Source organism: Prionailurus bengalensis, chromosome B4 (genome assembly GCF_016509475.1).
Source record: "Prionailurus bengalensis isolate Pbe53 chromosome B4, Fcat_Pben_1.1_paternal_pri, whole genome shotgun sequence".
NCBI classification, from domain to species: Eukaryota; Metazoa; Chordata; class Mammalia; order Carnivora; family Felidae; genus Prionailurus; species Prionailurus bengalensis.
Window position 1 is genome coordinate 51,776,859 of NC_057358.1, and position 144,179 is coordinate 51,921,037.

Genomic DNA, 144,179 nt, shown 5'->3' on the forward strand with positions numbered 1-144,179 from the left:
GACAGCTCTTTGTAATATTGGAACCTGCCCTATCCCCAGATAAACACTAGATCCTGCCCCCTCTGCTCTACTTTTTTTTTTTGTGCACTTATCATCTTTGAACATTCTATACAGTTTACTCCTTTGAACATTCTATACAATTCTTTTGTTTATTATTTTATGTTTTGTCTCCTTTCACTAAACAATAAACCCCAAGACTGTAAAGAAGTTTTGTTCACTGACAATGCAACCTTAGACCCCCGCAAAGGAAGTCCTTGCCCTGGGGCCCTCACCATAGAGAATCTTGCTTCCTCCAGTTATGAGCATTAGCCACCCCCAGAACCCTCTTTCTAGACCACATTCCAGGACAGGGATCCCAGAACTCCCTGCCTGCACAGCCTTTGCAGGCCTCTTACAGAGGCACATTCATCTACAGTGAGACTGCATCTTCAGTGTGAGAAATGCGCAGGCCCTAGTGGTGGCCTAAGGGAGGTTGCCCGCAGGGTTATATGGATGCAGAATGTGTCAGCTACAGTGTCCACAGATGTGCAGAAGGCAGCCACAGCAGATCAAGGCAGGAAGAAAAAGTGGGGCATACAGAGAGGGCTCCGGAGGGGAGCCAGCCCTTTTCAGGCTACTGTAATCTGACAACAATCTTCAAGAAGTCCAAGAATTCTAAATTAAAACCTACCTTTCCAGGTGTTTATGAAGATGCATTTGTCGCAATAGGAGAACAAAGCATATTATTTTTAACAGCTTGTTAATTTTATTTATAACTTTTAAGTTTAAGCAGATGGTATGCAGTTTTTATGAACTGGATCATGTCTCCCCAAAATTCACATGTTGAATTTCTAACCCCCACCTCAGAATGTGACTTTATTTGGAATAGGGCCATTGCAGATATATTAGTTAAGATGAGGTCACACTAGAGTAGGGTAGGCCCCTAATCCAATATGACAGGTGTCTTTATAAAAGAGGGAAATTTAGACATAGACTCATACACAGAAACACCACATGAACATGAAGATAGAGACTGGGATGATGCATCCACAAACCAAGGAACACCGAAGATTGCCAGCAAACTCCCCAAAGCTAGGAGAGAGGCATAGAACAGATTGTCAAAAGGAACCCACCCTGCTGACCTCTTAACTTCAGATTTCTAGTCCCCAGAACTGTGAGACAAAAAAAACAAAAAAACAAAAAAACAAAAAAAGCTGTTGTTTAAGTCACTCATTTTCTGGTACTTTGTTACAACAGCCCTAGCTAACTAATACATTGGGTCTTCATTTGTTTTTCTGTTTCAGCTCCACAAATACCTGGTGCATAGTTGATGCCAAGTTAGTATTTGTGAATTAATGCCTAAATAAATGACCGAATGACACCAGTAAACAAGAAAAGCAAGGTCTCTAATATTAATTTTCATTCATATAATGTTTTAAAGTTCCTTTAGTCTTTTTTACAAATGTACTTTATTTGTTCCCTACAAGAAGTCTAATAAGATGGGGAAGGAAGGATGATTATATCTTTAGAGGGTAATGACATTCAAATGTCTCATTATAGCATAATCTTTCCATTCAAATGAAATTTTAAATAGAATGTTTGTGCATGTGTGTGTATGTGAGAGAGTGACAGACACAGAGAGGTAATTTTTTAATGTATATTTATTATGAGGGGGTGCAGAGAGAGTGGGGGACAGAGAATCTGAAGTGGGCTCAGCACTGACAGCAGAGAGCCCAACACAAGGCTTGAACTCACAAACCATGAGATCATGACCTGAGCCAAAGTCCGACGCTTAACCAACTGAGCCACTTAGGTGCCCCACAGACAGGTATTTTTAAGGTAAGTGGACGTGAGGGACCTGAAGCATTGGACAATTGGCCACCCCTCAGCCCCCCTCAAACTGTCCATTCTGATCTTAAAAATTCCTGAGAAACTTCCACAGAAAAGGAAGACATGTCAAAAAAACACAGGCTAAAAGAAACTGAGGATCACAGATATAACATGGCTACCTATAACAATTAAGTGGCCGTGGTAGCAGAGACCCACTTCCAGCAAACTTAGCTCAAGGTCAGGACTTGATTCCCAGAGGGAATAGATTATTGAGAAGGTCCCACTATTTACATATTATCCAGGCCCAAAGGAATGACTTGATAGCATATGGGAGAAATGTTAGTGACTAAAGCAGTTGCTCAGCAATTTCAGGTCTTATATTGCAACACAACTGTCACAAATGAAGATATATTTTATTTCCTAGCACAGGAGCTTGTATGCTCTGAAAACATTTTAGTTGAACTGATTAAATCTAATGAAAGCTTTTTCTTTAGAAAGAATGCTGGGGCCTACATAGCATAAACACAGGAGTTTCAGTGGACCAAGACACCCCGCTTAGACTTTGGGCTTTGGTAAGTGTGGGCCATGCGAATTTACTAATCTTGGTAGTTTGCAACGGCTTATATTGCACCACATGATGGGTTTTTATCATTAAAGGGATGTAGCATTAAACCTTAGGCATTCATGAATACAGGCCACAGAAGATTTAGTCCCTGGAACAAAATAGACTATAAGGAAAGACAACCTTTTTTATTTTCTTGAATAAGCTTTTCTAAGCGTTAGGTGATAAAAGAACATCAGCTGTTTTCTTTAATGGATTTCTTAGCCAGATCTCTAACTACTAGGCCAGAAATTTGAACAGTGGCTGGATTGAAAATGCACTACAAATTTTAGTGGAATTGTAGCTTAAAAATCTTATCTCCAGACACGAATATGCTTGCCTACTATCTCAGCTTCCCCAAATTGTAGTGTGTGTGTGTGTGTGTGTGTGTGTGTGTGTGTGTGTGGTGCCCTTAGGGTGGCCGAGCAATGGAAGAGACAATACCAAACTTAAATTCATGATGGGGCGCCTGGGTGGAGCAGTTGGTTAAGCGTCCGACTTCAGCCAGGTCACGATCTCGCGGTCCGTGAGTTTGAGCCCCGCGTCAGGCTCTGGGCTGATGGCTCAGAGCCTGGAGCCTGTTTCCGATTCTGTGTCTCCCTCTCTCTCTGCCCCTCCCCCGTTCATGCTCTGTCTCTCTCTGTCCCAAAAAAAAAAAATAAATAAATGTTGAAAAAAAAAATTAAAAAAAAATTCATGAGGCACACTCATTAGACCTCCGTGACTTCAAAAGTACAGTCTCCAGTAGGCTCTGCATCTGATAATTGAAGAAAGTCTAATTATTAGAGCTCAGAGGTTCAAACCATGGCTGTAATCATAAAAGGGATGTCGATTTTATTAATATTTAAATCAAAAGGACTAGGACTCTTTTTATAAAGAGAAAATGCTCTCTTCCTAGGCTGAGGTCAAAAAATAACTGAGTGAGATTATTAAATGCCCAAAAATTGAGAAAGCCATTTAAAGGTCTGTGCCTGACAGCCTTTGGCTCTGAGATTCTGATTTACCCCAGGATCCAGGAAGAAACTGAAGTAGATTCAACAGGTGCCTTATTTCTTACCATCAAAACAAGGGTAATAGAAGGAAAATAAAATAGAACGTTTCAAACTGAGAAGTAATGAGAAAGATATTTCCTTAAAAAAATATTGGGGTCTTAAGGCATAGGCTGGGCAGATATGAAGGAGAAATGAGATGCTAAGAGCTGGGAGAGAGAACTACAAAGTTAAAAAAGTGATAATGCTCAAGTCTAACTTCTCTGAAGGAAGGTGATGGAGAAGGGCAATATATTTCAGTTGTTACCAGTTCAGAAAGGAAGACTGGTACCTAAAAAAATCAATCAGATAAAAAAGAGGAAACGCCTTGGCGAGCAGATATAATGACATCCTAGAGAGAACTAAGTTCAGAAATTTTTAAAAAGATCCCTCTTAAAGCAGCAACATTTTGTAAGAACCAGCAAACCATCCCTTAAAAACTAGGACAGAACAATAAAGTGGTTAAGGAAATCTGGTCAGATTTGAGAGGGAAACCCCAGGAAGAGAGAGGTAAATGACTCCAAGAATTATTGTGTGACATTCAGAGGAACAGAATTATTGGCAAAGGGGGTGGCATATTTGGAGAACATATTTGGAAAATTTATGGAAAGAAAAAGAAAAGAAAATCAAGCAAAGGGAAAACTTACTAAAAGGAAGCCAGACAAGATGATTACAGGTTAAGACTTGACCTAGAATAGATGTTGGTCTAATAGAAGTTGAGTAGGTGGGACTGTCCTACTCCAGAGGGTCAAGATAGTCAAGACTTGAAAGTGTTGTGTGACAAACGTGGAAACTCAACGACTTCATCTTTGTCAAGGCAAAGCTCTGAGAGTAGAAAGTTAGAAAAACAAATGTCTGGGCCAGCGAGCAAAGGAAAAGGAAAAAAGGCACTCAGATCCAAGAAACAACATTGTGCCCATGTGAGCTAGAGAAGTAAAGAAGCCAAAATAAGAAGTTGAATACAAATTTGCAAAACCAGCTGTAACTATCTGAGAAGCATAAGAATATGGAAATAATAAAAGGAAAAAAAATATTAAAGATTTTAAATGTAGGAAATTCTATTCAACACTTGTAAAATTTAAACCTGAGAAAACAAAGTGTTTTCAAGATCAGGTGGCAAAAGCATTAATCATCACTATTGACTTCTATTGTTCACAAACATCAACCACAGCTTCAGGGAAAGGATCTACCACCAGGGATCCTTCAGCTGAAACAAAGAAACAAACAGTGGTGATGGGGGTGAAGATATTCCCCCACAAGATTGCCATGGGGCAACTCAGTGATAGGATGTTGAAAAGCACTTACCATTGGATTTAGGCTTGTGTTAGATGGTTTGTGGGGGGTGAAGATATTCCCTAGGACAAGGAGCCAACTTGAAGAGCTCCCAATGACCAAGGCTGGGAGAAGTAGGACAATTAGCATTAGATCGTATCCCAAAGTATAAAATAGTTATGCATGAGTCCATATTGGTAAGAATAACAACATGAATAAATAAATGGGGAAAAAGACACAAATATCCCATAAAGAATTCCAAAGAATTTATGCAGATATTCTGCCTTCTAGAAAATGAAACAGAGCTACCCATTCTTTAGCTGTGGGTTGCACATAGTAACTTCCTCTGAAAGAATATGATACGGAAAGAGGGTGGGGATGGGTAATAGCTTTACAGTGGAGACACCTGACAAACACCAACTCAATCAGGTAATGTAGGTCAATCTCAACAGTGAAAAATCATGTTGATAGTATGTACCTTTGATAAGATTTGATGAAAATTACCTCTGAGGTCTTCCTTCCAAAAACTCACAGTCTCAGTCTAACCACGAGAAAAAAAAAAATCAGTCAAACCCAATTGACAGACATTTCACCAAATACTTGACTAGTAATTCTCAAAACTGTCAAGTTCATCAAAAACAAAAAATGTCTGAGAAACTATCACAGCCAAGAGGAGGCTCAGAAGACATGACTTGTAATGTTATGTGTATCCTAGATGGGATCCTGGACCATGACATTGACATGGGATCCTGGAACATGAAAATGACATTACGTAAAAGCTAGGGAAATTTGAATAAAGTATGGACTTTCGTTAATAATAGTGTATCAATATTGGCTCATTAATTGTAACAAATATAGTACATTAATATAAGATGTTAATAATATTGGTGGAGAGTGACATCAGCAAAAATGATGGAGTAGGAAACTCCAAAGGTCCATCTACACACACACACACACACACACACACACACACACACAAAAGGATGCTTATATATGCTAACTAATTTGGATGTAAGTTTTAAAAAATAAAATTAAAATAAAAAGGATGCTTAAACAAGAGAAGACAAGTGAATTTTGTTAAAGTTTTGTGACAATTTAAATTACCCTGGCCTCATACCCCACTCCCCAGCTTAATAGCACCAATAAAGACAACAGCCCGCATTCCTAATATAGGTTCCTAATACAGAAGGAAGCAAAACAAACCTTATTCTAAAAGAATTGTGGTTGTTTTGATCTGTCTGGTGCTCCCTGAAGGACCAGCTCAAAGGGTTTGTCTTTATTTCACCTACCTCAGAACTCTCCCAAGTGCTGAGGTGGCTGCCCAGGGAACATTTGTTGAAAATATTCAAGAGCAAATGTATTCATTAGCACTGCTGCTGGGGACAAGGGATAACAGTTGGGCAAACAATAGACTGAAATGTATGGGAAGAAAGGCTAGGGAATGTGATGATTTGGGAAACAAGGGCGTTGAAAAGCTTTCACATGTCCCTGAGAATCTATAAGACCACACACATGCCCAGGGCAGGAGCATGTTCAGATTAAGACCTGTCAAGGCACAAATCTCTAATCCCTGGCTGACCTCCAGGCTCTAGACAACAAGAAATGAAGACTACGGCAAAGCTACAAACTTCCTGGCTGAGTGTTGAAGGCATCCCCCAACATACATACAGAGCCTATATACAAAGACTAGAATGATTTTTAAACTAAAAAAAAAAATCTTTTTCCAGTAGTCTGAAGAAATAGAACAGGGACTTCAGTGAGCATACACAATAAAGTATATAAACTACTAAAGAATAGTTCAGAAAATTCAGAACAGTGAATTCAGAAAATTCACTAAACAGCTACTGTCACAAGAAGTAGCAACAAACCCCAAAGAAAGGGAAAATATGATTTCCAGAATTGTCACATTACAATATTTAAGATGTCCAATCCTCAGCAAAAAATTATAATGCATGCAAATAAACAAGAAAGTGTGTGCTATACATAGGAAAAAAAGAAATTAATAGAAATTGTCCCTGAGAAATCCTCGTCACTAGAATTAGTAGAGACTTTAAATATTCTCAAAAAGCTAAAGGAAATCACATACAAAGAACTAAAGGAAACCATAAGAATGATACCTCACCAAATAGAGAAGATCAATAAAGAGATAATACAAAACAGACAGCTGGGAATGGGCAGAGTTTAGCTTGTTTTTAAAAATTCTTAAGACATTTTTGCCTTTGCCTAAGTTTCTTTCTTAGTCAACCTCCTTGTTCACTAATTCCTGTATTGACAAAGGGGGGAAAATTAACATTTGTTGAAGGCCTGTATATGGTACAAGGCACTCGACCCTAAGTACATGATTTAATCTGCACAAAACTTAGTACACTAAGCAATGGTATCTCCATTAAAACAAAACAAAATAAAATCTCAAAAAAAGTTAAGAAATATTTTTGAACCCAGTAGTCAAACCCAGTCCTGGCTTGAATTCAAAGTCCATGCAATTTCTACCACACCAGCACTGCCTGAAGGCAAAGGGCTAGCTCACAGCTTTACCAGATTTTTTCTAGGAAATAGCACAAGGTAGGGAGGTGGCTAGGTGGGTGGGGAGCTGGGAGTACTTTGGATCCTGAGGAGGAATAGGAACGATGTGAAAAATCTTAATTTTTTTATGTTTTATTTTTATTTATTTTTGAGAGAAAGAAACAGAGCGCAAGTAGGGGAGGGGCAGAGAGAAAAGAGAGACACAGAATCTGAAGCAGGCTCCAGGCTCTGAGCTGTCAGCACAGAGCCCAACAAGAGGCTCGAACGCATGAACTGCGAGATCATGACCTGAGCCCAAGTCAGACACTCGACCAACTGAGCCACCCAGGTACCCCAATGGGAAAAGTTTTATCCAGGGTTTACCTTCAGGAAATAGTAGCTAAAAGATAATCAGATTTCTGAGGTCATCAAAATTAATATCCATTTAGCATCTTTTACTGATAATTATGCTAAAAAAAATGAAAACACCTGTCTCTCAGTCTCAAGCTATATTATCAGAAACTTCTTCCCTCCACCTTCTCATTATCCTAACCTCCTGTGTCTCTCAGGGACTAGTGGGTAGTGGCATTTAAGAGAACAACAGCAACCATAACTTCAGTAATGTTCTCTGTAGAATATCACATTAGAGATGTTATTTCTTAAAAAGAAACACACATAAAATTTTTACATAATAGGTTTCTATTCACCAAGAAGATTCCCACTGATAATAATTCCTTAGAAAGTTGGAGAATCTAAGAATACATCTTTGCCATTTTACCAGTTTACCAGTTTACTAAGCTCCTATTGAGGTGATTTAAATAAAGAATATTTTTGAGACGAAAACCTTGTTCATCTATTGTAAACCAGCTGGAACTCAACCTACATACATAGAGCATCAAAATTACTCAGGCAATAGATGGACTGAGAGCATCACTAGCAGTCCAAGCATTTGCTACCACGGAAGCACTGGGGCTACAGCCCTACAGACCCCTACCTTCTTCGAGGACCTCATGAACGCTGGCCCACCATCTTCTGACACACTGAAGACAGGACCTACATCCTGGGGAAGCCCACTGATGTTAGTGTAATTCATCTCCTTTCTGTGAGGCTCTTCTCACTACAGGTTAACTCATCACCAGCCCCACAAGAAGATTTGTCACTCTCTGGACAGAAGTGCTCAAACCCCAAAGCTATGCCTGCTGCCCAGGGATGCTGCCTGGTGACATGTAGGGCCTGATGCCCATCCACTCATCAGAACACACGAGTGCAGAAGATCACCCAGCGAAAAATTATGATTGATCTTATTAGATTTTTGGTTACAAATGAGAACAGAGACAATCATTTGACATATGAGAAAAATAATAATAGAGAAGCTCCAGGGAAGTAATCAGAGTAACTTCTCTCATTGAAGAAAGGTAATGAAAACAAGGATAAGAGTGACAATAGCTACTATGTATATGGTGTTCATGTTTCAGGCACTGTTTCAAATTCTTTACATACATTTGTTAATTTAATCCTTGTAACAATGATTATTGTCTTGAGTCCCCTGATGTGAAAACTAAAAAACAAAAAAAAAGTTGAGTCATTTGTCCAAGGTCCCACAGCTAATACAAATCTGTTTAGTTGGAATTATTATCCTCAATTTCTAAAAATCTAACTCATAATAGGGGGCAGAATGGGCAAAATAGGGGAAGGGAGTTAAAAGGCACAAACTTCTAGCTATAAAATAAATAAGAGAATATTGCTAATTCAGTGTTCTTTTCACATTAGCACTGAACAATTTTAAATAGGCTCTTCCATAATGCCTCAGATCACCTATGTTTATATTGTCAATCACCTGTTCTTTTATTTTATTTTTTTTTTTAATTTTTTTTTTCAACGTTTATTTACTTTTCGGACAGAGAGAGACAGAGCATGAACGGAGGAGGGGCAGAGGGAGAGGGAGACACAGAATCGGAAACAGGCTCCAGGCTCCGAGCCATCAGCCCAGAGCCTGACGCGGGGCTGGAACGCCCGGACCGCGAGATCGTGACCTGGCTGAAGTCGGACGCTTAACCGACTGCGCCACCCAGGCGCCCCGATCACCTGTTTTTTTAAATGAGCTCTTTTGCCTGATCAAATCAGTTAAGAAACTTTCACTTGGGAAAATCACTTAAAACCACAGATTTTTATCTATCTATCTATCATCTATATATCTATATATAATATAGATAAATTATAAATATGTAAAGTATATATAATATGTAATATATATTATATTTTTTTAATAAGGATCAAACTAAATAATGCATGTAAAAACACTTTGTAAATTGCTAAGTGCTATCCGAATAAGATATTATCATATTGGGTTGGATCCACAATGTAGTGAAAAGGACTAGGAAGAAAGAGGCACATATCAGAAAAATGACAGGTGATCATGTCCTTTTTGTGGAATATGGGATGGCGTGTGAGTGAGCATAATGGAGAAAGCCTGGAACTGAGAAGAGCAGAAGTGAGGCCAGCACTCCAGAGCTATACCCACCCACAGGGTAGCCCCATGTGGTTACTTCAATTTAAATTAAGTAAAACAAAACCACAAATTCAGTTCCTTAGTGACACTAACCACATCACCAGTGGCAAATAATCACATGCAGCTGGTGGCTCCCCTATTGGACAGAGGGACACCACAGACAATACTGTGGGATGGCACACAGCTCTAGAGAATAGATGAGAAAAGGATTGATTTTTTCAAAATATAAAAAAGTGTAAAAGATATTATTTGATACCATGGTGTATCATGATTTATAGCTTTATAGTTTTTAGGGAGTTAACGTATATTACTTCAGAAAATTCTCTTGTAATACTGCCTTTTAATAAGAAAATACAGCTGTCACCTTGTTCTAACTTAATTCTCAGCACCTCTGTTAGGTACTGTCTCTCCTGCAACAATCCTGTTCTAACCCCCAGGCTCAATCTTCATTGCTCTTGGAGCCAAAAAGTGTCTCGAATTACATTAGGCTTTTGACTGATTGTTTCTTTGCTTTTACTTATTATGTTATGTGCTAGCTCCCTCATTTCTCACTAGATCATTCAATAATGTTATCTCTGATCACATAAGTTTTAATATAGACGTTGGAATCAAAGGTAAATACCTTGAAAAAGAGAGAATATAAATTTTGAATGAACCAACTATATATAAAAATAAATTTGTGCCATTTAATATACATTTAACATGCTGGAGACTGTTTTCTATTCCTACAACATATCACATGTGAATGAATATAAAAGAAAATCAGAATATTTGTTTTCATTCCTTAATATTTTATTTTCTGACTCTGACTCTTACTGACCAGAACCCAGCAGATAAGCAAGTCACACTGAAACTATGACCACTCCAAGGTAACCTCATCGGGGGGAATCAGAGGAAGACATACACTGAACTCATTCTTTTCCCTCTCTTCAATCCCCTGGTTGGCTTCTCCTCATGGCCTTTGCATTTCCAAATAGTCCTCAGATTATGCTACTGACACTGGTTTGAGGACATACTTAGCCCTGTATTTGAATAAACTGAAGAATTCTAAAATCTCAGTGCTCGGGGCACCTGGATGGCTCGGTCAGTTCAGCAACCAACTCTTGATCTTGGCTCAGGACACAATCTCACGGTTCATGGGTTCGAGCACTGTGTCTGGTTCTCTGCTGACAGCACGGAGCCTGCTTGGAATCCTGTCTCTCCCTCTCTCTGCCCTTCTCCCCCAACACATGCGCGCTCTCTCTCTCTCTCTCTCTCTCTCTCTCAAAATAAAGTTAAAAAAAATAAAAACTAAAATCTCAGTGTTCAAGCAATGTCACATCAATTTTATCAGAATCTCTGAAAATGTTTTTTAATGTTCTAATTGACTTCTGTGTTCTAATTGACTTTCAGATAAGGCTGAAAACCACTGTTCTAAACAAGGAACAAAAATAATTATTTCGGTATTTTAAAGAGATTTAAAAATTCAAAAACAAATCCATCCTTTGTTTTGGTTTAAATATCTATAATTTACTAACTTCAGAATAAAACATGTAATATATATGTATGAGCGTGTGTGTGCATATGTATGTGTGTTTGTGTGGTGCATGTGTATATCTGTGTGTGCATAAATTAGTTATAATCAACCTCCCAAAGTGATCAGTTAACACTTTTAAAACTCTAATCAGCGATCTACACTCCAAAGGTGATACTTTACAGGTTTAATATCTCTGCCTATCTCTACACAATAGAGTATTTCAATTAGCATAAGGGATATTAGAAATAGTTTTCATTGGTTAAATGATTGGTGTTCAGTATATGTGGGTTGGCCATAAATATTGTACAAGCAACTCCATGCAAGTTTCTGTCAAGCCCAGCACCCCACAGAGTCTAGAAGAGTGCTCCATGCTTAGCACTCCACTCAGTCCTTTGTCCCCCAATTTCGGGAAGTTTAAATCACCTGATCTGATTAGAAGATTGGCTAATCTTACACTTAGAATTCATTTTGTCACAGCTGAATCAGGTCAACATTTTGTGTACCATTGATGCAGATTACTGGTTGAGAATGCCCAAAAGAGAATTGAGATGATACTACTTTCTTAGAGTTTGTATTTTTTCAACTTTTTTGATATCTAATTGCAGTTCACTAAACCTCATGTGTTTCAAGTGCACAATGTGAGCAGTTTTGATATATATATGCCTTTATTAAACCATTACCACAATCAAGATAACATTTTCATCTCTACCAAAATTTCTTTGTAACTCCTTTTAATCCAGCCTTACTTCCATCTCAATCCCCCTGCTCTGATTTGCATTCTGGCACTATAGTTTATACATTCTGTAATTGTAAATAAATGTAACCACACAGTATGACTTATTCTGCCTATATTCTTTTATTCATTATAATGACTTTGAGATTCATTGACATTTATGCATATTTCAATAGTTTAGTTTTTTTATGGTGTTAAATAGTATCCTATTGTATGTATATAACACACTTTATCTATCCATTCACCTGTTAATGGGCATTTGGGTAATTCCAAGTTTGTAGCTATTATAAATAAGGCTGCTATCAACAGTCGCATATTGTGTGGACATATGCTTTCATGTCCCTTGGGTAAATATCAAGGAGTCATGTGTATGTTTGTAGACCTTGAGGAATATCTGAGTCATATGTAAGTATATGTTTCACTTTATTTTTATTTCATTTTATTTTATTTTGAGAGAGAGAGAGCACAAGCAGGGGAGAGGGGCAGAGAGAGAATCCACACTCAACGCAGAGCCTGACACAGGGTTCTATTCCACGACCCTGGGGTCATGACCTAAGCTGAAATCAGGAGCCTAACACAACCAGCTGAGCCACTCAGGTGCCCCTATGTTTCACTTTATAAGAAACTGCCAGGGGCACCTGGGTGGCTCAGTGGGTTAAGCCTCCAACTTCAGCTCTGGTCATGATCTTGCAGTTTGTGACTTCAAGCCCTGCATTGGGCTCTGTGCTGACAGCTTAGAGCCTGGAGCCAGCTTCAGATTCTGTGTCTCCCTCTCTCTCTGCCCCTCCTGCACTCATTCTTTCCTCTCTCTCTCTCAAAAATAAACAAACATTTTAAAAAATTAAAAAAAAAAAGAAACTGCCAAACCATTTCCAAAGTGTACTATTTTACATTCCCAACAGCAATGTATAAAAATTCTGGTTTCCACATCCTTTCCAACATTTATATGGCTCCTTTTATTTTAGCCTTTCTATTGGTAACTAATTGTACTTTCTTCATTTCCCTAATGAATAGTGAGGCTGAGCATCCTTTTATATGTTTATTGGGCATTGATATATTTTTCTTTGGGAAGTTCATGTTCAAAAATTTTGCTCATTTTTACTGGGGTGTCTTATTATTGACTTGTGAATATTCCTTATATAGTGCATATACAAGTCTTTTTATAGATATGTTAAAAATATTTTCAGGGGAGGAGCCAAGATGGCAGAACAGCATGGAAGTTTTTTGTGTGTCTCATGTCCATGAAATACAGCCAGACAAACACTAAACCATTCTGCACATCTAGTAAACTGATTGGAGCATTAACAATCTGCACAACCTGAACCACAGAACTGAGAAGATACACAGTGCAGAGCTGAACTTGGAAAGCGAGAAGGCGTGGGAAGGGAGGTGCTTTTGTGTGCAGAGAGGGGATAGAGACGTTGGGGAGAATACCCCTCCCCGAAAACAGCTAGAGAGAAAGCGGAAAATTGGAAACTACGGGGACTAAACTAAAAAGGGAGAAAGGATAAAGGAGAGGGTTTAAATTCCATTAAGACTGTAAACAAGGGGAGTGCAAAGTCTGCAACTCCGCAGCTCTATACCTGGTGGTGCTCTGGTGGGAAGGGCGAGTCTCCAGGAGCAGAGTGGAGTCAGGGAGGTTCTTGGGCCACATAGAGAAAAGTGGTTCCACTGCTGGAAGGATATTTGGTATGGACTGTTGAAGCCACCTGGTCCCTGCAGACCCCAGAGAACAGCCACATTCCCTGGTGCTGGAACAAGGTCGTTGAGGGTGAAGCCTGGTGCCAAATGTGTGTGGTGATTTTCCATAATCCCTGAAAAGCTGCTGCTAACACTGTCTCGCAAACTTTTTCTGCGGCGGCTGGCACCTGGCCGCAGTCTCGGGGCACTGGCAACAGCAGAGTCCAGCAAGCGTTCCTGGGTGCAGCTGACATTCGTCCATTGCTCATTCGGCCATTGCTCAGTGAGACCCTCCCGCAGAGGGGCAGAACGGGTCAAAGCCGCAGTCCTTTGGAAGTAAGGGACCGGGGAAAACAGCCACATCTGAGACAAAACTCGGGAGAGAGGTACTGCCTAGGGCTTGGTCACGGAGTGTGGAAAAGCAAGGAATGGACGAGAGCTGAAAACGGAGGACGGGTGCGCGATTGCTGATTCGGGAGAACAGTCTGGGTGGCTGGGGGACGCCATTTTTCACCGCTCCCGCGCATGCGCATCGACAAGTACCCCAACAATCCACCCCAGTAGGCTAGCGGTGCCATCTAGTGGAGAATGGAGCAATAACAGAGCCCTGCACAACTGGGCCTACCTCGCTCTTCAAGAACACAAGTCTGACCGCCTGCTTAGTTCATTGACAATAAAGTGCTTCATAGTCTGATTTCTAGGGGAAAACGAAGTAATTTCAGTCCTATTTCAATCTGTTAGCAGCTCCATCTATTCAATTCTCTTTCTTTTTTTTCTCTTTTTCACTTCTTTTTCTTGAATACAGAAAGAGAAAAAAATTATTTTTATTTTCAATTTTGATTAAAAATATTTTTAATTTTTTTATGATATTTTTGATTTTTGTGTAAATTTTTTCAAATTCTATTTTACTGCTATAATTTTATGTTAGTCTACTTCAGTGTATTCACTTTTCCAAATTTTCAAACGATTTCCTTTTTTTTCTCTTTTTTGTTTTTCTTTTTCTTGAATGCAGAAAGAAAAAATTTCATTTTTACTTTCAATTTCCATCAGAAATATTTTTCTTTATTTTTTTACTGTATGTTTTGCTTTTATGTAAATTTTTTCAAATTCTATTTTACTTCCATTATTTTATTTTAGTCTACTACAGTGTATTCACTTTTTCAAATTTTCAAACGATTTCCTTTTTTTTTCATTTTTTTGTTTCTTTTCTTTTTCTTAAGTACAGAGAGAGAAAAAATTCATTTTTATGTTTAATTTTTATTAAAAATATTTTTATTTAATTTTTTCTACTATATCCTTTACTTTTGTGTAAATTTTTTCATATTCTATTTTACTCCCATCATCTCATTTGCGTCTACTTCGGTGTATTCATTTCTTCAAATCCTCAAACGATTTCCTTTTTTTCCCCCCGTTTTCTCTAATCTGTCAAACCACTTTCAACACGTAGACCAAAACACACCTAGGATCTAGCATCATTTATTCCATTTGTGTGTGTATGTGTGTTTAATTTTAATATTTTTTTAATTTTAGTTTTTTTATTTTAATTTTTCTACCTCATTAATTCCTTTTCTCCCTTAAAAATGACAAAACAAAGGAATTCACCCCAAAAGAAAGAGCACGAAGAAATGACAGCCAGGGATAGAACGAACACAGATACAAGCAAGATGTCTGAACCAGAATTTAGAATCACGATAATAAGAACACGAGCTGGAGTTGAAAATAGATTAGACTCCCTTTCTGCAGAGATAAAAGAAGTAAAAATACTCAGAATGAAAAAAAAATGCTATAACTGAGCTGCAATCATGGGTGGATGCTGCGGCAGCAAGGATGGATGAGGAAGAAAGAGAATCAGTGATATAGAAGATAAACTTATAGAGAATAATGAAGCAGAAAAAAGAGGAAGATTAAGACAAAAGAGCACGATTTAAGAATTAGAGAAATCTGGGGCGCCTGGGTGGCGCAGTCGGTTAAGCGTCCGACTTCAGCCAGGTCACGATCTCGCGGTCTGTGAGTTCGAGCCCCGCGTCAGGCTCTGGGCTGATGGCTCGGAGCCTGGAGCCTGTTTCCGATTCTGTGTCTCCCTCTCTCTCTGCCCCTCCCCCGTTCATGCTCTGTCTCTCTCTGTCCCAAAAATAAACGTTGAAAAAAAAATTAAGAATTAGAGAAATCACTGACTCATTAAAAAGGAAAAACATCAGAATCATAGGGGTCTCAGAAGAGGAAGAGAGAGAGATAGGGGTAGAAGGGTTATGTGAGCAAATCATAGGGGAAAACTTTCCTAACCTGGGGAAAGACACAGACATCAAAATCCAGGAAGCACAGAGGACGCCCATTAGATTCAACAAAAACCGACCATCAACAAGGCATATCATTGTCAAATTCACAAAATACTCAGGCAAGGAGAGAATCATGAAAGCAGCAAGGGGAAAAAAAGCCTCTAACCTACAAGAGAAGACAGATCAGGTTTGCAGCAGACCTGGCACAGAAACTTGGCAGGCCAGAAAGGAGTGGCAGGATATAGTCAGTGTGCTGAATCAGAAAAATATGCAGCCAAGAATTCTTTATCCAGCAAGGCTATCATTCAAAATAGGAGAGGTTAAAAGCTTCCCAGACAAACAAAAATTAAAGGAGTTTGTGACCACTAAACCAGTCCCGCAAGAAATTTTAAGGGGGACTCTCTGAGGGGAGAAAGGACAAAAAAATAAAAATGAAATAAAAAAGACCAAAAGCAACAAAGACTAGAAAGGACCAGAGAACACCATCAGAAACTCCAATTCTACAAGCATCATAATGGCAATAAATTCATATCTTTCAGTATTCAGTCTAAACATCAATGGACCCAATGCTCCAATCAAAAGACATAGGGTAACAGAATGGATAAGAAAACAAGATCCATCTATATGCTGTTTACAAGAGACCCACTTTAGACCTAAACACACCTTCAGATTGAAAATAAGGAGATAGAGAACCATCTATCATGCTAATGGTCAACAAAAGAAAGCTGGAGTAGCCATACTTGGATCAGACAATCTAGACTTTAATATAAAGACTGTATCAAGAGATGCAGAAGGGCATTATATCATAATCAAGGGGTCTATCCACCAAGAAGACCTAACAATTGTAAACATTTATGCGTCAAATGTTAGAGCACCCAAATATATAAATCAATTAATCACAAACATAAGGAATCTCATTGATAGTAATACCATAATAATAGTAGGAGACTTCAACACCTCACTTACAGCAAAGAAAAGATCATCTAATCAAAAAATCAATAAGGAAACAATGGCTTTGAATGACACACTGGACCAGATGGACTTAACAGATATATTCAGAACATTTCATCCTAAAGCAGCAGAATATACATTCTTCAGTGCACATGGAACATTCTCCAGAATAGACCATATACTGGCCATTATATGCCAACAAAAAGATTGAGATCATACCGTATGTATTTTCAGACCACAATGTTACGAAACTCGAAATCAACCACAAGAAAAAATTTGGAAAGGTAACAAATACTTGGAGACTAAAGAACATCCTACTAAAGAATGAATGGGCTAACTAAGAAGTTAAACAAGAAATTTAAAAGTTCATGGAAGCCAATGAAAATGATAACACCACAACCCAAAACTTCTGGAACACTGCAAAGGTGGTCATAAGAGCAATATATATATATATATACACATACATACATACATATAGCAATCCAGGCCTTCCTAAAGAAGGAAGAAAGATCTCAGATACACAACCTAATCTTACACCTTAAAGGGCTGGAAAAAGAACAGCAAATAAAACCCAAAAACAGCAGCAGACAGGAAACAATAAAGATTAGACCAGAAATTAATGCTATCAAAACCAAAAAAAAAAAAACCCTGTAGAACGGATCAATGAAACCAGAAGCTGGTTCTTTGAAAGAATTAACAAAATTGATAAACCACTAGCCAGTTTGATCAAAAAGAAAAAGGAAAAGGGGAGCCTGGGTGGCTCAGTCGATTAAGCATCCGGCTTCAGCTCAGGTCATGACCTCACGGTCTGTGAGTTTGAGCCCCATATTGGGCTCTGTGCTGACACCTCAGAACCTGGAGCCTGCTTCAGATTCTGTGTCTCCTTCTCTCTCTGCTCCTACCCCTGATCATCCTTTGTCTCAAAAATAAATTAAAAAACAGTTAAAAAATTTTTTTAAAAAAGAAAAAGGACCCAAACAAATAAAATCAAGAATGAAAGAGGAGAGTACACAGCCAACACAGCAGAAATAAAAAAAAAAAAAAAACTAAGAGATTATGAGCAATTATATGCCAATAAAATGGGAAATCTAGAAGAAATGGACAAATTCCTAGAAACATACCCTAACAAAACAGAAACAGGAAGAAATAGAAAATTTGAACAGACCCATAACCAGTAAGGAAATTGAATTAGTAATCAAAAATCTCCCAAAAAACAAGAGTCCAGGGCCAAATGGCTTTCCAGGGGAATTCTACCAAACATTTAAGGAATAGTTAACACCTATTCTCTTCAAGGTGTTCCAAAAAATACAAATGGAAAGAAAACTTCCAAACTCTTTCTATGAAGCCAGCATGAATCCAGCATTACCCTGATTCCAAAACCAGACAGAGACCCCACTAAAAAGGAGAACTATAGACCAATTTCCCTGATGAACATGGATGCAAAAATCCTGAACAAGATATTAGCCAACTAGATCCAACAATACATTAAAAAAATTATTCACCACGACCAAGTGGGATTTATACCTGGGATGCAGGGCTGGTTCAATATCCGCAAAACAATCAATGTGATTCATCACATCAATAAAAGAAAGGACAAGAACCATATGATCCTCTCAATAGATGCAGAGAAAGCATTTGACAAAATACAGCATCCTTTCTTGATAAAAACCCGCAGGAAAGTAGGGATAGAAGGAGCATACCTTGAGATCATAAAAGCCATATATGAATGACCCAATGCTAATATCATCCTCAATAGGGAAAAACTGAGAGCTTTCCCCCTAAGGTCAAGAAAAGGCAGGGATGTCCACTCTCACCACTGTTATTCAACATAGTATTGGAAGTCTTAGCCTCTGCAATCAGAAAACACAAAGAAATAAAAGGTATCCAAACTGGCCAGAAGGAGATGAAACTTTCCCTCTTCACAGATGACATGATACTCTATATGGAAAACCCAAAAGATGCCACCAAAAAACTGCTAGAACTGATTCATGAATTCAGCAAAGTTGCAGGATATAAAATCAACGCACAGAAATCGGTTGCATTCCTATTCACCAACAATGAAGCAACAGAAAGAGAAACAAGGAATCGATCCCATTTACAGTTGCGCCAAAACCCATAAAATACCTAGGAATAAATCTAACCAAAGAAGTGAAAAATCTATACACTGAAAACTATGGAAAGCTTATGAAAGAAATTGAAGAAGATACAAAAAAATGGAAAAAGATTCCATGCTCTGGGATAGGAAGAACAAGTATTTCCAAAATGTAGATACTACCCAAAGCAGTCTACATATTCAATGCAATCCCTATCAAAATAACACCAGCATTCTTCACAGAGCTAGAACAAATAATCCTAAAATTTGTATGGAACCAGAATACCAAAAGACCTGAATAGCCAAAGCAATCTTGAAAAAGAGAACCAAAGTAGGAGGCATCACAATCCCAGACTTCCAAGCTATACTACAAAGCTGTAATCATCAAGACAGCATGGTACTGGCACAAGAACAGACACTCAGATCAATGGAACAAAATAGAGAACACACAAATGGAGCCACAAACGTATGGCCAACTAATCTTTGACAAAGCAGGAAAGAACACCCAATGGAAACAGGCAAAAGACATGAATAGACACTTCTCCAAAGAAGACAGCCAGATGGACAACTGACACATGAAAAAATGCTCAACTTCACTCATCATCAGGGAAATACAAATCAAAATCACAATGAGATATCTCCTCACCCATCAGAATGGCTAACATTAACAACTCAGGCAACAACAGATGTTGGTGAGGATGTGGAGAAAGAGGATCTCTTTTGTATTGTTGGTGGGAATGCAAGCTGGTACAGCCACTCTGGAAAAAAGTATGGAGGTTCCTCAAAATACCAAAAATAGAACTATCCTATGACCCAGCAATTGCACTACTAGGCATTTATCCAAGGGATATAGGTGTGCTGTGTTGAAGGGACGCGTGCACCCCAATGTTTATAGCAGCACCATCAACAGTAGCCAAAGTATGGAAAGAGCCCAAATGTCCATCGATGGATGAATGGATAAAGAAGAGGTGGTACATATATACAATGGAGTATTACTCGGCAATCAAAAAGAATGAAATCTTGCCATTTGGAACTATATGGATGGAACTAGAGGGTATTATGCTAAGTGAAATTAGCCAGAGAAAGACAAGTATCATATGACTTCACTCATATGAGGACTTTAAGAAACAAAACAGATGAACATAAGGGAAGGGAAATAAAAATAATATAAAAACAGGGAGGGGGACAAAACAGAAGAGACTCATAAATATGGAACACAAACTGAGGGTTACTGGAGGTGTTGTGGGAGGGTGGATAGGCTAAATGTGTAAGGGGCACTAAGGAATCTACTCTTGAAATCATTGTTGTACTATATGCTAACTTGGATGTAAATTAAAAAAAATAAAAATAAAATTAAAACTAATATTTTGTCCCATTCTGTAAATTGCCTTTTCATTTTTTTATTTCAAAAAGCAAAAGTTCTTTTCTTTTTAAGTGAAGTCCAACTTACCATCTCTTTTATATGTCATGCTTTAATGTTCCAACAGACCCTTGCCTACCCCAAAGTTATAAGAATATTCTATCTGCTTTCTTCTAAAAGGTTAATAGTTTTTGTTTTAATTTCATAGTTTGACATTTAGATCTCTAATCCATTTTGAGTTAATTTTTGTATATTGTGTGATGTAACCAATGCATTATTTTTTTTTTTTTCACAGACTGCCCTGGACCAGTAACCTAGATTCTGGCATTTACTGTAGACCCTGGACAAGTTTAATGTCTTGGGGTTCTTTTGTTAACAGTAAAATATAGGATTGCTGAAAGGATTTAGGTTAATTTATGTTTAATATCAGCATATATTAGGTACTGCTGATGCTACAGATATGTCTCATGTTAGAAAAGTAACTGTCCTGGGAGAAGAACAGGAAAGAGGACTGGAAGTGTGAAAGTTAAACTGTTTACACATGGACAGTAGAAAGAGGGCATGTGTTGCTGAAAATGTGTAAGTTGTTAAGGCATTTAACATCAACTCTCCCCCAACTACCACCAGGTGTTGGGCTGGTGTGTAACTATATAAAACACATAGATTCTAATCTATCATAAATTCAAACACCACTTTAAGCCATCCCTTTGATGTTTGAAATGGAGATTTCTAATAGCTGGTAAAAATGTGTGCTCTAGTTATACAGAGACCTCAAATTCATGGTCTAAGAATCAAAAATGCATCATAAGAATCTTTTGTTGGTGCAAATATTTCTAGGGGGTTATTACTTTGAAATAAATGCAATTTAACAAACGTTTATATAGCACCAAGACTATGGAATCTTAATTACTTCTGCAAAATGAAATTCATGTATTGTCCCAATAAAATGTTCATTGTTCAAGTCCATAAAGCCTTCGCTGAAAGTGATTCCATTCTCTGTATACCAATCCACAACGTGAGCTTCTTACCACTGGGGCTCCCAAATATTCCTTGAAATTTACATAAAGGTTTTAACTGCAACCTTTGGAGGTACTATCTTGGGTGCATTGTCTGTATCCCTCAGAAGCACAATGTACTACACAAAATTACAATAAAGACCTCTTTTTATGGCTCCAGGGAGCTTCTCTACATTTCTTTAAGAGATAGAGCAACTTCACTCCTCAGCAACCAGCATCATTGGCCTCCAGTGGCCACCATCTCTCAAACAAAAGTCAGAGTAAGTCTAAATGGGGAGATTGTGCTCTTTCTGTTTTCTATCTGAGGCCCTAAACAACCACAAGCATTAAAAAAAGAGAAAATGTCACAATCAACAACATAACAAAACTTTCCTGTCGCACTGATCACTATATGGCAGTACATGTTACAGAAGGAGAAGCCAAGTTTATGTCTGTGCCCTCCAGCCAAAGATCACCAGGAACACATACAGTTGGGTTTATGCTTGTTGTAATGAAAGAGATGTACAAATGGGGAACCATGGAGCAACTCAGTGATAGGATATTGAAGAGCACTTAATACTGGATTTAGGCTTGTGTTAGATGGTTTGTGAGGGGCTTCAAGGAAGTAGGGCTCTCCTCTGCATTGGATGTTGTCAACAATTGGGGGCAATTCTATGATTGGAATAAATCTCATCCATAAGATAAAAAGAATAAATCAAGGCAAAAGGTATAATTGGTAAAGAATCAACAGCCATTCATGTTAGCCAGGATAGGAAGATATTTGGCATTTTTGTTTTTGGACAATATTCACGTGTTTAGTCATGGTTACAAAGTAATCTTGTTTTTTTCTTGACCCATTGTAGTCACAGAGTGTCCTTGTCTGGTGTTGTTCTGTGAAGTCAGTCATGGTCAACAGGACACTATTGCCAAACTGTAAGCGTCAGGTAAGCTCCTACCAATGACAGGGCCTACCTGATAGTGCCACAGCAGTTCCTGGCTATCATTTTGTCAGTTGTATGGAAATGTACTCCAAAAAACATGACCTAGACTAAAAGATTGTAGACAGCTTCTCTGAGGAACTGACATTTCCTCTAAGAGTTTAAGAGGTAATCTGTTGCCACAGCCCAAGGGCTCATTTAGCCCTTTCATTCTGTTTCCTTCCCCTCACCAACACTATTTTTTCCTGCAAGTGAATTATGCCTAGACAGTATGAGTCAAAGCTGGCTTCTCACATCATTCCCAACGTTCTCTAAAGTGAGAACATTCCCTGGCTCTGGAGTTTCTATGGTAGTTTCTATTGTGAGAAAATTAATAATAATAATAATAGTAGTAGTAGTAACAAGAACAATAATAATAATATTCCAGTACAATTCAAAAGGAAAGTAAATGATAAATAATGTACACAAAAAATAGAACCAAAGATGTTTAAGGGTATTATAAGATTATTGGACAGGAAATAAAATAATCTAAATGCTTCCTTTCAAAAATGCCTATCTGATGTAGAGTGGGGATACTGAAAATGAAGGATTTGGTCTTCAAAGTTAGTGAGCTGAATTTAATTAGTACCTGAAGAAAAAGTGAGAAAAAAAATACATATATCTTTTTTTCTCCCTCATTTCAAATCTTGGTGGTATAAACAAGAAATAGAAGTTTATACTCCTGTAGAATTAGTGAACTCTTGCCTAACTCACCTGATCAGTCTTTAAATCTCATGGAATTCCAGATCTTCAAAAGGCTTTAGGAGTTTAGAAAAGGTTAAAGCCTTGGGCCAATGGGCTGAATATCTCACCCGCTAATATTCTGGACAATAGGTGTTTTAAACAAGATCTTTTTCTTATCTAGCAAAATAAAAAGCATCCCTCTGGGAAGTGGCTGTGCCTCCCTATGGGGAAGAGTGTACCCCACTCTTAAATCTAGAAACTGTATAAGAGAGCATCTTGATGATGATGTACTGGGACAGTTCTTACTGCTTATGGCTTCAGTATTTGAATTCCCGGTGGCATTATTATTTTAAATATTTGGTTTTGAGGGTAAGTCATAGTAGTAAAATATGGTAAATGGGTTATTTTTTATTTTTCTAGCCATCAAGAGATAATGCATTAGTAAACACCTCAAACCATCATTTGTGATTTTAGTTATAAGTTCAGATTTAATTTCAACAAATACCTATCAGGGTCCCCTAATCAGTCGAAAATTGTGCTAGGTACTTTCGCCTCACTCCATGCAACAATGCAGTAGGGTAAGTATTAATATGCCTGTTTTTTGAAGAAGAGTTCATAAGAAACTGTATTATTCTCCATATATCATTTAGTAAATCAAAATCCTGCTGATGGTGAGAAGCCCAGCCTATGAAATAGCATAGGAATCCCATCTCTGACCAAGAGACAACCTTCAAAGTACATTTAGCACAGATTCAGAAACATTGTGGGTTAATTCAGAGATGCAAGCCTAGAAGCCCACGTAGTAGATCTCTTTTACAGGTATGGAGATTGAATTCCATTTGACTGCAAATCAATTTCATATACACTCATAAAAATGTCTGTGTAATTACAGGGTACCAAATCCAATGCACAGCATCTAAGAACTAGCTCGAGAAAGCAGGGGCTAATTACTGTCTAGGATATAAAAGGGCACAAAGCACCTGGGAATCTAATTCCTTTTCACTACCACTTGCAGTAGTGGGTGTCAAGAAGTTAAAACACTCTTAGATTTCACATTTCTTTTTACTGATAAATATTTGCCAACATATCTTATATAATCAGACATATTTTAAGAGCTTGTAAATTCTACCAATTTAAAATGATACAAGCAGGTGGCAAGAGCAGCTTCAGCAATAGAGGAACAGGAAAATCTGGCTGACAAGAATGACACACTGTTGCGAACCTCTGAAGGTTTGGTTCTCCTTTTTCCACCATTCTATTTTGCGCGTTACAGGTGAACTTGCTCAATATTTCTGTTTTTGCAAATAATTATTTTGCTTCATGTTAAAAAAAAAGATATAGACATTCATTTTGGCTGTTTTATTACGATGTATAGCTAATGATATGTCAGGTGCTATTAATTGCTATCTGACGTACCAAATGTAAACAAACAGTGAGGCAGGCTCAAGACTCTCACCCATTTTGGAAAACAGAGGAACACGACGGTAACCTGCAAAAGGAATCAGAGCTAATTAGAACAATAAAGATAAATTAGCAGTGTTCCCGATAGAGCTGCTGAGAAAGAACATTATCTTTACTAAGCATAGGTAAAAACTATGACAGCATAGTTATATTCATCTTGCGTGTTAATTCCGCACAAACTATAAAATATTTGAAGCTTCTATTTTGACTTCTTACTGCCTAACGCTGAACACACAGCTCACACTTCTTCTCTCTCAAAGTGCAGTGTGCTAAATTAGCCACCACCCTTCTGCTTCAGACTCTGTTTCCAAGGTACAGCTCAGATGGTGTTAGAGAAGTAAACACAAACACGTTGGGACGAGGTAATTGGGGGCAGAGTATAAATCACCCCAGCAAGCTGACTACAACATAAAGGCAGCCCTGAAAAGAGTCAAGAAGGGATTGTCTTGGGTTTCCAGTCTCTCCTTGGGTAGAAGAATGAGTCACTGCTTGTCCCTTCTCTTTGATTCCCATCCTTTATTTCTTTGTGGTAGTCATGACTACTCTTAATTGAAACAAAAGAGCGATGATCCACGTAAAGAAATGCTCATACATACCAAGTTGGTCTAATTTGTCTTCCCAGCAATCCCAGACCACAACCCCACCTTCCATGTGAAACACATTTCTATAATTCCACTGAGAGAAAATGTGTGTCAATTCATAAAATTTCCTTTACATCTGACTCTCACGAATAGAGCTATTTGGTATATCAATGTGTGTCTTTGGTAAATTTAAATTATAATTGGTATCACAATCCTGTTACTTTTAGGAATATTACCTTTGTTCATGCTTAAAACTGGTAAAGTATATTGGCCAAGAAATTCATTTCCAGTTATTAAACCTTGACTTTCAACAACAAAACGCATCAATGCCAATTCTGGCACTTGAATAATAAATGTGAACGTTTCATTCCATCTTGGACTAAAAGCTGAAAGATAAAGGAAGATATAATCAAAGAATCATAGACGTGTTCTTTAGGGAATAATACATAATAGCTGTTCTCTGAAATTTTTCTTTTCAACACTTAGTAATGTTAATAGCTTATGTTTTAGAGCACTTGAATTTTTCACTCATCCAATGAGAAAGGAATAATAATGACAGTAGCAATAATTATTGGGTCTTTAGTATTGCTGGGCAATATAAGAACTTTAAGTAGATAATGTCATTTAATTCTTACCACAAACCCATCAGGGTTATTACAACCCATATTTACGGATGAGAAAACTGAGCCAGAAATATGTTACACAACTTCCTCAGGGTTTCACATACATAGTCATTAAGTGGCAGGACAGGAATTCAAACAAATGGAGTCTGATTTCAGAGCAGAAATGTTTCATTAGGCAACATGAATGCTACGTTTGGGCATTTCAGTAACAAATACATTAAATAACATAATTTTTCTATAGCAGTTCCTATTATGGGAAGAACCCCATAGACAGTTGTTGGCCTAAGAGCTAAGTGCTCCAAAGCCAGCCTTTGATCCTTCTTTTGACTAAGTGCTCACTTTAAAGTCCCAAGTTGATGAGTAAGTTAGATCTCTAGCAAAATAAATCATTCCAAACAACAATTTCTTGCCAAAAAAGAAATCCATCACAATATGACCCAAATCATCCAATTCTTAAGTGTAATTTAATGGAATCAAATTCACATCCGGGGGCCCTGGGGGGCTCAGTCAGTTAAGCGTCTGACTTCAGCCCAGGTCATGATCCCATGCTTTGTGGGCTCAAGCCCTGCATCAGGCTCTGTGCTGACAGCTTGGAGCTCAGAGCCTGGAGCCTGCTTCAGATTCTGTGTCTCCCTCTGTCTCTGCCCCTCCCCTGTTTGCACTCTGTCTCTCTGTCTCCCAAAAATAAATAAAAATTTAAAAAGAAATTCACATCCAGATAAAATATAAAATCTACTTAATAAAGACTCAAAGGTTCAGGGTGAAATAATATGTATTGTTTTCATGTACAAAGGTAATGTTATGTCTGCTATGTCAATAGGTTTTGCTCTTTAGGTCACCCTTCCAGAAGCATTAAAGAATTTGTGACTAATTTGTCACAAATTGTAAAGAATTTGTTTTCTGTGGTACATCTGTGGTCAACAAGCACACATTTACCTGAGAGTGATCCAGAATACTGTCTATGCCCATGAAAATATTGAACCAATTGACTCACGTGGGTATAATGAATGTATTACCTTGCCTTAAGAAAGGAAATAATTCTGGGACACCTGGGTGGCTCGGTCAGTGAAGTGTTCAACTCTTGATTTCGGCTCAGGTCATGATCTCATGGTTCATGAGTTCGAGTCCCACATCAGGTTCTCCACTATCAGCACAGAGTCTGCTTCAGATCCTCTGTCCCCCATTCTCTCTGCCCCTCCCCTACTCATGCTCTCTAACTCAAAATAAATAAGTTAATTTAAAAAAAAGAAAAGAGAAAACTCCATAGAGTACAGGAGCAGGTCTAAGAGTCAGTTCTTCATAGACACTGCAAAATGTCTGCACAAAATTCTTATACTGACTCATCTTCCTCCTCCAGCCCTAATTCACTATAAACAGTCTCCCTTTCTCTGTCTCACATATATCATATGTATTCTATGAGAAGGTCTTTTTATTTGTGAAAGAGAAAGAAAGAAAGAAAGAAAGAAAGAAAGAAAGAAAGAAAGAAAGAAAGGAAGGAAGGAAGGAAGGAAGGAAGGAAGGAAGAAAGAAAGAAAGAAAGAAAGAAAGAAAGAAAGAAAGAAAGAAAGAAAGAAAGAAAGAAAGAAAGAAAAGAAAGAAAGAAAGAAAAGGAAGGAGGAAAGAAGGGAAGTAAATCAGGATACCAAATTTGATAGTTACAGTTTTCTCTGGCATGACCAAAACTGAAGAATTTCTTCCACACCATACCCAAATAAGATCTTTTTCCTTCCACTCTCATGTCTCTTATTACACCACAATTACTCTAGCAGCTAAGCCACCTTAGTATCCCCCTTTGTCCAGCTTTCTAGACTTTTACTCCCGCTAGTCTTCCTCACATAAGTCCTCCATTGCTTTTCTGATGCATGTGCCTTCTTTGGCCTGAATTCCCCATCCTCTAGCCATGAAATCATATCCTGACTCTATTTTGTATTCCTCATTTCCCCCACATACACGTCTTCCTACCTAATCTGTAGAAATAATCTCCTTAAAGCTCAACTATATTAGTGTTATATCCCTGCTTAAGAGTTTTAATTCTATTCATTTTCTACATACAACACAGAAAAGGAAGTACCTAACACCTCATCATGGCTCTCATGATTTTCCATGACCATTCCCAACCTAACTTTTATATTTTATCTCACACTAATCCCTCTTAAGTACCCTGTACTTCACCCATTTTAAACTTCAGTACTTTCACCTAGTGTGTTTGAAGTTAGTCTTCTCCAGGTTTTAGCGTGCATATTATTCCTTTTGCCTGCAATGCTTTCATCCACAATCTCTGGGAAAAAAATCCTATTCATTCTCCAAAACCATCTCCAAATGTGCCCCTTCCACTACAATTGTCTGTACTTTCCTTAATACACTAATGACTTGGGGCACCTGGGGGCTCAGTCGGTCAAGCGTTTGACTCAGGTCGTAATGTCACAGTTCGTGAGTTCGAACTCTGTGTCTGGCTGACAGTGCAGATCCTGCTTGGAATTCATTCTCTCTCTCTGTCTCTCTGCTCTCTCTCTCTCTCCCTCTTCCCCTCCCCTGCATGCTCTCGTTCTATCTCAAATAAAGAAATAAACTTAAAAAAAAAAAACACTAATGACTATCGTGATAGTTTTATTGTATCTCATGTCCCATACTGAACTGAAAACTATCTAAAATAGAGTTAGTTGGGACATACATAAATAATAATATGTTTAATAAGTGTAGATCTTAAGTTTTTGATATTTAGCATCAGACTTCTAATAAAACAGGCTCAGTAATGTTAGATACACCAAATTTAATTTCACAGGAATATTTCCATAAAACCCAGGATGTAATCTAAATTCTAATGGGAGCTAGAAACACATTATGAGGGGTGTGCTGTATAAATAAATGTTCTGTGTATCTTGCCATGAAGATTCAAGTATGGGGATGAAGAGAACAAGAGGTAGGTTACTATAAGCTTCCTGACATAAGCAGCTACCATTTCTTGACAAATCCATTGTAATGTGCCTTCAGCTCTGAGGAACGACAAATAAGGCGGCAGGTCATCACCAATATCCGTTCCCATCGACGACCTATGATGAAGTAACCAAAACTCCCCACATCTTTTTTCCATGCCCTTTGCATGAGGGGCCACACTGGAAGAGTATTTGGGGTGTCAGTGCAGGGGGCAGATGGTGTATATTACTGGATATTACCCACCCAAGAAAAAAAAAGAGTGTTAAAACTGCACCTGTTTTTCTGTCAGTGCCATTTAATCTGGTATGTACTTTCAGACTCTGAAATGAAGCCCACTATACTTTGGGAATACCCACTCAAAGAAAATTACAGACTCAAGAATCAGTTCCAAGGTCTCCTCCAAGGTGATCCTGACTAAAAGGTCAATCCCAGGAATCTACACTGTAATGTCCTTAATGGTTTCAAACTCAACCAAGAAGTGACAACATCAGTACTGTATTACATAAAATATCACAGGATTGTGGAACTGAAAATCTTACCCAAGTCACTTCCATTTCTACATTTCCCTTCTGGCAAAAATGACTGAATTATGAATCCAAATATTGTATGAGTGGGTTTCTATGGCATCTTTAGCCAGAGCCAGAAGCCACAGACCTTTGATCTAAAATAATTCAAACAGCGAAGTAAAAATGGGTAACATGCTGTATCAGAACAATCGTACATTCTTTATTTTACACAAAGGCTAGAAGCTAAGCAGCTTTGCAGCCATCAAAATGCCTCTTGAATTCAGCAATATGGTACATAAAAAGGAGGTCAAAGTGTAAAAAAGCAGTAATTTCAGGTGCCTGGGTGGCTCAGTTGGTTAAGCATTCGACTCTTGATTTCAGCTGAAGTCATGATCTCATTTTTTTGTGGGTTCAAGCCCCACATCGGGCTCTGCACTGATAGCATGGAGTTTGCCTGGGATTCTCCCTCTCTCTCTTTGTTCCTACCCTGCTCACACTCTCTCTCAAAAAAAATAAATAAACTTAAAAAAAAAAGCAGCAATTTTCAGACCAGATAAATTTTTGTATCTGTAATCTGAAAATATATCTGAACAATACATTGAATCATTATCAGATTGTTTTTGCTGTATATAACACTTTGGTCACCTTAAACCTAATGCAAAGCCCTTGCCTTATGAATAATAAATATGTATCAAAACTCTATCAATAGACAAATTATAAGCTTTCCAGCAAGAAATCTAGTAGAAGTTCAATAAAATATGTTAGGAGCTCACCATTTCTTTTAATGACACGAGTCTGCTGTTTCGTTTGATCATTTGGAACACCAAAAAGTTCTAGAATCACTAATGCATCAGCTTTGTTAGATGATGAATGGTTACTGGGAGGTAACTGGATACCACTGATGAGCTGCACAAAAGTATTTGAACACAGAAATTTAGCAGGATATCAAACTGTACGGTCATGTAATTTGCAAATAAAACATGTATTTCAGAAAAGATTATAGACTCTCAGTTCCCACAAAAAAATTAAGAGTGGAATATAGTGTATATTTTAAACTTTAACCCTTTTATCCTCAAGCGTCAATAGGTAAATACTAGGAATATGTCTACATTATTCTAATTTCACTATATAATTATAGTAGAATTCACACTGAGTTTTATAGTTCACGTATATTTTTATTTTTAAAGTATCTGTTTTGGGGGTGCCGGGTGGCTCAGTCAGTTAAGCGTCTGACTCTTGATTTTGGCTCAGGTCATGATCTCACGGTCATGAGTTTGAGCCCTATATCGGGCTCCCTGCTGTCAGCACAGAGTCTGCTTCAGACCCTCTGTCCCCTCTCTCTCTCCCCCTCTCCTGCTTGAGCTCTTTCTCTCTCTCAAAAAATCAATAGATGTTAAAAAATAAAATAAAATAAATCAAATAAAGTATTTTATGGCTGTTAAAAGCCATTGCTTAAAAGTATTGTTATAATCACAGTCTACTGTAAATCAGGCCGAAGTACTCTGATAACATGAACCATTTTGAAATTCATATTGTCTGTCTACAGCCAAAAATTAGAAACAATATTAATACTACTTCTGAAATGTAAGAAAAAACACTGCATAATTTCCTATGATAGCATTCTTGATAGTATAATTTATATGTTTGGATAATTTATCACAAAATCTTATATTATCTCTTGTTGTCAATATTATCATAACTAACCTGAGTCTGACAAAATCAATGATTTCATATGTATATTAAGAACTGGGTATCAGAACACTTAAACTAATCATAGTTTTATTTAACCTTTTATTAGTCAAACTAACTGTTGAAGCTAAGTTTTGTCTTACTTTAAGGAGCAAAGTCCAAACAAAAGACAATTATCCAAGTGTATTCATTTGTAAAATGTACTAACAAAAAAATTGAGGCAAAATTTTAATTTCTGAAGATTATAATGAACAGGAACAAATAAATAAGTTTCAATAAGAATGAAAGAAGGAAGGAAAGAAGGAAGAGAAAAAAAAGAAACAGAAAAAGTGCCAATGTGTAATTTTTCCTCTCCTACATCCACACATTTAAACATTAGCTGGAAACCAGGGTGACTGTGCAAATGTTTAACAACTAGTATGGAATGGGCATTGATCGACCAGCATAAATTAGACACCAGGTTAACTAGACAGAACATTGGCCATAAACAACTAGCACACTGACACGAGAGCCTACCAGCTGAATATCCCCTCTGCAGGTAATAGACCCTTGCCGATATGGAAAAGTTCGGCTTTTAAGTGCACATCACACCAAAAAAAAAAAAAATCATCTCACTAAAAATAATAATAATAATTGAATATGAGAACTGACAGAGAATTTAGAAACTATTATTCAAATAATTTTTACACTCTGATTCACAGAAGCCCTTTCAGGGGCCACCACAGAAGACAAATGTCAAACAGAAGACCTTTAGTGGTCAACAAGAGCACCTCTGCTTTCATCTATTGGCCTTATGCATCAGACTTTGAACTTGGAAAATGGTTGCACTGTTTTTATAAGTTTGAAAAGGGTTGACCTAATCTGAAACTCTTAATTTGAGAGATGACAAAGATTAAACCAGAAATGTTGAAATGTCTTTATCGGGGACATAAAGCAAATGGCAAAACTATGCCTTTTGAACCCTGAGTCATGCCTTCCCCAATTTGCACAAGTTGTAATCACAAAGCTCCCTACGATGATCAAAGCAAGCAAGAAAGACCCACGTGACTATGGCAGCAGTTTCCTGGGAAAATCATTAATCGTGCCTGTTTAACATCATGCCACTTATGTCAGTACATGAGACGCTTCAGAAGCAAACAGGTGGCATTTGTAAACATCCATGCATACTAGCCATCTTCCATCTTCTCTTTCTCAATCAAAGAGCACATATGCTCTCTTTACTATTCTTAACTTGAAAAAGAAGTCATTCATTCAATTAACTTGCATATATTGAACATATACTTTGTGTCAGGCACTAGGGATAAGACTTGAACGAGACAGTCCTTATCCTTACAGGGCCTTCAGACAAGTGGGGGAGAAAGACAAGTACAAGTAAATAAACAATTACAGGGGTACCTTATTTTATTGAGCTTCATTTTATTCCATTTTACAGATATTGCATTTTTTACAAATTGAAGGCTTGTGGAAATTCTGCATCGAGCAAGTCTATTGGCACCAGTTTTCCAACAGCATTTGCTCACTTCATGCTTCTGTGTCACATTTCGGTAATTCTCACTTTTAAACCTTTTTATTATTATTATATTATTATAGTGATCTGTGTTCGGTGATCTTTGATATTACTATGGTAATTATTTGGGGGTGCCACAAACCATGCCCATGTAAATCAGCAAACTAATAAATGTGTGTGTGTTCCAACTGCAGATGTGGTGGAGACAGCAAGAAAATTACAATCAGCAGTGGAGCCTGAAGATGTGATTGAATTACTCCAATCTCATGATAAAACTTGAACAGATAAGTTTCATCCTGGGGAAGATGCTGTGATGATTGTTGAAATGACAACAAAGGATTTAGAATATTACATCAACTTAGCTGATGGAACAGTACCACACTACCCAAATCTCCAGCAACTGCCACCCTGATCAGTCAACAGCCATCAACATTGAGGCAAGACCCTCCACCAGCAAAAAGATTATGACTTGCTGAAAGCTCAGATGATGGTTAGCATTTGTTAGCAACAAAGTATTTTTAATTAAGGTACGTACATTTTTTTAGACAGAATACTACTGCACACTTAATAGACTATAGTATAGTAGAAACATAACTTTCATATGTTCTGGGAGACCAAAAGATTCATTTGACTTGCTTTATTGTGATATTCACTTTATTGTGGTTGTCTGGAATGAAACCTGCAATATCTCTGACATATGCCTGTATAATACAATGGCTAGTATATGCATGTATAGGGTGTCATGGAAAAACAAAACTACAAAAAGAAGCGTAACTAATTTAGTGGAGGAAAAAAACTTCCAAAAATAAGTGACCCTGTAAATCTTGAAAAATAAGTGTGAAGGCAACAGGCAGGTGAAAGCTGGAAGAATAATCCAGCCAAAGGAAAAAACATAAGCAATGCATGCAGGTAGCATGTGGACAGAAAAGGCTTCCATATGGTTACAGAAAAAGCTACAAGACTGGAAGTGGTGAGAAGTGGGCCTGGAGAATTAGGCTAAGCCCCAACTAAGAAAGCAAGCAGGAAGCATAAAGAAATATTAAGTAGGCATGATGAGATTAGTACGGAGCACAATCTCTCTGGGCCACTTGTGGAAGATGGGTCAGGAGGATTGAGACAGGCTAAGTGAAAACCCCTTAGAAGGTCAAAGGAATAAATGTGATGACAGGTAACAAATTCTTAAAAAAAAAAAAAAGTAGCATATGGCATCAGATCAAGAGATTGGATAAGGAAGATATTTCGAAGTAGGATCAGTGAAATTTAGAGATGGATTGAACACAGTAATTGATAAAGATGTGGAAAGAGAGGAATGGGGGCGCCTGGGTGGCGCAGTCGGTTAGGCGTCCGACTTCAGCCAGGTCACGATCTTGCGGTCCGGGAGTTCGAGCCCCGCGTCGGGCTCTGGGCTGATGGCTCAGAGCCTGGAGCCAGTTTCCAATTCTGTGTCTCCCTCTCTCTCTGCCCCTCCCCCGTTCATGCTCTGTCTCTCTCTGTCCCAAAAATAAATAAACGTTGAAAAAAAATTTAAAAAAAGAAAAAAAAAAAGAGAGGAATGGTTCCCAATTTTGTAGGCTGAGTTAATTGACACAATGAATTCGACTAAGTTCATTGACCTTTAAAGAAAATAAGATTGGACCAGGCAGGGGCGTTCAGCCTTTAATATTTTTAAGTTTGACAGAACAGGGATTAAACAGGTAAGGATGCTAAGTAGGGTATTTAAAATATTCCTTTACATTCCAGAAATGAAGTCAGATTAAAGATTTGGGCATTGTTGGCAGTTGAAACCACGAATGTATATAAAAGGACACAAGGAGAATAGTTTGAGATGAGGATTAAGAAAAAGCCTTAGCAATATAAATATTTCAGAGCTGGGTAGAGGAAGAGGAGCCCACAAATGTGAACAAGAAAGAATCGTTTGAGACAGAGACCGGTAGGAAGAGATAGGAAAGCCCAGCACAGTAAGCAGATTTGTGAGGAATAGATCACAAAGCGGCTGATTCATCCCTTTCTCTCACTGGAACAGCAATGACAATTACTAGACTAGGTGTTTAGAACAATGCAGACTTTCGCATTTTTTCATTCATGCAAAAAGGCAACAGGGAGACCTTGGTTCAGATGTAGAAAGAGATTGAAATACCACCCACCTACTGAGGCTGAAGAGATCAACAGAAATTTAAAAGGCATTAAAGGAAATCCACGGAAGTTAAAATATTAATGTATACTTTCCAGCTAACACCATAACGAAAAAGTAAAAGAAAATTTTACTAATCTTTTAAATTGTTGTATTAAAAAATACAAAAAGAATGCCAAAGTTATATTTGCAAAGGCAGTTTAATGGACAATATTTTGCTGGATCCTAGAAAGAGTGCCAACTAATTGATTTGGGGCTGCATCGGTGCTGAAGGCAGTTTCTACCTAGCTACAGTATGCCCTTACTTTAGAGTCTCAGAATCCCTAACAACCAAGAAAAAAGTCAACTACATACTTTGGCACTACTTTTAAACTACTATATAGTCTATATATAGCTACTGTATATATATATTTGCTGCCACTATCTGCTGCAGTGGCCAGGATCATTTCTGCCTCATTCAATTTTGCTATACTCTCTTTCCACCTCCATCTCTGGAAAACGGCAACATCTCTTAAGTTTCCATTCTCAGCTGGGACAAAAAGGCTAGGGCCTGAAGTGGATGAAAATAGTCCCCCAAGCCCCATGACATCAGGACTGTAGAGGAAGGAGCCAAGGGAGGAAGACTTATGGGGGCATGCCTTCTGGGTGATAGCATTTCCTGCACTCTGACAGCCAGGGAACCAGAGAAGGCAAGCTCTCATCAGCCAGCACAACCAACACACTCCCGAGTGAGAACAGGAGACACAAAAAACCTGATGGGGTGAGGGGTGGCGCTAGGTGGCTCAGTTGATTAAGGGTCCTACTCTTGATTTCAGCTCAGGTCATGATCTCATGATTCATGAGATCGATCCCTGCATTGGGCTCTGTGCTGACAGCACCAAGCTTGGTTGGGATTCTCTCTCTGCTCCTCCCCCACTGAGCACACATGTGTGCACGCTCTCTCTCAAAGTAAATAAAATAAACTTAAAAAAAAAAAGAACCTGAGATGATTCATATGGTTCTAGGAACAACTAGTTAATTAAAGACAGGAACTAAAGAGCCCTACCCACCCAATTTGTTGCAAACCACAGGTGCAGATACAATCTAAAATAGAATTGCTTATAACTAAATGGACAGAAAAAGCTAGGGGCTTTTCAGATGATTCAGTGACATTTAAAAAAGGAAATAAATATAGCACTTTGGTTATAGAAGAATAAGAAAGTTTTCAAAAAAGTCTATACTAATGGAAACAATAAATTTTAGACAACTACTTTTAATCCCAATAAAACGACACAGACTATATAATAAAACAAAAGATGAGGGGCGCCTGGGTGGCGCAGTCGGTTAAGCGTCTGACTTCAGCCAGGTCACGATCTCGCGGTCCGTGAGTTCGAGCCCCGCGTCAGGCTCTGGGCTGATGGCTCAGAGCCTGGAGCCTGTTTCCGATTCTGTGTCTCCCTCTCTCTCTGCCCCTCCCCCGTTCATGCTCTGTCTCTCTCTGTCCCAAAAATAAATAAACGTTGAAAAAAAAATAAATAAATAAAACAAAAGATGAAATAACAAGACAGGAGTCAGGGGGAAAGGGTGCTGGCTAGGATACAGACAGAAATAAAAAGGAAGCAGTGTGAGGTAAATAAAAATTAGAAGGGAAGAAACCGATGATGCCGAAGAAAAATTCACATCCACATTAGAATCAGTAAAGAATAAAATCAGATATGGAGGAAAATCAAAGGCAGAAAAAAAAAGTGAGTTGACAGGAATTAGTACACATGCGGGCAGATACTCATGAACAGCGTATGGATACTTTTGGTTTCTAAGTACTAACCAAACACTATTCAGAGACAAGGGGCAAAACTTCTGAGCTGTGGAAGTCTAAATCTGGAGATTAATGAAAAGCAAGGTGCTCCTAAAATCTTTTAGTAAAATTCTGTGAAGTTAAGGAGGAAGAGAGTAGCATATCCACAGGGTAACTAGTGGGCTGAACTCAGACTTCTCTATCACATTATTAAATGCCTAAAGATGATGGAATAAAAAAACTTTGGCGAGGAGAAGATTTCAGCATCAATATTTCTATTCACAAGCAGGGTAATCATTCATACCAGAAGTCCACAGAAAGATTTTCAGATACAGAATGGTGCTGAAATACCACTCCTTTTTAATATGTAAAAAGATCAACTGAAATTTAAAGGACATTAAAGGAAATTAGTAGAACTCAAAATATTAATGCATACTCTCCAGCTTATACAATAACCATAACAAGTAAAAGCTATTAATCTTACCCTTATTGTAAGTGTAACTGGATCACTCTGGTTTGGTGGTTTATTCGGATTAAACTGTGTTTTAATATCTCTTAGGAACTGTGGTTTCAAAATATATCCAGAACCACCATTATCCAAAAATTTCCCATTTTGAAGATCCATAGGCAGACCAGGTGTCTGGAAATTTAAGGCCACTGTGAGCAAAAAGTATTTTGATATTGTCAGGAATTAGAGGGTACAATTAAATAAACACAGTTAAAAGATATACTGAAACCTAATAATGGATTTTATATCTCTAAACATTTTAAGAGCAAACATCATTAGCCAGAATAATTCCTGATTTTTAAGCATTTCTTCCTGCCATGTGTATATTAATTTACGAAGGTGAGTTTCAAAGTTTAATTTTTAAATTATAACTTTGATTTAAAAATCAAGCTGGCATACAATATAAATTATAGAATAGCAATGTACAGATCAGATGACATTCAGGAAATACAAGAATAGAGAAAATCGGCACACTAGATGCCAGAAGAAAAGACACCAAATATATTATAAACTTTCAGGTCCAAAGGGATACTGTTATCACTTAAAGAGAAAGGGAAAAACAGGCAGAGCAATAATTGCTGTTAAAATATAAAAATACATCCGGGACACCTAGGTGGCTCAGTCGGTTATGCGTCTGACTTCGGCTCAGGTCATGATCTCACAGTTTGTGGGTTTAAGCCCCACATTGGGCTCTGTGCTGATAGCTCAGAGCCTGGAGCCCACTTTGGATTCTGTCTCCCTCTCTCTCTGCCCTTCCCCAGCTCTCACTCTATCTCTCTCTCTCAGAAATAAATAAACAATAAAAAATTAATAAAAAAATAAAAATAAAAATACATCCATATAGGCTGGTAATACCATCCTCTCTCTCCCCAACATCCCCTCACCCACCAATCCTAACCCCACTCTTCCCCTCTCTCCACAAACCTATGAGCCTTGCTGCAATCCAGGAGCAGAGGGCTTTGCACCTGGTACCTTCTGAATGGTTAGTGCCTGTGTGATAACAGCTAATCAATTTGGAATAAGGAAAGTCTGGTAAAGACAAATAACAAAGCTATGCAATCTCATTCACTTTTCAGTACTGTGAATGTAGAACTGGTGTAAAGCATAAAAGGTAGAAGTCACTTGATTTAAAGAAGCCCTTAGCAAATCTTTCAAGCAAAGACCTTGATATTCACTGCCCTCTGACATCCATTTTTATTTCTTTTTTCTCTCCCTACCTCTCCCATGCTAACTCTTCATGAATTTAACTTCCATGTGCCTAATTCCCACTTAGATTTACCCTCTCTGACCCATTTAGGAATAACTTCAGCTCTTGAAACCAATGATTCAGCATTATTGCCTGACCCCAAAACACCCGGGGTCAAAAAATCTACTGGGGAAGTTCTTTTCATAAGTCGTTCATTAATTCATAAAATGAATTTATTATCTTCTTTTTGCCAAAACTCAGTGTAACATACCCATTTGACAACCTATATTCCAAAATTCTTGAGGATTAAAATTAGAGGAGTCTGTTCTTGTTGCTTTGGGATAAATTCTGGTAATGAACCTCCTGGTGTGAAGAACAAACTCGTGGGCTAAAAAAATATAAGAACATCATGAGAGATTTCAGATAAACTAAATAAACGGCTATGCTTCTCTATGTTATAGAATCCTAGAATTGTTTCAGTATTTCTGATATGTATTGTTTAGGCAAAAATATTTGCAATTCATGGAAATCAAAATAAATCCAGGTCTTTGACGGTGCAATTCACTCTTATTGAGAAACTAATAATTTTTATTCGATAATTTTATGTATACTAAGCATTCACTTGAGAAAAAAATTATTAAATAATATATTTAATTTTTTCACATCCAAATTAATTTCTTTGATGTAAGAATATATAAAAATCCCAAATAAAATGCATCCATTTTTTAAAACAAACTTGTACTTTCTTCATTTTGTCTTTTTTTTACATTGGTTTTCACATTAGGGCAGAATCACATGTAAGTCACATAAAGAGATATAATGCCATCCAAATTAACCCAGCTGAATAGTCAACAGATTCTCAGCATTGAAAGGGACCTTAAAGTTATTCAATTCAGCTGCCAACCCTAACCACCACAGCATCTTCCCTCAAATTCCTTCAATGTCTGTTTGCATGTCTCCACTGAAAGAGAACCTGCTACCTCCCAATACAGCAGTCCTCCCTTATTTGCGGGAGACTCCCTTATAGTCTCAGTTACCCACAGTCAACCAAGGTCCGAGGCAGATCATCCAACTTCTGACAAATCACCAGACAGTCACTAGTACCCTAACACTGCATCATAACACCTGCATCATCCACCTCATCTCATCTCATCACGTGGGCATATTACTATCTCACATCATCACAAGAAGGGTGAGTACAGTACAATAAGGTATTTTGAGAGAGACCCCATTCACATAACTTTTATCATAGTATGTTATAGTTATTCTATTTCATTGTTAGTTATTGTTGTTAATCTCTGTGCCTCCTTATAAACTCAACTTTATCATAGAAATATATGTACAGGACAAAACATAGCATATATAGGGTTGAGTACTCCACAGTGTCAGGTATCCAGTGTGCATCTTGGAATGTATCTCCCATGGATGAGGGAGACTACCGTAGTTCTGATTATTTCAAATGTTTTCCTTACTGAGATAAGGTCTATACTTAGAGTTCACGCACAAGTATGCACAAACACACACACACACCACACACACAGTTCATTTGTTTCTCTCTATTTATGTTTCTACTTACATATTTTTATAAGCTTATATATACGTATATATTCTATTTAAATCACTTGAGATTCAAAACTAATTTATGCCCTTTACCATTGGACATCTTTGAATTTTTTAACACAGTTTCGTGTTTCTCCAAGGCTTTTATTCTTTCATTAAGCAGATCCTGTTTCCACAACTACTCCTGCTAATATGGTGACCAGGATTAGGAGAAATGCTTATTGCCTATGGCCCACTACCTTTGATAGTCAAACTAGAATAGAATCATTGTCAAGTTAAAAATTATAATTACTGAAGTTAATAATAATTAATTTCATCAGCTCTCAATTTTAGAAGTTACACAGTCCTTGAGAGAAAGTTTATTTTGAAGCTACTCATGTATAAATACATCATGTATGTCCAACTATCATGATCCCTTATCCAGCCCTAAACAAGATGTTTATCTTTTGGTAAAATCTATACTCTTCTGGACCTTAATTTTGCCTATCTACAAAGTGATAAAGATGAATGATCACTAAAGACCCTTAACATAATATCATCTTGTTACTTCTGAAATTGAGTTTTAAAAATTAAACATACTATGTTATTATACATGCAATTTATGTTCATTTTAGATAAATGAGAAAGTCAAATAAGAAAAAATAAAAAATAAAACTATATATAATCTCATCACTCAATTAAAAACCAGGTAACTTCTTAGTATATATCTTTTCACTCTATTGTCATATGTATATTCTTATTTTTTTATTTAATCATATTATTTCTTCCCTTTTATAAACTTCCATTTTTTACTTAAAAATAGTATAAAAAATAAATAATTCCATTTCAGTAATATTCACCTACTGCATTATTTTTAAATGATTAAAATGTCTCTACTCATATGAAAAGTTGTTTCTGATTTTTCTGCATTATAAATTTAGTGACATTTAAGTTTTTAATAATGATGGACATTCTTGGAGCATACCTTCGACCCAGCATTAATTATTAATTACTGGATTTTGGTGGAAGAAAAATGCTCTATACTCTTTCCAAAGAGACGGTGATGCTAAACTTTATGACTTGACTCAGAACTTCCCAGTCCTTATCAAAGTTTGAGCAGGTGGCTAACACAATGAGAGTGAGAGAATTAGAACTACTTTTGCTGTGTGCTGAGGTCTTGTCCCCTTGAACAACAAAAACCATCCAATAGTTTGAAAGAATAGAGGCTAGCAAAGTAGGTCATTCAAATTTAAACCCTGTTAACAATACTCACAGGAAGAAATAAATTTTATATGACACCCAACACACAATATACACACATAATTGTTTCATTATGTTTCCCACTTACTTATATTGCATCTCTTCTATTCTATTCAAGTCTATTCTATTCTATTAACTGTGGTTCAGCCCTACTGAATTTATTTCAGACACAATCTACAGTTAAAAAACAAGCAAACAAAAGGACCTAAAATACCTAGAGACAGTTTGAAGAGATGAGCTGAAGTATACCTCAAAACACTTTGGGCACTGGTGGCCAGCCCAAAGAGGTTAACCAAGAAATATACCAGAATCTGTATTTCCAAATAGCCAACAGCTTTTTTGAGTCAGTTGCAGGTGCTGATATTCCTGTCATGGTGTTTCTACACAAGATGGTAGATTGTATTTTTTAAGAAGGATTTGGAGAGTCACCTGACTGCTGAGTTAATTGCTTATCCCTTTTTACTTTTTTTTTTTTTTAATTTTTACTTTTGAGAAAGCGTGAGAGGAAGAGGGGCAAAGAGAGAGGGACAGAGGATCCAAAGCAGGCTCCAAACCAATAGCAGAGAGCCTGATGCTGTGCGGGAACCACGGTTTCACGACCTGAGCTGAAGTCAGATGCTTCACCTACTGAGCCACCCAGGTGCCCTGTCCATCCCTTTTTTAGCTGAGGTTATTCCCCAACCATACAAGTCTAACAAAAGGGTAACGTCTGCTTCCCATCCTCTTTCCAAGACCTTGCATCTTGGCTCTAGCAAACAGAATCCTCCAACTCAGGTTACGAGTCGGAAGACAGTAAAAAGAAGCCATGCAGACCAGCGGCACCACTGCAGACGTGCCAGGACAGTATGCACTCTGTATAGCCGTCTGGTAGCCTGCCCTGGATGCACGTCCTCGCTCTCCTTCACCTGGGACATACAGGTTCTAGGTTTATTCCATTGTCTATCTTAGGTGCCTGCTGAGTCTACACAGTTCACTGTGGCTCCGTGCTCTCTACCATGAGCCTTCCTCATGTCCCTACAGGAAATCTCACCTTTGCGCCGCTATCAAAGACATCCTTCAAAAACACATAGGGGATGGTGTGACTCCTGAGACTTCAATCTTCTCCTGCTTGCCTTTGATTCTAAGACAAAGTTCACTTCCTTGTAATTTGGTTCTGCCTACCTCTTCAACCTTGTCACTCACGGCTTTCCTCCAATAACTGCTCACCAGAGCTCTCCCTACAAAAATGTCCATGCTGGACATTGCCAAACAAAATTTCATGACTTAAAAAAATTAATTAAACAAATTCTGTGAAATAAAACTTCATGTGACCTGAGGCAGATAGCCTCTTTTTAAATTGCATTAAATATGTTGAAAGCTTATGAGAATACCGTTTTTATAAATGTCGTTGACCAATCTTGACATTTTAGCAGTGAATAAAAGTTGTTTAAACACTTCATCTGTTTCAATCATAAGAATTTACCTCTCAGCTTTAAAAGTTTTCGGGCTTCTGTCTCCCCAATAGAATTACTTTCATTAAATTGCTGATACAGTCTTGAATGCTGAAAGCTTCTGAACTTCTCAGCTTTGGTATAAATGACAAGATCAGATAGGGCCAGAGCCACCTTTACCTTTGTGGTATAAAAAAAAAAATGCAGCAGTTTCATATTTTTGTATGAATCATTTGAAAAATGCCTTTTCCAATAAAGAAAATATGCTTTCAGATCAATTATATCAGTCTTTTCATAATAATATCTCCTCAAAAACCATTTGGATTGCATCAATGTGATTATTTTTCATGATGATAGTATTTAATGTTAACATGAGACAGCCTATAATCTAAAATCTCAACTAACGTAGTAAATATTGAAGATAACAATGATCACTATTTCTTTTTTCCCAAAGATCTGTTTATGAATTTGACAACTTTAGGGTATTTATTCATGAGTAAGTGTATTTCCAGTGTGATCTAACACTTGGGAATAACTTCTGTTGTATAATATACAGCTGCTCTTTGACAGCTCAGCATCTATCTCCTCTACACATCTGTTAGCCCCTTCCCAAGTTTTGTTTTGGGAAAACATTCCTTGCTCAAGCTCAATCCACGTGCTTAAGTATTGACAATATGGCTCGGACCTGGCTAATCACAGCTTTGCATTCCCCTGCAATAGAACCTGACTCAGGCATGTGCACATCGCTGGATCATAGCCAATGCACAAAAAAAAATGTGCTTGGTCATCTGAGAGATAAATAGGTCTTCCATTGGATTTGAGCCTGAAAGCATATAAAGCTAGAGCTTTGTAAAGTCTTGCACCAATGTGGAGAAAGTAGGTCCAAAGTTGGAAAAAAGTCCATTCTGTGGATTTAAGTTGAGACACAATACCATGTCATTCCTAAAATTCAAAGACTTTTCCCTGCACTTTTCTTGATGTGGGCCAATTAATTCACGTTTTACTTAAACCAGCTGAGTTAGTTTTAGGTCACTTGCAACTCAACATAACTTCTTTTGTCATGTTAATTTGCATACTTATAAGACTGTATATTATTACAGTGGTTTTCTTCATTCTGACAGTATAGTCTCCTTGAGGGCAGAAATATTGGGTTGTTTGCATTTTGTACAGTGCACAATGCCTACTACCTAAAAATGCATAATATTTGGCCATAGAACAAATTAAAAACAGCTAATGCAGGAAAAGAGATAACTTTAAATTTTTCTTTTCCGATAATTTTTTTCCAAACAAGTTTTAAATGATAGACTAGAATTTTTATAAGGAAGAAAAAGATTTTTCCCTCTAAAAAATTTTTTTAATTCTCCACCAATAAGAAAATAAGACAACTTTTCCATCACTTGTAAGATTTTCACAAAGTGTCATCTTACCTTCCTTTTCTTGAAAAGTGGTAATCCAGCTACGCTTATTATCTCATCTTCCTTTCCTGGATTGTCTTCTGATCCAATCAATGTTTCTGATCCTTTGATTTCATCTTGATATATCTCTTCAAATTCCTCTACCTGACCATGCTTATTAGAACCTTTCCTTTCACGGGTTTCCCTTAAGGTTCCTATTTTCTTGTTCCTAACTAATACTTTGAATTTTAATACCTACAGAAACGATTTGAAAGAGAGATACGATTACACATTTACAGGGAAGTTTGTATTTTAACAGTCATTGAAAAGTCACCATGTTTTCAATTAGCCCACAGTAATAAAATACATAAGAACTCCATCTTTATCCATACCTCTATAGAAATACCCTGATAAAAACCAGTGATATTATAGTATTGACCCAAATTCACCCCAAAATAAGCCTGCTATGATTTGGGACTTACTGTAGCTCCCTTTCTTTTATATATTCCACAAATTGCTACTCTTTTTAAAAACTGACACACATGAAAATTGTATGTTTCTACACATATCACATATATTTATATGTAATTTATATATATTATATTTATGTCTAATATTTTATATGTTATGTTTATATATATGTTAAAATACTTGCAATGCTACAAAAGTTAGAATGTTACAATTTCTGGTAGTAAATGCTTCTGATCATTACTCTGTTATCCAATATTAAAAAGTATTAAATGAGATCAGGTATTCAGAAATGTCTATTGTGATGTTTGACACCTAAAATAGACTAAATTTAAGGTAAACATTTGTAAATCTTCTTCGTATTTCAACTGTATTTCCCCACATGCATCTTCAACTGAATATTTCCATCAAAACTAGGAGCATAGCAAAATTCCCCATCAGGGTCCTTCATTCTAAATCCTAAGACTTCCAATTCCTTTCTTTCCCTTAGTTATTCCTACCCTTTTCAGCCATTAATTCACTCATCAACATACTTATCAAATGTCTGCTATGTTTTATATATAATGCTGCAGGAATCCGGGGTATGAAGTAAAGTTCTTTTCTTCAAGGAGCTTTAATTTGTCCCTTCCCTTTGTTATCCTCAGGTACCCACTCAAATTATTTCCATCATCTTGGGCCTTCTCTCTATTACAATGGTCCTTACATTACTCTCTAATGTGGAGTTTACCAAAGTGCATTATGCAATCACATGCATCAAAAGCATCACCCTGGAGTGCTTGTTAAGGGAACAGATTCCTGGGATCTACTGCAAAATTAGAGAATGAGAATATTGAGTTGTGGGAATAGAATTATGCCTTTTTAACAAGTCTCCAGGCAATTCTTTTGTACACCAATGACTGAGTGAGGTATGAGAAAATTACCATTATCTCTAATTCCTCATTTACCCTTTGAAAAGCATCTCTTTACTTTAGCATAGGAGCAAAAATATTAACAAAAACTACATATGTGGATGCTAAGAAGTTGATTTATAAATAATAGGATAAGGGATTCCATTTCTAGAAATCTAAAAATTGTTACAGTTTCCTGAATTAGACCATTAGATTAAACCTTAGATTACATCTTTATTAGATTAAATCTTTGATAATATATTTCCACACTTGGCACAAGGTCTTTAATATCTCTTTCTTGTCACAATTGAACACATGTAGTCTGTGAACATTCTATGGAGTGAAAGAGTCAGTGTTTCCATCTGTTCAATTGTTTCTGTCCATCTCATTCCTATCATGAGTCCTATACTTCTAATCACCAGTGTTACAACACTTTCATCTTTAAATTTTCTACTCATATAAATAAAATAAGGAAAAATATTTTTAAAAATTCAAATATGACACAAATACTGTTCTACATCTAAAATGACGACACGTCAAAACTAAATTATTGTTAGGCAATACTATCATGTAAAAGAAAAAATGTTTATCACCCGATGACATTTGAGGTGAGGAGAGTAGGCTGGCAGAGGAAACTAAAAAGAACTGGTCAGAGAAAAATGAGGAAAACCTAAAATACGTGGCATTATGGAAGAAAGTGTTTCAAGGAAAGGAAGAAGGCTTCCCATGATTGAATGTCACGAAGGAAACAAGGCAGACGGTGACTGCAAGAGCTCTGTTAGAATTTACCAGTAGGAAATTCTCTGAGGTCAATGAGATACTTACTGAGGTGCAGGTGGAAGAGGAAGCTGGGTTGTGAGGAGATGAGACAGTGGAAATTTGGGTTGAGACAAATAATAAAGAGATAGCTGAAAAGAGATCATAACCATGAGGCTAGAATGGGGTTGTTTTTTTAAACCAAGGACTTGAGTATGCTTAACTGAAAATGGAAAGGGGCCCATAAGAGACAGGGAAACTGAAAAAAGCAGATTAAAAAACAAAACAAAACGAAACAAAACAAAACCTCCCATCCAGATGCTAAGGAATTAAACACAAGCTCTATTTACAACCCAAATTTTTGCCCCATTCTGAGCCTTTGCCTATAAAACCTACCAAATCCCTGTGGCCCAATATTAACTGACTTGAAACTTTGGACTCATGGGGCTAGGACACACAATAAAAATGTGAGTTTTTATGTTTATCTCCATATATTCTCTTTCTCAAAATATATTTACCTAAATGCTCACGGGAACATTTCCCAGGCAAAACATTGCAAAGACACACCCCTATAATGGCTCAAGGCTAAGAATTTCCATTGATCTCTAACCCAGTTTTATGGATCAACAGTCATAGTGACATGCTTTTTCTTTTTTGATTAACCTGAGCTTCTCAGACAAAATGTTACCTCTGGTGAAGGTAGTTTGTCTGGAAAATCATCAAGCATATCAGAAAGCAAGGCATCTCCAAAAACAGACTGCAAAGTGTCTGCCATCACTTCTTGTTGGGAAGGGGAGCAGTGATTTTCTAAAGAGAGCACCACTGGGTAGTCAGATGTCTAAAAAATTAACCATTACTACGGTTACTGATCAGAACTCCTCAATGATTGTAATGCAATTAACAAGCAATTAATCTATCTTAAAACTTACATTCAACATTCTGTACCTTTGCAAAATAAGTATTCTTTAAACTGAAAGTACTTTTGAGTTTGACATAACAGGGAACATTAAATCTGTATAAAAAGGAAGATTGTTACTGTTTATAGTAGAAATATAGGCAACAACGGAAGCATCCAACAGTTGGTACTTGTTTAAATAAATTATGCCACATCTCCTTAAAGGAATGACACAAACCTGGTAAGAAGGAGGTAGTGCTATATATACTGCTATAGGAAGTTATCTATAATATAGTCTTACGAGGAAAAATACAAGTTGCTGAAGAGTAAAATTCTACACGTTAATATTTGAAGCATTTATGTTTCCTTATCATATATATATTTATTTAGATATTTTTTAATTCTAATTTTTTTAATGTTTTTATTTCTTTTTGAAGGAGAGAGAGAGACAGAGCCTGAGCAGGGGAGGAGCAGAGAAAGAGGAAGACACAGAATTCAAAGCAGGCTCCAGGCTCTAAGCTGTCAGCACAGAGCCTGATGCGGGGCTCGAACCCACAAACTGGGAGATCATGACCTGAGCCAAAGCCAGACGCACAACTGACTGAATCACCCAGGCACCCCTAGATATTTTTAAATGTGAAGGGAAAAGTTTAACACCAGTAAGTAGAGGAAACTTAATTTTCTACTTTTTTAGTTTCAAATTCTACAATCAAAACTCATTGCTTTATAATTAGAAACAAAGATAAGGATATAATAATAAAGAGAATCTAATAAGTAAAGATTACTTTACAAAGAGATTTTTCAGCCTATATAATTACTAGGACACAAATTTACCAATTTGTAAACAAGCCAAGGACTTGCAAGGTCCTTGCATTATCACAGAGTTTTGAATAGGACATTATGCTTGTTTAATGTCTGAGTATATTAGTAGCTTGTGGCTACTATAGCAATTTACCAAAAACTTGGTTGCCTGAAACAATGGAAATTTAGTCTTTCACAATTCTTGGGGCCACAATTTTAAAATCTGTTTCACCAGCTAAAATCAAGGCGGGAGAAGGCTCTAAGGGAGATCTATTCCTTGCCTTTTACAGCTTCTGGTGGTTGGTGGTTCTATTCCTTGACTGTGGCCATATCACTCCCATCTCTGCCCCTCATCTTCATATCATCTCCTCCTCTGTATGGCATTAGAGCCTACCCAGCTCAACCAGGATAATCTCCTCATCTCTAGGTCCTTGATTTCATCAAATTTGCAAAGATTCTTTTTCCAAATAAAATAACATTTACAGGATCCAGGAATTAGAACTTTTGTGGGCACTTATTCAGCCTACTGTCATAACCTCATACCTATTCCCATATACACTGACTCTATCTAACATCAAGAGAACAGTGTAAAAATTTTTCCCAAATATAAAAAGTGATTTTAAAACTAGGCAAAGTGATATCCTAGCAGAGAGGTTTTTCAATTAGCCCTGACTGCACTAACTGGGGAGAGTTGATCTTTTTTGTTGGGGGGGGGGGGTCTTCTGTGGTCCTTGGCTCCACCTTCAGGGAAGGCCCTCTTGTTTTTTATCCTTGGCCACATTTTTTCTTCTTCTTCTTTTTTTATTTTTTTAAGTTTATTTATTTATTTTGAGAAAGCAAAAGAGGGGGAGAGAAAGAAAGAGAGAGAGAGAGAGAGAGAGAGAGAGAGAATCTCAAGCAGGCTCCACGGTGTCAGCATAGAGCCCGATGCAGAGCTTGAACTCACAAACCACGAGATCATGACCTAAGCCGAAACCAAGACTCAGACATTAACCAATTGAGCCACCCAGGTGCCCCATATCCTTGGCCACATCTAAAGTAGGTGTTGAGTAATTTGCTTTCCTTAATGTCAGGCAACTTTTGCAGCTCACTTCTTGACCAAGAGTTGTTTTAAGGCTCACCTAAGAGTCAGAGTTGTGTTTTATTTTGTTCTGTTGTATTGTGTTGTGTTTTTGGCAATGTAATTCCCTTAAAAATTTAGACTTCTTATATGCTTGCTTCTAGTAAGTTACAGGTGCCAGCAACTGTACCCAAAGTTCTTACCTTATCATAATTATCAAATCTATTTTATCTTACTGCTCTCTCTTCCCCAAATTAATGGTGACTATCTCAAGTAGAAAATTGAAGCTTCATTCTAACCTTTGCTGCAAAAATGAGTCACCCTGTTCAACTGAGAAGTCTCATTGAGTGTGACTCAAAGCTTTTTTTTTTTCATTCCATCTTTTTCTCTTCGAGTCTTAAAAACCGTAGGGGTTTCCATCCTTTTGAGGCCTTTGAATTTTAAGATTGCCTCTATTTCCTCAGTTACCCACCCTGAATGAAGTGAGAGGGTCTGCTATGCAAATATTTGGGAAGAGTATTTCAGATAAAGGGAATAGGAGTTGCAAGGGCCCTGAGATGTGTCTGGAGAAGAGTAAGGAAGCTAGCATGGCCATGTGCATAAGGGAGAGACGAGTAGAAGTTGGAGGTAAGAGAAAACAGGTTAAACATGGCTTTTAGTTTGTATTTTGAGTGGGACTGAAGGTTTTGAGAAGCAGCATGACATTATTTGACTTACCAAAAAGTCACTCTGACTGAAACATTAAGATAAAACTGCAGGGGGACAGGGAAAAAAACAGGAACATTGGATAAGAAGCCACTGCAATAATCCAAGTGAGAGGCGATGTCAGTTATTCAGCACAGTGACAGTGAGAATGGGGAGGAGGGGTTAAACTCAGTGTATATTTTGAAAATAGACCCAAGAGGATTTGCTAAAGAACTTATTTAAGGATTGGAGAGAAATGAGGGGAGGAGGATTAAAGTTGACAACAACAATTTAGGCTTGAACTCAGGAGTTAGCAGTAACTGAGATGGGGAAGACCATGGGAGGAAGAGGAAGATCTGGGGTCAGTTCTAAAAATGTTCTGTTAAATATGCAAGTGGAGATGTCAAACATGTACATGTCTATATTGTATGGAGTTCAAGGGAGAAATTGGGGTAGAGTATAAATTTAGAAATCATCAGAGAATTTAGGGGCGCCTGGGTGGCGCAGTCAGTTAAGCGTCCGACTTCAGCCAGGTCACGATCTCACGGTCCGTGAGTTCGAGCCCCGCGTCGGGCTCTGGGCTGATGGCTCAGAGCCTGGAGCCTGTTTCCGATTCTGTGTCTCCCTCTCTCTCTGCCCCTCGCCCGTTCATGCTCTGTCTCTCTCTGTCCCAAAAATAAATAAACGTTGAAAAAACAAAATTGAAAAAAAAAAAAGAAATCATCAGAGAATTTAGAAATCATAAGAGAATCAATGCCATATATCAATGTTTTATACTAAAAATAGAAATGTTCCATATTTTATATGAATACTTTGCACATTTTTAGTATTTTGCACTCTCAAATAATAAGGCAGTTGATTTAAATTTGTGATTTTTAAGTTATGTTTATATTTATAGATAATGTATTGACCTACTGAGAACTTTAGGTTTATCAAATTCTAAGTTTTAATTTCTTAGATATGCACTGTTTAAGTACTCAGTATGATTTTGTTAAATCTCTTCAATGGCACAGCAATTGAAGTACTTAAGAAAGAAACAAATATTCTAACTTTATAAAAATAATTTAAAATACCTAAAGGTGCTTAATTAGCCATGTTTGTAAATAAAACCAAGTCTTATTTAAAATTGAGTGATTGTGGGCACCTGGGAGGCTCAGTTGGCTGAGCGTCCAACTTTGGCTCAGGTCATGATCTCACGGTTCATGAGTTCGAGCCTTGCGTCGGGCTCTGTGCTGAGAGCTCGGAGCCTGGAGCCTGCTTCGGATTCTGTGTCTCCCTCTCTCTCTACCCCATCCCCACTCATGCTCTGTCTCTCTCTGTCTTAAAAATAAATAAAACATTAAAAAAATTTTAAAAATAAATAAATAAATAAATAAATAAATAAAAATAATAAAATTGAGTGATTGTTAAAACCCATTCAATCCTACTCAATTTATAGACTGATTTATTTGTAGGCTGAATTTAGAAGTGCTCAGAAGAACTAGATCTTTGAATCCATAACTTTAATAAATCCAACAATAATTTTAAAACCCCAAATAAACTTCTAAGCATACTTTGCTTGGGGTCCCTGGGTGGCTCAGTCGGTTAAGTGTCCAACTTCAGCTCAGGTCATGATCTCATGGTTTAGGGGATCAAGCCCCATATCGGGCTCTCTGCTGTCAGCGCATAGCCCCCTTCAGATCCTCTGTCTCTCTCTCTCTCTGCCTCTCTCTTGCTTGTGTGCATGCTCTCTCTCTCTCTCAAAAAATAAGCTTTAAAAAAAACATTCTTTGCTGTATGAATAGCTGCCATCATAGTCATAAAAAATGTCAACAATCTGTATAACACATTTTTGACACATTTTATCTCATGTATTGAAAGTAAGGTAATTGAATATTGGTAAAATATTTACTATTATATTGACCAATATTTCTCAAACATTTTTTGCCTGTAACTCAACTCATGGTAAGAAATATATTTTACATTGTGACACAATACACACACACACACACACACACACACACACACACTATATCTATATCTATATCTATCTATCTATATATATAATTATATATAATATATATAATATGTAATTAAACAAAAAATTTCCTGAAACATGCATCTTACTACCTGAGATTAACTTCAGTAAATCTACCTTTAACTATATACTACAAAAATCATAACACACAATTTGAAATATCACTGATCTAAACTAAGGCCAAGCATTATAGGATTTTGAAGCAAGTAGATTATATCATGTTTAGATAACTATAATTTAACAAAGATACGCACGTACTAAGAATGCATATTTGTGTATTGCTTGGATAACTGTTTTAAACAAAAGCTTGCTGGTGAGTGTATAACCATGGTATACAATAGGTTCATTTTGTGATCCATCCCAGCAGTCAATTTCCAGACAACGGCATCCTTTCACAAGGGCACTAACAAAATTTAAACAAAATAAATGGTCAATTCTGGATCGTTAAAAATATATACCACAGTATGAAAAATCACAAAGACTATTTGTGATTTTGCAATAAATGCAGAACTGAACCCATAATAAAGACAAGTTGTTGTGTTAAACTGAACACACTTTTCTTCTTATGGAAGTGGAAGCGATATGTACCAACCCCAGTTCCAGCACCATCAGGATGGTGCGACGTGTAGTGCTGTTGACTCTGAATCCTCCAATTTCTCCCTATTCCTTACACTCTAATTTCTACAAGGGCAGGAACTAAAATTCCAGTCTCAAAAAAATGTTTGTTATATATAGTTCACTATCAATAAACATTTATTGTGTTTTTAGTAAGAAAAAAATGGGAATTATAAGGATGTAAGAAGAAACGTGGAAGGCAGACAGAGTGATCTCCTAAAATACAATCTTGGAAGAGAGATTGAATGAAAAGAAGGCTGACCTGACACCCAGGATCTTAGAATAGATAGCCATGGGTCAGGGAGTAGATCAAAGAAGTCCCTGCCATACATGGAGATATTTTTCTCATAGAAAACCAAGTTAACACTTGTTTTCCAAGAAGAATATTGGGTTATCCCCCTGTCTCTTGTTCAGTGGTCTTCCGTAAGGACAATTTTGCCTCCTAGGAGACATTTGACAATGTCTGGAGACACTTTTGGGCCACAACTTGGAATGGAAAGGAGATTTGCAACTGACATCTAGTGGGTAGAAGCCAGGGTTACTGCTAAACATTTTACCATGCACAGAAACAGCCCCCACAGCAAAGAATGATCTGACCTCAAATATGAAGACCTGAAAAACCTGACCTCAGCTATAACAGAAGGGAGTGTGGTCCCAGCACCAAGTACTTGATACAGAATCAACAGTTCTTACAAACAGAAATATAGAGTATCAGAGACCATATGAGAAAATAGACCTTTTCAATTTAATACTTCTTTGGGGGGTCAAATTTAGTCTATTTTCAAAGTAGATGACGTGAGAAATATTTACATAGGAGTGTTAACTGAGAAAAACTAAAGCAATTATGACCCCAAAGTCCAGGTGTTGAATTAAAAACATAGAGACCTTATGCTCCTCGGGAATAATATAGACAAAAGATGGAGGTAATCTGAGGAAGTAGAGGATTAGAGGGGAAGAAAATTTGCAAATCTCATCTATATTTTCTGAAACAATGGAAAATATAAAATTAAATAATTAATAAATTATTTCTTGAGGTTTAAGACCACTTTGGTTTTACTTTTTAAGTGCACATGGCTTTATTCACATCTATAGTGATGCACTGTAATGGAAAATTTCAGAGTTTTGTTAGTCTGCTTGTCCTTGTGTTGGAGAAATGACCTAGAATGTTCTTCTAAGAAAATCATATTTACCTATAGATATTTCCATGGGTGAATAAGGTGACTATCTAATTTTACATACAAGTCCTCAATTGGGCTGTATTTGTAGAATTCAAAATGAATGTGTTTCTCATCTTGTGGATTTACTTATGTATTTAGATTTTAAATTGGAGCAGAAGCAATATCTATTTGTAAACTCTATTAATTGCCATTTAAAAATGTTTGCATTATTTGGTTGATTGGCAAAGTAAATTGTCTTGCCCTTTTTATCACTACAGCATATCAGTACTCTGGGCTGCTACCAGAGAATAAACGCTCTGCTGGGAAAACAAAAAATTACCAAAAACAAAATTGTAAAAGAAAACTTTTCATGAAGGACAACCTGACTAATACTGGTTCTTGCTACTTCTCTACATAACTTTAATTTTTTATCCTTAGATCAAGCCAAACTTTACCAAACTGCTTATTTCAAGTACATGGTTTGGTCCCCAGCAAAAATGATTTGAGTGGATTGCACTGTGTCAGGCCGACTCCTTTTATTCAGAGGCACAAAAAAGGAAGTTGTGTCTTCCCCAGTGGTGTTGTGGAAGCCACATTCTACTATTTCACACTGAGTGCCCTTTTTAGAAATGAATAATAGAAATTTTTCTGTCACTCAGTAAAAAAATATTCCATTTCAATAAGTTTAAGGGGCTTTTCATGGATTATGCTATAAGGCAGTTAATGCTAGTTTTCCTTTTTTAGAGATGAAGAAGTTGAGACTCAAAGAGGTTGTATCTGTCATAATTAACAGAGGAGTGAAAGAGAGGAAAGATCAGCACCAGAAGCTTAACATTAATCAATAAACATTACATTATACCACCTCTGATGAATAGAGAAATTTTGAAAAACTTGCATTCTAAGACTGTATCTTTCACAAGTGGGTAAACAAACAGAGGAAAAAATACAATTAAATTTAAATTTAAATGTTTAGTTGGGTGGAACATTTTCTTCATTCAAAAGTAAATTTTCTGCATTTCTAAATCAACGTGATTAAAATGCATATTTTCTGTTTTAAAAAATAATTAAGTGTGAGTAGAAATTTCTGTAATGAAAGTATAGCTATGATTTCTTATAGATTTTTAAATGGATAATTTCTGAGCTTGTGGATTTATGTGTTTTCTTTTTTCAACTGGAGAAGCTATGTTTATTTGTAAGTTTGATATTATCATGGAATTATAAGATATCTTTTCTATCCATGTTTTCCTTAATTATGTCAACCAGTCACATAGCTTTGAATATCATCTATATGATGATGACTTCCAATTTTATTTTTCTAGTCTGGATATTTCTTCCAAGTCCCAGACACATACGCTTAACTGACTGTCTGACCCAGCCACTTTTTCAAATGTTTCTTTCTTTCTTTCTATTTGAGAGAGAGGGAGAGATCATGAATGGGGGAGGCACAGAGAGAAAGGGAGAAAGAGAATTCCAAGCAGGCTCTACACTGCCAGCCCCAATGTGGGGCTTGAAATGGGGCTTGAACTCAGGAACCAGGAGATCATGACCTGAGCCAAAATCAAGAGTCAGAAGCTTAACCGACTGAGCCACCCAGGCACCCCCAACCTAGCCAATTGATAATGAATTGGTATCTCAGCTGAATGTGGAAACTACTGCATTCTTGCTTTTGCCTCACACCCTACAACAGCTTCCTCATGCTTCACTATCTCTGTTGATAGTATCGCCATGTGCTAAGTCATCAGGCCAAAATCTTGACTGTACTCTCTTTCCCTCACACCTCTCTTCAAATCACCTGATAAGTCTTCGTGGCTCTGCCTTCTTAAAATATTTCAAATTCAACCACTGATCTCAACACCTGCCTCATGAATTCAGCTTCTAAATAACCATCACCACCTGCACCATTACAATATCTTCCCCAATCATCTTTTACCTCCACTTTTGCACCATCAGTCTTTCCTGCGCAGTAAAAAGTAAATAAATTATGACATTGTTTTAAGGAAAACCTCTCCAATTGCTTCCCAACACCACTGGAATAAAATCCAGTCTCCCTTCCGTGGCCTCAAAGGCTCTTATAAACTAGTCCTGTCTACTTCCTCAAACTCATCTCTCTTCATTCTCCACTTGTTTCCAGACACACTTGCTTTCTCTCATTTGAACATGCTAAGCACTTACTATTTCTTCGATTTAGCATGCCCTTTCTACAAAGAATTTCTGAGGTTTCCTCTTTATCATCACTCAGACCAAACTATATCACCTCTTGAGAAGCCTTTCCTAACCCTTTAACTAAAGTAACACCCCCCACCCTGTTATGTTACCCTAGTTCACTTTCTCTATATGACTATATCTGTTTACCTGCTTATTATGTCTATTCTCATGAACACATGAGCATAGCAGCTCTGAAAATCTTGTTCACCAATGTATTCTAAGCTGGCTGACTAAATTGAAGACTGGTACTGACAGTGTGATACATTGTAGAATGCAAAATTAGAGGTGTATAATGAATTGCTTTTAAGCTATGTAAATCTATCATCTAACTATCTATCTATCTATCTATCTATCTATCTATCTATCTATCTATCATTTATAAATGCCGAAGTATATAATTTATCTATTTATGTGTTGATTTCACTTATAGCATTGTGTGTTGATGTCTGGGAATTAATTTTAACCACATTTTTGGAAATCTGAGCTGTCTTGGCTAAATAAGATAAGAAAATTCTTCTTCATATGATTTTCTATAAGAAATATCCAAATTATTCAGGAAACCTTGGGCCAATAGCCAGGCAGAGGAAGTCAACAGACAGAATTAGAAGGAAAATGAATGATACTAAAACACAGAATAATTATATAGCCACCCAAAGGATGGCTCTCCAAGAGATGCACAAATCAAAATTTCTTTTTCCTATGTTTTTGTACAACATGCAAGCCTACTTTCACTGTGAATTACCACTTATTGGAAATTCCAAGTGTTTTAAGATGTAATGGTTATAAAAATCAAAATAAATACCTTACATATCCCCAAAGGTCACTTGGTCCCAGTAACTGGTCAGATATCAAGTAGGTATTATGTGAACTTGAAATAAAATAATCATTTAGTGGTTGAGTCATATCTTGATAAACTCTTCCACAATCAGGTTTAAATATTAGACATTCAGATGAACCCATGTATCTTATAAAACCTTCAAATGACATCCGATGTGCTCTCTTAACTATAAAAAATAAAAGGATGCAGAAATAACGTTAACTGTGTAAAAATTACATCTCACTTATTCAATAGTAAAGCATATTTCTAAAATATTTAAAATTAATAATGATACTATTTCTAATTTTACTGTAGAAACAAATTTTTTTTCTAATGAGTACCCTTAGTTGTTCTATATCAACATTCAAGTAGAGAGTATATTATTTAATCTCTGATTTTTAATATTTTAAAAATACATACAAGAAAATACATATATCATAGGCCAATGAAATTCCATAAGCTAAACATCTAGAAAACCAGCACCCAGCTCAAAGAACAAAACATTGCAGAACCCCAGAAGTCTGCCTCCTGCTAATTTTTTACTCTCTCCCCACTAACTCAAGTGTATTCAGTGGTCTGGCCACTGATCACCTAGATTAGTTTTCTCTGATACATTATTAGCTTAGATGGCCATTTAGTTTAGACCAGATAATTATATTCAAAAGTGAAGGAAGAGCAAACAAAATTTAATGTTTATGAAATGTTGTAGACAATTACGTGTATAGACAATGGAGAAAGTAGTAATTTTGTAATATTTTATTCATTTCCTAGAATAGTTTTCACTTAGCTAATTTAATATTTCTATATATTTTCAATAATGTATGTATGAAAGTAGAAAACTGCCTATTACTTGGTTTTCCTCTTATTAATGAAAGTGAACATGCTTTCTTTCATTACAGTACACATAACAGAATTTCATCCTGCTTTCCAGGCCCAAGCTCATTTCTGAACACTTACGAGATATACTGAAGCAGTTAAAAAAAAAAAAAAAGAAGAAGAAGCTGGACAATGAGGTAGGAAAGAATGTAATTGTTTACACAATGTAGTTTCCTAAAAGCTTTAGATACAGTCTATAAAATATAGAAATAAAACTGCCAATATTTTATTTTATCGAGAACAAATTTGACCCATTCAAAAATTTGAATTTGAGAACTGTAATTCATAAAAAGTACATTGCATTTAAATATTTGATAAAACTTTGAAATGCAAGCATACCTTCTTCAATAGGCTCATATTTCTGAATGATCTCAAAAGCAATATTTTGACTCATGTCAAGTATATACTGTTCTTGTATCAAAAATTGGAGCAGGTTTTTTTCAACAAGAAATTTCTGGTTACCAGAATACGTGTTGAAAATCTCAACAATTTCTTCTCTGTGCGCAATAATTCGATAAATTGATCTAAATTCTTCTATGGTGATTCTTCCTTGCTTCAGCCTGTCATTATCCTACTAAAAAAAATGACTGGTGGGCTCACATGGTGAATATAAAAAACACAAAATAAATGAGTTAGAGTATTTGTATAATATATAAAACAACTAATATGTGAAGGAAGATGAATCTTACATTGGATTCACATCTCAAATAAAATCTATAAAACCGCATGAAATGACGCCAAAGTGAAAAATCACCACCTAAAACCCAGTGGCCGCATTGGGAATGGAAAAAGGTGTGGGAAATCACCAGGATTCTAGGTTGTCTTTCAATTATACATTTCATTTTTCTCTTCCACTCTCCTTCAGTACCTTCTTAAAACCAGACAGTATGTAATCTCATGCCACAGGTATGTGTAAATGCCAGAGTAAATCAGACATTCAAGGTCACTGTAAGCTACAGAAACTCCAATAGTGGTGGTAATACTACAGTAAATGCAGTAGTTATGTATCTTAAGGAAGTGGAATGTACATAATCACTGAAGAATTGGGGGCAGGGACAAACAAGTTAGGTTCCAATAAGAAAGAGTGGATTCACCTGGCTCTTCTGGAAAATTCATGTTTGAACTTTATGAGACAGAGACAAAGTGGGCTGGGTCCAGTTACTAAAAGTAACAGAAACACTGTGAGGTTTCTGAGTAGCAAAATGACTAGCAGAAGTAAAAGCTTAGAATGATTAGTTTGCATAACCAATTGGAAGAGATAGAACTGTAAGATGGATCAGAGAAGATGCAATCTAGGCAGGAGGTGGTGAGTAGAAACAAAAGAACTGGTATCAGCAAAATTATGAACAGAGAAGTCAGAAGGACTCAACTTATTAAATTTTACATTCATGAGAGAGAGAAGTCAGGAATGTCTAGAATCAGGGAGAGTTAGAATAAAAAGTTAGTAGAATCATTTACAAAAAAAAAATGGGAGGTATAGGAAGTATACCTTAGAAGGAAATTTAATTTCCAAAGAGGCTATTTATTGACATTCTTTCTCATTACATTGTAAAGAGCTTGACAAATTATGAGTGGGATGTGTTGAAGGGCCATTGTAATGTGGTGAAATCTGACAATTTGTAAGTAGAAGGAGCTAACATTACATTCCTAGCTCCAAAATAGATGGGAACTTGGGACATATAAATTAAACTCTCTGAGCTTCATAATCTTCATCTGCATAGTGGGGATAGCACTACCTATGTCATCAAATTGCTGTGAGGACTGGAGATACATTAAATGGTAGCTGCAAATATCAATGTATGGTTATATTTTATCAAGTTCTGCTTCCCTCACATCATCCAGCCTAGTGTTTCCTCTTTTGCACTTGTGCCTATAAAATGAATCCCCAGGGTACAACAGGGGGTAAACACGCTGGAAATGATCTATTCATTTCTTCAGCAAAATTTCAGTAGTAGACCAGTTTGATATGAGGGATCCAAGAGGCAGTCGGAGCTGGGAATCAAACAGGAAGAGCACCAGTTCAGTTCACAAAGGAACATTAATCTATGTGTACGAAGCAACTTGCAGAAGGAGGGACTGAAATAAAGCCCCAGGTGGGAATGAGACAGAGATAAGTTTGAGAGAAAGGCTGGGATCTATGGTTGTCAAATTGGGCCCAGAGCTCATTAAAATAGCTCTTTAAAATTATGTAATCTTAGAGTAATTCATATTATCAATTTATCTTAGTTGACTAACAAGATTCGACTTACTATTTTTAAATTCTGGATTTTGAAGTCTACATAAGTCAATGTTATAGAATTAAATTTACTTTATTTTAGCCCCATCCCACTCATAATTTGTTATAAGATCTTTAACAAGCCCATAAAAACCAAAGTGCGCCCATAATTCCTGAAAATTTTGTTATATAAAATTGTATAAATTAAAAATTACAGTCCTACTAAATAGCAGTGTAAAATAAAATACATTATCCACTAAGTAATAACAGTTTTATTACTTTCGGGCAAGGTTTAAACTTGGCAATCTGACTTGTTCTGTTTTGTTTTTCCCGAAAGATCAAAGTTGTCATCTGATACTAGAAAGCATTAAAGGTGTAGAGTTCAAACAAAATTTCACAAATCCAAATAATTGCTGTAATTGATCCTACCCAAAGGAGTCAACCATCAAAAATTAATTAAATTGCCAAAAATTAAAAACCCCACACAACACGTGAAAATTGTATTACTGAAGATGGGAAGTTTTAATTTTAGTAGAAAGAGAAGGAAATGGAAAGCAACAGAAGTCACTAATCATGGAGTCTGGGTAACAGCATTGGCAGCAGGGGAAGAGGGAAGAAGGAAAGTGATGAGCAAGAAAGATTCAAATCTGAGGACTGAGACACATAATAGTGGCTGAAGCAGATAGAATAACAATGTATTAATTTCATATCTCCCCTGTAGGAGGAAAATGGAGTTCAGAAATCATATGTCAATTGTCCCCAATCCCACAGAAAAGCAGCAGGAAGACATACATGTCAATCAATACACCACTGTGCATATTGACAGTATATAAGCAAAATTAAATTGTGCAAAATACAAATCCAATCCCTTCAGCTACCTCTCAAATTGCTCAGTATTTCTTTTTTGTCTTCCAGACAAAATCCAAACTGCATTGTCTGGCATCCAGGGTCCTTTAAGATGTCACTAATGGCAACTGCTCTCATTCCTTTCTTCCTTGTATCTCATACTTTTGGCGCTCTGAATTAGTTATAGCATAAATAACAAGCTCTCTTGCTACTGAATAGGCTGTTTCTTCTGTCTGGGATACCCTTCTTTAACTTCCTAACCTACTAATTTTTACTCATTCTTTTTTTCATTTTATTTATTTATTTATTTATTTATTTATTTATTTTTATTTTTATTTTTATTTTTACTGACTATTGAAAAAAGTGTCTTACTCTAGAAGTCTTCCCAAAGTCCCTGTCTTCTCCCAGGCCACATTAGATACCCCCTGCCTCTCAGTTTTTATAAGACTCTGCATCTTCTTCTATATAGAGTTTATTACACTAGAGTGAAAGTCTCTTTTTTCTAAATCCCTTCTAGAATTGCCTTGGATAGGAAGTTTGCCATTTTTTTTCTTATACTCTTGGTACCTAAAAGAGTGCCTGGCTGGAGGTATTCAGAATATGATCTATCACCTAAACAATGTTGTAATTCTGGTGAAATATGTGCATTTAATTGGATAAAGGAGTTAATATATCCCTAAACCTAGGAAGAATAAGAAAAGATATTTTTAAATACACATCATAGAAAATATGCAAAATGCCAGGCTCCACCTCGGGGAATATTGTAGCTTTTAGAAATGTTACATATTAATCATTTATAAGTACAGCATAAAATAAGAGTAATGAAGCCAGTTTTGTTTAAAAAAATATTCATTAAGTGTTTTTTTACAAGGCATTATAAAAAGAACTTTATCAAAAAACTCATTCAATGTTTATGTATAATTTAAAAACATATCTCGTACCTTAAGATCATAAATGCCATGAAGATAGATATTCTATTCTTTTTATTCCCAATGCCTAGTACTGGACCTACCCTAGCAAAGGACATCAGTGACTGTATGTTTAAATGTATGGTTGAAAACATGAAGCTAAAAGAACATATTAAAATAATTCTATTGATATTCTGACAGTATACTTTCAGAGAACAGAATCAAAGCTTTTCATGTTGTTCCCGGTTTCCACTGCTTAGTTTGCTAGTAAAAAGATGAGATGTCGCTTAAAATAAACAACCATATAAGAAAGTTGATCTATCAAAACATAGAATTTACTTTTAAATTAAGATGAGGTGTTTTAAACTTGTCTGTAAAATTACACTAAAAACAAAGTATTCTAAATATATCACAGGATCTGACATATTAACTTTTTTTTTAATTTTGTTAAAGTTTATTTATTTATTTATTTATTTATTTATTGAGAGAGAGAGAGAGAGAGAGAGAGAGAGAGAGAGAGAGAGAACAAGCACATGTGAGCCGGGGAGGGGCAGAAAGAGAGGGAGAGAGAGAATCCCAAGCAGGCTCTGCACTGTCAGAGCAGAGCTCAAGGTGGGGCTCAATCTCAAACTGTGAGATCATGACCTGAGCCAAAATCAAGTCAGACGCATAACCCACCAAGCCACTTAGGCGCCCCTGACATACTACTTGAAACTGCTTAGCAACTTTGTCTTCTGTCTTCCCTTTCTTCCTAACTAAATATTTGAAGCAGAAATGAAATTGGGTAATAAGGATGTAAAGGCAACACCTTATCAGAGCCCTCTGGGCGTTCATATTCTAGAAAAGGAAAGCCGGTATGAAAGTGTTATAATAGAAACTTTATACACAACAGACAAAGAAAGTTCAGTGATTCTTCTTGGAGACAAAAAGAGAGTCTTTATAGAAAAGGTGATCCTGCAGATGAGCTTTCAATGACAAGGAAGACAGTTGCCTGAAAATGGGGAGAAGGGTTATTCTAATTGTTGGGATCAGAGTAAATAAACACATAACAGTACAAAACAGGTTATTAGAGAGGATGTTAGTAAAGCTTCAGTGAGAGAGATAAAGGTGAAGTCAAAACTGTATCCAAGGGGCCCTTGGCCCTGAGGCCCTCAGACTTCATTCTCAACCAGTGAGTTGCTGATGAACTTTAATGAGGGAAATCATATAGATTTTGTTTTAGAAAGATTACCATGGCATCTATAAAGAGGGGAGATGCTAGGATTCAAAGCAAGGAACCAGTTCGTAGGGCTATTCAAATTTTAATGGACATATAAGTCACCAAGGGACTTGTTAAAATGCAGAGTCAGCTTCAGTACGTCTGATGCTACATTTCTAACAAGCTCCCAAGGGATGCCAGAAATGCTAGTCTGAGGAGCACGCCTTGAGTAGCAAATAGTTGGAGACCAATTGACTTTGTGTAGAAATAAAATACACCATAAAAGATTTGAAAATTGGATGTAGAGGTAAGGTAAAAGGAAGAGTCCCGGAATCTCCCAGGTTTCTGGCCTGGATAACTGAAAGAATGGTGCTTCCATCACCAAGAAAAGAGAAGACGACACTTTTGAAGGGAAAGATGGTTACTTAAACATATTAAATTTGAAGTATCTTCATCTAAGCCAAGACAACTAGTAGACGATTGGGATGGGAAGTGGGGACTAATGTATTACTGGAGAAAAAACAAGGATTTTGCAGGCAGACAGATCCAGATATGAATCCCCACAGTAATATGATATAAACCATATCAACATTCCTCACCTCAATATCTTAATGTGTAAAAAGAGGCTAGTGACGACTTCCTCGGATGTTTGTTAAAATAGTGCATGCAATGGCACAAAAACAGACACATAGACCAATGGAATAGAATAGAAACCCCAGAACTAGACCCACAAACGTATGGCCAACTCCTCTTTGACAAAGCAGGAAAGAACATCCAATGGAAAAAAGACAGTCTCTTTAACAAATGGTGCTGGGAGAACTGGACAGCAACATGCAGAAGGTTGAAACTAGACCACTTTCTCACACCATTCACAAAAATAAACTCAAAATGGATAAAGGACCTAAATGTGAGACAGGAAACCATCAAAACCTTAGAGGAGAAAGCAGGAAAAGACCTCTCTGACCTCAGCCGTAGCAATCTCTTACTCGACACGTCCCCAAAGTCAAGGGAATTAAAAGCAAAAGTGAATTACTGGGATCTTATGAAGATAAAAAGCTTCTGCACAGCAAAGGAAACAACCAACAAAACTAAAAGGCAACCAACGGAATGGGAAAAGATATTCGCAAATGACATATCAGACAAAGGGCTAGTATCCAAAATCTATAAAGAGCTCACCAAACTCCACACCCGAAAAACAAAGAACCCAGTGAAGAAATGGGCAGAAAACATGAATAGACACTTCTCTAAAGAAGACATCCAGATGGCCAACAGGCACATGAAAAGATGTTCAGCGTCGCTCCTTATCAGGGAAATACAAATCAAAACCACACTCAGGTATCACCTCACGCCAGTCAGAGTGGCCAAAATGAACAAATCAGGAGACTATAGATGCTGGAGAGGATGTGGAGAAACGGGAACCCTCTTGCACTGTTGGTGGGAACGCAAATTGGTGCAGCCCCTCTGGAAAGCAGTGTGGAGGTTCCTCAGAAAATTAAAAATAGACCTACCCTATGACCCAGCCATAGCACTGCTAGGAATTTATCCAAGGGATACAGGAGTACTGATGCATAGGGCCACTTATACCCCAATGTTCATAGCAACACTCTCAACAATAGCCAAAGTATGGAAAGAGCCTAAATGTCCATCAACTGATGAATGGATAAAGAAATTGTGGTTTATATACACAATGGAATATTACGTGGCAATGAGAAAAAATGAAATATGGCCTTTTGTAGCAACGTGGATGGAACTGGAGAGTGTGATGTTAAGTGAAATAAGCCATACAGAGAAAGACAGATACCATATGGTTTCACTCTTATGTGGATCCTGAGAAACTTAACAGGAACCCATGGGGGAGGGGAAGGAAAAAAAAAAAAAGAGGTTAGAATGGGAGAGAGCCAAAGCATAAGAGACTGTTAAAAACTGAGAACAAACTGAGGGTTGATGGGGGGTGGGAGGGAGGAGAGGGTGGGTGATGGGTATTGAGGAGGGCACCTTTTGGGATGAGCACTGGGTGTTGTATGGAAACCAATTTGTCAATAAATTTCATTAAATAAATAAATAAATAAATAAATAAATAAATAAATAAAAAGAAGGGCACATAAAAAAAAATAGTGAAAAAAAAAATAAAATAAAAAAAAAAAAAAAAAAATAGTGCATGCAAAAACCTAACACAGGGCCTAGAATATGGCAGGCGATGAACAAATAGTAGCGTGTATATGGTTTTGTTGTTCAGGATAGAAAATTTGTGCTTTGTTCCTGTTAAAGTAGTAATGGAAGCCATTGAAAGTCAACAGGTGGTGACATAGGAAAGTCCAGAACTCACCTCCTTCCAAAGACATACCAAATATACAGCTATATATGGGACAATTCCCTCTGAAAGATACCTGGAAACTAGCTGAGTGAACTAACTTGCCTATATATTGAGCAAATGAGAAAAAATTCTATATCAAAATGGGTAGGAGAGGCTGAGACACAATCTCTCCACAGACATCACCCCCAACAGGATGACATATAATTGAGAGTGAACACACAACCCTCAGCTCTCCCTGAGGAGTGAAGGGTTTGGATCTAACTTGTAATACCCCAAATTTTAAGACTTCCACCTGAGAGATAAGTCCTACAAATACCTAGTTCTGAAGGCCAACTGGGGCTTGTGTCCACAAGATCCACGAAACTATAGTAAAGAGTTCTTAAGAGCTCACAAGGACTCTTGGTGGCTAGTCCCCGCCAGAGCTTAGCACGGAGGTATAGACTAACATGTAGTTTTTCCTTGAAAGAGGCCTACTTGGTCACCTTAAAAGCCATAGCCTGAGAGTCATGCTTCTAATCTAACACAGGTTTTGGGGCCCTACAGTCTTCCCCAGAGACCAGGGAAGCCAGTAGGTACCATTTTTCTGCTTTCCCTCTATCTCCCTCCAGATCACTAATATCTCCCTGAAACATGTGTGTGTACATATCTGGCACTCCAGCTTTTACAGCTGCCACTCAGAGGTTTGTGCTCACAGGTTCAGCAGAATTGTGGTAAACAAAGAGAAAATCCTTGTCTAGTTGTCCCTCAGGAGGTTGGTGCAGAGGGAGATGACAGAGACATTTGTTTCCAGTCTTTCCCTGAAAGAGGTCTGTTTGTATACTTTATAAGCTACTGCCTGAGGGATCTAATCAGCCCACATCTAGGTGCTGACTGGGATCCTCCCCTTAGGAACACTGATGGGTCTTGGCCTCCCTCAGTGACTGGGAGCCACTAAGAATAAAGCAGGCTGCTTGGACAATTGCAAAGGTTGAGAGACAAACAAAAGCTAAGTCTGGGATGAACAATAAGGTTCTTCTTCTAAACAAGGCCACTCCTTCAAAACTGGTGGAGGTGGCTGTTCTATCTAATGCACAGAAACTAACACAGACAGTAAAAAAAAAAAAAAAAAAAAAAAAAAATGAAGAAATAGAGGAATATGTTCCAAATAAAAGAACAAGATAAAACCCCAGAAACAGATCTTAATGAAACAGAGATAAGCAATTTACCTAATAAAGAATTCAAATAAGGGTTATAAACAATATGAAGATTACTCAAAAAATTAAAAATAGAACTACCATATCATACAATTCCATTTCCTGATATTTAGTGAAAGGAAACAAAATCACTATTTTGAAAAGGTATCTGTACCTCCATGTTTATTTGAGCCATATTTACAATAGACATGGAAGCAACCTAAGTGTCTATCAACAGATGGATAAAGAAAATGTGAATAAGATATTATTCTTCCATAGAAAAGAAAGAAATTCTATAAATTTTGACATCATGGATGAAGCTTGAGGCCCTTATGTAGTGAAGTAAGTCAGACAAAGAAAGACTACTATATGATCTCACGTATATGAGGAATCTAAACAAACTGATCTAATAGAGACAGAGAACAGACTGATGGTTGCCTGAGGCAGGGGTGGTGGGGTGGAAGAACTGGGTGACGGTGGTCAAAAGGTACAATTTTACAATTATAAGATAAACAAGTACTAGGGATGAAATATACATGATGACCATAGCTAACACTGATGTAGGATATATAATAACATGTTCTGCTGATGTAATACACAGCCTAGTAACTAAATTAGCAATACCATATTGCAAATTTGAAAGTTGCTACAAGAGTTATCTTCAAAGTTCTAATAACAAGAAAAAGAAATTTGTACCTATGTGAGCTGATGGATGTTTACTAAACTTGTTAATCACTTTTCAATATATACATACAATTCAATGTATGTCAAATCATGTTGTACACCTAAAACTAAGACAATGTTATATGTCAATTACATCTCAATAAAACTGGAAAAAAAAGAAAAGTTAATAAGATTGTTCAGGAATTATATGTAAAGTAAAAAGAAAGAAAATTAAGGACAGATGGAAAAGGAAAGTTCAGAAATTTTCAAAAAAAAAAGTGATGTCATAGAAGTGAGAATAGGAGTAGTTTAAGAAAAGAGGGATAAATAAAATGCACAGAGAGGCTAACCATTGTATTTACCATTTTAAAAATAGAGGTTTTCAAGGTAGGTATGAAGGCAAAATTTATTGCAATGAATCATTGAGGAAATGGAGAAAGAAATGTAAAGGTGTCTTTCAGTTTATTTGCTACAGGAGAGAATATAACTTTTACAAAAGGATATGGAGTGGGGCGCCTGGGTGGCTCAGTTGTTTAAGCGTCCAACTTTGGCTTGGGTCATGATCTCAGTCTTTGTGAGTTCGGAGCCCTGCATCAGGCTTTATGCTGAAAGCCTGGAGCCTGCTTCAGATACTGTGTCTCCCTCTCTCTTCCCATTCCCCACTCATGCTCTGTCTCTCTGTCTCTTTCTCTCTCAAAAATAATTAAATTTTTTTTTTAAAAGAGAAAAGGATATGGAGCTATTTATTTTTGAGAGAAGATTAAAAATAAGCTTATACTGTGGCAGACCAACTAAAATAGGAAATCATAAACTTGCGGTGGAACGAAACAATATGTAGCTGAATTGACCCAAGTTGCAGATTTGTAGGGCAGACACAGCAGAGAAATACTTTACCTCCTCTCTCTACCTTCTAACTTTCAAACCACTCTACACTACTGCCAGGTATATCCTAAACTTTGCACTATTTCCCTCCTCAGAAAGGTTCAATGGCTACCCATCGTCTATAAAAAAAAAAATCCAAACTCTGTAGCCTACCTCAGGACTTTTGTGATCTGGCCATACCTAGCACTCCTCATCACTTCCTTGCATACATCCTATGTGCAAGTCATACATTGTTACCTTTTATTCATCAAGCACTTCTCACACTGTTATCTACATATACTGCTTCTTATTCTTCGAGGGACAATAAGAATGCTCTCTGTACCACAGCCTCTGTTATAGATGCCCAAGTTTGAGTCTCTGTCTTCTCAGATTCCCTGTAATTATTAACTATGATATTTATTATTATCTACTTATAAAATAGTAATTTCTGTATTTCTTTTCCTCCTGATGAGAGAGAGAGAAGTGAGAGAGAGAGAGCACTTTATTAATTTTTTACAATCCACAGTTTCTAACAGAGTCCCATGGACATCCTTTAGATTTAATAATGGCTGTTAACTGCTTAGAGAATTTGAAAATTTAAGGTAAGTCCTATAATAATATGAATTCTTAAAATTAAGAAGGATGCTATTTCATACTCAACTAACAATCAAGAATGTAATCTCAGACTAGCAATATTCTGTTGAAATGACACAGAATATTTCTTATAAAATATATTGTATGCTACAAATTAATGACAATGGTAAAAGCAATAAAGTTTTTTTTTTTAATAAAGGGATAAAACAAAATCTTACAGAATTGCTCCCCACGTCATGGCTCAAGAATTGATTTTGTAAAATGAAAATGTGAATATTTTGCCAGGGTCATAAAGGTACACCTTCTTTACTTAAATTTCATAGTAAATATTCACCCAATAAGAAAATAAATTCACATCAGAATTTATGCCAGCTTCTTAAGAAATCAATAAATGTAACGCAACTTCCTATATTTTTTGAACAATTATGATTGATATACTTCAAATAATATTTATTGAGTGCCTACTTTTTTCCAAGCCTTATACTAGATAAATTCACAAATAATATTTACTATTCAGCACAATCCGGCAAGAAAACTATATTAGTTTCCCCATTCTGCAGGTTAAGACATTTGCTTAGGGAAATTTCTGATTTGCCAAGTACTGAACAGGGAAGATCTGATGAAGTGAAGAATCTCCACGCCCATTGAGCTTGCCAATAACAATAGCCCTGAGAAGCTGGAAGATTTTGGTCACCAAAATAAGATTCTTTAAGATTCATTGCATTTACTCTGGCTACAAGGTGTACCGTGAATTTTGGAAAGATAAACAACAAAAGTTGAAGCAAAACAGTCCAATGTTTAAGAAGCTTAATTTTTAGCTATCCAGAAAATTTCATTAGCCAATACACCTTCCCTAGCATTCTATTTAATTAATTTCTTAATGCATATATGGCAATGTAGCCAAAGGCAACAAAGTATCATCTATTCAAGGGCCTAGGGGAATTATTTTGATAACAATTTCTTGTCATGATCATCAGCCTTGTTTATATGCAATTTATGCTTAAATTATTTGAGGCCATTTTAAAGAGGTTTTTAAAGAATTCTAAGCAATCTCTGTCCCTCAATTATAAAAATTATTTTCATAGTCATTCCAGAAAGGTTTTGCTAAACAAACTAGACCTTCACCCTCTCGCATTTAAATAACTGTTAATATCAATTAATGACCTATTTCTTTACCTGTTAGAACTGTTGCACATTTTACATAACACTTTTTAATAGGGCATGCACTTTACTCAAGTACATCTCAGACACATATCTTCATTTTGCAGGTAATGCAAAGCAACCTGATAATCACTGAATAAGATTGATCACATTTCACATTTGATACAGATTTAATATATTACCTCTCTGTTGTGTTGAACGTGAATTTTATTAAACCAAAAAAGTACTTATTTGGTTCTCCCATTGAGTGATACCACTGGGGGGAAGTTCTACTTGTGAAGATCTTTCACAAACCTTGTGTTCTTCAGGTATAGTATTAGACATGAGTTGCTTAAAATTCTGATAGTTTATGGCAGCACGGACTACTTGAATTCATAAAAAACAATCTGAAACGTTTGTCTTTTACTGCAGTCTCTTGAGAAGTGCAGCTTTTTTTTTTTTGAACCTCCTCTTTGTGATTTGTAAACATGGGGGCTAAATCTTGTTGAGAGAAGTACTTGATAGGGCTGCTCCATGGTCTCCTGTGTCTCTGCAGGTTTTCCAGCAGAGGCACCAACACTTACCTCAGAACTAGCTTTTCAAGGATGTTTGCATGATGAAAAGATAATATCTCCCTCGAGGGGAAAAAGCAGGTTTCTTTACTGTGCATGATAATAATGATAAGGGCACCCTCCAGGGCAAAGATCAGACAGGCTTACTCCCTGTAATAAAAGATTTGGGTTCCTTAAACTTGAGGTCCCTCTCTGATAAGACAACCCAGGGCATGTGCTTCTGTCAGTTGGCCCTCTTCACATCATGCTTTGGGAATTGAGACTTGGAGAAATAGCACCAAAATGCTGATACCCTTGCAATGGTTATTTTTGTAACAAGGCTATTTTCTCTGAACCAAAAGCCTGCCTCGGCCGTCATCCATGAAATTATATCAGGCTAACTGGTTAGCTTACAGGCAGGTAACACAGGTTTCCCAGTTTGTATTAATGGTAAGAATTTCACAGACTGTTATCTGGGTAGTCACTTTCAGAAAACAGTATCATATTCAGGATTTCCATCTTCTTAACTTAAGTAGCCAATCCAGTATTTTTACTTGATTTGCCAAGAAATTTGCCATTTCCTAGCACAAAACTCAGCTGAGTGCTTGGATTTTTCTTACTTATTGATGATCTTTCCCTCTGTCCTTTAGTGAAAAAATTGATCCAGTTTCCATCCCCACTAGTTCTTCAAACAAAGAAAACTTCTGGCATGATTTTCTACTTTGAAGTGAGTAAAATACCATTTTTCTCAAGATTTCTTTTTCCTTCTATAAATCACTAACATCTAATCCATTTACCATTTCTTCATTTATGTGATTTTGATCTAATCATATGACCAATCCTAATCTTACATGAACATTCTTGTATCTTCAACTAATTATGCTAAATTAATAATCTGGTATTATTTCAAATTTTACCATTAACTTATTTTATCTCCTACCTAAATTCTCTCCTTCTTGATTGTCAATATATTTAGCATAATTAATTGCTTTAATTCTCAAGAGACTAATTTTTCATATGTATTTTCTGTAGAAAGCATCCAAGTAGCTGTTGACATTTCCCCTATATTGGGGAAATATAGTCCTTCATAGGATGGGGCAGACAAGGGGTGGATATTATCTCACCTTAAAAATAGATTTCACATGAACATAATTGCACTGAATATCTAATTTTTCAAGTAATTTGTGAGTTTTTTCTAGGTTAATTTTTCCACCTCTAAATTCATCCCGAATCATCGACAAAAACCATGTATGAAGCACAAAAAAAGAAGTTAAGGAAATTCTCACAGAAAATCATTAAGTACTTAAAATGCCTAAGGAAATATTTGATTTCTTTTCAATTTAACGTTTTTATTTTTATTTTTAAGGGATAGTCTATCTTTTGCTTAAGTGACAAAATAATTCTATGATAAATTATGGTTAAAACAAAATTAAGTAGGTACTATTCTGTAGTGAAGGTATGAGAGGGCATACATAACAGAATAAAAATTATAGGAAAAGAATAAAAATAAACATTTGAGGAATCAAGTTATTATTTGGGAAATACAGTCTATTTCCTGAGACATGGACTTGGGGGACAGCTGGGCTTCAAGATCTCCCTGTCACTTGACGTCTCTCAAGTTCACTTTCCTCATCTGAAAGGTGAGCAAATTAATATTTAGGGAAAGTGGGGGCATAAGTTCTCAATATATTACTGAACACAGTTTCTGCTACTGAGTGTTCGATAAATAGTTACCATGTTTGATATATTATTACCATGACATTAGCCAGATGTCCAGCTACATGTGCCAAAAAAAGGCAACATTTTAAGTACCACCAAAAAGGGTTAAAAATGCCATGCTGAGTGTATATTTGGTATGAATAGAAAATTAAAATAATCAAGCTTACTTACCGTATACAGACAAACTACAAAAAAATTAGGACACTTCAATTGGAAAAACTGAAGTTGGGAATTAATATGACAACTTATAATATCATGAAAGGTACTTGTGAAAATTGTTCAAAATTCCACTCAGTTTCAGACTGCTAAAACTAATGAAAAGCCCTCACATATAAAGGCTATGACTTAATATGGCAAAGCTCATGTTCTCATAAGAAAAAGACAGGACGTAAGGGCAATGCAGAAAAGTTTAGGACGGATGGCAGGAAGAGGTTTATACTTAAATGAGAGAGGCTTAACTTCCAGACTCTTCAGAAAGAAAGAGGAGAATCAAGTAAAGGGGATTAATTAAGAGGAAGAAGAGAAAAGAGGAACAGAAAGGACTTCTGAATGGATATTTGTTCTCCATATTTTCATGACCTGTTGTTATGCTTCTCCTTGCTTAGTAGTCTCTCCCCATTACATGTTGTCACAGGTTTCAAATATAGTCAACTCTGCCCTTTTGTAGTAAAGGAATTTCTTGATATTCATCAGCTGTTGCCTCTGACCCTTTTCTAGAGAGAAAGCAGAAAATACAGAGTGGTTTGCGCCTTTGTTCTTTGGAGATAGCTCACAATTAAATCCCATAGAATCCACATGCCAGATGTGGTCTCTGCATTTCACTGCCCTTGAAAGTTTCTGGCTTCTTGCTTACATTTTAACAATCTTCAAACCCTCAATGGTTATAATGCAGTATCCTCTGCTGTTTAGCATTTTTCTGTCAACTGCCATCGTATCTTGTTTTATTTTTACTCTTTTGTTGAACCCCCCTGAAACTTTTGGGCATAATGTGCTTCCAGTGGGTTTGGGGAGAATATTCTGAGGGCCCGAGGATAAATAAATGCCACTGTGGTCCCCAAAGGTGCAAAGGGCTGCCAAACCCTCTCTAGAAACTCTAGGCTGCTTCTGTAGATTCCTGACAACATAGAATGCCCACAGCGACACACCGCTCTTGAAGAAGGCTGTTTGGGAGGCTAAGTTTTTAAAATCTTCAAAATACATACAGCTGAATGGCTTGGTACCACGCTGTCAGGTGACCGTCATGATTTTCTTTTGGCCTGAACACCCATGGTGACATCATCAAAGGTTCCACACTTCATAGAGAAAGGTTCTTTATGACTTCATCAGGAGACTCAGCTTGCAGGACAACCTGTTTTCATGATTAGCCATAGTAATCTTAAGCTTGAATGTTTAACACCTTGATGGGAAAGGTGTCTCATGGAACGTTTTCTCATCCTTTGAACACTCTTTATTTCAGAAGCTTTGCTTCTGCTGCAACCAAGCATGTCACTTAGCGTTCTGAGTAGGAAAGAGAAAGAAAGAGTAATTCGCAGACTGTTGATACAGGCTCCTCCAGGGGAATTTGTAAATGCCTTTGATGATCTCTGTCTGCTTATCCGTGATGAAAAACTTATGCACCATCAAGGTGAGTGTGCAGGCCACCAACACTGCCAGAAATATTGTGTACCCCTCTCTATCGATGGAAATCCAGTACTCTTGTCTCACCACAACGTAATGGGTGACTACCGATTTTTTGACTATCAAAGCAAACTTTCTTTCAAATTCGACCTGCTTCAAAACCAGTTAAAAGACATCCAAAGTCACGGTATCATTCGGAATGAGACAGAATACCTGAGAAATGTTGTTCTGTGTGCCTTAAAACTGTACGTGAGTGATCACTACCCAAAAGGAAATTGCAACGTGCTGAGAAAAACCGTGAAAAATAAGGAGTTCTTGATAGCGTGCATTGAGGACCACAGCTATGAAACAAGAGACTGCTGGAATGGCCTTTGGAAATCTAAATGGATTTTCCAAATCAATCCATTTCTAACCCAAGTAACAGGAAGAATTTTTGTGCAAGCTCACTTCTTCAAGGCTGTCAACCTTCATATTGAAATCTCCAAGGACCTGAAAGAAAGCTTGGAAATAGTTAACCAAGCTCAACTGGCTTTAAGTTTTGCGAGGCTTGTGGAAGAGCAAGAGAATATATTTCAAGTTGCAGTCTTAGAAGAATTACAGGAGTTATCGAACGAAGCCCTGAGAAAAATTCTACGAAGAGATCTTCCAGTGACCCGCACTCTTATTGACTGGCAAAGGATACTCTCTGACTTGAATTTGGTGATGTATCCTAAATTAGGTTATGTCATTTATTCAAGAAGTGTGTTATGCAACTGGATAATCTAAAGGATTGCTCCTGGTAATTGTCTCAGCCTGATTTAGTGGTATTTCCGGGAGGGGTGTTGGTATTTTCCTAAAGTTAAGAAGCCACTAGAGATGCCTATCACTTGACAAATGTAAGTTTAAATTAAGGAAAAGTGTAACAAATACTTTTACTCAGGAAATATTAACCAATAAGGCAAAAGAAAAGGGTGATGTAAGTGTGCTTCATGGTAGCAACCATCATAAAGCCAGAGATGCCTATTAGAACCTAAAACAGCTTGAAACAATGTGGCACCCAGAAGTATTACAAAGGTGGCCAGGGCTAAGGCTGTGTGTATTGTGTGTGTGTGTGTGTGTGTGTTTGGAAATGACCTTTGATTTTCTTAGTAACTAGAGAATGTATACAAAGAAAAGTCACTCTGCAAGTGATAATTCACATAATTCCGTTCAGTCGTACCCAACCCAGACAGCAGATTTCAGTAAGTGACGTAAGTAGTGGATATTCCATGAAAACAACAGATATCAAAAATCTACCTCAGATGAAGAACTAGAGGTAAACTTAGAGCCCCTGCCCTCCAAGAATTGGGATTATTCAAGTCCCCAGGCTTTTCTTTTCTTTTTTAATGTTTATTTTTTAAAGACAGAGACAGAGACAGAGCATGAATGAGGGAGGGGCAGAGAGAAAGGGAAACACATAATCCGAGGCAGACTCCAGGATCTGTGCTGTCAGCACAGAGCCCAACGTGGGACTCAGACTCATGGACTGAGAGATCATGACCTGAGCTGAAGTCGGATGCTTAATGGACTGAGCTACCCAGGTGCCCCAAATCCCCGGGCTTTTCTGATAACTAAGATGGTCTTTGAAAAATCAACTGGAAAAGCTAGAAAACTTGGGAAAAAATCAACTGGAAAAGCCTGACCTCTCAAGCTTACATAGTTGAATTCTTGTGAAGTCATCACTGTAGGCATTTGTAAGTGCTTACTTCATGCCAGGCCCTGTGCTCAACGACTGGCACACAACTTTTCATGATTCAGCTGGCACTATTAGTAATTCCATTTTATGAGAGAAGAATCTAAGATTTTGAGTTGTTTAATTCATCCTGGCACATAGTAAGTGACAGGTGTGTCTGGCTCTGCTCTTATCCTCTAGGATATGACCACTCTCTCTGGAGGCCTGTTTCATTAAGAGCTGTACATTCTAGGGGGCGCCTGGGTGGCGCAGTCAGTTAAGCGTCCGACTTCAGCCAGGTCACGATCTCGCGGTCCGTGAGTTCAAGCCCCGCGTCGGGCTCTGGGCTGATGGCTCAGAGCCTGGAGCCTGTTTCCGATTCTGTGTCTCCCTCTCTCTCTGACCCTCCCCCGTTCATGCTCTGTCTCTCTCTGTCCCAAAAATAAATAAACGTGGAAAAAAAAAAAGAGCTGTACACTCTATAATGATTTAGGCAAGCATTTCATCCAAAGGACACTTTCATAGGATCCAGACCACAATATACCTATTCAGTCACCCTATTACTATTCCCAGCAAGGTGACTGACCACTTGCTTATGGTCTCAAAGAATTCCAAATCTAAAGCTCTCTAATAAGATTGCAACAGAACAGTAGAGAGACCCCATCCCCTAATTCTGACTTACTGCTAGGCCAAATTCTCTGTATTTTGGATCCAAGCTGTTGAGAAAAGATCTCATTCTACATAAGAAGCATTGGAGCAGACAAGGTTAGAATTTCTAAATCTCAAACATTTCTACCTTAACTGGTGGTTCTTAGAGAATCTCAGGAGAATTACTTAGGGCATATCTTTAAAAATACAACTTCCCAGGGACGCCTGGGTGGCTCAGTCAGTTGAGCCTCCGACTTCGGCTCAGGTCATGATCTCACAGCTCCTGGGTTTGAGCACTGCACTGGGCTCTGGGCTGACAGCTCAGTGCCTAGAGCCCGTTTCAGATTCTGTGTCTCCCTCTCTCTCTGCCCCTCCCTTGCTTACACTATGTCTCTCTCTCTCTCTCAAAAATAAATAAACATTTTTTTAAATTAAAAAAAATACATCTTCCCAGTATCCATCCTCAGATTTGATTTAGTAGGCTAAGAAATCTATATTTTAAACAATTTTCAGAGAGGACTCTGTTGCAAGGGATCCCAGCACTACATTTTAAGAAATATTGGTCCAATCATAAATCCAAGCTTACGCTTTCTATTTACTCAATTAAAATAACTTCTTGTAAAACTATTGCCAAATGAAAGCCATGTCTACTACTTCACCAGATTTGCTATGCACAGACCAAGGACAGGCCTTAATCGGTTATGTTAAAAAGTTAAGAAAAGCTTTTCTAAAGAAAAGCAGCCAAGACAATTGCTTCATTGCACTAAAACATACCCATCTGACAGATTATTTAACAAAAATTTGAATGGATATTATGGTTTTATATATGTAAGTGCTGATTTGCCAGAACATTCCATAATAGGACTTACTGGTTTATAGAACAATCACAGGAGCATTTAATTCCCACTGAAATGTGGGGTTTTTTAAATAATATTTATTGGTATTTCTGCATATAAAAAGTCACATGTACAAATCATAGAAAATGCTTCAGGTATAAAGCATTTTGGCCTATTTCCTCCCATCCAATTTTATGGAATTGTTTTACATATTAAGAATTACAACATATAAAAATTTTTATCCTGTTCTTTTTACATAGCCTCCTATATCATAAATATGGTCCCATGTCATTAAAATTCCTTGAGCACATAATTTTAATTATTTACATGATATTCATACAGTTCATGCACCTACTACAAGAAAACTACTTCTCTATTCATACATAATTTAAATATTTGGCATTTTATTTCTGTTATTAATTGGGTTATAGTGAGTATCTCTATGCATAAAGCTTTGCCCACATGGTGGATTATTTCCCATAAGATAAAGTCCCTAAAATTGCATATTGAAAACATAAGAACATATTCATGATTTTAATATATATTGCCGAATTGCTTTCCAGAAACACTTAACAATTTATAATCCCATCAATAACATAAGAGAATGTCTAGCTCACCACAGTAATCTTGGAAATATTAAATATCAAATGTTTTCTCTGATAGGCAACAAACTTTAAAAGAATATAAACAAAGAAAAAGGTGTTCACTAACTTATGCCATATTATACCAAAATCATTCCCACACTGATTTTATTTGGTAGTTATTTTCTTTGTTTGGATCTAGAACAGCCAGAAAAATCTACAACTAATCCTTTCTGTATCTTTATCATAGACACAAAGACACACATACACACACACACAACTACACTTAAACCTACTCTAGCAATATACATATATACACACATACCCAAGCATATACACACATATACAAAAAATGCTTCAGATCCTGAGGAATCATTGTACTGTTTTTTTTCAGTGTATTATTTTTTATATTCCAGTGTTCTCTCCTCCCCATCCCATTCCCAACTGGAATGTAAGCTCCATTAGACTGGAACCTTGTCTATTTAAGGATCTAGTCCATTACTGTCTATCATTTGATAGGTAATGAGTGAATGAGTGAACAAATGAATAAGGGTAACAAAGGTATGAAACATGCTAGGTTTAGTTGACCTTAAGATTTTGTAAACCATCAATACCTGCTGTCCTTTTAGGAACTATTTATTCCTTTGCAGATGCCCCCAGCTGATGTTGTGACCCTTCATTTGATTGCATTCTGAAGCTGCAATTGGCTACCTACTGCTCTGATGAAAAACCTTTGCTCTTTTCCCACTCCAAATGGACAGAGATTTCTTCTCCAACAAGTTTAAGAAAATCAAGTTCTTGAAAAGTCATATTTTTCTTTCAATTTTACATAATCCTCTGTCAAAGATTTCTGTGCCCTTCCTCTTGGCGGGGCTGGTCCAGAGGGCTAGCCCAATGGCTATATCATATTCTACTCAAGCAGAGATTCAGGAGGAGCATAGATCCTTTAACCCACCCACTAGACTGAGTCCCTGATATTCTGAGGACATGCCCTACCCTCAGGATTGCCTTGAGGCTAAAGCAGGCTTCAGCTTTCCTTTTCTGTTGGAATTTTGATCACAGTATACAAACCCCAACTACTCCTTTCTACTTATCAATAAGGTCTCCAATAATCAAATAGAGTTCCTACTAGACTCTGCATATTTATGAAGTTCACATAACTGATTACATTTTAGTAAACCAATATGAAAAGTACTTTCAGGTCACAGTCACTCAACCAGTTTTTTATTTATCTCACCTTCTCCTCAATCTCCTCATCAGGACACATCTCTTAGATTCTCACCCTTTTGCTTGGATAATTTCAGGAGCTTCTTAGTATATGGTACTATTGTTAAAGAATGGGTTCTCTGTCTACTGCTTCCTATATTCTAGTGAAATCTATCTCAATCCCACATCAGTCACTAGTCTCTCCTGATAAGCAGTCAATTTAGTTTTTTCTATTGATTGACCCCAATAGCCTTCTTCATGATGTGTTTCGAATTTTTCTACTCTACTTAAGTTCTGCTTCCTCATCAGTCCCTCATTTAGTAAATGATGCAGTCTCTTTACCAAGACGACATATGCTTTCAAAAAAGAGCTTCTACAGCTTCTTCTCTCTACACTTAAAAATATATTTATTTTCTCTCCTGCCAAATAGTGTCCAAAGAAGCGTATGTTCCTTTTTAAGGCTAACTCTTCCTCCTGCTCACTTGATCCTAAGTCCTTGATATTTTGTCATCCACGCTCTTGATTGTTCAGTTACCCTTTTTGGTTCTTAGTTCCTCACTAGCCCCATCCATCTTGGCTCCTCTCCTCCACCAGCAAGTGTATACAGTTCCAACTAGCCTAAAAAATTTTCCCTATAAATGTCTCAGGTCCTTTCACCATGAAACTTTTCAAAGGATTATCCTATTCTTGCTTTTTCTTCTGGATCCTTACCACTTATTATTTTCTTAAAGGAATGGATTTAATTAAGAGACTGCTATGTTCTAGGCATTCTACCAGCAATTTCATCTGCCTCATTGATTCCTTATAAGAACTTGACAACCGGGAATTATTTTTTACAGCTTAGGAAACTAAGAATATTCATAAGTAGCCTTGCCAAATTGACACAGCTGGTAAGGGACAGAACTGGGATTCCAAATCAGGTCTGTCACACTTGAAAACTCCTGTTCTGTATACCACATCATGCTGCCTTAACTCTGCAACCTCTGGCTGCCAGTGTAAAAATATAATAAAAATCCATTCTCAAAAGTTTTCAATATCATAATTGTTGATTCCAATTGCCTTTTGTCAGTTATTGTCATGAGAAGATGACTACTTCTTCATCCTGAAAAACCTTTAATTCCTCGGTTATAATTGCATTTTAGTCTCCCCTTCCTCTAATTCGTTTCATTTCTCCTCCTCCACCGAACCTCACACTCAAACACAAATATTCTCCAAACCTTAGTTTTCCATCCTCTTCTTTTTACCTTATCACCTTCAGTCACCAAAGTCTTCAGCAACCACCCGATTCTTCAAAATATTCACCACAATATTCATCAGGTACAACAGGACTGGAGAAAATAATCCATGGCTTATTACTAAATAGCTCTTCAAAACTATTTTCAATACCATTTGCATATTTTTCTCTTCCCTCTTGGCTTCCAAACTTGTTGCTTTTTTTTTTTTCGCTAAGCACCGTATTTATTGTAAGATACAACATTGATTGACCACATTCTACCAGAAGAGCTTTGCATAAACATATCTCCCAGTTTGACTTAGACCTCCAAGAATATTCTATCTTGGCACTGGTCCCTTTGTCCATACTCACTGCCCCTTCCCACCCAACTGCCACATCCATCCAACCCCAGTCCACCTACACTCTATAAATGAAAACAAGACATCTACTAAACAATCACACAGATGACTCTAATCAACTTGACTTTAGGCTTCTTTTCCAATATTATCTACTACAAATCCTACCTTTCAATGTTAAAGTAAACATTTCCAGAACGAAGCTGTTATTTTTACCTGCTCCTCTTTCCCTCAAACAAATTACTTTCTTTTTTCTGCTCTTAGAAGCACTATCTTGCCATTAACTCAAGGCCAAAACTCAGACATCCTTAACTTCTTTCCTATTTTCTAAAATGTAACTAGTCATTGAATTTTTTTACTTATGTTCCTGCAAGTATTTTTCTTACTTATTCCCTCTCTCTCACCTTATCAATAATCTTTGTTACTTCTCACTTATCAAGATTTCTAATAAGTCTGCCTTCTTTTCTTTTTTTAATGTCCAATCTATTCTATGAAGTTCTGCCAAATTAATTTTCATAATCCTCAACTGATTACTCATTGATGTTATTCACAGTCTTGATCAAACACTTTTAAAAGATACTGATTGACTAGGGAGTAGATTTCACATTTTCTGGCTCAGTGTTCAAAGTTTCTCTGTGATCTGAGTGCCCCTTGCGCTTCCATGGACCTTATATGACTTAACTGGACTTAATCACTTCTTCCAAGAAGCCTAAGAGACGCTTCACCAGAAGTGCTGTCTACATTTCTTAAATGTGAATGCATTTTATGTTTAATTCCGCACTGGTAATTGTCTACATTAATTTGAATATTAGATGTGAGTGTTTGCCCTGTTTCTCTTAATAGGCCAAAGGAGAGATTTTGTTTCTTTCATGCACAATGTAATGAAAATCTATAAAACTTTGAATCAGAATATCTAAGTTCAAGTCTTGATTCTACCAATAACTACTCTTCTGACATTAAGAAAGGTTAAAATATATGACATCTTTGGTATGATTTTTTTTTCCATTTGTTAAGTGAGGGTTGAATGCACATCTAGAATAATTTTTTTACATATACTGTGTGAACAATACATGATTGGTGAATAAATAAATGTCCAAGAGAAGAAAGCTTCCAATAGTCTCTCAGGTTGGTCAGAAGTTCACAACAAGCATTTCCCAAAGATAAGAGAAAGTTCTTGAGAGCATCAATCCAAACAAATTCTCCGCCTTTTAGGAATTGTAATTTACAAATGTCTCTGAGTTGGAAGTACAGCTTTGCATTTTAAAGATCATAGTGTCTGGCACATGATAAGAATACAATTCCCACACTATATTGCCCTGACAATTCATTCTTGATGTTATATCACATGCCATGTAGATATAGATAGCTTAAGGAGGCTCCGGGGACAAGAATTTAATCAGTCTGTGCCCAAACAGAAATCATATGAAAAATACAAATTGGGTAGTTCAAAAAGATATAATGAAGGGATTATCCACAAAGATGAGGGAACACTGAGGAGAGTAAAATAACATTAAATCTGTTCACATATTTAGGTCAAGGTTAGGGAGTGGCCACCAGAACCTAGAGGGAGGAGTCAATATAATGGGACATGAGAAGAAGGGCCTCTATGAAGGAGCACTGACAGCCTGAGGAGGCCCCTCAGAAAGAGAGAAAGGGCATAAGTGCTCTCCTTTTTTTTTTTCTCCAGCTTCTGTCAGAGCTCCCCATTGGCAAAACTAGTCAAAGCCAGAGGGCAAGGGAGTCCATGTACATCAGTCTCCCATGGCCAGTAGTAGGATGGGGAAGGGGAGAAGGTAGATTTGGAGGGGCAAATGGAGGATACTATACACATTCATTCTGAATGTGATTTTTGACACCTTACAGGGCTTTTACTTTGGTAAGATGAACATCCAACATTTACTATTTCGTCCTTTTGTTCATTTGTTCATTTAGAAATGCCATTAGTTTAAATAAATAAATATATTTTATAGAGCTACATAAAAGATGTGTTTGGAAGGATTTCAAGTAAGTTTTCTGAATATTTTAGTCCATTTTAATGCCTTGAAAAGGACAACCTCTTCTAGGTTATAAATGCAACAGATTTTCTGAATTAACTTTATTGCATAAATATAATGCTTATCATACTGTTCTTATCTCCCTAGTCACTTTTTATTCTTCTTTTAGAATATGTAAAGTGCCCCTCACTTTACAAGCACCATGTTCATGTTCCAAACTCATACAAATAAAAAAAGAATTTATTGTGTGAATAGGATTTACTAATTGGACAGATTTATTTTTTTTATTCCTTAGGAATGTGATCTGTGACCCTAATAGCATGCAAATGCAGCCCTCAGTTCAGAGACAGTCATAGCATGAGACTGAAGAAAGGGAAAATTCCATAAATATTATATGTGTTTTTACCAAAGATACCTGAACAATATCATAATGTTTCTTAATGAGTATTTTTCATGTTCATTTCAATGCTTTTTTTTTTTATACCTCATTCTTGGATAAACAATCTTCAATCCAACAGCTCAAATTCTTATGGGTTGATAAGAAAATATAGGATTTATAAAATGTATAAAAATTTGTTTATAAAAAATAAAGGAAAATCAGGGCCCTTTTGCAAAACTATTATCATAGCATAACAAATCCCTAAAATTTAGAAAGATCTATAGTGTCTCTTTGGAATTATATTAGCTATGTCTACACTGGTAATCATATGTCAGACTGATTTATTCACGTTTCTAGAAGTCCTAGCAGAGTACCATGATCTCTAATGCCAAGACCTCAAGAAATAGGAGAGGAAAATCTGGTGATAGTGGCTTTTTATAGTTACATGGTACCATTCAGTACATTTTGTTGGAACTAAATTGACTCCCAGCACACAACTATTTGCAGGGAATATGACTATGGAAAATTTGAGTTAACCTGCATTACCTGACTTAGCTTGGTCCAACATAAACTTGTAACCCACTTGCCAATATTCATAGTCCCACTGTATTGGTTTTACCCAAAATACCACACATCAAACTCTTCAAGACCTGATAAAAGAAACCAACCTTGCTGCTAACCACCCATGCGTGTATTTCAGTGTCCTCCTAAGGGACTGCATCCCAAAGAGACTCCTTTATGCTACTACAAATTTATTTTACTCCCTCCCAAAATTCTTTTACAAAATATTTGCAGTATGACTAACTCTGCTTTCCTTTTATCTTATTGCTCAATTCCTCCTTTTAAATTGATTTTCAAAAAACAGTTCTTTATAAATGTACTGCATTAGGAAAAGGATTCTTATTTGCTTTGGTGATCCCATTACTGGGTCTGGAACATAAGCAGTGTTTAGTAGGCATTTGTTGAATATGTAAATGAATGGTTAAATAGATAAAGACGTTAAAGAAACAAACTACACTCTACTACTATTTCCTTTTCTTTCTTCTTTTGTTTCATTTTTTTCTTTTGTTATTTACTTGTTTTACTACTTTTTTTATTCAAGTATAATTAACGTACAGTGTTATATTAGCTTAGGTGTACAACATAATGATTCAACAATTCTATTAGTTTCCTTTAAATAAATACTTTTTCCACTATAGATTTTAATTTCCAAAGCATTAAGAGGTGAATGTCAATTTGAGAATGCAAGCACAAAGGATGTCCTAAGGTTTAAAGAGAATTGTCTGGGTTTCCATGGAGAAACAAGTTTGAAAATGCTATATGTACCCCTGCTTGGGGTATCAATGTACATTAACATGTTAAAGGCTCTGAGATAATATGTCACTTAAAAAATATATTTAGTTGAGTGTTATCTGGAAATCATTGTGGTTCTTCCCTTTCCCCCTCACCAACCACATATAATCTGTCCACAAGGTCTTTGCGTTTGACCTCCAAAAAATATCTGCCCACCTCCCTCCATCATTGCATCCATCACTTCAGTCCAGGGCACATCCCTTCTCAAAAGAACACTGCAATGTCCTTCTAACTGGTATCTCTGTTTCCACTCTTAGTTTCTTAAAACCATTCCAGCAAAAGAGCCAAAATGAACTTTAAAAAAAAAAAAAATGTTACCCTCTGCTTATTCCTAAAGTATATCAATAGGTTTAATATTCTTAAAGTCTAATCTTCGTATATTAGCCTACATAGAGTCTCATAACCTCTGGTTCAAGCCTCACTTCCAGATCTTATCAACTACCACTCACCTTCTCCATGACCACTCTTTTGTCCACTTAGGCTTCCTTCTATGCCTTTTCTATACCAAGCCCTCTCCTACATGAGGGGCCTTTATACTTAGGTTCCCCTGCCTGAAAACATAGCTTTCAGCTCTTCTTAACACCAGCTTCTCTTCATCCTTCAAGCCTCAACCCAAATGCCATCTTCCTTCCTTCCCTCTGTCTTTTCTTTCTTTCTTTTTCTTTTTCTCTTTCTTTCTTTCTTTCTTTCTTTCTTTCTTTCTTTCTTTCTAGAGAGCACACAAGCAGGAAAGGGGCAGAGAGAAAGGAGACAGAGAATCCCAAGCAGGCTCTTTGCTGTCAACATAGAGCCAGACACAGGGCTCCATTTTGTGAACGGTGAGATCATGACCTGAGTCGATATCAAGAGTTAGATGCTTAACCGAGTGAGCCACTCAAGTGCCCCTCTTTCTTCCTTTTTTTTTTTTTTTTTTTTTACTTGAAGTATAGTTGACACACAATGTTACATTAGGTTCAGGTATACAACATAGTGATTGGACAAAAGTCTACACACCATGCCATGCTCACAAGTGTAGCTGCCATCTGTCACCATACAGTGCTATCACAATATCCACCACATCACCAACTTTATTTCCTTTGTAGCACTCACCACCACTTTAGTTTTTGAAAATTCTGATTTTACTATCCTGGATTACAAACCCTGGATTACAAACCCTTGTTTCTCTTGCTTACTAGAATATCCTCAACATCTAAATTATGCCTGGCACATGATAGGGATTAAATATTGCTGAACCAAAATGTTTGTTCATGGGACCCTCTTTCAAGTAAAACTTATTAACGATGCACGAACACATTTTGGGAAAGTCAAGTTGCCATTTTACATAAGATATCCATGTATATCTTCAGGGAGTTAATATCTTCCATTCACATATAAGAGCTTTATAATTCTGATGTAAAAATGTAACACATATGCTCAAAACTCCATTACACCATACTAATATATTTTCATTAGCCATTATATGTTCTAATTTCTGCAAAGAATTTTCCTTTTCTTTGGGTATTTCCTTACAACTTATTCCATCCTTGTCTTGAAAAATTCATGATTAAGGCTTCTTCAAACCCTTAGAAGCTTGGAAATAGTTTGAAGAGCTTCAGAGTTTTTTTTGGTTTCTTGGTTTTTGTTTTTGGCCTGAGAGACATCATACAGCTTTATTTCTTCATTCATAGATTAGGAAACTGAAATGAGGCCCTAAGAATTTATGTATTTTTTTCAAAATTATGCAACCTTAATTAATGCTATAGTCCTGGTCTAGTTTATAGTCACATTTTATTTTATTTCCCCCATAATTCCTAAATCCACAAGGTAAAGATTAGGGAGTATACACAAAAGACAGGATCCAAAGGGTCAGATTGAGCAGCACCTGACTTCAGACAGAGACAATGATTGGAAAGACCCACTCCCAACTCCATTGCAATGGAGCAGTCTGAGTGGTTGTACATGGTGACAAAGGTGGGTTTAGAGGACAATTTGATTTCACCTTTACCTTCTGATAACTGGAGGGACTTGTTCTAACAAAGAAAATCTTGGGGCACCTGGGTGACTCAGTCGGTTACACATCCAATTCTCGATTTCAGCCCAGGTCATGATCTCACAGTTTGTGATTCAAACTCCACTTTGGGCTCTGTGCTGACAGTGCAAAGCCTGCTTGGGATTCTCTCTCTCCCTCTGTCTCTGCCCCTCCCCAGCCTGTGCTCACGCACTCTCAAAATAAATAAATAAACTTAAAAGAAAGAAAGTCTTAACAGCTCCCTTGTCATTTATTTTGCTGATCTGCCTACAAGTGGATGGTATCCAAAAAGGAAATAATAAACAACTTCTTACTAAATCAAGTTAACACTAATGCTTATAACATTTAACGGATCTTTTAAAATCATCTTCATGTGGCTGATGAATGGTAAAATTACACAGGTCTTGAGCAGGAAGCTATAAAGGAGAGAAGTAAATCTTACCCCTCTTCTGATAATACACACACAGTTTGACACAAGATGCTTCTTAAGTGAACTGGAAGAAGACAGCCATCCTAATAGAAAAATGGGCAAAGTACATAAACAGGTAATTTATAAAGTAGGAAATCCAAAATGCCCATGAAAAAAGCATATAGATAATAAAAAAATGCAAATTAGACAATCATTAGTTTCACATTACACATATTTAAAAAGGCAAAAGTCAGAAGCTGGTTTAAGTGAATTATGGTAAAGATGTGCATTTGTGTATGTGTGCATGTGTGCGTGCACAGGTGTGTCTGTAGGTGAGTGTATGTGTGCGTGTGTGTAGGAATTTCCATACAATACTGGTGGGAAGTCAAACAAAAGCTGCTGTTGTCAAGAGCAATCTGACACAATTTAACCAAATTAAACACATGCATATCCTATGACGTAGCAACTCCTGGGTGCACTTCCTTCCAAAATTCTCACATTGGTCTGGAAGGAAACACGGACAAGGATGTCCACTGCAGTGCTGTTTGTGGTGGTGGGAAGTTCACAGCAGTTTAGAAGTTCACCACCGATGAATTAAAAAGGAAAGGTGGTGACCCCACACCATGGAGGGCCGTGGCCAACTGGAAGTAATGGAAGAGAGGTACACATGACAGTATGAGTGGATGTTAAAAACACTCTTCTGGATAACAAAGAGTAAGACACAGTGTGATTCACATCACAATAACAAATGCAGAAATTAAAAATAGATGCTCACAAATAATACACATTTTTCAAGAAAACACTTAAAAAACATAACCCACATGGACTGTATTAGAATGATTTCCTATGTAGGACCAGTAAAAAGAAATGGGGAATAAAATAAGTAGATAACATGAGTACATAAAAAGCCAAAAGAAAAGAAGCAAGAAAACAAATGAAAAAATAATAAGCAAACACAAAATAAACCACTGAAAGCACAAAACAGAGGGATGTAAGGAGAAAATAAACAGAAGTATAAACAGTTTCACTTATTCAGAAGCAACATGAACCTAAAGCCTCCAAAAATGAAGTGAAATTTCCCTCCTGCAATTTCCACTCCCCTCCCCCAACTCCTAGGGGGTTAGAAGGCACCACACTTCATTTCCAGCCCATGTAATTGTGAAAGACGAGGAGTGGTAAGAGGCTGAGAAAGGAGCAAGGCTGTATGCTGAACCAGGACAGCAATGCCAGCCATGTGTCTGGCGTTCAATTCCTCATGGTAAGCACAGACTGAAATTGGGAAAGAACTCCATCTCTGGTTTTGCCTAGGGGGTGATTAAAAGGTGGGTTTGGCTTGTAGCTGCCACTGGTACTGAGACATTGTTCAGAAGAGAGCAAAAGAGGCCAGGACTTGTACAGGGCGTAGGGTTCCAGCTGGGAAATCGGAAAGTCAGAGTATTTCTTACCAGGTCAGAGGATTATGAAAGTCTGACCATGAAGATACAGCATGGCTTTCCTGTGACTTGCACAAAATTGTAGCAATTTTCTGTTTAATAAAACTGCTTTACAGAGTACATAAATTACCTGCTTTTCCAGTTTCGCGCATTCTGATCCTCAGTGTGATTCATCCCTATCTTGTTGCCTCACCTAGTTTCCCGATGGTGAAGACAATTTGCAGAAAGAAGTTGCTGAACTATTCATTTTTAAATTTTTTACTTATTATAGTTCAATGAGTATGTCAAAAAAAGCAAAACCATAAAGATAAAATCCATTTATCTTTAAGCAGAGTGTTACATTCAGAGGAATTTAGCTGTAAAATTATTAGTGATATTTTTCTGGGAAATGACAGTATAACAGAAAATGAGTTGACACTTTTCAAATAGGTATTGGAGACGCTTTGGTGCCCTTGCCAGATAATCACACGTATTCTCGGGATGCCCTGGAGTTTCTGGCAAAAGAACAGACAGTGCAAGACTTGACATTAGACAGCCCATTTACATCTACCCCAAGATATGTGATTCTGGGGAATGCAGTGCATTTCTACCATTAATATTGTAGCACTAGAAAATATTATAGGCATCCCTATAGCCAAACACAAAAATATGTACAATAACATTTTAAGCATATTACTAAAATATGGCTCTTACATGCTGAAGCCAAAAGGTGTTTGAAATGACTATAGTTGAGAAAATATCTTACGGAGTCAGGAGAACACAAGAGATTCCCTTCCAACCCATCTGCCATGGCCATCCATCTAAATCCAGAGTTAAAAATGTATGTATGCTATCCATCAAATAAAACTAGTCCCCTCTTCTGCATTCCTATGCCTTCTCCTGGGAAAGTGACCATGGAGAAGTTTCACATGATGCCAACAGTAAACTCTTTTCAAAGGTCTACAGAACATGAGAATATCTAAATCAAGATAAATTTATCTACCATTAGTGACACAAAACATAAACCATTGTTTGTAATGTTTTATAACATCGGATTTATGAGATACAGAATTTACTTTTCATCAATGTATTCTACAGGTCATTGTTCTGAAAACACTACTGTACCAGGAACTGTAGAATTTGAAAGGTAACATGAGTGATGATTCCTGTTCTCCAAAAGCTTGATGATGCAATGCTAAGGAAACAGGAAGAATTATATGTCATATAATTAGTGTCCTTATAAAGAGTGATAGTTATTACTATTTAATGATGATACTTTAGACTTTCTACCATTCAGAGATGATCATTCTAACAGAGCATGTTATTGAGAAATTAGTATCTTTGCTCTTTGCTCCTACAGACCCAAACAATAAAAAGAATGAAAAAGTAGTATTTTTAATGAGACCAGAGTTTTGAATTCTGGAATCCCTTGGCCTAGAATTAATAGTTTTTTTTTTTTCTGATTCAGATGCAGAGAAAGTGAATTAAGTTGGCTTATCCCCGAGTGGCAGGAGATGACAGGTTTTGTGTTTTGAAGGTAGAGACAAGTGAGGCTAACTGAAAGTCTGGCAGAAATACACTATTTCTAACACATGGCAAGAAGTGTCAGGAACACGGATAGGACTGCTTATGCAACCAGAGGAATTAGTCCCAGCCCCAACTATGTGATTGAAATTGGACATTCTACCTTTCTTGCATTTAGGTGTCCTGAATCCATGCCTATCCAGTTCATGAAAATAAACTAAGGTCCAGTTTACAAGAAATGTGAATTTTAAAAGACCCTTCCACTGACTTATTCTGTGATCTCCTAGACAGCTTATTTTCTATTTTTCAGTCTATTTTTTCTTAATAAAAACAAGAATATTCCTTCATTCGGTTATATTTATATTCCTTCATGCTAAACCCCATGTTAGGCACTAGGAGCACAAGAAAAAAGTAGGCCACTTTTCCTGTTTCTGAGTAGGTCTCAGCCAAGTCAAAGTTACTGGCATATAAAGAACTAAGTACATAACAAGCAGAATCATAAATGATGCACTGGGAGAGAACAGAGAGTAGCAAACTTTCCCTGGGAAAGTTAGGGAAGACTCGTATAGTGGATGCTGTCACTACTCCAACCAGGGCACACTCCTCCCCCCTGCCATCAGGACTAGACCCAGACCGATGCCAGGAGACCCTAGCCTCTTGCACTAATTCAGGACAACTCTGCATCATTGTACACAAACAGGCTGTGAGCGAGATTTGCTTTGAGGAACCCTGGTTCCAACCAAAACTGCTTTCCTCGTCTGCTCCCCACAAGAGCTGATTCCAAAAGGACTTTCCAGTAAACATTCTGCAAGCAAATCTCTGTCTCAGTTTGCTTTCTAGAGACCTCATGAAGGTTTGGCAAAGGAATTGAAACTCAAAGGTTTACTGAGGGTTTGCTAAACAAAGGTGGTGACAAAATTGGTTTTACCTAAGCCCTGTGGTCCTAGAAAATAAAGATGGTTAATCCTCCCAACCTTTTGTTTTCCAAAAACCTCCACCCTGTTGTGCTCCAGGAAAGGGCTTACTGCAAAGAACCACCTTTTCAACCTGACTTGGAAGACGCTCTTTCTCCGGACTCCCAGAAGACTCTTGCATGACTCCCTTGTTCACATATGACAATGCCAGACACCAACCCTCAGCATTCTTTTTTTGCCTCATAAATGATCAGCTAAACCACTTGTCCCCCCATAACTGGATTGACAAAGAGATAAACTTACCTTGTTCACTTGACTGATTCCTTCTTATTACAAAAACCCAACCTGTAAAATTATTCCACCTATAACTGCTCTATAAAATATAAGACAAAGCCACTCTACCAACACACTGATCCTCAGATCTGGGGTGCTCTTCCTTTGTAATATTCTAAACAAAATCAATCTCCCTACACATTCTGAGATTTTTGCCTTTGGCAGTGAAATGAATGCAGGAACAAGAAACATGATGATCAAAGGCACTAAGTACGAAAGGACCTGGTATTGTCCAAGAGACACTGGAAATTTGATGTGGCAGGAATGTAGACTTGTGGTCGGGACCAGAGTGGATGACAATCAGCTAGGGTAGACTGAAGCACCTGGCATGTTAAACCAGGCATTTGATCCTTACTATGGGGAAACTCCAAAGACCTTTTTACAGTCCTTTTTGGAAGTAAAGAGTTTTGGCCACCAGCCAAGGGAGAATAGGTCCTTCAATGGACAAAAAGGCTTTAAAAGTTGTCATCAAGAGAACAAGGTCTTCAGCTCACAAATCTTTAAAATCCTCAAAAGCGTTTTGGAAAACTGTGTATCTACCTGTAGATTTATGTATAAGATGCACTTGAGATTTTTTCATTAAAAGTTTAAACAGTTGCTTGTAATTTCAAGTATGTTGTAAATAGTGACATTTTGGAATGAAATATTCATATCAAGTTTTAAAAAGTATCCAGAAGAATCTAAATAGTCTAGATTTATCTAAAACCTAAGTGAACAAGCATTTTGCTAATTTTATATAGTTCCTTTATCTTCTTGAACTTGTGCATTTTATTTCACCAACACATTTCAAAGTAATGTAATGTATTTTTATGCTAGAAAGGCTTTTACTGGAAGTCTTTTACATTAGAAGTTATAATACATCTTTGTTACAAAAATCTGTATATATTTTTTCTTGTAGCCATAGAGTCTAAAAGTTTTTATTTAATTTTTCTTCTATAAGAAATTATTCAAAAACATAAATATATTATAAATGAATGATTTATTATTAAAGATAAAAACAGAATTTATTGGAAAGTTACCTCATAATGATATGGATCAAGCTCATTTATTTCTAATTAGTTTACATATGTACAAATGACAATTATTGCTAGAAGAGAGAGGGTTCAGCATAAAATCTATTTTTATTTCATGGATATAAGCTACGAACAAACAATCAGATAAGTAAGTGGATAGGAATCAAAAGATTTTTTTATAACAATGAACAATATCACTCTGTTCTTTAAATTCTTATGAATTTCTGGAACACCTAGTTGGCTCAGTCAGTTAAACGTCTGACTTTGGCTCAGGTCATGATCTCATGGTTCATGCGTTCAAGCCCCGCATTGGGCTCTGTGCTGACAGCTCAGAGCCAAGAGCTTGCTTCAGATTCTGTGTCTGTCTCCCTCTCCCTCTGCTCCTCTCCCATTCACGCTCTCTCTCAAAAATAAATAAAAACACTAAGAAATTTTTTCTTTAATTCTTCCAAATTTTATAGCAAAATCACGTGGTAATCTATTATTAAAAAATATTTGAACACTGTATCAATTCATAACTTGTTAGGTAGCCCTGCTGTTGTATTAAAAGTAAAGAATTAGAAACCAACTTATTTACAAAGGCTTTATTATAGGCACTGACACTCTCAGTTTCTTGGAGGAGCACAAAGGCTTTACCCAGATTCATTCAAAGACTAGCCTTATGTGTACCTCTTTCACTTAAAGGTATTTTATTAATCCAATATACTCAGACAGGGAGGAGGAAATAAAATATTAAATTCAATACATCTTTGTTAATGCAACAATCTTTTTTGACAGTATGGTTTTATCTTATCAAAGCCTGGGGCTGCAGAGTTAACTCATTTACTTTGTGGAAAACGTCCAGCATACAACCTAATTAGCAAAACAAACCCACCTCATCCAACCAATCAACCAGATCAGCAAAAAATCAAACTTCAGGTTTTCACTTCCAATAAAAGTGTTATCACATATTTTTAGAAATATAAAAATTCTGTGAAGTTAATTAGAAATCAGATCTTATAGATTACTAAAAGTAGTCATTAAGACTAAATGTTTTCATATCTAATGCAATTTATCCATATTCTAATAAGTTGAAAACATGATAATATGACATAAATTTCTTAATTTGCAAGCCCATTATGTGTAAACTTATGAGTTATTTATTAAGTGAAGAGTATGATATAAGGCATAGTATTCCTTTGGTAAATGTGTACATTCGGTGTCTAATTAAATAAAAACTCTATATAAAATACAATCAATCCAGAATAAAAATTCCCTATGTATTTCATGAAAGAAATGTTATGTACTGCTAAAAATTACTTAGTCCAAAAATATTTTATAGACAAAAAAGATTAACCTGACAAATCAGAATAAATATTTTATGAAAAGAATTGAGAAAATAAGTTTAACTATATTAGTAAATGATTAACTCCAGTCTAAAAGAAATCGTATGTGGGGGCGCCTGGGTGGCTCAGTTGGTTGAGTATCCAACTTCAGCTCAGGTTGAGTATCCAAATTCAGCTCAGCTCATGATCTCAAGGTTCGTGGGTTCAAGCCCCGTGTCGGGCTCTGTGCTGACAGCTCAGAGCCTGGAGCCTGCTTTGGATTCTGTGTCTCCCTCTCTGTGCCCTTTGCCTGCTCACATACCATCTGTCTGTCTGTCTCTCTCTCTGTCTCTCTCTCTCAAAGTAAATAAACATCAAAAAAAATAAAAAAATAAAAACATATAAAATGCACATTTACAGTTTTAATCCAGTATCTTAAAATTTTTGATAATGTCTAAATAATTTCCAGTTACACGTAAAAGAATCAACAATCCAATTTTTAATCCTTTAGTTCTTCATTATTGAGCTAATGGCCTGGCTTGAGGATGACTATTGAAAATAGGGAGTGCCTGGGTGGCTCAGTCAATTGAGCATCCAACTCTTAATTTCAGCTCAGGTCATGATCTCACTATTCACGGGTTTGAGCCCCACATCCGGCTCCACATTGATATTGTGGAGCCTGCTTGGGATTCTCTTTCTCTCCTCTCTCTCTCTGTCCCTCATGCTCTCTCCTTGTCTCTCTCTCTCAAAATAAATAAACTTTAAAAAATCTAGTTGGAAAGAATCGGTTAACTTTAAATGACAAATCTTGTTCTCAAGACACTCTTTTTCAAGAACAATGAAGTTTCCCACACCACTCAAGGCAATAGAAAAAGCAAAGTCACTTCCTTTATCCCACCCTGCAATGTACCTGAATTTAGAACATGACAACACAACCAACCTTCAAATGTCCTTTTGCTTAGAGCCCTGGAATCTTTTACACCTTGGGAAAATATACCATAGTAAGATTTGGGTGAAGGCTATGTCTTTGTTTCATAGAATGGGGGTATAACTGTTAGGAAAAGAAAGGTGGTGAGAGAAAAATCTACCTGGATATGCAGGAAGGTTCTCCTCAGATAGGTTTTAAGAAAAACATATATGGAATTTGAGGATCTATAAAATAATTCCCTTAACTGTCTTTGCAAACTCCCAAAGTACTCATAGTGCCGTTGGAAGACTGTCATCAGAAGGCTCTAGAAATAGAAAGCAAATCATGAGAAAATGAACAAAAGCATGAGATATCTGGCAGAGTGTTTATGTCTTACTCTATGTCACAAAAAGATTTTGCATACTTGCTTCTCTGTAATATTTCCATGAAAGAATAGAAGAAGTCCACTTCTTTCTGCCCCAGACAAAAAAAGAAAAAATTTGTAATTAAGGGTCATTACTTGCAATAATTTCAGATATGAAATAAGAGGGTCACCTTGCTCCCAGCTGAACAGTGACCAATCTGTACCACTGAGTTTGCCTCTCTCTTTTTTGTTAGGTTTTTATTTATTTATTTTCCAGAGAGAGAGAGAGAGCCCAAGGGGGGGGGGGAGGGACAGAGAAAGAGGGAGAGAGAGAATCCCAAGAAGGCTCTGCACTGTCAGCACAGAACCTGATGCGAGGCTTGAACTCATGAACCATGAGATCATGATCCTAGCCAAAGTCAGACACTTAACCGACTGGGCCATCCAGGTTGCCTGAATTTGCCTCTTAAGACAAGGATAGGATGGGGTGGGCAGTAGAAGTGGGGTGGCAGGAGACCTCCGGGGGGGAAACAGGGGGAACATCTTCACTATTCAGTCATTTGAAATAGCTCCAAGAAAGTAAACTTTCCCATTGTACAGCTAAAAACCACTACAAGCAATATCAGCTTATTATATAACACTTTTGATAGGAAAATTAAAGGAACTTTATTAAAAAAACTCTTTAGGCTGATATCTGCTTCCTAGACCTCTGGATATTTCACGTACTGCCATATGAAGGAAAGAATTCATTTAGGACCTACTAAGTAGGAGTCCCTCTTTGACTAACAATTTATCTCAATGAGGTGATACATAATGTTATATTTTTTAATTTTTTTTTACATTTATTTATTTTTGAGAGACAGAGTGAGACAAAGTGAGAGTGGGGGAGGGGCAGAGAGAGAGGGAGCCACAGAATCGAAAGCAGGCTCCAGGCTCTGAGCTGTCAGCACAGAGCCCAATGCGGGACTCAAACCCACAGACTGTGAGACCTGAGCCAAAGTCGGATGCTCAACCTACTGAGCCACTCAGGTGCCCCAATAATGTTATATTTTTTAAATTGTTATATATACAAAACATATAAATAAAAAAGAAAAGGGTATTAATTTTTAGACCTACTTTGAATTTTTTAAACCTAAAAATTGAAGAAAAAGAAAGAAGGTAAGTCTTTCTAAAGAAAGTCTAGTAGGAAACTGCTTGAGTGCTTTAATTTCCATTTTAAAAATTAATCTTGCAACATTTTATACAAAATCTTATAATTGGTTCCACAGTTAATTAAAATTTCATTAGTGAGCAGATATGAAAAGCACAGCTTATTTGAAGTATTTATTATTCCTTCTTGGATTGTTAATGAGTTAAACCCTCAAGTGCATCTGTATTAAAGTCACCTTCCTGCTCATCTATCTACATTCTCAGAAAGTAATATGTGAAAACCAAGAGGGCTTCATATATTTGGTGCTATTATTTTTCCTGCCTAACTTGAGGATGTAAATTTATTCCATGGTACTTTCTGAAAAATTAACTACTGTTTCAGCTATCATAGTCTTTTCCAGTCCAGTTATTTTAATAATTAAGATTCTATTTGAAGTTCATTTTCATTTCAGCATATTATAATTTTTGTCAACATTTTTTTTCTTCATCAAAAGGTTGGTTTGGAGTCACGTCAACAATATTAACTGTCCTAATCTGTATACTCTTCACGAAATAAGATGCTATTTCATTCTCTGGAGTTTGGTTTGTATTTCATAATCTATTTAAAACAGATTTAAAATCACTGCTACAAATGTCATGTGATTTTGAAGACACTTGGGATATTTCTTAATTGCAAATGTCCTACTATGAAATTGATTAAATTATCTGTGAGGTAAAATGGAGACATACAGATAGTAGTAATAGTGAATATTATTAATACCTACTTCTATATTCAGAAAAGCATGAAAGCCTTCCTTAAGGGTTTAAAATATTTCCTATTATGAAAATTTCTCATTTAATTTATTACAAGCCAATTAAAGAAAACTATTATAACTATGAAAATTAGAGCAGACTAATTACTGTAAATATACATTTTTCTCTTGCTGTAGCAAGGCGAATTTTTCCCACCTGAAGTGGGAATAAGATGTTTTCATGAGGGGTGTGAAATTTTGGGAATTCTCCTATCTTTCTACAACAAATAGCTATGTAGGCATCAAATCCTAAATTCATTTAGGGACAAATACAAAGATCAGAAAAGGGAAGGCTCTATATTAGAATGAACCACCTGAAGTTACTGATATTTGACCACCGTGGAGGCACAGAATTGGCAATTTCATAAACTTCAGCCTATAAAGTCAATGTTTATTTATTTATTTTGAGAGACACAGAGAGTGAGCAGGGGAGGGGCAGAGAGACAGGAAGAGAGAGAAAAGCCCAAGCAGGCTCCACACTGTCAGCACAGAGCCCCATGTGGGGCTGGAACTCACGAACTGTGAGATCATGACCTGAGCCTCTTGATGTTCATTTTTAATCCGATTTTCTGTGGTTTTAGACTATGTTCTCCATAAAGAAGTTCTGTGGCAGTGTCTACATTGTTATTCAAGAAGAGTGACAGGTGCTAATGCCATGTGGACAGGAAACTTTGTAGTTCTTTGTCATTGATTCAACCAGACAAGCTCTGTTTTTTATCTTTTTTTATATAATGGAGTTCCCAGTAAACATTGTTTATGAAGAAAGAGACCCACATTTCTAAAAAAATTAAAAAACATTAAAAAATCACAGATAAACTCCAGTATTACAAAACAAGAGAGTGAAATGAGAGTATCATAAAAATACAGAGGTGATCTCATCCAACACCCTCAATTTTAAAGGACACTGAGGTCCTGAGAGATTAAGGGTTTTCCCAAGGACCACAGTGCTAGTCAATGGTAAACACACTACAGACCCAACTTATTTCAATTCAATCCCAGTGTTCTCTTCAATACAGCATTTGACAATATTACTGCCTTATAATTATAACCCAACCCTTTCATTTTCTAGGCTGTATCTCTCTAGTTCCCTCATCTATGCTTTGTGACCTATGCTCTCTAGATACTCCCTCACCCTCATTTCTTCTGACATTCCAACTTGTCAAGTTTCCTACTAAGGAAAGTTAGCCAGGTACCAGAGCATAACCTGATTTTGACCAATGCCAAGTACAGTGGGACCACGCCCCATTTGTTCCAGGCACCGCAGTTATATTTTTAGTCTAGCATTTCATTAGTCACTTTATGCTGGAAACGAAAGTGTCAGATGTTACTTTCCAGACCATCCCAAGTTTCTGCCACTTTAAGAATTAAAGAGGCAAAGACTATGAAATGTCACCTCAGAGCCCAGAAAAGAAAACCATAATGAGGGTGAAATGGAGCATCCTGGGTGAGAAATGGACTGTATCATCATAACAAAGCTCTGTAGGAAGTCCTAGTTATCCTGCAGTAAAGCACAGTCAATTCGTGCAGCTTGAAAGATAGAAATAGCAGACCACTTTTTTAAAGGAAGGAAAAAAACAAAAAGCCCTGTTGTTTAGTACTGGTGATCCAGCGTCTTTATGGGAAAAAAAAAGTACAATCTTCAACTAAGTGAACTAGTCTCAAAATGGGGGGGAAACAGTTATAAAGTCCATTTTAAAGTCTGTGGGATATAGAGATGGGAAAAACGCTCTGACTACCCAAACTCACCTTTTGTGTGAATACATATTTTGTAAGGCCTAATGTCAAGATTTTAAATGTAAATCAAGGCTGCATCTGCCTTGTGTGTTCTAAAGCACAAAATACTAATGACTTTGCATGGGACCATGCAGCTACTACAGAAAATCGAAGTAGAATGTATCCAAATTTCTCTCTCTTCAGCTCAGGGTCATGATCCCAGAGTCAGGGATCAAGCCCTACACCGCATCAGGCTCTGCACGGAGCATGGAGCCTGCTTAAAATTCTCTCTCTTCCCCTCTGTCCCTCTGTCCCCCTCTCACTCTCTCTCTCTCAAAAAATGAATAAACTTAAAAAAAAAAAAAAAAGAATATATCCAAATTTAAAATGAAACATAGAGCAACCACAAGAAGTGTCCAAGCAAGTAAATTTGCTCTCACAAAGGTACAAGGTTATTTTAAGACCTGAAGAACCTTGGGGCACCTGGTTGGCTCAGTCAGTTGAGCATCCGGCTTCAGCTCAGGTCATGATCTCAAGGTTTGTGAGTTCGAGCCCCGCATCAGGCTCTGTGCTGAAAGCTCAGAGCCTGGAGCCTGCTTCAGATTCTGTGTCTCCCTCTCTCTCCGCTCCTTCCCCCACTCATACTCTCTCTCTCTCACTTTCTCAAAAATAAATAAACAGTAAAAAGTTAAAAAAAAAAAAAAAAGACCTGAAGAACCTAAACAATTTATCAATAAAGCTGAGATACACTTACCAATGTACAGCACAGTATACTTCAACAAGGAATTGAAATCACATTTCCCCCTGTGATTTGATAGTGTGATGATATGTCTTTTAAATTTTAACTATGTCAATTTTTATCACCAATTTGTGTGAAATTGTTACAATAACAAACCTTTTTTTTCTTCACCACCAAAAACGCCAGTGCCATTTGGATGAATATGCTTGCCTATCCCATTAATTGATATATTAAAACCTCACAGGCACTGTGTCAGTTTCCACTTTTCTGTTTTCCTTTTCTTAAATCCTTACCAGAAATTTTTAAATATGTCATTTTAGGACATTGTCATAACTCTTCTTTGTCAAAAAGTTTCTTTGATGAAGAAAATAATCTACTTATTTTCCCGTAGGTTAACATCAGAATTTTTGCCAAGTTCCCCCTAAAAATATATTTAATTTTTTTTAATGTTTATTTATTTATTTTCAGAGAGAGAGCACTTGTGCACAAGCAGGGGACGGGCAGAGAGAAAGGGAGAAAGAGAATCCCAAGCAGGCTCTGCTCTGACATGGGGCTTGATCTCATGAACTGTGAGATCTCGATCTCATGAACTGTGAGATCATGACCTGAATGGAAATCAAGAGTTGGACTCTTAATTGACTGAGCCACACAGACACCCCTAAAAAATTATTTTTTAATTTGATCAAGAGTCTGTTAAACCTATCATTGAGTGTGAGGAAAATTATTAGTTGTTCTGACATTTGTGAGCTCTTATAATTTTCTAGACACTATGCTATGAGCTTTACAAAAATTTGTGACTTGATATACTCACAAGAACTCCTAGCAAGTATCATTATTATCCCTAATTTATAGATAGTGAAACTGAACTCAACAACTTTAGGCAGCTAGTAAGTGAAGGAGCCAGAATCCAAGCCTGGACCAATTTCATTTCAAGTCCATGTTATTAGTTATCATGATATACTGCCTTCTCATCAAGTACTACAATATGTATATCTTTCCATCTATTCAAGAATCCTTATATATGCAGCAGTTAAATGTTATAGGCTTTTTTATATTTCTTTATATTTCTTAAGTTAATTCCTAATTTCATTCTTTGTTCTATTGCAATTATGAATGAAATTCCCCTGTTATTTCGGCTAAGTGGTCATTACATTGTTAATAATTATTAATTTTACAAAATTTTCTTAAATCCAATAACGTTAGTGCGATTACTTAGTTCTAGGATATCTATATAAAAAATTATATCATCTACAAATAGTGATAATTTGTCTCATGCTTTCAACACTCTAGCTTTTACTGTTACATGTCCAATTGCATTGACCTTCTGTAATACTATTAAATAAAAAGTGCAAAAAATAATTTAATGGAAAGAGAAGGTCTTTTGATTCACCATTAAGAATGATGTAGCTTTGGGGAGCCTGGGTGGCTCAACGGGTTAAATGTCCGACACGGCTCAGGTCGTGATCTCGCAATTCACGAGTTCGAGGATTCACGACTTCGAGCCCCGTGTGGAGCTCTGTGGTGACAGCTCAGTTCCTGCAGCCTGCTTCAAATGCTGTGTCTCCCTCTCACTCTGCCCTCCCCTGCTTGCACTGTGTCTGTCTGTCTCTCTCTCTCAAAAATAAATAAACCTTAAAAACATTTTTAAAAAATGATGTAGCTTTTAGTTTGAGACAATCTTTTATTAATTTTTTAAAGTATTAATTTCTTAATGATAGATACATTGGATTTTATTAACTTCTTTTTCAGTGTCTGTTAATTTATTTTTCCTTGTTTAATCTATTAATATGAAATAAATGCATTCATATCAAACTATCCTTGTGGTTTGATACAAACTACTTACTTACAGTGAGTGTTTTTCACCATGGTGGAGTATATGAATTTATTAACATTTAATTTAGAATTTTCTTTCTAATGAAAAGTGAGTTTAGTTGGTAATTCTTTTGTGCACTATCTTTTTCAAGTTTTGGTATTGTATGTGATACTTCATTAAATGATTTGCTTATTGAATCAATCAGAATACCAGCCAGAAACAAACATCATATAGTTAAATTAAGATAATTCAAAAAAAGATTAATAAAATGACAAAGTACAGACAGGTGAGCAGTAAGTAGGGGGAAACAAGCGACTAACACACCTGGGTCTTAGAAAGAAACGGTCACCAGAACCTGGAATGAGAGAGTAACCTGAAAATGGTCACTTTGAGAAAACCTGTGATCTTCATTTGGGATCTCAAGCAGCGAGCTCCTCAGAAACAGATCCAAGGGAATAAATAGTGCACCCAAGCTTTCTTCCTTCCTCCTGTCTCTTGCTGGGTTTCCAGTTTGGTTGGACCCAGTCCAAAAGCAGAGGGCAGGGTGACCTTTGATGTAGTATGGTTGGGCAGAGGGCAGAGTGGAGAAGGAAAGTGGATCCGAGGAGCACACAAAGGACAAACAGCTCACACGGGTTTTAAGGGCTCTGTGGTGAAGCATAGGCTACCGAAATGAGTTATTCCTTGAAAATTTAAATGGATGATTTTCAAAGACTTTGTGACTCTGGAGCCTATATTTTCAAATAATTGGCCGGTTTTTAAATTTCTTTCCTGATGATTACATTAGAAAGGTTTTCTACATCTTGAATAAATTTTAATACTTTTTCTTCAGAAAGTTATTCATCATTGAAATGTATAAGTTGTGTGCTTTAATAAGTATGAAATCCCTTATGATTTCTATCTACTCTTCATTTATTGTCAAATCCTTTCTCATTTCAAACTGAGTTTGTAGATTCCTTTGTAGATTTTCCATTGATTTGGCTTATTTTTAAAAACTAGTTCTTGTATATATTTATCAATTTAACTGTAACTCTTCTAATTCTATCTTATTTTTAATGTTTTTACATATGTGTGTGTGTTTATATACGTAAAACCTATTTTCACTTGGATTCCTTAAATTTCATTATTTTTCTTTTATTTCTATCTTTTCAAATTGAATACTTGATTCATTTCCTTTCCTCTTTTTTTTTAATTTTCAAAACACATCAAAGTGTTTACTTCTGAGTATACCTCTGGCCAAATCACACAAGCTTTGATATGACATATTTCTTTTCTTTGTTAAGCTGTTGAATTGTTGAATTTTTATTTGCTCTTTGTCCTATGGTAGTTTGTGGGGATGTTTTATATATTTATTTATTTTTATTTTAGAGAGAGAGAGGGTACCAGCTAGGGAGAGGGGCAGAGGGGGAGAGAGAGACAGAGACAGAGACAGAGAGACAGAAAGAGAGTGAATTCAAAGCAGGGTCCACACTCAACACAGAGTCCAACACAGGGCTTGATCCCATGACCCCGGGATCATGACCCGAACTGAAATCAAGAATCGGATGCTTAACCGACTGAGCCACCCAGATGCCCCTGGGGATGTTTTAAATAATAAAGAATTTTTATTAAAATTGTTATTAAGTTTTATTTTAGGTAACCAAGGAATATGGCCTATATGGTCCCTACCTTCCATGAGGTAACCATTCTACTGCACTTAATATTTATCATTTTCATTTTTAAAAATTTCATGGTGTATATTCTGTGTCTGCTAACAAAATATATTACTTCCTTTTAAATTTATATAAATGATATGATACCGTATCCTTTTTATCCTTGCTTCTTTTTAGCGAAATTTTATATTTTTCAGATCCGTTCATGGTTGCAAATAACCATAGGTTATTCATTTAGAGTGCTATAGAACTTTATACTGCATGTATGATCCACAGTTCATGCATCTATTCTTCTGGAGATGGACAGTTATATTCTCTTCAATTTTTCCAAGTATAAACAGTGTTGTGTAGCTCTCCTTATGCACATGAAGAAGAATTTTCATAGGGTACTTAGGTTATGCACATCTTCCATTTGGAAAGATATTACAAATTATGTTCCAAATTGATTGTAACAATCTCTGAATACTTTTTTTAACTTATTTTTTTTAATCTACATCCAAATTAGTTGGCATATAGTGAAACAATGATTTCAGGAGTAGATTCCTTAATGTCCCTTACCCATTTAGCCCAAGCCCCTCCCTCAACCCCTCCAGGAACCCTCTGTTTGTTCTCCATATTTAAGAGTTGAGTACTTTTTACCTTAGAAATGTACTGAGTTTTTTTTCCTCCCCACCCCCAAAAAAAAGAGGTTAGAGTGGGAGAGAGCCAAAGCATAAGAGACTCTTAAAAACTGAGAACAAACTGAAGGCTGATGGGGGGGGTGGGTGATGGGTATTGAGGACGGCATCTGTTGGGATGAGCACTGGGTGTTGTATGGAAACCAATTTGACAATAAGTTTCATATATTTAAAAAAAAAGAAATGTACTGAGTTTTTGAGGTAAGATTTCATGTTAATAAATGCTCCTTTAACACTTGAAAAATATGTAACCTATACAATAAACCAGAATGATATGTTATTAAATTTCAGAGAAGCGTTTTAGTGTAGTACTTACATGAGTAGGTTCTGACTCCAGAATTTCAGGGTTCAAAGTCCAGCTTCTCCACATTCAAATTTTATGCCATGGGCAATTGAAGCTCTCAGCAGCTTAATTTTTCTGTCTGTAACTGGGGACAAGAGTAATACTTATGTACATGGTTATGGTGAGGGTGAAATGAGCTAATGAAGAAAGTGCTTAAAACAGTGACTGGCACATGGTTAGTACTCGACAATTATCAGCTTTATCATTATTATTATCATATCAAATTTACAAGGATCAGAAAGAGTGATGTAGATCAAGAGTAGGAACTCCTACTTTTTTAAAAAAGGGAGTGAAATTTTATTGCTTTGTTGTTGAATGTGGTAGTTAATTTAATACACGTCATGCAGGGGCACCTGGGTGGGTCAATACGTTAAGTGTCCAACTTTGGCTCAGGTCATGATCTCATGGCTCATGAGTTGGGGGCCCCATGTCAGGCTCTGTGCTGACAGCTCAGAGCCTGGAGCCCACTTAGGATTCTGTGTTCCCCTCTCTTTCCCTGCCCCTCCCTTGCCCATGCTCTGTCTCTCCATCTCTCAAAAATAAACATTAAAAAAAACTTAAACTAATGCAGGTCATGCAAAACTTTATGGGATTCACTAGCAACAACAAACTCAATTGTTTCTCTTTAGGATTTCTTGAGACAATAATAGCAAAATAATGAAGGAAATAATGAACAGAATGCATGAAATAGGTGTACTGAAACCAAAGCAAACTAAACAATTATGATATTTAATGTAAATGGAAATTTTGGAGATAGGGATTGTATATTCTAATATTGATATCTTACCTTGAAATCTCCCATATCAGTGTGAAACAAAATACAGTGTTTGAAAAGTTTAATGTCCACTGAGATATCATGTAAATGAAAATAGAAAGCAAAGAGTGGCATCATTAAATTTTAATTTGTGAATAGATAATGAATAATGCAATCAAAAGAAGCAAAAAATAAGTAAGGAAGCTAAATTTTCTTGTAAAACAAAACTAGCCTTAATTAAAATTAAAAATAACCTTAACAGGCTGTGGCTTATAAGAGGGACACACACATCCAATACTAGTAACTTAGAAGATAGGGCATAGACACTGTCCTACTCCTTCATGAATACAGAGCAGTATATTACCATTTTATCTGTGTAGGCATTACAATGAAACACTAATAGACACAAAGGCAACAAAAGACATAGCAAATCTTATTTCAGGTGCCTATCTTGCAAAGATACTGAAACTTGACTGCACAGAGATGGCTACCAAAGTAGGATATGAGGCAGCACTCTCTCATTTGGGAGTACAGTTTCTTGAATGTATTAGTGTCTTATTGCTGCTATAACAAATCACCATAAACCTAAGTCTTAAAAAGACATACATTTATTATCTTGCAGTTCTAGAGGTCAGAAGTCTAATGGGTTGGCAGACATGTGTTCTTTCTAAAGGATCTATGGCAGAATCTATCTCTTTGCTTTTCCCAGTTTCTAGAGTCTGCCTGCATTCCTTGGGCCATGGCTCCATATCATTGACTCTATAATCACATCCCCTTCTATGGCTTTGATCCTCCTGTTTCCCTCTTATAAGGACCCTCATGATTACACTGTGCCTACCAGGATAATTCAGGATAATTTCCTCATTTGAAAACTTAATCACATATGCAAAGTCCTTTTTGCCATGTAATATAATAGATACACAGTTTTTAGGGATTAGGACACACACTGAGTCCCCAAAGTCCTTCTGTTCCACTCAAGGTGGGAGATACTAGAGTATGTTAATGAGAATAATCTAGTAAAAAAGAAAAAAATGATGATGCCAGAGAAAGAAGACAAGACAGTAAAATCCTTAAGAAATTAAAGGAAAGGGGCACCTGGATAGTTCAGTTGGTTGAGCATCTGACTCTTGATTTTGGCTCAGGTCATGATCCCAGGGTCAGGGGGTTGAGCCCTGTGTCAAGCTCCATGCTGAGCATGGAACCTGCTTAAGATTCTCTCTCTCTCTCTCTCTCTCTCTGTCTGCCCCTCTCCCCTGCTTGTGCTCTCTCTCTCTCTCTCTCTCTCTCTCAAATAAAAAATTTTTAAAAAAGAAAGAAAGAAAGGAAAGGAAAGGAAGGGAAAGGAAAGGAAAGGAAAGGAAAGGGCACACAATTATGCTTATTCCATTTTAGTAGTACTTGGCACAGTTTAAGGGCTTGGTAAATGTTTGCAAATACATGCTATTTTGAAGACCAAGTATTTATTTAGAAAATGCCAAAAGGCAGAGATTTGTGTTACATTTGCACTACTCATAGCAAAATTAAACAAAAGCAAAGTTATCTAGTAATAAGTTGAAAATACTACTTCAGAATCCTACTTAAAAGAGAGATATGAAAATATCTGAACAATAAAAATATAAACAAAACACATCAAAATTTGTAAGATATTACCAAAGAAATGTAAAAGGAAATATACTTTTCTGAATATATATAACTGATACCATCCTAAGATGGGAAAGAAACAAATTAAACCAAATAAAGTTGGAAACAGAAATGATACAACTAAGAGTAGAAACAAGCATGCTTGGGGGAGAGGAGACAAAAATCAGTAAAAAATGAGCACCAGAAACAATAATTAGCTGGGAATAAGGAGTTAAAGCAACTGGCCTTCAATCATTCATTTCCTTCAAGAGGTGGAAAGACCCCCAGAGAAAAAGGCCAATGACCACCTTGTCACCCAGACCTCCAGGTAAAGAGACTAGAAATATTTGTTAGGAAGAACAGTACTTATTTCTGGAATGCCTTTAACAGGAAGTCTCAAGCTAAAGATTATTTAAAGCAAATAGAATCCAAGATGTAAGGGGTGTGATTCCTCAGAGAATGCCACTTGAGCTCTTCACCCAGGATATAAAATACAGGTGTTTCATAACTAAAACACTTTCACTGTGGCATTGCTCCAGTCAACCTCACATAGAGACCTGTCTATTCCAGATCAGAGGAGCATATTTGAAACAGGAAGGACCTCTCTCTGTTGCCTCTGAACCTTTTGACTGCCTGTATCCTTGATCTTATTTGGTGAAATTTGTTACTAGGTAAGATTTCTGATTCATGTGAGTCTGATTTTTCAAGCCAATCTTGGACATTGGTAACTCATTAATCAACTGAAAAGCTTAACATCAATGATCAACTATTGGCTCAATTCAAAAAAATATTTAATAAATTTTATTTTAAAAAATCTTTTAAATTGTGACAAATAATCTCAACTATAACATTCATCCTGCTAGAAACCAAAGTAGCATAGATAACTATTTATAAAAAAGAATATAGTTATCAAATGGCCATTCCTTAAAGATCCACATTAATAAAATCAATGAGAAAAAATATAAAAAGTCATTATATAATGTGTATTTCACTATCACAGATTCATTGTAAAACTTTGTAAAAATATCAAAGAATATTATATAGATAACAACAACTGTCCAAAATATTTAAAATTAAAACATAGCGCAAACAAGTCTATGAAGCAAAAACTGTTTGGATTCCAAAACCTAAAAAAGAAATACCACAGAAGGCCTATTAGACTAATTTCAATTACAGAATGATATACAAGCATCCAAATATTATAAAAACCGCCAGTGATTTATCCCAATATTTTAAACTGATGCAGCATGAAGGAAATAATTAATGTGACTCATCACATTAATAAGGGGGAAAAAACTAAAATCTTCTAAGCTTCTCAGTAAATGCCAAGAATGTATTTGACAAAATCCAATATTTGTTCTGAATTTTAAGTCTAAGACTAATGTCATTGGGAATTTCTTAACAGACCATCAAATATGTCTATTTCAAGTCATGTGTTTATATATTTAATACAAATTCATTGGAGTCATTCCTTTTTAAAAAAATAACAATGAATATCCCCCTTTTTAGCACTTCTGCTTAATATATGGATAATACTTGCAATTCACATATTAATATTATTGGCAATTACTATTCAAGCAGAAAAAGAAATAGGGATACAAACATAAGAATGAAGATATGATTGAACTGTATTTGAAGATGGCACGAATATGTATCTGGAAAGAAAAAAAGAATAAAATTATTACTAGAGACAATAATCCAGCAAGACTGCAGACTGTACGATAAACCAACTAAACTTAATTGCCTCTCTTTATAAAAATGATACCTGATTAGAATAATTTAGAAACAGAATTAATTTTACTGATAATAGAGGTCAAGATATTTAAGTGCCAGAATATTCATTTAATTTAGGTCATAAGGGTTTGGGGGTTCTTAATAGCATAATAGAATAAACAATATATTAGAATTCTAGGTGGGGGAAGTTAAATATAGGAAAGATATCGGTATGTCTGGAGTTGTCATAGATAATAAATTAATGGTAATAATAAATAGCATTTATTGCTTACTATGTGGCAGTTATTATGGAAAGGACTTTAGTTGCATTTTCTGCTTAATCACTAATCCTATGAGCTAAATTCTATTCCAACCTCTTTACAGTCAAGGAAATGGAAGGTAAGAGAAGTCAAGTATTTGTCTATGTAGTACATGACAAAGGCTGGACTCAAATGACTATGCAGGATACTTCGGACAAATTGAAAAATTGTTAGTGAAGTTAATTGAGAAGAATAGGCAAAAAGTAGCAGTGCATTTTTTCTCTTAAAGACATTAAAAACACTGAACTCCTTGTACCAGATTTTTTAAAACTTCCCAGTGATAATTACATATTTGTATTTTTTGAGGCTAGCTACAAGTGGTGTGTTTGATTAAAAATTAAAATAAAGAAGTAATTTGTTAACATATAATTAGAATATGAGTTTCTGCCAAGTATCTAAATTGCTCTGGGCACTGAGCCCATTTCAGACCCATGTTGTCCACGACCTCTAACTGGCAGGTACTCTGGGCCTCACAGGTGTGCTCACGGTGCAGGGCAAGGCACCGGATGAGGCCACAGCCATGCCCAGCTCAGTGCTGCTCTCTGCCAGGCTCTAGAGCTCACCACATCCTGGGGGTGGCCAAGGGAGGAAGCCTCGAGAACACATTTCCAACTTGGAGTTCTCTGCCAAAACTTCACACTTGCCTGAATCAATGTGTCTCATTAAAATGATTAATAATTCCTGGGGCACCCTGGTGGCTCAGTCAGTTAAGCGTCTGACTTCAGCTCATGTTATGATCTCAAGGTTCATAAGTTTGAGCCCCGCATCAGGCTCCCTGCTGTTAGCATGGAGCCCGCTTTGGATCCTTCGCTCCCCTCTCTCTGACCCTCCCCTGGCTCATATGCTTGGTGTTCTCTCTCTCTCTCTCTTCAGAATAAATATTTTTTTTTAAAGAAGTCTTTAATTTTTTTTAATGTTTATTTATTTCTGACAAAGAGAGAGCGAGAGAGCGAGAGAGAGCATGAGTGGGGAGGGTCAGAGAGAGAGGGAGACACAGAATCTGAAACACGCTCCAGGCTCTGAGCTGTCAGCACAGAGCCCGACGCGGGGCTCGAACTCACGGACTGTGAGCTCATGACCTAAGCTGAAGTCAGACGCTCAACCGACTGAGCCACACAGGCTCCCCATAAATAAACATTTTTTAAAATGATTAATATTTCCTGTGCTTTTTCTTTCAATTCTTTGGGCTGTATTTCATTTTATGAGTCTACAAAGCAGAATTATTCCCATATATCCTGGTTTATGCTGATTTGACCCTGTTTTATGATCTAATTTCTTATGCTTAAGGTACTCATTTCTACTTCCTCTAAACCTCTTGATTTTTTCAGAATTTTATTTGCTCAATCATTTTTTAATAAATACTTTTATATGTTGATTTTGCCTTTCTTTAACCTAATCTGTGTTTGCGAACAAAGATTTGTTTATCCCATTTTTTTAATGTTCTTAACATTCTCACTCTCCAGTATTAGCCTGCTCCTTACTTCTAACTTTGTGAAATCTCAAATTATTCATAATTCATCTATTCCATTTTGTAAATGGCTCTTTAACTTTTGGTCATGATATGTATTCATAAATGTTTTTTCAGTATTATGTGTTTCTAACAATTCTTGATTTTTCTTCCTTTTATTATTTTAAGTATAAATGCTTTTCCACTTACAAGTGAATTATTTTTCCCTCATGATGTGTCATCATGATGGTTGACAAAAGTCATAGTTGAGAGAGTAGTAAGAGAGAAGATAATACATCATAACAGGAAAAACTGCAGGCTCTTTCCTCATTTCCTGTGTAGCTTTCTTTAAAAAAAAAAATGTTTATTTTTGAGAGAGAGAAAGAATGCAAGTGGTGGAAGGCAGAGAGAGGGAGGAGAGAGAATCCCAAGCAGGCTCTGAACTGTCAGCACAGAGCCCAACGTGGGGCTCTAACCCATGAACTGTGAGATCATGGCTTGCGCTGATATCAAGAGTTTGACGCTTAACTGAATGAGCCACCCAGGCACCCCTCCTGTGTAGCTTTCTGTGGCCATCCCCACACTCACCCCAAGCCTTAACCTTGGGCAGGTTAATAATCCTAGCCAGGTGATAAAAATCCTCCCCATCTATACATCACACTCTCCTGTGATCAGTGTGATTTTCTTAAATATATTTATCATCCATTATTTTCATGAGAAACTATGTATTCTAAAACCCATGGTTGCTAACATCTATTGATTTAGGGCAAGGCACACCACATTTATGGTGCAGGATAGGCAGGGCATTGGTTAGAGGTTAAATCATTACAGGTGCGATCTGACTTTGGCAGTGGGACCAGCTAATGTTGAACTTCCAGCCAGCATTCACACATGAATGTTAACATTTCTGAGTCTGAGACCCTGCTTCTAACACTTCTCACCTGTCATTTATTATTATTATTATTATTATTATTATTATTATTATTATTGATATATACTTGACATATAATATTATGTTAGTTTTAGGTGTACAACATAACAATTCTATATTTGTAACTGTATTGCAAGATGATTACCACAATAAATCTAGTTAGCAGCCATTGTCAGTTACAATTTTTTTTTATCCCATGATGAGAACTTTTAAGATTGACCCTCTTACCATATTTCTATCTTTCGTTTCTCTACCTTTTTCTCCCCTGGCTCTAGGATTCTCCCAGTCCGTGGGGCCTGCTCACATCCTTCCCTTGTAATGGGGGACAAGTTGATGCTGGTTGGACCTGAGGCTTCCTCTAAATTGAGATACAGTTAGTCTCTGCTAGTCCCTCCTATTATCACTAAAACCTCTGCCCCAACTTCTAACTTACCGGAATCCTAAGAGAAAGGGAAGTCTACTTAAACTCTTTGATATGGATCCTGTAAACAGCATCATGACTTCTCCGATTCTTTGTTTTCTCAAGTTGAAGAGGATGATATTCTGGATTGATTAGAATTCCAAAGGGTAACAAAATCAATCTTCGGAACTCACGTCTCAGAGTTGATTCTCCCAATGTCATGCTGTTTTACCCTTCTGTTTGTTCCTTTAGGAGGGCCTAATCAAATGGAAACTTTCACCTTTGATGGAATTATCCTATGTAAGAGACTTAATGTTCTGGTTATTTATTGCTCTGTAACAAATTACCCCCAAAACTTAGCAGCTTAAAGCAATAACCAATTTATTATGTTTTATAATTCTGTGAGTCAGTGCTTTGGGCAGGATTCCACTGGTGATTCTCCTGCTCCATATGGCACTACTGAGGTCATCTGTTAGTATTCAGCTGTGCCAGAGAGTCCAAAACAGCTTCTCTTACACTTCAAGAATGTCAGCAGACACGGCTGGAAAGCTGAACTCAGTGAGGACTGTCAACCAGGTCACCTACATGTAGCCTTTCCAGCATATCTGGGGTAGTCCTAAGTTTTCCATGGTGGCTGAGAGCTCTTAAAGAGAGTGTTCTCAAAGAAAGGAAGTGAAAGCTGACATTTTGTTGGCCTTGGGTAGACACTGGTGAGGGTCACTTCTGCCATATTCTATTGCTCAAAGCAGCCAAAGATCCACTCAGACTCAAGTGGAGGGGAAGTAGGCTTGTGGTCCTCCTACTATAGGCAGTATAATTGACCAAGGGGCCCAGGTACTGCACCTTGGAGTCCACATAGTGAATGAGTATGGTGGACATAAGGCAGACCCATTCCTGAAAGACATAAGACTCCTTTGTCAGTAAACTATGGACCAAGGACTCCCCAACAACTCTGCCAAAAGTTCCTTGGATACACAACAATCTGGAATGCATTCACCTTTCTCTCCCTCCCTTCTTCACTCAGTCAGACTTGCACTGGTGTCTGTATGTCTCTCTCAGCCTCTCCTGTCTCTGTCCCTGTTTCCTTTCACAAAGCCATTGTCTCTGATAACATTCTTGCACATTTAATGTTACCTTGGTTGTTAGTTCTCAAGGACTCATGCTAACATAAAATTTTACCTCCCAGTAGGAGGAGGGTTAAGGAATTTGTGGCTATCTTCAATCACATCATTTCTTATTCCATGCTCTATCCCTGGAACCTTCTCAAAGTACCAAATTTCACCTACAGTGCATAAATACTGGCCTATATATCAGACCTTGCCCCACTCCCACCCCCAGCCACAGCCGCTTGAACCCCAGATCAACTCCCAATTCAGGCAACCCAATGCTGAGCTGAAGCAATCAGAGTGTCTTTCTTAAGAATTAACATTCAGTCAGTTAGCGATAGGCAGCTGCCGGAACCACAGCCCCAGAAGCCAGAGTCAGCACCATAACAGACCAAAACTACAGAGGAGCCCAAACCAAAAGCCTTGTAGAAGAAGCAAGTTTAGAGAGAAGAAAATAAGACACACATGCAGAAAGAAGAGGCAAACTGATAGACATTCCAGAAATACCGGATGTACTTCCAATTTCCGTGAGGCACTGGTATACATCGTACAAAGGAGTTCTGTGAAAACCCATTGAATTGTTTCCCCCCAAAATCCATATGTTGAAATCCGAAGCCCCAATACCTCAGAATGTGACCTTATTTGGAAGTAGGATCATTGAAGATGCAATTGGGTAAGACGAGATCATACTGAAGTAGGGTAGGCCCTTATTCCAATATGATTGTGTCCTTATAAAAAGGGGGAGTTTGGACCCAGACACAACCACACAGGGACAACACCATGCAAAGGTAAAGGGAGAGATGATGCTTCTACAGGCCAAGGAATACCAAAGATTTTCAGCCAACCACCAGAAGCTAGGGGAGATTCTGGAAGAGATTCTCCCTCAGAGCCTTTAGAACATACCAACTGTACCAACAACTTGATCTCAGACTTCTGGCCTCCAGACTGTGCAACCATAAATTCCTATTGTTTAGACCATTTGGTTCATGACAGCCTGGAAAACTAATATAACCCCTGTTATAATAAAACCCGTTTCCATTTGAGCTAATTTGACTGGTTTTCTGTTCCTTGCAAAGAAAAAAAAAAAAAGATATGAATCAAAAGACCTGACTTCTATCACCTGTGCTCTGAACACAGAGAACACCCTCTGGCAGAGCCAGGATTCTTCTCAGAAAATTATTCTGAATCTCCTCCAGGACAAAGACAAATGAATGAGCAGAGTTTAAAAGTTCTCTTCTAAAGAGTATGTCAAAATAGTTTTAGCCTGAAAAACTTTAAAGGCAGATAAAACCAGAATTTCGCCTTGACAAAACAAACTCTCAATTAGGCAACCTTGGTATAGGTAGCTTTGGGTGACGCTATTTCCTCGTATCCCTTCCAGGATAAACTATCAGCCAAAAATAGAGTAAGCACTCATTTTTATATGGGATCGCTATTCACAGCACAGTTAAGAAGCAGGGAATAGATACGAAAAATTTTTTGTTTTAGAAGAGAGGATTAGGAGTCCTCTCACAGCAATAATTAACTAGCAAGATCATGCTGTCAGCACGTTAAACAAAAATTATCTTTCTATCTCCCACAGCAAGCATGTGCATCCAGCTCACTCCAAAGTGGCTCTGAAAGATGAAAATATGAATTTAAAACAGGGAGGGGGCAGAGAAGGAATGAGAAGCAGGTACAACTTAACCACACATTAGCACTTCTAACTCCTCTGTCTGGGAGTAGTCATTAACCACCCTAAATTCCACAAGTCTAATGACTCTGAATGAGCGTCTATAAAAGCCACAAATTATCTAATATTGCCCCTGAGTTACTAGGTGTGGAGTAGCCATATATAAAACTTGACTCTTACATATAAAATATTGGCCTGAAAATCCCAGGCTTCCAAGGAAGTGGCAGACTAGGGAGGAATATACTACAAATTAATAAAATTATAATTTGGAGACACTAGCAAATGGCCTTTTTAAATATGGAGTACTCCAAAGTGCAGCTTCCATAGGAGAAAAAAAAATTTTTAAGTTTATTTATTTTGAGAAAGAGGGAGGGAAAGTGAGTGGGGGAGGGACAGAGAGAGAGAGAGAGAGAGAGAGAGAGAGAGAGAGAATCTCAAGCAGAGACTCCCTACTGTCAGCACAGAGCCTGATGTGGGGCTTTAAACTCATAAACCATGAGATCATGACCTGAGCTGAAATCAAGAGTCTGTCACTTAACTGACACCCAGACACCTCCAGAGGAGAAAATTTTTGTTTTGACTTCAAACATGCTGATTGGGTTTCAAAAGATAAGCCTTCCTAAGCACTGACCTTTATGATACAATTTTAATATTGTGTTTGTTAAAGACCAGGGCTTTCACTTAGCATCACACCCTCCGGTGCCATCCACATTGCTACAAAGGGCCATATTTCATTCTTTCTCATTGCCACGTAGTACTCCATTGTGTATATAAACCACAAGTTCTTTACCCATTCATCAGTTGATGGACATTTAGGCTCTTTCCACAATTTGGCTATTGTTGAGAGTGCAGCTATAAACATTGGGGTTCAAGTGCCCCTATGCATCAGTACTCCTGTATCCCTTGGGTAAATTCCTAGCAGTGCTAAGTGAAATAAGCCATACAGAGAAAAACAGATACCATATGTTTTCACTCTTATGTGGATCCTGAGAAACTTAACAGAAACCCATGGGGGATGGGAAGAAAAAAAAAAAAAAAGAGGTTAGAGTGGGAGAGAGCCAAAGCATAAGAGACTCTTAAAAACTGAGAACAAACTGAGGGTTGATGGGAGGTGGGAAGGAGGGGAGGGTAGGTGATGGGTATTTAAGAGGGCATCTTTTGGGATGAGCACTGGGTGTTGTATGGAAACCAATTTGACAATAAATTTCATATATTAAAAAAACAATTAACATGAGAAAAAAAATAAATTTAAATATTTAAATAAATAAATAAATAAATAAATAAATAAAGACCAGGGCTTTGTTGTTTGTTTACAATAAACAATTGTAAGCCTTTTTTTTTTTTCTTTCCAGAAAGAAAAAAAATTTTGACTGATGACTAGTCAGGCAGGTATCTGTAAATCTCAGGGAAATTTCCCAAGTGCCATGGCTTTCCAAGTAGAGATTTGTTTCTCCAAGTCTGAATCTTCTACTTCACCAAGTTGACTGTTATTTCATGGAGACTCGTCATCTTAATACTGTGTCTTCTCATCCATGAATGTGATATATGTCTCCGCTTTAGTTAAGTTTCTTTAATGTCACTCAAACATTTCATAGTTTCTGTGCATGGGCTGGCAACTCTCTTGTCACATTTATCCCTAAGTATTTTACTGCTTTAATATGTTATTATGAATTCTATTTTTAATTTCATTTTTCAATTGTCTGTTGATAGCACATAGAAATATTATGTACTTACATATATTGACCTATTAGACTACAGCTGTGCCAAATTCACTTATTCATTCTAGCAGTTCTTTGTTAGATTCCCTAGGATTTTCTCCATTAAAAAAAAAAATGTTATTTGAGAATAAGTAATTTTGATTCTTTGTTTCCAGACTTGAACCTTTTATTTCCTTTTCTTGCCTTATTGTCCTAGTTAGCCTTCCAGTACAATGTTGAATAGAACTAATTACAGCAGAAATCTTTATCCCATTCCTGATCTTAAGGGGACAGCATTCAGTCTTTCACAATTAAATATCATGTTAGCTGTAGGCTTTTCATACATATCCAACAGATCTTTTTAAAATAAAAATTAGATCAAGGTATTCATTTGACAAATATCCTCCAGTGGTTTCCCAAATCATTTAAAATAACTTCCTAAATCCTTAAAATGGCCTGCATCAAGTGGCTTTCTGTTAATCTCTCTTGAACTCATCCCCTACCATTCTTTCCTACTAGCAGTGAGCCACACTGGCTTGTTGCTTCACAAGCTGCCCCCACCCCATATTTTTGCACTTGTTCTGCTGCCTGATTGCTCTTGCCCAGATAGCCATTCTGTTCTCTGCTCAAATTTCACCATATTAGTGAGACCTTTCTTGACAACTTTATATCAAATAGACACCCCACTCCACCTTGCCTAAGTATTCCCTGCCCCCATCCTGCTATATTTACCTCCACAGAACTTACCACCAACCAACATATTATATACTTCTTTACTTATTTATATGTCCTTCCCTTCCATCATGTAAGAGCCTTGAGGGTGGAAACTTTTTCTGTGACATACCTGAGCAAATGATTTGTGTTCAGAAAGTATGTATTGAATGAAAAATAAATATCTACTCTATGTTCAAGAGTAAACCTGTTAGTTATCACTTGATAGAGATGATGGGAAACAAAATCATCATCATCAAATAACTCAGAAAGTACCTAAAATCTTATGTAATTTAAATCATATCACAATCTGCTTAGTATTTTAATATAAAGATCTGGGTTTGGCAATTAAAATAGGGAATGAGACTAGATTCCGGGTTATAGTTATCCATGGCATGATTGTCATAACTGAACTCATGGAGAAATCCCCAGTTGGAAACTTGGAGACCCATTTTTCTCAACTTAATAATCCAAGGAATACTGCCCTCAACTTTGTCGACCTCAGGTCTCTTTCTAGTTGACTATAGACAGTGCTTTTATTTAAGCATATTTGATTTAAAAGCTTATATTAGGGGCACTTGGGTGGCTCAGTAGGTTAAGCGTCCAACTCTTGATTTCTACTCAGGCCACTATCTCATGGTTCATGAGTTCAAGCTCCAATTCCGGCTCTGCCCTGACAGCACAGAGCCTGCTTGGGACTTTTCTCTCTCTCTGCCCCTTCTCTCTCTCTCTCTCTCTCCATCTCAAAATAAATAAATAAACATTTTTAAAAGTTTTATTTATTTTTTTAATGTTTATTTCTGAGAGAGAGAGAGAGAGACAGAGAGACAGAGAGACAGAGTACGAGCAGGGGAGGGTCAGAGAGAGAGGGAGACACAGAATCCAAAGCAGGCTCCAGGCTCTGACCTGTCAGCACAGAGCCTGATGCAGGGCTCAAACCCACAAACCATGAGATCATGACCTGAGCTGAAGTGGGACGCTTAACCGACTGAGGCACTCAGGCACCCCAACATTTTTAAAAGTTTTTTTTTTTAATTTTTTTTTTCAACGTTTATTTATTTTTGGGACAGAGAGAGACAGAGCATGAACCGGGGAGGGGCAGAGAGAGAGGGAGACACAGAATCGGAAACAGGCTCCAGGCTCCGAGCCATCGGCCCAGAGCCCGACGCGGGGCACGAACCCGCGGACCGCGAGATCGTGACCTGGCTGAAGTCGGACGCTCAACCGACTGCGCCACCCAGGCGCCCCTTAAAAGTTTTAAAGAAAAGAAAAGCTTACATTAAGTAAAGATATTTTGATTCTTTGATTCTTCCTGCAGATTGATGTATGGCCCATGCAGGTAAATACTTGCCAATTTGCTAATACTCCCATCACATCTGGATGAATCTCGAGTGTACTTTATCTTATTTTTTTAAAGGTGATTTATTTTCCAAAATTACAATACTACTATTTTGTAAGCTCTTTGGTGGTGACTTCTAAACTCCATTATTGATTTGTAGGGGACATTATGAGAAGTCAAAATCTTAGAAATAGAAAAAAGTATTACTCCTGAAGGAACACGTGCAGATAAAGGGGAGATCTGTCAACTATGAAGCAAAGAAAAAGGAAGGTTACAATGGTTAACATTACACCCTCCACAAAAGAAACCCCCAGCTCAGTGACTGAATCATTTTTTTCTAGAGACAAGTACAATTCATTCTTTGTGGAAATGAATGCATAGAGCAATCTTAGACTGATGTCATTAAATATTGAGCATATGGTACTAAAACTTTCTAATTACAATGGTGTACAAGAGAGAATACACTAGCTAGAAAATGAAAGTGGTCTTGTCACTTGATAAAATTTCCGTTTCTTTCCTTCTTTATTCCCCCCCTCCCCCACATAAACTTACAGGATTTTGCTGTCATGGTCATATCATGAGAGTCAAGGTCTAGACAAGTATCACCTACATACCCATATGGACATTCTGAACAAGGCTTAGAAAATCTCTTATTTCATTGCAATGTGCCAGCTTTATATTAGATTTCAGGGACTCATAAAAATGTGATAGTGTTATGTATAGTGTCATTTAAATAATTTATAAGGTCATTTCCCTGGAAAATAGTGATCTCCTCATGAATCCATGCTCACAATACTGGTACTGATTACTGAGTGGCTGAAGTTCCAGAGAAAAAAGCCCTTCTTCAAGAGAGACTTCACAATCAATGCATATGTTGAAAGTATTTAATTTGACATAGTCTCTACTTAAAACCTTTACTTAAAATAACCTTTTTTAAATTTTTTTTTAACTTTTTAAATTTATTTTTGAGACAGAGAGAGACAGAACATGAATGAGGGAAGGGGCAGAGAGAGAGGGAGACACAGAATCGGAAGCAGGCTCCAGGCTCCGAGCCATCAGCCCAGAGCCCGACGCAGGGCTCGAACTCACGGACCGCGAGATCGTAACCTGAGCTGAAGTTCGACACTTAACCGACTGAGCCACCCAGGCGCCCCCAAAATAACCATTTATTAATTGCTCTTGATTGCCAGACTCTGTGACTAGATTAATTTTCCCATTCTGCATGGTATATCATCTCACAGAAAGGATTATAATTGTGTTTTATCTGCTGATGATATCAATAAGGTACATGGTAAATCACCACAACTACTCCCTTCCAGGAGAATACAGTGTGTTCACCAGAAGCCATAGCATGGCCTATACTCTTTATTATTTTTTTAATAATTGCATTAGGAAATATCAATATTTAATTGACTGTGTTGAATTACTATAATAATCATGAGTGTGTAGCCCCAAACTGAAAACAACACTGAGGCACATGCTACCCTCATTTCACAATGATTAAAAAATATATATATATATATATATTTTTTTTTTTTTTCTGTTTAGACATATATGAACAGCAACTACCAGCATGACACTAAACCATCCTAAAGGAATATTCTCCCACATTCCTTCAGGAGAATATGTATCTGAGAAAACTGAAACATCACCTAATTATAAAACAATTCTTAGCTAGCTCTAGGCTCTAATTTTAATGTAAAATACAAACTTGAGTCACTTATGTATGATTGAAGATTTATTTCATGCTGATTTTATTTTAATGGAAATAATCCCCATAAAGAATGGAGATGCAGCCAAAAGAGCCTTTAAGGATAATTTGAAAATAGATAGCTTGGTAGCAGGAAGGAAAATATAATTTATGTGTAAACATCCTTTGAACATTTCTGCATAATCAAACTTTTCTTTAATAGGAAAAGCAATATCCTAATAATAACTGAACTGGCTGTTGAACATTATTTCTCTAAATGCAAAAGATACGGATGTATTATATCTTAATCATAGACACTGACATAGTTCTTGTATTTTCATTTACTTATTGATTTATCCCTCCTTACTCATTCTACAATGTTGAGGTAGATGGTAAATTATTGTAAATGATATAATTATGGAATATTAAGATATTTTAGGTTCTGTATTTGAGAATGTTTATGTTTATTAAACAAAACTACTCTGGGGGAACCTGAGTGGTTCAGTCGGTTAAGCGTCCGACTTCAGCTCAGGTCATGATCTCACGGTTTGTGGGTTCAAGCCCCACGTCGGGCTCTGTGCTGACAGCTCAGAGCCTGGAGCTTGCTGTGGATTCTGTGTCTCCCTCTCTTTCTGTTTCTCTCCCATCTGTGCTCTGTCTCTCAAAAATAAATAAACATTTTTTAAAACATTTTTTTAATTACTCTGGTCATCTTGAGTGCATCAAAGTAAATTAAGTTCATATTATGTCCTAAGTCTTAGAACATAGAACATAGTGGGTAAAGACCAGTGTCTTAAGTTTCCAGTTCTAAGGTTAGAGACCTTTATCCAGCCTGAGGGTAGTACTAACTCTTAGTGTATATATTTTTCAGTCAATTTATGGGAAAAAAAACTTAATTTGATTTTTAAACTTTGTAGTCAGATTAGCACCATCATCAGATAGGTCTTTGATGATTCTTATTTACATAAATTCACTGTCTCCTACCATTGTATATATGTACTGCTTTATCCTTGGTGGTTTGTTGGAATCTAGCATCCTGAGTTTCTATCTTCGTCTGAACAAGATGAATCTGATTACAGAGATAAGGGGAAAACCATACATCTATAGGACACTTTCCATCCTTATTGTAGCAGTTATTTAGTTAATGCTAGTTAATCTAACCTCTCAGCCTAGTGAATTAAAGATATCTGGCAACTGGAACACTAGAAAGAGAACCGGAATCCTAATTTAACTTCACTTTGTGTTAATACAAAGGCTAAAATGCTAAAAATTAATTTAAAATTTTTCATCCATTATTCATATCCAGTTAGGCTTATGCTATTGTGCCCAGAAGAAAGTGATTAATGCGTGTGAAGCACCAAGGTCAAATTTATTTTGGGTACAACATAATGTACCTATGTATTTCAGACTACTGCCATGGCATGAATTCTTAATGACCTCATAACATTAACTTTATATTCAATCACAATTTAGAAATTATTAATGCTTATACCATGTTAATATGTAGCACCAATAGGGGCTATGGAACAATAACAGCAACAAAGGCCATCAACTAGTAATACTTCAAATACTACTTTGGAAATAATGATTATATACTAGTTTTTAAAATATTTCAGGTACATAGTAGCTTTTCCCAGTCTTAGTAGCCTGGCCCAAGGGGGAAAAATCACTATCACTTTCACTTCTAATCCCCCTCTATTTTCAAATAACCTTACCATAAGACAGCTTTGGTACATTAATGGTAGATATCTATCACTTTCAAATTAGATATGCTTCATTGAATTTGGCTGCAATGTGAATCTATACAGAATAAGTCCTATATTTTTCAATGACCTCCCAAATAGAATAGAATATGTGATATCATTGAAAAGATTCACTCTATAAACTTTCAGCATGGAGATTCAAAGGGCAAGAAACCCATGGCCACCAGAGGCTGCCCTTGGCATGGAGTAATGCATGGCACTGACCCTGGGCTTTGGCTACTCAGGCATTAGTCCCTGCATCCTGCATCCCCCACAGAGAGACTCACAGCCTCTGTAACTCTGCAACAGTTCTGACAGGACTACCCCATGGCCTGGGATAGAGACACACTTTCCTCAGTCGGAAAACCCAGGACTCATGTCAAACTCCCTCAGTAGACTCAGGCAGGCTGGTAATCAAGCACACAATCCTTAAATCCAAAATCCTAAAATTCAGACAGTTCTAAAGCCCAATAGTTTTTTGGTATCAAAACTGAACTGAATATTCATGTTTAGGTGAATATTCATGTTTCTTTGCCAAAATATGAATGTTTGATTACGGGGAGCTCCAGACCCTTGCTGGGACTGTTCATGTAATACCTATTTGTATGATGGGGAAAGAGGATTCAGTAGGCAGAGGGAGAAAAATTAGGACCTGAGGTCCCTGGGTGGGGAAAAACACATATTTTGGAAGAATGTGGGGAGTGTTTGACCACAGCAACCCCCCTCAGGTGTAAGGGTTCCTCCTAAGAAGGTAACAAACACCACCTACTCCCCCTCAAGATCCCCCCAGGAATTTGACAAAAGACCTAACTAAAAATAAGTAGTAGACCATAAAACGTATGACCCACAAGCAATGAGATAACCATAGCCCACCCCTCATACAATGGAATCAAGCCAATCAGGAATGGACAACCCAGCACCTAGAGTTATCAAGCCAATAAGGGTAGGACCTGAGAAAGAACAAGGTGGAAGTGAAGAGGGAGAGCTGACCAGAACCTTAGAAAACAAGGACACCTGCCTATGGTCGTGGGCATTCACTTTTGAATGTCCCCTCTCTGTAGAGAGCTTTCCTACTCTTCTTCCTTTCTAATCTTATACTCTAATAAACTTTTGCCTGCTGCTCATTTTATTTTGTGTCCACCTCTTCATTCTTCGAAGCAGTGAGACAATGAACCCTGGGTACTGAGGTAAAAATTTCTGCAACATTTGTACTGTATTGCCTTCTAAATTCTGATATTTAAAATACATCTGGCACCTAAGGATTTGGAGAAAGGGATAGGAAAATCACGTTTTGTAAAATTACATGGACGTGAATTAAAAACCTAATCTGCTGCTAAGTACTAATTATGTGACCTTGGATAAATTATTTAACTTCCCTGAACCTGATTCTTCAAGTATAAAAATGGGGACCTCAGGGATGCCTGGCTGTCTCAGTCAGAAGAACATGTAACTCTTGATGTTGGGGTCATGATTTCCAGCCCCACGTTGGGTGTAAAGATGATTTAAATAAACAAAACTTAAATAAATAGGAATGGGGATGTCAACTGGTCAAAGCATTTGTCAAACTACAAATGCTTTGATGGTACTTACCTGATTCGAGAATCACTTTTCATCATTATCTTTCACTAAAATTTCACTCCCCTCTGTCTGCCCCTGCCCTCACCAAATATCAGAACTTGATGACTTACTCGAAGACCCCTTCCTTTACAGCATCCAAAATGTTGCTCATGCCTTCTCCTTTTGTCTAATTATTTACAGCGTCAGATAGAGCTAAAGTGCAACGTTGCTCTCAACATTGCAGAAAGTGTCTGCACGTGTTGGGGGTGGGGGAGACCACAGAATATGAACTTCAAATAAGATTCTAGCACAGATAAAAATAGATGTCAGACAATGAGATGGAAAATGTGTACACACTAGAGGCTGGAGCCCACCTCGACCCAATTCCTTAATGCATTTGGGATTACAAGACTTGCCCCCTGCCATTATCTTAATGTCACAAGGGTAAGAAGAGCTTTGTGACACTCAGGTAAGAGGAGGAATCCTAATGGCACTGGACGGGAGAGAAAAGACCAGTCACAAGTTAGCAAATGTCAAGAATATGTTTCCATAATTGTCCACAAAAATATTGAAAATCTATATAAATCTAGAGTTTTTGTCCAAGGGGAATCACACATTATAAATCTTTTTGGTATTTGAGATTTTAACCAGCTTTGTGAGCTATGCAGACTGATCTCTTCATCACAAACTGATAGGAAGACGTCTGATAAATTCTTCTCAGATGTTACATGTAGTGAAAAGCATAGCGTAAAATCAAAATCTAGGTGTTTGAAGAGACCTTAAAGATTAATCTAATTTCCTGATCATCTGACAGATGAAAAAGTGAAGCCCAGAGAAGCTTTGTAACTTGATTAAATTTCACAGCTGGTAAAAGGCAGAGCCAGAAGGACTCAAATCCTTGCATCCATTAAGAAAATAACAAATAAATGACAGCCTAGTGTCTCCATTGGAGGATATCTGTATCAAAATTAGGTATTCTGAAACACGGAGCCGTGCTACTGTAGAAAGATCATAGTGGGTGGGAGGCAGGAGGTTCTGGCGGTGGTACTGCTACTAACTTAGGCAACACAAAGCGGGATCTAAGGCTCTCCCAGTCATGAGATGTTATGATGCCCTGGTTCTTCCCAAGTTACATTAAAAAATGGAATCTCCAAAGATGAGAACAGGAAAGGACATTAGATCCTGTAAGAATCTGATCCAGTGGCTTTACATATGAAGTTTAATATTTAAATTCTTTTAATGTTTTATTTTATTTTTGAGAGGAAGAAAGAGAGGCAGACAGGGTATGAGTTGGGGGTGGGGGTGGTGCAGAGAGAGAGGGAGACACGGAATCTGAAGCAGGCTCCAGGCTCCCAGCTGTCAGCACAGAGCCCAACAAGACGCAGGGCTTGAACCCACCCACCGTGAGGTCATGACCTGAGCCTAAGTCCACGTTTAACCGACTGAGCCACCCAGGTGCCCCTGATGTTTAATATTAATTAAAGGAGACTGGTCTGATCGCTCAGGATCAAAATATATGTTGTATTTGAGCACATGACCAAACATATTTCTAAATTATAGAAGATAATATCTCCTCTGTTGGAAACTTTTAGGGATTGTAATTTGATGCATACAACTTGTCTTCAACTGCTTATGCCTGTTCAGAAGAAACCATGCTGAGCTTCTCCGTCAATGATTTCCAATCAGGGAAGCCTTCTCTATGCTCAGCATAAATAGGTGTTGAGAGCAAGGAAAGGGCATCACTGTGTGTTGCAACACTTGACATTTAATATGACCGTGTAAGATTCAGACCCCTTGGGAGAGGAGAGGCAGAGCTTTTAAAAAGAGATACTCAAGAATACTCTATAAAATCCTACCTTCTTGCTTTTATTTTTAAAAATATTCAGCTCACTCTTGCTCTTTTTTCTCGTTACGTCAGTTTGATTCTTCCCCCTCCCCCTGATAGACTTGTTCTTCTTCTTGTTACATTGACATGCTATGTGCCCTTTAGATATTAATTCTCACTAGAAATTGTTCAATATTATTGAAGTCCCTGTATTTATGTCTTTGGACTTAATATTTTTCCTCTACATACTTATTACTTCAAACCATGTAGTATACTTTAAAACATGTGTTCATATTATCTTTTTGAAAAGTACTCTTTTTTTTTTTTTATTTGAGAGAGAGAGAATAAGTGAAGGAGGGGCAGAGAGAGAGGGAGACACAGAATCTGAGGCAGGCCCCAGGCTCTGAGCTGTCAGCACAAAGCCCGACGTCGAACTCACAAACCATGAGATCATGACCTAAGCCAAAGTCAGAAGCCCAAGGGACTGAGCCACCCAGGAGCCCCTGGACAAAGTACTCTAACCCATGGGACACTGTACAGTGCAACAGCAAGCTTCCCTCTGAAAAGCTCTTATAAAAAAACATTAGGGGGTAACTACTTGAATTACAAAAGGACTTCTTTAAAAAGCTGCTCCCTAGGTGAATTTAAGTGTTTCTTTACTGATCCCTCAGACCACTTGTAAGGGAAGTAGCCTAAGTAGCCACTGCCAGATGAAGGTCAATCGTAAGAGATAAGGCAGCGAAGACAATACTGGGCAATCAGTAGAAAACTGTTATTACATGGAACTTAGTACTCATCTCATCCTTTAGGCAAAACAAAATATCCTTTTCTAAGATCTCATAGTCCAGTGAAACAATGAAAGTTATACCAACTATAGGTATAAAATAATCTTGCTATTTCTGGGTCACTAAACATTATCCATGAATATACTTTGTTGGCAAGAATTGAAAAAAGATCCTTAAAAAAATCTACAGGACACTATAGTATACTTTATACATTAAATTTACAGTTCCTTTCAATACTTTTAATGATCAGATAGATCTTACAGTTTGTTGAGGATAGTATACTAGAATATTGTCTGTAAAGTGAATAATAATTATAACTACTTTTAATAATGTGTTCTTTCTATCTTAAAGAATTAAGTTACAAATTCTTATGAATAGAAAATTGGTTGTATCCCAGGGGTAAAAATATTTATCAGAAAACAGGTATGTTAAATTATACCTGTAGCATATGAATATATTATATTCTGAACTTTGGGAAAGGAAGTGCCCCTGAAATTAGTGATTTGGCCATTCATATTAAAATTATCTATATTAGGTGAATGGCTTTGTAGTAATTCTTGGAGATCTTTCACATAGCTCTCAGCATAAGTTCCCCCCTTCTGCCTATCTTATTATTATTTCACCCAATTTTTAGAAAAATAGTGCGACCATCTTCATCTAGGTTATTAAAATCTTACTCATAACAACCACTTTCTTAAACAATGAAGTATTTATATAAATTTTTGACAGAATTCTTCAAAACAATATGAATGCATACTCCTCTTACAAATAAAAATGTCTGACTACCATACCTTCAGTATCTAAATTATATTTTGAACAAAACCCATAAATGAGTGAAGCATGAGTTATTTTCAGTAGATAAGAAGAAATAATTGAGTCTATTAAAAATAAGATTATTCAAATGTCAAAATTTTTCAAATGTTGTTTCAAAGCCTTATTATATTTTCTACTGCAATTGTCATATTTATTTCCTGTAATTTTGAATGGACAGGAAGCTCCTCTGTTCCCTTCTCTCACAGGAATTAACTGTCTATGTGTCCTTGGAACTTTAACAAAAGGATTCTTAACATGAATCCTATCCATTGATAGATTTAACATCTGTTAAATCTATCAATGGATAAATGGATAAATAAATGTGACATACTCATACAATGGAATATTAGTCACAGAAAGGATTGAACTACAGATCTTCATCAACTTATAGTGGAGTTATGTCCTGATAAACCCATTATAAGTTGAAAATATCATAGGTCAAAAATGTATTTAACACACCTAACCTACAGAGCACCATGGCTTAGCCTAGCACTACTTAAACATGCTCAGAATACTGGTAGTAGCCTACGATTGGGCAAAATCATCTAACACAAAGCCTATTTATTAATAAAGTATTGAAAGCATGTAATTTATTGAATGGGTGTAGAATAGTTGTAAGCGTACCAGTTGTTAGCCTTCATGATCGCATGGCTGATGCTGTGGTTCGCTGCCACTGCCCAGCCTCACAAGAGAGTATTACACTGCATATTGCCAGCCTAGGAAAAGATCCAGATTCAATAGTACAGCTTCTACTGAATGCATATCGCATATCGCTTTGTGCCACCGTAAACTTGAAAAATCATTGTCGGACCACCATTAGGTCAGGGGGCTGTGTACTGATACATGCTGCAGCAAGGATGAACCTTGAAAGACTGTGCTAAAGGAAAAAGCCAGACACAAAAGATTACATATCACATGAATCCAGTTATATGAAATACCCGGAACAGGCAAATCCATAGAGACTGAAAGCAGATTAGTAGTTACCAGGGACTGAAGCCAGGGGAGAATGAGAAGAGCATATTAAAGGGGTGTGGGGTCTCCTCTGGTTGTAATATAGTATTTTGAAACTATATAGAGGTAATAGTTGCACAATACTGCGGATGTACTAAATGATACTGAATTGTATGTGTTAAAATGGTTCATTTTATGTGACGCAAATTTCAACTCAAAAACAAAACAAAAATGTTTCTGTGGCTTCTCATTGCTTTTAGAATAAAATTCAAAATTTTAAGTATGGCCAGAAAGGCCCTCGTGATTTGGCCCCTGCTTATCTCAGTAATATCATTAGTGCCATTTTTATCCCCATTCTCCAGACTCAGGGTAGTCCAGTCTGTTCCTAGATTCTAAAGCACTAGATGCTCTTTTCTCAACAGAGTACTTTCTCCCCTACCCTGCTTTCTCTCTTTTACCAAGCTAACTTCTGCTCAACTTCAAGTCTTAAGGCAAAATGTCACTTCCTTGATATAGTTCTTGTACCCCTGTCCCCCCAAGTAAGGATCCCTGCTGTCCATCCTCGTAGCCACATGACATCTTGGAGTACTCACTTCAATGGTAATGTTTTAATTACTTAGTTGGGTAGTTATATGTGTACTAGCTATCCATACTTACAAATATATGCTCTACTGGGGCAAGATTCACATAGTGTTCCTGATATATTGTAGGTACACAATAAATACTTATTAAAGAAATGAATTAATTGAGAACCTGTTATGTCAACTGGATTAAATATTTCTTTTGGTCAGGTTCATCATCTACTAAGCTATGAACTATGGCTAAAACAATAGATATTTCATACCTCCTTTTAATAATTATAATTAACATTTATAGAATAGTTATATGCTACTCACGGTGCTAAGTGCTTTACAGATATGATCTGATTTAATTCTCATAAAAACACCATTATTGTACATTATTATTATAGTAGTATTCCTACCTTTTTATTAATCCCATTTTAGAGATAAAGAAATTGAGAAGTTCCCTAGGTTACTGAAGCCACACAGACAGTGTGTGATCAATTCAAAATCCTGTTTTTCTTAACTCATTTTCATCATGCCTACCAGTCTGCTGAAAAGCACATAAAGGGCTGGCATTGAACCAGACCTGAGTCATAGTGCTTCTTGGAATAACACCGGTAAATCAGAGGGGCACTGACAAGATCATGCTGAGTTTAGAACAGTAGTTTAAGAAGAAAACGTGGTTCAAGAATAGATGTTCTAAGTGGAAACCAGAATCATATAGCATTATATGAATTTACTAAAATGAGAAACTATAGAAAATTCACTCTTAAAGTTACACAGTCCATATTTGTTTTTAACCCAGTTTCAATGCTTGTCCATTATATTTTAGCAATTAGAACCATTTTTTGCAAGGAGAAGATCAATCAGACATGCTTGGACTAGTTCAAATTCATACTTCTGTTTAACTAACTAGATCCCCTGGAGGCTTGGTGGCTGCTGTGGGTCTTTCAATTGGTCTAAGTAGCCTATAAACTGATACAGGTTGCACTGACATTATAAGAAAAATATCCATACTGCACTATCTCAGCAGGAGTCGTCTGAGTAATGATTAGCACACAGCACTGAAAATACAGGGCAGCAGGTATTGGCAATTGATAAGGCTGGAGGATTAAGTGAGAGTGTACCAGACCCACCATTTGAGTTTATATAAGGCATTCAAAACAGCAGATTCACCATGTCCCTAGTAGATTGTTTCCTTCCCCTAGAAAGCTTATATAGCAGACTGAAAAGTAGCAAGCATGTGTATGTGGAAATCATAACCAAATATCAAAATGGGGAGAAATGTTCCATTTCTATGTTGCTAGTAGAGGGACTGCTATAGTAAGCTAGTTCTCCAAGAACAGTAAAGCTAAGCTTTGAGCATCAGAATTGATTGGGTCAGTCCTAATAAATGTGATTTTTATCCACCAGCTATTCAAAACTCTAGAATGAAAGTGAGAACTGCATGATTCTCAGAGTTATGAAGCTCATCAGGTCTGAAGTGATGCTAGAGACACTTTGGGAGCTGAACCACAAAATAGAATTCAGACCTGAGTCACCAAGATGGGCTTGAGATACAAGGCTGAAATATACACTGAGAAAATAGAGTGGTAAGAGGACCATGTGGAAAGATTTGGATAGATGAGACAATGTTTTAGCAGCTGGTGTGAATGCATAATATTTAGGCAAGGGAGATGCACTAGTTATCTATTCACAATAATGCTGCACAACAAATTATCCAAAACTCATAGCTTAAAACAATAGACATTTATTTAGTTACAAGTCTGAGCCCTCAATTTAGGCAGGCAATTCTGGCCTTAGCTGAGCTCATTCACATGTCTGGCAATCAGCTGCAAGTCACGTAATATTGAATAGCCTCAGTTGTAACTGAGCAATTTTGAACTGGGTCTCTTCTTCAGCAAGCTAGGCTTGCTCATGACAAAAGCAGAGGAACAAGAGAGAAAGCAAAACCATACACAGGCTTTTCAAGCCTCTACTTGCATCGTATCTGCTAATACGTATCCCATTGTCCAAAGCAGATCCTATGACAAAACTCAGAATCAACAGATGGTGAAATGAACTCTGCCTCTTTAGTAAGAGAAAATGCAATGTCATAAGGTATAGGGTGTTGCGTCAGTTGTTTATCACTCTATTAGAAACCACTCTGGGACTTAGTAACCTGAAACAATTATCATTGACTTTGCTCACTATTTGGAGCTATTCTTCTGCAGATATTTCCTGGGATTAATCAACCATTTAGCTGAGACTGAATCATCTAAGATGTCCTTACACCCATGTCTGACAGTTGATGTTGGCATTGGGCTATGTGTCAGCAGTAGGCTAAATCAGGTTTCTGATGGTGGCTAGGTTATAAAAGCAATAGAGAGCAAGCCCAATGAATAAGTGCTTTGTGTCATGATTGCTAATGTCTCATTAACAAAAACAAGTCCCATAGTCAAAGAAAACCACAGAGCCAAGTCCAGAGTCAGCACAGGAGAAGATTACACAAGGCTTTGTAACAAACTACTATAGGTATGGAGAAAGGGAAGGAATCAAAATAATGGCACTGTCAGTGTAATCAATCTACCACTGGAGAGATGTTGAAAAAAAAATTTAAAGAAACTTTTTTAGCATATGACTACATTTCCCTTGGTATTTTCAAGAATAATTTTTAAAAAGCTTTCTTGGGGTGTCTGGGTGGCTGTCAGTTAGGCATCTGACTTAAGCTCAGGTCATGATCTCATGGCTTGTGAGTTCGAGACCCACATTGGGCTCTGTGCTGACAGCTCAGAGCCTGGAACATGCTTTGGATTCTGTGTCTCCCTCTCTCTCTGACCCACCCATACTCACTTGCGCTGTCTCTCTCTCTCTCTCTCTCAAAGATAAATAAACATTTTAAAAGTTTTTTTTTAAAGGTGAATTTTGTTGTATAATATACTTTACTATCCCCTTGGTGTACATATTTTTCAACATTACTGACAGTAAAGATAGAGATACTTCTAATGATCTAGTTAGAAATAACTCCTGACTACAGGGAATACTTCCTGAATTCCAATTCATGTGGGACTGACTATGAGTACCTTTGCTTTATATAGATTCAATAATATCATTTAAGATATACATATATAATATGTTATCATTGGGCTATACAATAAATTTTGGTTCTGAAAAAAATACTGTTGCAAAAAGTTGAAAAACTAGTATCATTATGAAAAAAAAAACAAGTAAAAATGACTAAATCATTACTAGGCTAGCTGCTAGATTCAGAGTGACTTGTCTCATCTCAATATGGCCTCCCTGGGTTGGGTTCTTGGAGGCCATACCTCTGAAACATTATTCCACCTCACTGTTCATATTAATGATTGAGGAAGGACACCTGGTCTAAACTAGGCCAGTCATCTTTACTATTCTAGGAATTTGAAATTTGAGAGCGGGATATTCAAACTCAGATTAGGAGTTATTGGAGCTAAATCAAATTGACAGCAATACTCTTTCATCTTAAGTCCCTAGAACCAGGCTGATTTCTGCCTTTTTTAGATGGTTAACACATGTTTGTATTTCATGAGTTACCCCCAGATCCAAAAGTCTTCCAATATATTTCCCTTTCCTCTTTTTTTTTTTTTAAGTTAAGCCAACTAGATTTATTTTCTATATGGAGTGGATGCAGCAGTATGCTATTCCAGAAAGCCTTTTAGGACTGAGACATTCATTCCTCCACTTGTCAGGAACAAAGCATCATATCATCCAAAATGGACCTTTGGATGAAGGAAGCTGCTTTGCCTTGCCTGGGGTCAGTCCCCAATATGTCACCGGTTCTGGAGAAGAACAAATCAAGTACTTGGTACCAATTTGATTTTATTGGATGCCTTTAATTCTGAAACAGGCAGCAAGTCTTCTTGACCAAGATCAATACATATCCCAAATATGAGACGTCTTTCTTGCTTTCCAGGCATTGGCCAGTACCATTCTACAAGTATTAAAAGAATATTTGATCCACTGACATGGGAATGAATTCCTCTTAACATTGCATTGGACTAAGGGACATGTTTTATAATAAAGTAGGTATAGCGGTGATCACATACATGTCCATGGACTCCATTGGTCCCATTTCATACCACCAGAAGCTACCAGGTTGCAAGACAACAATCTTTTGATGACACAGATGAAGCATCACCTTGAAGATGCCTGTGAGGATAGGGCACCATCACTGATGCCCAAAAGTAATGACTATTGCATGGTTTTGAGCCCCTATTGAATACATTACATGAACCTAAAAACCAAGAGCAACAGTTAGAGTGACCCTACTTACCACACTCTCAGACAACTTGGAGAATTTATATTTTCCACCTGTACATATCTGGACTCTGCCACTGTAGAGGTTCTGGTTCCAAGAGGGTGAATGCTTCCACCAGAAAGCACAGTTATGCTTTGGCTATTACACAGTCATTCTAGGATTCATCCACAAAACTACAAGAGCCAAGGAAAAGGCTCACCACATTGGTGGCAATAAATGGCCCTGTGCCATGTCAGTGGATCAGTAGGAAGCAGTTGTTCTTACACATGTAAACAAGAAGAATATATTTGACACTTGACTGTCTCTTGGTACTCCCCTGCCACATTTGGAAAGTAAATGAACAAAAGCAACAGCTACATCCCTAGGAAAGCTTGATGATCTGGGGCTCACATTTCTCAGAGTAGCAGAGGAGGGAAATGAGGAGTATCATTTGCAACCCTGAGACCAGCAACAGTGGTTAGGGGTACAGTTCCTTCTCACTAAGCTGTGTCTTGTATGTTTCCCAGGAAGTGATAAAAATCAGCACTCTGGAAGATCTGTTCCTAAATGGGGTGAACTTGACTTTAAGAGCTTCTAAGCAACGTACGTGTGAAGAATAGAAGATTCAGTTATGCCCTTCATGACTGGGACACTGGTTTTTCCTCAGTTGCCAGAGTGTGTGCTGCTGACACCTCAAAGCTGGTCCCTCTCTGGGAATTACTTTCAGTCAAGAGGAGCCACCTAATCCAAGTGCATGTTCCCTCCCTGGGGAAGCCTTCATCTAGAGCCTACTCAGGACAAGGGTACAAGGTCCCAGCCCCCCCTTCAGTTTGGAACAACTCAGAATGGCCATCCCAGCTCCAGATCTGCCTATGGGATCACCTGAGACCTTTCTTGAGATTTCGTCACAGGCCAGCTTTTCCCTCTGCCTATTCCTGCCTTTAGGTGTTGTCCTGAGCGAGAAAGCATGCCTCAGTTAACTTTCTGCTCAGAAACATCTCAGAGTCTTTCTCTGGAACTCAACCTAAAACACTCTAACTTCTATCAAAATGAATATGGCAGCTTATTTGGAGGAAAGTATTGTAACAACCAAGCAGATGAGAGAGACAGAGAGAGAGAGAGAGAGAGACAGAGAGAGAGATGTTCACAAAATCCTGTAAGTTGAATGATTATTATCTATATTTTATAGATGAGGACATGGAAGCTCAGGTAATTTGAGACATTTCTGTAAACTCACTCAACATAGCGAAGTGTATCTAATTCAAGAACCTGTATTTTACTACTTTATTACTCATAAATAGCCCATTCCCCTTGTATGGCTCTATATTGGGCTGGAAATGAAAAGAAAATAAAATAAAAATGATCCCCACCATCTTCTCCCAGATGCTCTTCATGAGCGGCATCTATGCCAGGATAAGATGCTTTCTCTCTCTTTTTTTTTTTTCAACGTTTATTTATTTTTGGGACAGGGAGAGACAGAGCATGAACGGGGGAGGGGCAGAGAGAGAGGGAGACACAGAATCGGAAACAGGCTCCAGGCTCTGAGCCATCAGCCCAGAGCCCGACGCAGGGCTCGAACTCACGGACCGCGAGATCGTGACCTGGCTGAAGTCGGACGCTTAACTGACTGCGCCACCCAGGCGCCCCATATACTTTCTCTCTTAACAGCAGTTCAGTTTCTAATGCCTATGTTACAAATTACAGATAAGGCTCTACAAAAAGACTCTATATGAGGAGTAGCTAAGTAGCTCATAAGCAGGATCCTAAACATTGAGAAAATATCTTTGTATGTGTATATCCATTGCTTACCTGAAAAACTGATGGACCAAAATGGTCTAGGGATTCTGCTTCCAAATGAGGAGTTTCTTAATGCATTATATGGAGTACGGCCTTTATTATTATTATTATTTACAATTTGATTTAATCTGACAGGAAAGGTAGGAAGAAGGAAGAGAATAGGAAGGAGAGGGGAAAAAAGGGAAAAATAAAAGAAACCAAGATGTTATTGGCTGTGTCTGGAGATGGAATTATGAGATTTTTATTTAGCTTTCCTAAATTTCTACTATTAACATAGTACTACAGTAAGAATTAGAAAATAAAGTAGAGAATCTTCTGATTTATGATGCTCTTCAAAAGGATGGAGGAAATACCACTGGGAATGTGTAGCTAGAGAAACAGGGTTAGAGGGAATTTTGAGAAACCAGGGACTCAAATGGACTATTCAAAAGTCATTCTGATACATACTGTTCCCAATCAGAGAGAGACTAGATTATGGAAGAGTGGTTTTCATCAATTCAGCCTGCTTTGCTTTGTGAACTGTAGGTCAAATTGTGTACGTAAGAATTTGCAGAACTTTATATATTCATGAACATAGATTGAAAGTCAGCAGGATCATGAACTCTTTTCCTCTTATCAGAAATAGTAAATGTTTCTAAAATTTTCAACAAAGATTAAAAATTATTAATAACCAAGTTAATGCTGTTATTCTTTTAGAAAGCAAGATAGGGAGGTCAATTTGTATGAAGGTCTTTACAAAGACTTTACAAAGAAAAAATAATAATCGGGTGTAATGCCTTACCATTTTCACTATAATGCCTCTATCAGGTTTATTTTACTGAATTATATGCTCAAACAGTATGTCTATTTGTGTTATTTTCTTCTTCCAGCCTGTCATTAGAGTAACCCTATTCAGTGAACTACCATTTAATTGCCTTATCATGGGATCTAGTAGTCAGAGTCACAGCAAGATAATCTGGGTAAAGAAATGGAGAAAAAGTTTGTTTTATTTTTCTATCATCTCCAATTTATCCTTCCACAATGTGCCCTAGAATATAGTTTTTCATGTAATTCAGAAAAAAGAATATTGGAAACAAGCTCCAGCCTGTCAAATAAAATTCTATATAACTAGCTTGTCTGGTGCTATTCTATTAAAATGTTCTACACTTTGAGATGTCCTTATTTCTGAAGGGCAAATGAGCCCAGCAGGTGACCGAGTGATTAGGACTTCTGATTCAGAGCTCATTTTTAAAAACATGAACTGTTTAATGCCTGCTGATTGCCATCACTAGCATTCCCTTGTTTTCAGTACCCTCTTCCTCTTACCCACTAACTGAATCCTGCTCTGCATCCACAGAGGCCACTTAAAGAGAATCTGCAGCTAAGTTTCAATCCCCTAGATGGCAAGAAAACTCACTATAATATTAATTTTCCAAGACATATTTAGAATCCTCTATTTTCCTATTCCAGATGTAAATTCTAAGAAATAGTTTGAAGTAAAAGATTCTTAATAACAGAGAGAAATGAAAGGGACTTGCCAACAAGAGACTCTACTTCATCTGAAATACATCCTAGATGGGTGTCCTGAGGAAATGCTATAGCAGTAGAAGCAATTACTGTCCTATTCTGAAAAGTTATAAAAATGAAGCCAAACAAAACAACAACAGCAAAACAGTTCACAAATGAATCAACTCTTCTGGCATAGCCTTCATTATGAATACTTCTGGGATATTCCTGGAATTCTGAATACACCATCTTTTGAGGATAAAAGGAAATCCTGTATTTTATTAGCTTATAGCCTACATGGAAAAGATAAAAACAATAATGTGTTACAGTATAAAGTCTCCTACAGTTTTCAAATACCACGTACACATTCTTTAACTGATTGAGGTGTAATAATACTTGGCAATAGCTTTTTGACAAGAGATGGAGGTGTTTATCCCAGATTATAATCTCCTGGAGGATGTGGGTGTTAGCCCACCTTTAAAAAGATATTTTTACAGTAACTAGAAATTCAAGAACCTCCAATAATAGTACAAGGTTGTCTCGTCATCCACTGAATCCTCAAGTGCTTTATCACTTGTCATTTTGAAGATGATCATTAATCAGAACACTTTGCACTCAAACCAACTTGTAACCTATGGGCTTTTGACAAACATAACAAGCTACATCAATAAAATGCAGCTGTCGCAAAGTGAAATGAGGCTGTTCATCATAATATAAGTAGCAGCCTAAAACAGGAAGATAAAGATGACTACTATACCCAGTTGAAAATGCTGGCATCAGTTCTCTCTTCCTAAACTCCATTTGTTATCTAAAGTACAAATATCAGGTGTGGAGGGGATAAATATACAATAGCTATTGTTAAAAAACACAGAAATAGGTGTCAAAATTAGAATTGGTAGGTATATAGAAGTGAGCATGAGGATTATACTAAAAGGCTAAGTTTGCATCTGTGGGTAGGATTGTATAGTCCTAATTGGTGCTTTTTGGTTGCTAATTCAGAAACCAAAGCAGTATTGGCTAGATCCTATGGACAAACTGCTCATCTCACTTCACACCAACCTGGAAGCTGAACTTAGTACCTTGAAACATTCTAAGTACCCAGGCATATACCCAGCTCTTCAACATACACACAAAAAGACTAGTTACACACAAAAAGACCTGTTATTGAATGTTTTGTGGGGACATGTCAGAAGGGCTTATATTCCATACAAGGTGGCTGAATTTCTATCATTTCCCCAAATGTTCTCTCTCAATTCATCATTTGTCTCTCTTCTCCAAGTCCAGCATGTTCAACTAAGCTCTAGAACTGAGACCTGCGTCCTTTTTTTTCTTAATGCGTCCTTTTTTTTCTTAATGCAGAACAAGTGAGGTCTCTAGCTCCCCAGTCTCGTGTGCTTCCCCGTGTGGCAAGATGCCCACATCCTTGGAAGGTAGGGAAAATTGTAAATAATAAATATTTTATCTCTTCACAGTTTTAAGGATATGCAAGTGTCTCAAGAGCAGGCATGCTAAGTCAACCTTCAAATGAGACTGGATTCAAAAAGATGAACACCACCAGAAAAATAAGTAACTTCAATCTTCTATCAGCTTCTCTCTGTTCACTTGCTTTATTCTTCTCTCTAGTTTTCCCCTTCTTTCCTTGTAATTATTCTTGTTATATAAAAAGTGAAGGCTCCCAGAGAAAGAGATCTTTGTTATGTAGGTTGGTGGTTTTCCAGTCTAGTTATACATCAGTTCAGTTTACTAACATGGATTCTTGAGCCTTAAAAGTTACATTTTTAAATTGTGATAGGGCTTGAACATTAATATTTTTAAAAGCTTCTTGTGTGGCTTTAAAGATTAAGCTCCTGAAGCAAGAGCACCTCCCTGCCGCGCCCCCCCCCCCAAATACAAGCACTGTAAATAAGACAGAAATGCATTTCTTTCTCACTTAACAGTTCTAAACATGAGCAACCCAAATAGGCAGAGTAGCTGGGCTCCACCTAATCATTAAAGATCCCAATTTCCTTCCCTTGTTCATCCATACTATCAGCTTACAACCAAGAAGTATTTTACAAACTTGATGCTTAGGGTCTTGCCTTTGACAGTTTGGTCAAAGTGGGGCCACTGACTTATTTACTTTCCAGCTCTCAGGAAGGTAAACAGTAGAGGTTCAAGCCAAACAGTCTCCTTATTGGCAAATGGGGTAGAAATGGCTCACACCACTTCCTCCCCCAAGCTCTTGGTGAGGACTTAGTCATTGGACTGGGAAACACAGTCTGTAGTTGAACAGCTATCTGCCCAGGAAGACATGAAGAACATTTTGGGGGGAACGTAGGCACACCTGCATGAATACAGTGATGGTGACTTTCTGTTGGTCTCCTTCAATTGATATAGTATCAGCTGTCAGTAGAGGGGAGGCTGCTCAACTTACAGTCAGAGGACTCATGTGCAAGTCCAAGTCTGCCACCAATTGTGTGACCTCAAGCAGATCATTTCATAAAAATATTTTATGTTTCATGTTAAATGATTTGTATGCATCATTTCTTTTAATCTTTACAATGTAAGGCAAATACTTTTAATCCTATTTTATTAACTAAATTAAAAAATTAGCTAAGTAATTTTTCCAACTTCACACTGGTATATATTATCAAAGCTAGATTTCAAATTCAACATTATCTGAGTCCAAAACGTATCATCCTTCCCCTCTGCCACAATTAACCTCATTGAGCCTCATTTGCTCCTAAGTATAAATGATATAAAATATCTACCTCCATGAGATGTTGTGAAGATAAATGGGCTAATTTCAAGGTGCTGTATAGACCTTAAATACCAACATAAATAGAAGTCAATTATTTTCCTTTGTAACACAGAAAATGAAACTAGTTTGCCACAGTGGCTCTGTGTTTTGAGTTCCATTCTGGCAGTGGTGATGGATTTGCCCTTATTCATTCACAATCCCTGGTCTGTCTTCTGTGATCAATAGCACCCATTTATGAGATGACAGTTCAGAGTTAACCTGTAGCCGTGGAACTGAACAAAGCCAACTGACCCACGTGGGAATTGAATTAATGGTCTGGAACTGATAAGCACTGTACTCAGATGAACTCAAATAACTAGACATTGACTATCATCATGAAGACATAGACTAAAGATGATAAGACTCAAGGAAGAGCAATATTTCTCTGTTGCTCTTGTAGGTTCTCTTATTAAAAGGTTACAAATAAAACCAGCTGCTTTGTGAGCAAGTGTCCAGTTACTATAAACCAAATTAAGGTGAATTCCAGCACACTTCCTCGTTTTGTATTCCAGTCATATTACTGCGAAGCCTATCTTTTCTTTCATGGATGCTGAAAACTTCAGCCTGCAGATCATGGGTTGCAGAAAAGCAAAGAATAAAACAGGACACCTAACAAGGTTAAACACATATTCCCCTCTCATCATTTCTACCTCACCTCCCCCCTGAAACAAGTAGGAATATTTGGGGAAAGAGTAAAGTAAATACAAATTGAAGTACATGCTCTTATTGCCCAGATGATTTTTTGTAGCATTTTTAAGTATGTAACTATATGTGGGATTATTATTAACTTTTTTATGAAGTAAAATCACTGTCTTTTGAAATTAAGAGAAGATGTCTGATCAAAGGGTCCCAAAATTTCTAACAATTCCCAAAATAATTAGCATCATTCAAATCCTAGATTCTCCTTAACTGCTCCACCACTGATGTGAGTATCCAGGGTTTGGCCTCAGGATTTCCTTGGTTTTCAGCTCTGTATTAAGTCATTTATAGTCTTATAAAAATTTTTTTCTGATCCTTTATGAAGAAAAACAACTTAAATTGTTCGAAAGAAAAAGGCTACCAAAGTTAAAATCTCACTCTTGATCTCCTATCCCCACATTGAACAGTGTGTTTTGCCAACAACCCACTCATGCATATATACCATACGAAGGGAAATAGAGAAAAAAGTAATTTTCCCTCCGGTCAAAGAATCTCCACTGTCAAAAAAAACCTCTCAAAATGAATCCTCTAAATTTATATATCAAACATTCTTATTTCCCCTGAAATAAGATAACTTATTTCAGATGACCTGATAACAAGATTAAGAAAAAATTTTTTTCAATGATAAAAACCAAGTTTTGGAATTAGGGGAACCTAAATTTTCAAACTGAACAAAATGTAAGTTGCTTTTTTTGCTGTAGCTAGGTGGTAATCCTTTATAGCAGAAAGAATATGAGACACAAAAATAAACTCGAAATGGATGAAAGCCCTAAATGTAAGACAGGAAGCCATCAAAATCCTCGAGGAGAAAGCAGGCAAAAACCTCTTTGACCCTGGCCACAGCAATTTCTTACTCAACATGTCTCCGGAGGCAAGGAAAACAAAAGCAAAAATGAACTGTTGGGACCTCCTCAAAATAAAATGCTTCTGCACAGCGAAGGAAACAATCAGCAAAATAAAAAGGCAACCGACAGAATGGGAGAAGATATTTGCAAACGACATATCAGATAAAGGGTTAGTATCCAAAAATCTATAAAGAACTTATCAAACTCAACACCCAAAAAACAAATAATCCAGTGAAGAAATGGGCAAAAGACATGAATAGACACTTCTCCAAAGAAGATATCCAGATGGCCAACCAACGCATGAAAAAATGCTCCACATCACTCATCATCAGGGAAATACAAATCAAAACCACAATGAGATACCACCTCACACCTGTCAGAATGGCTAACATTAACAACTCAGGCAACAATAAATGTTGGCAAGGATGTGGAGAAAGAGGATCTCTTTTGCATTGCTGGTGGGAATGCAAGCTAGTGTAGCTACTGTGGAAAACAGTATGGAGGTTCCTCAAAAAATTAAAAACAGGACTACCCTATGACCCAGCAATTGCACTACTAGGTATTTATCCAAAAGATACAGGTATACTGTTTCAAAGGAGCACATGCACCCCAATGTTTATAGCAGCATTATCAACAATAGTCAAAGTATGGAAAGTGCCCAAATGTCCATCGATGGATGAATGGATACAGAAAATGTGATATATATATATATATATATATATATATACACATACATACACACATATATATAAATATATATGTATATATACATATATATAAATATATAAATACATATAATTATATATAATACATGTATATGTATATACATAAATATATATGTACACACACACACACACACACACACACACAATGGAGTATTACTGGGCAATCAGAGAGAATGAAATCTTGCCTTTCACAACTACATGGATGGAACTAGAGGGAATTATGCTAAGCGAAATTAGTCAGAGAAAGACAAACATCATATGACTTCACTCATAAGGGAAGGGAAGCAAAAATAATATAAAAATAGGGAGGGGTACAAAACATAAGAGATTCTTAAATATGGAGAACAAACAGAGGGTTCCTGGAGGGGCTATGGGAGGGGGGATGGGCTAAACGGGTAAGGGGCATTAAGAAATATACTCCTGAAATCATTGTTGCACTTTATGCTAACTTGGATGTAAATTAAAAAAGTAAATTAAAAAAAAAAGTAAGGGAAATGAAAAGCTTTCCATTTTTTATAGGGATATAAACAGATGAGATCCAGGACTTATAATATAGCTCTATTTTCATGGATCTTGTCAGTAAATGAAACAATAGAATTTTTTGCTGAACCACACATAGTTAGGGATATAGTCTATGTAGTGTCTATTGTACTAGCTACTGGCCTGCTTATTTCTGAATTTAGTTCTAAATGTTTAGATTGGTAGACTATAGTCAGTTAAGCATCTCACTTCAGCTCAAGTCATGATTTCATGGTTTGTGAGTTTGAATCCCACACTGGGCTCTCGGCTGTCAGTGCAGAGTTCAAATAGGATCTTCTGTCCACTTCTCTCTCTCTCTCTCTCTCTCTCTCTCTCTCTGTCTCAAAATAAATAAACTTGAAAAAATAATTTTATATTAATAAATCATGCCATATGTGTTCTTTTATACAGAGACACCTTGTTTTCTTGTACTTCACTTTATTGTGCTTCACAGATAAGGCAACCCTTCATGGAACAAGTCTATCAGTACCATTTCTCCAACAGCATGTGCTCACTTCAGGTCTCTCTGGCACATTTTGAAAATTTCCAAAATATTTTGAACTCTTTCATTATCATTTCATTTGTTATAGTGATCTGTGGTCTGTGATTATGACTCCCTGAAAGCTCAGATGATGGGTGGATATTTAGCAATCAAGTTTTTTTTTCTTCTTAGAGAGAGAGAGAAAGAGAGAGAGTGCCAGCAGGGAAGAGGGGCAGAGAGAGAGAGAGAGAGAGAGAGAGAGAGAGAGAGAGAGAAAGAAAGAATTTTATACAGGCTCCACACTCAGCACAGAGCCCAATGCAGGGGCTTGATCCCACACCCTTAGGATCATAATCTGACCCAAAACCAAAAGCCAGACACTCAATCAACTAAGCCACCCAGGCACCTCAAGTATCTTTTTAAGTAAGGTAAGTGGATTGGTTATTTTTAGACATAATGCTATTATACACTTAATACACTATAGTATAGTGTAAACATTACTTTTATATGTACTAGGAAACCAAACATTCATTTGACTCCATTTACTGCAATATTTGCTTTATTGCAGTAGCCGGGAACCAAACCTGCAACATCTCCAAGGTATGCCTCTATCTGGCTTAGCCAAAATTATTCAATATTGTGGTTATGAGTTTCATCCATGTTATTTCATGTAGCAGTAGTTCAGTCATTTCCATTGCTATATAGCATTCTGTTGTATGGATATACCATAAGTATGTATCTATTCTACTATATTTTGTTTAGTCTTAAGTTTTTGGCTATTACAAATAGTGATACAACAATGAACATTCTTGTACATATTGTACAGTAGTCAAATGTACACATTTGTTATGGTTTCAATGTTAATATTCCCCCAAATTTATGTATGGAAATTTTAATATTCACTGTGATAGTATTAGGAGGGGGACTTTGGAAGGTGCTTAAGTCATAAAGGTGGAGCTCTCATGGATGAGATTAGTGCTCCTATAAAGGAGACCCCACCAGGACACCTGGATGACTTAGTTAAATGACCAACTCTTTATTTCAGCTCAGGTCATCATCACTCAGTGTTGGGCTCTATAGTGACAGTGCAGAACCTACATGGGATTCTCTGTCTCCCTCTTTAGCTCTTACCTTCCCCCACTTTTGTTCTCTCTCTCTCTCAAAAATAAATAAATAAACATTAAAAAAGAAAAAGAAAAAGAGACCCTACAAAACTCCCTTGACCCTTCTACTATGTGATGATACAACAAGAAATTTGAGACTCAGAAATGGCCCTCACTCAAGCCTGCTGGCACCCCAATCTCAAACGTGCAGGCTCTGGATGGTGAGAAATGAATTTCTGTTGTTTATAAACTGTGGTATTTTGTTCTGCAGCCTAAATGAACTAAGGCAACATTTTACTAGGGTATATAGCTACAATTGGAATGATGGGGTCACGAAATATGATTATGTTCAATTTCATTAAATGCTCCCAATTTTGCAAAGTGGTTTTACTAATTTACACTCCCACCAGCAGTGTATGAACACTCCAGTTGCTCCATATCCTTGTCATTTCTTGGTACTGTATTTTTTTTTTCAACGTTTATTTATTTTTGGGACAGAGAGAGACAGAGCATGAACGGGGGAGGGGCAGAGAGAGAGGGAGACACAGAATCGGAAACAGGCTCCAGGCTCTGAGCCATCAGCCCAGAGCCTGACGTGGGGCTCGAACTCCCGGACCGCGAGATCATGACCTGGCTGAAGTCGGACGCTTAACCGACTGCGCCACCCAGGCCCCCCTTGGTACTGTATTTTTTTAGCCATCTTCTAGGTGTGATATGACATCATAATGTGGTGTTAAGTTGTATATCACTAATGTCTAATGAGGTTGAGCATCTTTTTTATGTTCATAAGCCCTTTGAATATTTACTTTTTGAAGTCTTATTAAAATATTTTGCCAATTTTTCTATATTTTTTCTTATTACTGTGTTATTTTTATATATTGTAGACATTAATATATTGAATATATATATTGCAAATATATATATTCTCCATACCGCACCTTGCCTTTTCATTCACCAAATGACACCTTTTGAGGAACAAAACTTCTCAATATTAACATAGTTCATATTTTCAATCTTCTCCTTGAAAGCTGGCACTGCACTCCAGTCCAGCTACACCAGACCATTGCTGTTCCTTGATTGTGCAAAACATCTTTCCACTTCTTCAGTTGCTATTTGCATACATGTATTCACATGCCCACTCCTTCCAGGTCTCTCTGTTCAAATGAGTCTTTGTCAGAGCACAGGTCTGGGCCAGGTCTCCTCATGCTTATCCATATAAAATGGGACACAAGAACATTTACCTACCCGCCCTGCTCCCAGTATTCTCTACTCTCGGTTTTCTGCTTTATTTTCTTATCATCCATAACTACCTAATATATTATTTATTTGTTTATTTTCTCTCTTCCTGATTCACACACTACAATATAAGTTCAATCTTCACTGTCCAGAACAATACTGGGCACATAACAGGCATTAAAAAAAATTTTTTTTTTGCTGAATAAATGAATAGACTGTATCTAACTATGAATTTATTTTTATTTATCTTTCTCACGACTCTGTACTTTTTCTGAGTGCTCAAATCTTTATTCAATTCTGAAAATTGTCAACTATTATTTCTCCTAATTCACCTATTTTCTGCATTGTATATTAGACATATGTTGGAGATTTTAGAGATCTTTCACATAGTTAAACTTCTCTTAAATAGTTTCTATCTCACTAGGCTATACTATAGATGATTTCCTCAGAGTTGTTATCCAGTTCAATAATTCTCTCTTTAACCTTGTTTAGTCTACTGCTAATTCATCTATGAAGATTTTTATTTTAGAAGCTATGTTTTCTATTTATATAATATTTATTTGGGTGATTTTCCATATGCATGTTTTTTGTTCAATGCTGTGTTTCTGTTTTGCAGATTACTTCATTTCTTAAGAGATAACTGAATATTTCAGGCATACTTATTTCAGAGCTTTTCTTAGATAGGTCTTGTTCTCCTCAGTATGAATACTCCAATTTGTTTTATCTCCTTACTGTATCTCACTGCATAATTTATGTTTTTTATATGCAATAGGAATTATTTACAAAAGTTCTATGTGTCCTGCATTACAGAGGTTTACTCTATGAGTTAAATTTATAATTCCTTCTGTTTAAGTCATTTAAGTTTCACTGATTTGAGAACAGCTGTTATGTCACTCTTTTAATTCCATGTATCTATACCATTTGGGAGATGAATTTTGACTATCTAGCAATGCACTCCTTGAGCCAGAATGGGAGGATTTGGCCAGCTCTGCTATTTTAAAAATAAAAGGTATTCTCCAGCAGGGGACTACATTAAAGTTTCAAATAAAGGCCTAATAAGAGTATGACCTTTCTCTGGCATTTTCTTTTATGCATATACTTCTCTTGGAGCTACTGTTGCAACCAGATAGAATTTATGTATGTTGTGATCCTGTGTTCAGGACTAATATAATCTTTTTCAAACACTATTTTCACTGATGACTAAGACATCTAGATGGAAATATTCAACAGGTAGTTGAAAACAAGGCAAGAGTGCTCAGAGGACAAGTCAAAGACAGAAAAGTGTTTACATGACTATCCACAATTAACAAAGTATTTGGAATTATGTATTCTATTGATACCCAATAACATAATTACTGTTTACATTGAAAATAAGAAGACAATGTAAGTTAACAAAGCAAAGCCTCTTTAGTATTTTCTTGCACTCGAATTTCAAAAGTCATTTAAGAAGCATTTATTAACAGCCTCTTATATGTAGAACACTCTTCCACATTCATTAGTGTGACAATCATTCCTGAATAAAGTCAGAGCATCTGTGTAAAAGAGAGAATCAAAGAGTGGGAGAGGTCAATAGGCAAATAATCTATGAGAAGAATCAAAAATTTTTGGAAAAATCATTTACCACAATAATATGTTACGTCTCACATACAAAATTGATATTACTTAGCTTCCCTGTTTATTTTGGCTACCTATTACCAGGAGTGATAGATTTGTCTTCATTCATTTCCTCTACTGCCCAGTTCCTGTGGTGAATGACAATCTGCATTTATAAAACAATTGAATAGGTTTAGGAAGAGTGGGTAACTATAGAAAGGTAAAATGCTGATTTGCTCAACTAAGGTTCTGCATCTTGAGTGGCCTCATTAGCAACCTAGCCAACTGAGCTAACTTAGCATAACCAGAAACTTTTTTTAGGGACAAAGTTTATTATGTCACAGCAGATATGGCAAGTTGTCAACAGCACCTTAACAGATTCTGATGGCTCTCTAGAGAGAGATAATTCTGTCTGCATTATCCACACTTGTGAAAACACCAAGGAGTTGTTATCTGAACCTGTTTCATGGAAAAAAAAAAAGAAGTATTTAAAGATTGGAAACATGGCACAAAAACAGACACATAGACCAATGGAATAGAATAGAAACCCCAGAACTAGACCCACAAACGTATGGCCAACTCATCTTTGACAAAGCAGGAAAGAACATCCAATGGAAAAAAGACAGCCTCTTTAACAAATGGTGCTGGGAGAACTGGACAGCAACATGCAGAAGGTTGAAACTAGACCACTTTCTCACACCATTCACAAAAATAAACTCAAAATGGATAAAGGACCTAAATGTGAGACAGGAAACCATCAAAACCTTAGAGGAGAAAGCAGGAAAAGACCTCTCTGACCTCAGCCGTAGCAATCTCTTACTCGACACATCCCCAAAGGCAAGGGAATTAAAAGCAAAAGTGAATTACTGGGACCTTATGAAGATAAAAAGCTTCTGCACAGCAAAGGAAACAACCAACAAAACTAAAAGGCAACCAACGGAATGGGAAAAGATATTCGCAAATGACATATCGGACAAAGGGCCAGTATCCAAAATCTATCAAGAGCTCACCAAACTCCACACCCGAAAAACAAATAACCCAGTGAAGAAATGGGCAGAAAACATGAATAGACACTTCTCTAAAGAAGACATCCGGATGGCCAACAGGCACATGAAAAGATGTTCAGCGTCGCTCCTTATCAGGGAAATACAAATCAAAACC

General features: G+C 37.0%; 2 protein-coding genes across 6 annotated transcripts; one reads left to right on the forward strand and one right to left on the reverse strand.

Moving 5' to 3' along the window:
* Positions 1-24,329: 24,329 nt before the first annotated feature.
* On the reverse strand, positions 24,330-72,232 carry PLCZ1 (phospholipase C zeta 1). 5 transcript variants are annotated; one of them, XM_043561948.1, is made up of 14 exons: positions 72,130-72,232; positions 71,485-71,640; positions 70,333-70,456; positions 57,086-57,317; positions 55,856-56,057; positions 51,335-51,479; positions 46,308-46,457; positions 43,542-43,763; positions 42,147-42,294; positions 38,157-38,273; positions 36,676-36,848; positions 29,864-29,996; positions 25,264-25,413; positions 24,330-24,474 (listed from the first exon to the last, which is right to left on the reverse strand). In XM_043561948.1, exons 2-14 carry the CDS (start codon positions 71,493-71,495, stop codon positions 24,389-24,391), a joined length of 1,893 nt encoding a protein of 630 aa, XP_043417883.1. In that variant the 5' UTR covers positions 71,496-71,640; positions 72,130-72,232; the 3' UTR covers positions 24,330-24,388. The 5 variants fall into 5 exon arrangements, with proteins under 5 accessions (XP_043417883.1, XP_043417884.1, XP_043417885.1 ...); XM_043561949.1 differs by having other exon boundaries at positions 71,485-71,635; positions 72,130-72,215; XM_043561950.1 differs by lacking the exons at positions 71,485-71,640; positions 72,130-72,232 and having other exon boundaries at positions 57,086-57,320; positions 70,333-70,442.
* A 24-nt stretch (positions 72,233-72,256) lies between these two features.
* CAPZA3 (capping actin protein of muscle Z-line subunit alpha 3) lies at positions 72,257-111,199 on the forward strand. The gene is made up of 2 exons (XM_043561953.1): positions 72,257-73,322; positions 110,896-111,199. The coding sequence occupies exon 1, from the start codon at positions 72,410-72,412 to the stop codon at positions 73,307-73,309; it is 900 nt and encodes a 299-aa protein (XP_043417888.1). The 5' UTR covers positions 72,257-72,409; the 3' UTR covers positions 73,310-73,322; positions 110,896-111,199.
* Positions 111,200-144,179: the final 32,980 nt, after the last annotated feature.

Excerpts from the sequence above, each read along its gene's own strand:
- PLCZ1 (XM_043561948.1), bottom strand. Across the intron at positions 51,480-55,855 it reads GACCTTTGGGGATATGTAAG|TGCCCTTGTGAAAGGATGCC; the intron begins GTATTTATTTTG and ends AAATTTTGTTAG. Across the intron at positions 46,458-51,334 it reads TACACAAATATGCATTCTTA|ACATCTGACTACCCAGTGGT; the intron begins GTACGTGCGTAT and ends TTAATTTTTTAG.
- CAPZA3 (XM_043561953.1), top strand. The coding sequence starts at position 72,410 with ATGTCACTTAGCGTTCTGAGTAGGAAAGAGAAAGAAAGAGTAATTCGC.